The sequence below is a fragment of the Lutra lutra genome, chromosome 4, assembly GCF_902655055.1.
Source record: "Lutra lutra chromosome 4, mLutLut1.2, whole genome shotgun sequence".
NCBI lineage: Eukaryota > Metazoa > Chordata > Mammalia > Carnivora > Mustelidae > Lutra > Lutra lutra.
Window position 1 is genome coordinate 141,063,393 of NC_062281.1, and position 144,179 is coordinate 141,207,571.

At 42.6% G+C, this 144,179-nt stretch overlaps 1 protein-coding gene across 1 annotated transcript; it reads left to right on the forward strand.

Annotated features, from left to right (window-relative positions):
- The first annotated feature begins 4,617 nt into the window (after positions 1-4,617).
- On the forward strand, positions 4,618-107,622 carry WLS (Wnt ligand secretion mediator). The gene is made up of 12 exons (XM_047727031.1): positions 4,618-4,989; positions 47,935-48,207; positions 73,187-73,311; positions 79,051-79,212; positions 80,212-80,348; positions 82,868-83,036; positions 84,379-84,476; positions 84,800-84,863; positions 87,013-87,156; positions 88,584-88,667; positions 96,092-96,245; positions 106,662-107,622. Exons 1-12 carry the CDS (start codon positions 4,884-4,886, stop codon positions 106,769-106,771), a joined length of 1,626 nt encoding a protein of 541 aa, XP_047582987.1. The 5' UTR covers positions 4,618-4,883; the 3' UTR covers positions 106,772-107,622.
- Positions 107,623-144,179: the final 36,557 nt, after the last annotated feature.

Below are 144,179 nucleotides of genomic sequence, written 5' to 3' on the forward strand. Positions count from 1 at the left end.
GACTCAGAGTGGGATTATTACTCCTGTTAGGTCCCTCTGGGAAGTAAATTAGGTGTTTGAGGAGGTATATGCAATTCTTTTAGATCTCTGCATTACATTTATTTCAGAGACAATAATGGAATGCTGCCCTTGGCTTCCAGGGTGGGCTTTCTCAACTACAGAAACTGAGCCCCTCTCTGTGCAAGGTACAGTGCTGGGGTTCTGAGAGAGAGAGAGGCTTAGGTCACACTTTCCTTGTTTTTAAGTAGCTTGCAAACCAGGGTGACAATATAGCACATCTATAGATATATGTGCAAACAACAGCCCAGCATATATATTCCAGATAGGCATTTAGTCAGTATATGCTATATAGGAATTGGGTTGGCGGGGGGAGCTGGTTGCAGTTAATTTACCTTCACTTATTCATTTATCCATCCATCCATTCATTCACCCGTTCCATAAATATGCATTGTATATCAATATGATCTTCCATAAGACAAACCCTTGGAATAAAATGATGGCTATATCAGGCTCTCCAACTTAAAGTCTAATGGAATGGAGTTTGAATGATCAAATGCTCTTGGAAGAGTTGGATTACACTCTTGGATTATCTAGTCTCTGGGACAATCTAAGGACCCATGACAAGTGCTCTATTGACGATCAGAAGCATTTTTTAGAATAGAATGTTTCTAGGTTTCAAGTTCACTGAGTGTTGCTCAGAGTCCCATAACAGATGTTGGCCTTACTAGCACCCTTGCAAATAGTTAATCACACAGACTGCTCCTAAAACATACTTCAAAAAAATAATTATAACATGATAGAATTTTAGAGCTGAGGAAGAACAAATTAATTATCAGTTTTATTAGTTTTTAATGCAAGGTTATTGATTTCCCTTAAGGATTCTTAAATATAATTATCATTATCATCATCTCTTGCAAGATTACCATGAAGCAGGTACTATCATTATCTCCATTTCACAGATGAAAAAGCTGAGCTTCAGAGTGCTGGGTGCCTGGACCCAGTGACACATACCAAGCAAGAGGCAGAGCTGGGGTCCAGGCTCCATTCCAAACCTGGACAACCGACTCATGCTCTTTTCTACTTGTCTGTGTTATTCCCTTGGGAACTAAGGATCTGCCAATCACTTTTAATTTTTAAAAAGAGAGAATAGAAATTATAATTTTTCTTAAAGTATTTCATAGTGATGAATATTGAAAGAGTCCTACATGTGGTTTGGCAATATTGACAATTGCATACAAGTTAGGAATTAGAAATACCTCTTTTTAAGGGCCTCCTGGGTGGTTCAGTTGGTTAAGCGCCCGACTCTTGATTTCGGCTCAGGTCATGATCTCAGGGTTGTGAGGTAGAGCCCTGCATGGAGCCCTATGGTGAGTCCCACCTTGAGCCACATGGGGAGCCCCGTGAGGAGTCCTGTGTTGAGCCCCATGGAGCTGCTTAAGATTCTCTCTCTCTCTCCTCTGCCCCTCCCCTCATGCACTAGCTCTTTCTCTTCCTCTTTCTCTCTCAAAGAAGTTATATATGTCTCCTTTAAATTAAGTGCCCTTTAAAAAAAAGGGGGGGGGAACCACCTTGGTAGATAACCAGTATTTTATTCCATGCCTTTCATTTCCAGAGAGGGAAACTGGAACCAAATAAGTGAGGCCAGTTACTCTGAAGAGAAGCATTTGGAAGCTGAGGGAGTACAAGTATGTTCTAACAGTTGACAGAAAAATGAATTGAGGAGCTAGCTCACTAATGTTCAATAAATAGAGTATCCTCCTTATCTGTGAGATGTATGTTCTGAGACCCATAGTGGATGCCTGAAATCTCAGATAATACCAAACCCTATACACACGGTGTTTTTTCCATATGTATACCTATGATAATGTTAGGTACAGTAAGAGATTAACAATAATAACTAATAAGAGAATAATTATAACAATATAGTGCAATTAAAGCTATGTGAATGTTCTCTCTCTCTCTCTCTCTCAAAATATCTTATTGTACTGTTCTCTGGCTTCTTGTGATGATGTGAGAAAATAAAATGCCTACATGATGAAATGAAGTGAGGTGAATGGCAAAGGCATTGTGTCATACCTTTAGGCTACTCATTGACCTTCTGGCAATAGGTCAAGAGAATCACCTGCTTTCAGACTGTCAGACCTCAGTTTACTAGAGTTTAAGTGAAACCACAGAAAACTAAACCATGGATGGGGGGTGGCGGGGACTACTTAACACATTTTTGTGGATCCAATTCATATTTGAAGTGCATAGAACTACCATTTCTTTCTTCTTTTTTAAAAAAGATTTTATTCATTATTTATTTGAGAGCGAGAGAGAACAAGAGAGAGCATGCATGAGCAGTGGGGAGGGAGATGCAGACTCCTGGCTGAGCAGGGAGCCCTACTTGGCCTATCTGATCCCAAGAACCTGAAATCATGCCCTGAGCTGAAGGCAGATGCTTAACTGACTGAGCCACCCAGGGGCCACCCATTTCTGTCTTCTTAAATAGTGAACCATAGTACGGAATGGACAGTAAATCTTGATATTGAATCTTATCAACCTTAATTTAAAAAAATTCCTTGGTAGTAAAAAGAAATTCTAACCGAAAGGCATCATTATTATTCAAATGTGTGGAAGTTGGCAGCTTGCTGAGATGAGAACTCAGAATGTGGAGTTAACTAGTACCAGACATAAGAAGGGCATTCCTACATCTTTTTTGATGCCCTGGAACCTACTGCTCTCAAGGGAAGCAAAAATGATGTAGGCTTCTGAAAGTGTAAAGAAGGAAGGCAAATAACCTACACTCATCTATCTGTGTTTGGGTACCAAACACTTCTGACCACTAGTATTGACAGCAATTCCGTCTGCTTCTTCCATCTGATCTGTTGTTCTTCAAATAAAGGTTGTTAATCACTATTCCATGAATAGCAGCCAGACTGGGGCTCCTCCAGGATGGTCAGCTGTCTTCACATCCTGGTCTCCCCAAGGGCTTAGAACAAAAAGCCTGGAACAGATTAAGGGCTCCATATGTGAGCCCTGCTGGTTAAAGGGTTGAAGGAAATAATGAATAAATATCAACTATATCCCTAGAACTCTTAAGATGGATTTTACGGAGATGAATTTTCATATATATATATATATATATATAAAGTTTGGCACCGGCCCTGAAGAGTGTCCAGTTGGAGACTAGAAATGAATACTTTCGTTAAGGGTAATCTGCATGGCATCTTCCATAGGGGCAATATGTTCAGCAATATAGCAGAGGACAGGGGACTTGGGGTATTCTCTTGGCATGAAGAGGGTGTAGATAGAGGGGAGGGGCAAGAAACCAGGTGTGTAAAGGGTGGCAAACCTTGTTTGGGGTGTGTGTGTGTGTGTGTGTGTGACCAAACCAAGGGTCTATTTGGGCAACTAGAGTTGTGCTGGTCAAATGACCAGTTTATGAAACATGGAAAAACGAGGCCCAGGAACTTAGGCTTGATAGAACATGACTCTCTTAAGAGTCCCACCCTCCTTTTCTCCTAGAAGTTTAAATACAAACATAAACGTACCCTCACAAAGAGATGACAAACACTGCGACTGAATATGTGTACCATCTAAATCAAATAAGGTCTCTTTCAGGCTTTTGAAATGCAAAATGCGGGCTTGCTTTCACATTTATTTATTTATTCATTCCACAAAAGTTTAGGGAGGACCTACTAGAGCTAGAATTTTGTTAGGAACCATGGGGGGTTGGGGAGGGTGGGTACAAAGATGAATAAAACTGGGTCCCTATCCCCCAGGAGTTTACAAGAGGAGACAAACGTGTATACACAAGTCCTCACAATAGGAGCTAAGAATGTAAACACCGGATTTGGAGGGGTTGGGTTCAAGGAAATATTACATGGGGGCGATTTGGAAAATTAGAAAGGTTCTTTAGACAACGTGGTTTTTAAATGAGGTTTAAAACTCCGATGGAGTTCTATATATATATGTATGTGTGTGTGTGTATATATATATATATATATATATATATATATATATATTTTTTTTTTTTTTTTTTTTTTTTTTTAAGAGCCAGGGTCAAGGCTCTGGAAACCCATGCGATGGGGGATAATGTGGTGATGAACAATGGTCTGATTTGGCTGGAGCACAGGCTCCCTCACGGGTGCAGTGGGGGGATTTAGCTGGGTATATGCTAAATAACTGAGGCTGGGATCAGGTCAAAGGAAGCGGAAGACTTTAGTCTGCATCTCTGTGCTTTGACTTAAGCATCTTTGGGTCCCTTTAAAAAATTTTCCTCCTCTTTCCTAAAGAGAGTTCTAGCAGTTTCGGGTGGCGCCCATTTCCTAAAGTCAACGCATAAGTTAAAGGTCTGCAAAGCTGTCCGTGGGTGATTTAAATCTCGCACCAGAAAAGGAAACGTGTGAGAGGCGGGGTGGGAGGAACGCACTTAACAACATCAACCCCCAAACGACACCAGCCCAGCGCGGGACAGACCGTCAGCCAGACCCTAGAGCGGGACGCCAGCACCCTCCGGAGCTCGAAGCCCAGCACTGGCGGGCAAGGGGGAGAGGAAGAGAGGGAGGGAGGGAGGTAGGGAGGAAGCGCGAGAGGGAGGGAGGAAGAAAGGGAGGGAGGGAGGCGGCGTCATGTGATCCGCTTCCCTGCTCCTTTAAGCGTCCACAAGCGGCGGAGCGGCCACAATCACAGCTCCGGGCATTGGGGGAGCCCGAGCCGGCTGCGCCTGGGGAATCCGTGCGGGCGTCTTGCGTCCCGGTCCCATCCTCGCCGCGCTCCCACACCCCTGAAGTTTTGCAGCGCCCAGAAAGGAGGCGAGGGAGGAGGGAGCGTGAGAGGAGAGAGGGCAAAAAGCACACCCTAAAACATTTCAAGGAGGAAAGAAAAAGGGGGGCGCAAAAATGGCTGGGGCAATTATAGAAAACATGAGCACCAAGAAGCTGTGCATTGTTGGTGGGATTCTGCTCGTGTTCCAAATCATCGCCTTTCTGGTGGGAGGCTTGATTGGTAAGTGCGAGAGCTGCAAACTTTTCCCCCTTTCTGTCTTTTCGGGCCCCTTCCCTCTTTGCCTCTCGGGCTACTTGTTACAGTATCACTGCCTTGCTTCTATGATCTAATTAGTCCGGCTATTGTGCTTAAGAAAGCAGAGCTCCATGGGGCTCCGTGGGGCACAATCCAGTCTAGTGGCTAAGAGAAAAGGAGGGGAAAAAGTTTTGGCCTAGTTTCAGTATCCACTTGAAAGGAAGGAGGGGGGTGGCGGGGGTGGGAATCTTAAGCATGGCGACGGATCGCGCGAGGAAGCGCTGGGTTACAAAGTTGATTGCTGCTCCCCCCGCATTTTCCCGCGTTCCCCCCTTTTCCTCTCCGTTCCCTCCCAATCAGCTCCCGGAGGGCAACGTAATCGACTTTATTGGGAACAACAGAAGAGTCAGGGAATTGCGCCCGGCGCTAACCCGGGAGCCCGGCTACGGGGCTGTGATCTTTGCGGATATAAACGCATTTGGTCGCCTCGGCTGGGGGTGAGAGTTTGCGTTTTGGGTCCCGACCTTCCCGCCGGCTGCTTCCTTGCCGCACCCCCCACCCGCCCGTCGCGGCCGCGGACGGGTCTGAGAGGTGGGCCCGGAGGCGGGATGCTGCAGGGTGCGGTGGGAGAAAGTCCTTGGCTGGCGCTGCGGGTAGTTGGAGAGGCAGGAGGGGAAAAGCGTATCCGAAAGGTGTTGTTCTTGGCCCCCTGCCCTCTCGCGAGTCTCCCCTCCCCCACTTCTCAGAACCCCGGGAGCCGGTGATTCTGAAGCGCCCCCCCGCCGCCGGTCGTCCCCGGGCGCCTAGCAGAGCGGCTCCCCGCAGGTGACAGCTCCCCGGCCCCCGGCGACGGCGCCTCTCCCGGCGAGCACCTCCGGGACCTCTGGGAGCCAAACAGGCTTCCGGGTGGAAAAGATGGTCTCACGGATCTTACATTCGTAAAAACTCCTTCTTGCTGTCTCTCCATCTCCATCCATCCTCTAGCCTGGCCGCACACTCGCGTTCCCTTACCCCTCGAGATTTAGGACATCCCGGCACAAACTTCAGCGCCAACTTCGCGACGGGCGCGGATGGGTGCTTTTGCTTTCTTCGCGGATCGGTGAAACTTTGCGGAGTGGAGAGTCCACGGACGGGCTTTCTCTGCCTGTCCCTTCGCGAGAGTCCGCGCGGCGCGGGCGTGAGAGCTGCACAGGCTTGGGCACCTCGAGCCCTGTGTGTGGCGTTTCGTCTCCAGACTTGGGTTTGATGGGAACAAATTAAAGGGAGTCTGGTTCTGTAAATCACTCTTAACATCCAAGCTAATTGTTTTAAACAAAGGAGAGTGGGTGAAGCTTCACCGAGGCAGAAATTTCTGAAGGAGATCATGCCTTTCTCTCTGTGTATGTATCCGCAAAGCAGAAAGGGGTTCAGAGTTTTCCATCCTCATATTCTCAATTTGGGCCACACAGCTTAATCTTTTATTCCTGGAACGCTCACCACTCAAACGCATAAACACAAGCGCAAGCGCGCGCGCACACACACACACACACGCACACACACAACGGGGTTTGGCTTCCCTGTTAGGAGCTCCTGTTTGGCTACGTGCAATCTCCATGTTTCCCTGTATTGGATTTTTCTAGGCTCCTAATACATTCTCTGCTGAGAGCTGAAGGCAGCCTTCCCTGTGCCCTCACAGTGATTATGCAGCGGTTACAATTACACCTCTTGTCTCCCTCGATGAGCAGTTGCAGTTAGATGCCATTGGATCTTGTGTGATTTCAGTGGCAGACCATAATTAAAATTTCTTGCACCTTGTGCTTTCAGAATTAAATTGGCCTATTATCCCTGTCTGACCTTCATCCTCTTTGAGGTTTTGCACAAGCAGCGAACCATTACACATAGTTCCCTGGTGTTTGTTGGTGTGTGTTTCTTTTTCTTTTCCTAAGAAGCCGATCTCCTAGCCTTGAAGAGCCCATTATCCACTGCTGTAGGTTTCTTAGGGCACTTCTTGAACTAATACAATTTCTAGCATCTTGGTTCTGTGGAGAAAGGTGCAAGAGCACTGGTGTGTAGCTGCTGGATATTACAGTTGCCGTAGGATCACAACAGTTGTATGTTCAAAGAGGGGCTTGTCTGGAGCAAGTGGTGCCCATGGTTGTTTTTCCCAGAGATTTTTGCCTGGTGACCATACGTGATAACCATCTCAAAAAGTTTGTGATATTTCCTATAACTAGATTCTTCTCAGTAGGTAAACTGCTTTAGTTCCAACTTCCTTGAAAAAAAAAAAAAAATCTACATGTAATACTTCTTGGGGGAAACTGTGTAAGTTTACTGCTTAGCTCCCTTCCTTCCCCAATTGCCAAGGCTGTGTCCCCACTCTGGCCACTTGCCAGAAGACTATAAAGATCCGATCCAGTTCACTTTAAACACTGAATAGTGACTTAGCCTTTATCTCAACCATTTAGAGGTGTTTTATTTTTTGTTTTTTTGTTTGTTTGTTTGTTTTTTCTGTTAAATCTAGGAACTTGGGTACGGTACAAGACCCAAATATGGGGGGAAATACCAACAAAAGGTTATTGGGATGTTTTCCCACCAGACTTCCCTAAAATGAAAAGCAGGTGAAACTGAACAAAGAGTGAAATTTCACGAAAGTATAGGAGTGGAATCAGTAGTTGAAGAAGCAGTTTGTAGGCTGGAAAGTTGAAGTAAACTTCTGAAACCTCCTCGTCCACTCTTTCCAGTGAGAAGAGAACGTCTTTACTGCTCAATTCCCCTGATAAGTGGGAAGTCAGGTGTGGGGTTGGGGGCAATCAAGTGTCTTTTCAGTGCATATGCAGAGGCTGAGTGAGAAAATGAAATCTTTGCTTTGAATTGGCCATAGTATGTTACTTTTTTTTTTTTGTACGCTTCTTTTTGATCTCTGTTATCCCCCACCCATTGAAGAAAACATGACAACTTAGGAAGAGGAGGACCTGTAATGGCAAAGCTCCTGATTGTAAGAGTATAAGTAGCCCATACACATATATACAAAACACAGCAACCAACCACCACCCCCAAACAATCATGACAAACCATGCACTCCAAATTGACCAGGCAAATCAGTTAACCAACAAGTTTCATTTTCCTCATTGGTAGAGTTTTAGATTATGATTAGACTGGTATTTGGTTGCAACCTTCTAGAATTGATGGGGAAAATTTAAACATTAGATAAAAAGCAAATAGGAGGGATTGGTTTTTCATGTAGCCAGCTTAAATATTCCCCTATCCCAGTGGCCTTCTTAGAACCAAGTTTTTTTCTTGTTTTCTGCTTGTTTTGGTTGTTAGTTGTTCTTGTGCTGATGTCTCTATACTGCAAACCTTTAATGATATTTTGTAAAAAGACTCTAGAAAGCAGTATCTTATATGGTAGAATTTGGGGTATTCAAAAATTCACTGAACTATGCCATGCCTCTATAAAAACTTTGAGCCATTATAAAATCATGCATCTGGGGGCGCCTGGGTGGCTCAGTGGGTTAAGCCGCTGCCTTCGGCTCGGGTCATGATCTCGGGGTCCTGGGATCGAGTCCCGAGTCGAGCTCTCTGCTCGGCAGGGAGCCTGCTTCCTCCTCTCTCTCTCTCTCTCTGCCTGCCTCTCCGTCTACTTGTGATCTCTCTCTGTCAAATAAATAAATAAAATCTTTAAAAAAAAAATCATGCATCTGATTGTTTTCTTAGGTGTTGAGAAGGGTTCTTAAGTGGCGAGCTTCTTTAGTATTTAGAATATATTTAAATATTTAGGAACCCCTAAAGGAAGAGAAAATATTTTAAAGATGTAGCCTAATCTTTATCCTCCTTAAAAATAAGCCTGCAGAAAATGTAAAAAAATAATTTCCCTTTGATTTCATGTTTGGTCATTTAATTTAGGGAGCGGCCGCTACAGGGGTGGTAAAAGAGGGGCGGGGAAGGAGATCATGTGCCCTGAAACAAGAGTGCAACCTACTAAAAATCATGAACTTGAATTCCTGGCCCATTATGTGCAATTTGCTCAGCTTCAAATTAGTCATGTCTGGGGGATATACTGGTTGAGAAAGCAGGTCACTGTTCCCACCTGTTCTAAAACTGTGAAAAGTATGAAGATCAGAAGTGAATGAATAAAAAATGATTGCATTGTTTTAAGCATACCATAAATGAGACTATCCCAAACTTAAACTCCGAATAAATATCCTATTTTATCTTGAGAGAGGGTTGTTCTTTCAAAAGCTTACCATGAGTAACCTTTTTTGTTTTTTAATGCTGAGAAATTTTACACACACACACACAGAAACATATATAATCAGTTTTCTCAATTTTTACATGGACTTATTTACTGCTTTTCAGTTATATAGCCCATATTATTGTGCTGTTATTATTTAAATGGGAACTACTGATAACCTTGATTGTGGTCCATTTATGTGAATTTTTGTTTTTGCTACTATTGTTTATTTGGAAGCTGCACGATTTTAAGAAATTAAGTAAAATTAGAATTATGCAGAGTTTGTAAAGGTTTGCTTCTCAGTACATTAGATTTTAAGCTTATTGGGATATATATTATATTTTAGCATGTATTGATAATGTAATGCCTGTAATGCCTGTAATCCTACAGTGTTTGGGTAGCTGGTGAGAATCTCAAAAGAGCTAATTAGTTGGCTTTTGGTTGATATTATTCCACCCCCCCCCCCCGTATTTTATTCTTCTTTTTGTTTTGCAGAATTTCATACCTGACTAAACCATGTCATTTTTTTTCTCTTTGTTAAACAACTGGAGTATCTAACGTGGTTTGTAGGAGTACTGTGCAATCTCAAAAATTCTTCTGTAAAAAGGTGGGAAATTTAGTGGAAATTACATTATTGATTTAAAAATTAATTACTTGGTTATTGCAACAAAATCATTCTTGTTGTAATAATTTCTAATCATGATTTCAGCTAATCATTCTGTACAGCCTGTCTAGCCTTTTATTGGAACTTTGCCTTTTCCTCATTCAAAGTGAGAATCATTTCCTTGGGATAATCATGTCATGTATGGCTTTGTAAGGTTTTTAGATCTCCTGCCTGGATTCAGATCTAGACTCTAAGCCTTTCCTAGCTAGTTGACATTTTGCAATAATTTGGCCTTTAAATTTTTTAAAAAATTCATATAGACTGGAGAAAGATTCTTACCTTATCTCCCTCGTAAAGGTGTTTCTATGGAGATTTAGAATTTGAGATTGTATGAATGTCCTTGGCTTAGAGCTCATATGTATCACCTACCTAACATGCAGAATATTGATTAGAGCCTGCTGTGTGCCCAGGATAGGGTTGCAGTGCCAGCTGGGAGTTAGGAAAGAGGGGACTTGAAGCCTGAGTAACCTAGGAGAGCCAGAGGTTGAAAAGAGTGCTTCTTAATCCAAGTTCACCAGTAAAAGATTTCCTATGATGAAGTGTCTAGCGTCAAGATAATTCTCACTTATTTGCTGAGAACATGTGAAATGAGAAGCCCTGTTAATTATACTGTCAAATAATTATATTAATATTTCATTTTGAAATAAATGTACTACTAAAATAATGTAGCAAATGTTTAGCATGTTAGTTAAATATGCCAGACCTTACCCAATTTAATCCATGCAAAGCCTTACCAGATTGGTAGCACTGTACCTATTTTGCGTGTAAGTAAACTGAGATTACCCAGTGATTCAAGATTATCCAGCCAGTTAGGGTCAAAGTTTTGAGTGGACTCCGGTCCATCTGACAACAGAGCCACAGTCCTCAACCATCAGGTTATCCTGCCCCCATCTCCCAAAGCCTTGACTTTTAAGATTGAATAAATGTGGTTTAAATCCAGAAGGAGAGGATGAGTAACACTATAAATGGAGCTGCTTTCTCATTTTAATCATTAGGTAACCCATCAAATGGAAGAAAAAAAAATCCAGTATGATGATAAATGGAGTTGAGCTTTACATAACAGCAGTGCCTGGCCAAGGCTAAGGGAGGACACCTTTTGAGAAGTCTGCATATGCCCATCTGACCAATTTCTTACAGGTTCAAACTCGTTCCTATAATGGTTCTGAATCATCTAGTTGGCTGAGCAGCTAAGTTCATGATCCATAAAAGCATTTGAGTTCTACTTTAAGGAAGCTTACTTGATTTTATTTTCTCAGGTTAGTGTTTTAACATATTTTTGCAGTTACATACATCAGGACTTTTCCAAAGGAAGAAAAGGAATCAACCAGTTGGAGAGGCTTATAGAGGGTGTGGATTGGCAGGGTAGAGCAATGGAAAGAAGAACCTTTTACTTGAAGTTGACAATTCTCTTCTCCAAAGGAAATTTCTGTTTGTATACACACCCATGCCTAATAATGAGAACATCTCAAAGAAGAGGCTTTCATGCTGACTCCACCAATAGGTACATTTTGTTCTGTGGAAAAAATGCTGATAGACTTTGTCTATTCAGGGATTGACAGCTCTCAATTTTGATAGAGACTCTTAAGAAATAATGGGAAACAGGGACCATCAAGACGTGGAATGATCATGTCTGCTTCATTTATGTCTTGTGTCTTCTCTGAGGGGTCATAAGGGTGGCCTAATAGAATAGACAGATGTGCCCAATGTGGACATTTCTGAGAGAAGATTCTGAATGGGGAGGAGGATGGGGGTGAAGGGGAATTTGAGGCATTGTTGATTTCAAACTTGATGATGAAATGTGTTGCAATTACCATTTTCATAATAGGGCTAACCTAAAAGGATTGCTAAATACCAGAAAAGAACAACTTGTGTTTTGGAATACAAAAATACTTAGGTTCACCTCTTTGCTTTTTACTACCACCTCTGCTCCCCTGCTTCCACCATGTTCCTCCTCTCATTAAATTTTATAGGGGAGCAAAAGCAATAATCAGATTGTCCTCAGACCAGTAGCGAGGGATTTGGTTAATTATGATTTGTTGCTTCATGAGGATTTATTGAGTGGCTTTGGAAAGTATTTTACATGTACCGATTCAGAACTGTCTTAACGACCTAGAGAAGCAGGTGCCTTCTCCAGATCTCAGATGCATAAGATGCTCATTTAAGGAACTTTCCAGAGGGGACAGAGACAGTAGATGAGAGGGCAGGCGCTCAAGCCACATGATCCTTGACCAAATCCTAAGTCATGTTCTTATGTCTAACGCCACTCTCCTGTTGTTCCCTCAGTTTCTATAGGAAACAAGGTGTTGAGTGTAATAAAATTGATTCTACACAGATTCCGTAAAAGATAGAAGCTTAGTCTCCTCCTTTTCTGTTTCTACCTCTTTCCCAAACCACATACTCCGATCACTGCATGGGTACTAATCATTGCGCTATTACTTCCTAAACAAATGATCCCAGTTTTGTATACAGCAGCCATTGTCAATGTTGACCAGTGCTTGCAGACCATGCCAGAGAGGGCCAGACCTGAGAAAATAACTCCCCAGCTCCCTCCAAAAAGAAATTCTTGCACACAGCAAAGAGGAACTGAGTTGTCATTGAAAATGTGTCAAAACAACCAAACTTCTGAACGCCCTGAATGCCTCCTGGATTTAGCATACAGAATGGATCCTGCATATGCTATTGAATACAGGAGAGGGGAATGTGGGTGTGGGGAAGAAAAACTAAGCCCTCTATAGACCTACGAGGCTATCTCTTTGGGACATAGCGTGTACTTGGATTTCTAAAACCTATAACCGATGCCATCCACTTCCTCCAAATTGAACTAGTGTTTCTATTTCTGTACCTTTTAAAATTCTCGGCCTTCAAGGGCAATTTTCTGCTTCCCCTTTTTCCTTCCTATTCCATTCTCTTAATATTTCCTGGTAAAGAGGGGTTCTTTCTTCACTAGCCCCTAGAAATTATAGGGCCTTCTTAAATTCCTTAATTCCCTGGGTTAACTCAGAGGTTTGATCCACAAATAGATATTTCCAAGAAAGCAGAGGTAATTGAAAGAAGAGGCCAAGTTATGACATTTGTTTTGGCAAGGCATTATGATTTTTCGTTAGAAAGAAAGTAATGTATCTATAAATGATTGGCTCAGTTTTTTTTGCAAAGCCCAGATTCACAAGGCCAACTAAAGCTCATGAGACCGGGGGGCCCGTTAACTGCTCCCTTATTCCTGGCTGAGCCCCTGTCAAAGAGAGAGCTCCTGATCTCAAGGCAGCACCACACCATGGAGGGAGACCAGGCTCGGGCTCTCCAGACTGCCTGTGGTCTCAGTGATTTCAAGTCACAAGAGCTTCTTGGCTTCCCCATCGACTGTGATGTGGGACAGAGCCCTCCTACATCATGGATGATGGCAGTAACGGACCACCCTCTGCAAGACATGGCACCCATTGGGCTGTCTCACTGAACCTGGCCCACCAATGATGAGATTCCCAGAGGACTTTACACCGAAGCCATCTGCTTAACACCATATCCATCTTTCCTACTTTTTTTTTTTTTTTATTCTGTTCCTCTTTCTAGATCTGGGGCAACTTAACTACGACATTGTTTATTTCCTGTTCTTTTTTAAAAAACTTTCTATTTATTTATTTGAGAGAGAGCAAGAGTGAGAATGAGAGAGCACAGAGGGAAAAGCAGACTCCCGACTGAGCAGGGAGCCTGGTACGGGGCTCAATCTCAGGATCCCAAGATAATGACGTGAGCTGGAGGGAGATGCTTAACAGACTGAGTCACCCAGACATTTTCTATTCTTTGTCTTCCTTGAATTACTACCACTTTGTCAAATACCTCCAGATTCAGGAGTATGGGAATCACCCAAAATATATCTGATTTGGGTTTGAGAGTGCACAGAGAGATTATCCTGCTTTCTAACATTATTTGCCATGTTATTGCCAAATGTCTCCTAATGAGCCTTCCCCAAATGGTAGATGTTAATATTGTTACCAGTTTTTAGTAAATAAGAATGCAAATCTAAATCATTGTCCTAAAGCATGCACAGTTTATTCCTGGGAGAATTTCTCATGCTTATATTTGACATCTGTTCATTACTTTTGCTTTATACACAGTTAAAAAATATATTAAGTAATTTTTGTACTCAATATGGGGCTTAACCTCATGACCCTGAGGTCAAGAGTCACATGCTTCTCCCACCCCCTGCCACTAAGGCAGCCAGGCACCCCTGCTTTATACACAATTTTAATGGAGCTTGGGTATGCCATTTTCTAAGTCTACAAGAGTTGAGATGATCTGCTACCAAAATTCACTGGCAGCAGAGAGATGTTGGAGTATAGTAGGTAACCTGAGGACAAAGGAAAAATGCCCAGGATTTTGGAGTCTCCCAGATAGAGGCGAGTCATTTCATATCTCAGTAAGCGCCCCCTTGGTGGCCTCGTTACATTATAGGCCAGTATGACAACTGTCTGCTCTAAAGCTATGGGTCTTCTCACTTGCCATGAGTGCCTTTGTATACTTAATATTCTTTAAGATTTTATTTATTGATTTTTGTGAGACAGCACAAGAGTGCGCACAAGTGGGGGAGAGGGGCAGAGGGAGAAGCAGACTCGCCCCTGAGCGGGGAGCCTGATGCGGGGCTCGATCCCAGGACTCTGGGGGCATGACCTGAGCCGAAGGTGGACGCTTAACTGACTGAGCCACCCAGGTGCCCTGTATACTTAATATTTATAGCAGTGGAATTACACACAGTGTTAAGCTCTTCTGTTTGGATTTCAGAGAACACCACAGAATTTAAAATGACAACTAAATTCCTCCTCCCTTGCCTGCTGAGTGTGGTACATGCCCTTCCTCCTGCTTGAGAAGATGTAAATTTAAAACTTCAATTAAAAAAAAAAAAAAACCCACAACTGCGGTCCTTACTAATCCAACCAAAGTACCATCTTTGTGTTTAGTTTTAGGACTTAATTAGTCTGAGGCTTCCTTGTCTAAAATTCTGTGACAAACTTTTCTGCTTTCAGGGAATGTCTGGTAGCAAGCATAATTCTGAAGTCATAGTGAGTCTGGGGGAAGTGACATGCCCTATATTTTTTTGGTCTGTTTTGCATACAAAAGAGACAACAAAATTGCTCATTCTTTATCTCTGCCACCTCTTTACTCTGAAAGTAATTGCAAGCAGAGAATTCAAATTGCCAAAACAGAGCTTAAAATGTTGAGAGCTCCATGCCATTTTGACTGCCGTGCATATTCTTGTAATTCCAGAGGTATAAGCGTTATATTGTAAATTCTGCCTCCTCTGCCTTTTTGTTGAAAGTAAGCAGAGTTACAAAGCACTATTTTTTTCTGCATCCTCTGATTTAGCGGGAATGAATAAGGACTTTTTTATTGAGGTCTAATTAACATATCACATTAGTTTCAGGTGTATAGCATAGTGATTTGATATTTGTATATCCTGTGAAATGATCACCACAATAGGTCTAGTTACCATCTGTCACCATACAGAGTTACAAAGTAGTTTTTTCTTGTGATGAGAACTTTTAGGAGTTAGTCTTTCAACAGCTTTCAAATGTGCAATACAATATTATTGCATATATAGTCATTATATATATTATATATATATATATTATATATATTATATATATATATATATTGCAATATATAGTCACTGTGCTGTAAACTAATTATATCCCCAGGCATTATTTACTTTATAACTGGAAGTTCGTACATCTTGACTCCTTTGCCAATTTTGCCTAACCCCAAACCGTGTTCCCCTCTGTTAACTACCAATCTGTTCTCTGTTTTGTTTTGTTTCTCATGGTTTTGTTTTGTTTGTTCATTTATTTTGTTTTTTAGATTTAGATATAAGTGAAATTGTATGGTATTTGTCTTTGATTTATTTCACTTAGCATAATATATTCATGGTCCATCTTTGTTGCAAATGGTAAGACCTCACTCTCTTATGGCTCAGTAGTATTCCATTGTATATATGCACTGTGTACACATATATACCATCTTTTTTATCCACACATCTGTCATTGGACACTTAGGATGTTTCCATAGCTTGTCTATTGTAAATAATGCTACAATGACCATGGGGATGCATATTTATATATTTTTTTTTGAATTAGCATTTTCATTTTCTTTGGATAAATGCTCAAAAGTGGAATTGCTGAATCATATGGTCATTCTATTTTTAATATTCTGAGGAACCTTCATAGGTTTTCCACTATTTACATAGTAGTTGCACTAACTTACATTCCAGCCGTACACCAGGGTTCCTTTTACTTCACATTTTTGTCAACACTTGTTATTTCTTGTCTTTTTGATACTAGCCATTCTAACAGGGGTGAGGTGACATCTCACTGTGGTTTTGATATGCATTTCCTGGTGATTAATAATGTTGAATATCTTTTCGTGTGTCTGTTAGCCATCTGTAGGTCTTCTTTGGAAAAATGTCTATTCAGATTCTCAGCCCATTTTTAAATTAGATTATTTGTTTGTTTTTGTTGTTGTTGTTAATGGGCTATGTGAGGTTTTTGTTTTGTTTGTTTGTTTGTTTAGCTTTTTAAAGTAGTCTCTAAAGCCAGCATGGGCTCGAACTCATGACTTTGAGATCAAGAGTTGCATGCTCTAATGCTCTACTGACTGAGCCAGCCAGGCACGTGAAGTTCTTTATGTATTTTGAATATTAGCCTCTTTTGGGCTATCTGTTTTGCAAATATTTTCTCCATTCAGTAGATTTTCTTTTCATTTTGTTGATGGTTTCGCTTGCTGCACAGAAGCTTTTTAGTCTGATGTAGCCCTGCTTATTTATTTTTGCTTTTGTTGCCCTTGCCTTTGAAGTCAGATCCAAAAAATCTTCGCCAAGACCAATGTCAGGGAGCTCGTCAACTATGTTTTCTTCTTATGGTTTTAGGTCTTACATTCAAGTCTTTAATCCATTTTGAGTTCACTTTTGTGCATGGTGTAAGATAGTGATCTAATTTCGTTCTTTTGCATGTAGCTGTCCAGTTTTCCCATTTATTGAAGAGACTGTCCTTTCCCCATCATATATTCTTGTCTCAAATCTCGACTTTCAAGTCTTTAACATGCTTGTCTTTAGGTGATCACAGCCAAAACCTGGGTTCCATATTTTATTAAATCCAGCTCTTTCTCAATGCAAATCAAGTCCTTTTGAGGCCCTGTTCTTTTTATTCTGGGTTCTTATAGATTTTATCTGCTCTCATTTAGGTTGTAACTTGCCCTGAGAATGGAATGCCTTAAATGTGGAAAAGACACGTCCCCACATTCTTTCTTTTCTCTGTTCTGTTGAGCCAGTTCTGGCTTGTGTGAAATGGGCTCCAATTTTAGCCCCAGCATGCCTGGGTAAGGGAAGTTGTAGATAAGATTTTTACTGAGGCTGTGAAAAGACTGAACCATGGGGCCTGGCTGTCACGTATAGAACACACCTCTATAAGCTTAGAAAGGATCAGCTTCTTCAGAATTATAAGTGGGGGGTGGGGTGGGGCTCAGCTGTGACAGGAAACCCTGGGACCTTGGGCATCCTTTTAGCCACCCTTCCTCTTTATTTTACGAAGTTTGCAGGTCCCTGAGAGAACTGGTTTAAATCTCCAGCACCGTTCTCTAAACAAACCTAAACAGAAAGGAGTTTTTCACTATGAGAACATGGTATTTCTGGGTAACGGTTGATAAAAGAAACAGAGTAATTTGTAGACACAAGATTTTTAAACTAAAAACACTTAAGGTCACCTTTCAATTAGCATGTTTCTTTTTTTTTATAGGTATCAGAAGAATCTTCCCATTCCCCTCCTCCCTAAGTCACCCACCTGTTAAAAAAAAGTGGGAGAGAAAATAGAGTTTGGGAGAAGGATGAGCAGTGCATTTGGGATTTGAACAAAATCAACATAAGCATATATTTGAGACGATAATATTTCTTTGTCAGGACTTGGGAGCTCCATCCAGGGAAGTCCTCTTTCTCATGTTAGAGTAAGTCTCCTGGCTGAGCAGAACTGCTGTAGTGATTTTGAAAACTGCCCTTGATGACTTGGGCTTCTTATGGGATTCCTGGGAAACAGTCACTCTATAAGGAAGGTGTTGGTTCAGGGTTTTCCTTATGATGTTTCTGTTTTTGATGAATGTACTGATCCTTCCCTTCAGAGTGATCAGATTTCTAACTGATGGCATGTGGTTTTATGGCTGAACAATGGGTATGATCTGGTTTGTTAGCAAAGTTGCTTTGTCACTTAGACAAGCCGTTTACATGCTGTGAGCCTCAGTTTCCGCATCTAAAAATTTCTCCTGGGGCACCTGGCTGGTTCCGTTGGTAGAGCATGTAACTCTTGCTCTCAGGATTGTGAGTTCAAGCCCCAGACTAGGTGTAAAGCTTCCTTAAAATAAAATAAAATAAAATTTCCCCTGCGGGGCGCCTGGGTGGCTCAGTGGGTTAAAGCCTCTGCCTTCGGCTCAGGTCATGATCCCAGGGTCCTGGGATCAAGCCCCATATCGGGCTCTCTGCTCAGCAGGGAGCCTGCTTCCTCCTTTCTCTCTCTCTGCCTGCCTCTCTGCCTACTTGTGATCTCTGTCTGTCAAATAAATAAATAAAATCTTAAAAAAAAAAATTCCCCTGCATAGGGAGTTTGTAGGGTTTAATGAACTTAACTTAGCTGTATCTGTGTGTTAGATCCATCCATATATGTTAGCTATTTCCCTGATACAAGTTGTCACTCATTAACTACTCAGGGTTCATTCTTTCGTCCCCCTCTCTTTGTCTCTTTCTTTTCTCTCTCTTTCTCTCTTTTGAGTCATCCTCTGTTTGGTTAGGCTCATGGCAGGATATTTCTGCTTCTTAGTGTATATAAAATTAGAAACCCAGAAGCCCTGCTTGATAGCCTTCTATTAGGCACAATCCATGCTAGCCAGCAATTTAGAAAGCATGTCATTTACCCATTTGGTGAATTAGAGTGATTCACTTTTTGAGGCAGTTAGTGATAGTTTTCACCAAGGTTTAATTTGAATCCTAAATTTTGTCTTTTAAAATGCTGGACCAGTTTTCACAGCTCTTTATAGCATGGATAAGCTCAGGTAGCGAGACTTTTATAGATACCACTCAATACGTGCGCGAGGTATATTCGTTCCATCTCCATGCTTGCTGCAAAATGAATCCCAGTTGTTCTGTTTTAAATTATAAAATTGAAGTCACCAATCCATTGGGAAATTTTTTGCTTCCAGATATAACGTAAATGACAAAGACCTTTGAAAGTCATACTTTTAGGAAAAAAGTGATGATCTTTTTCTTATAAAATATTAACTACTTCTGAGACATTATCTACAATTATAATGCTATGTTATAAGAGTTATAAACAAAAAATAAAGATGAAAATACAATCTCTGTAAGACTGTAAGCTACGTGAGAGTAAGGAAGGCTCTAATTTGCTTGTCTTTCTCTTGAGTGGTTACCACAGTGCAGTGTAGCAGAGCTGCCCAGAAATACTTAGAGAGGAAAGAAAGAGACAGAGAAAGGAAGGACGGAAGAAAGAAAGGAAAGAAAGAAAGGAAGGAACGTTTTGCGTTTGGTCTTATTACAGAGATAGCTAAAATGCTTCAACATTAAGATCTGCCCCAAAACTTGTGACATTGTATTCCAAACTATTCTTTTATAATTAAATGAGGAGGGGTTTCTTATTATTTGCTTGAATTTAAAAAATTGTGCCACCTTCACTGTTCGTATGCTTTGATATAGAGAAGTGTATAATTTTTGGAGTTCTGGAAAGGGACTTTCTCCTGTTACATTGTGGAGACTAAGACCTAGAGGAGTCACAGCAAGACAGTAAGATTGGAAGGAAGTGTCCTGACCACTAGTGGAGTGTTTCATTATCCATTCCTATGGTTACACTGATTACTGTTACGTCTGATCTACTATCTGGTCTTCACTTGGCCATAAGGGCAGAGAATTGACTGACTGCTTGGGTGATAAAGTTTGCTGGGAGGAAGGACCACACTGCTCTCTGTATTTTTTCAAACTTCGAATAGTTCAATGAGAACGTCGAATGATAATGGCAATTTTGTGCTCTATTGTCTTTAAGAAGTCAATGTGTTTCTTCTGTTCTGTGAAGGCTGGTTTTAGGGGCTTCTTGAAGAAGACCACAGTTTCTTTAATTTTCTATAAGCTCTTAAAGATGGGAAATGCATCTTTCAGAGTTTCCCTTCTAAGAATGTCACTGATGCATCTGCAGCTCTTCAGAGAGATGGGTGATCTATTTATGATGTCTGATTTTGTAACTGCCCGTGACAAGAAAGCCTAACACATTCAGATAACCACCTCTGCATTCCATTGTGTTCAGCCTGCAGACTGGTGTGTGGGAATGAATTCCTGCACCTAGTCTTCCAGGTTCCTGAAGGGTATGGAAATGTGTGCTGTGCTCAGCGTGTGCCTGAGGGAGGAGAAGAACTTGGGCCTGTGGACTTTTGAGTGGAGCAGGTGGAAATGGGAGGAGAGGTTTAGGAAGCAGATGTAAACTGGGAGGGAAGGAAGTGAAAGCCAAGGAGAGAGGTACTTGGAAGCTAGACTTGGATGTCTCTTAGGTGCGGGGAGGGGGTATGGGGGGAGAGGGATGCAGAGCCTGCCTGAAGTAAGGGGACAAGGAGGCTCTGGTGTTGGGAGAATGTAGGGTCTTGAAAGAAAGGTGGCAGGGGTCCCTCCTCAGCTGGGTCATCATGTCATCCTGTTCTCTCTCACTCTAAAATAATGACACTTTTTTTGGTGTGTGTGTGTGTGCGCGCGCGCGCGTACGCTATGGTCCCACCCAGGACTCTAAAGACTGGGTAAAACCACCCTGGCCATGGGAGTTTGCTCTTCTAAATGTAAGCGGGAACTATGGGGTTGGAAGAACTGGAGGCACATCCCGGCTCCACTACTTGCTGGTTTTGTGGCCCCAAGTAAATGACCTCATCTTAGGGCCTGAGTTTCCTTGTCTCTCAAATGGGTAAAATGGGAGCAGTAATGTTCATTTCATGACATTTCTATGAGGATTAAATGACACAAGTGAAGACATTAAATGAGATGAGAATGTGTATAGTGCCTGGCAAATAAATAATAAGCACTTAGAATATGCTAGGTGCTGTTTTTTTTTTTGTTAGTGTTATTCTTTTAACCCAGGAGGGAGTTCCTGGGGCTGATTCACCTGGAGTCCTTTGGGAAGCTCACCCAAGTTTTTCGCCTGCTGTGAACCTGGCCATACTGGTTCAGAGAGATGTAGATGCTTCTAGAGTCAGGTCTAGATTGCCTTGTATACATTTAAAATCTAGAGATTAGGATCAGACATTTTCATTCCCTCCTAATTTTTATGTTTTTGAACAAAAATACAATGATGTTAAAAGTATTAAAAACAAAGGAAAAGTCCTCCTGAGATCCACCATTTTAATACAAATCCATGTTAATTTATTTCTTTCTCTTTGTGACTGAATATTTCTTTCTTTTTTTTTTAAGATTTTATTTATTTATTTGACAGAGAGAGAGAGATCACAAATAGGCAGAGACAGACAGAGAGAGAGGGGTAAGCAGGCTCCCCGCTGAGCAGAGAGCCCGATGCGGGGCTTGATCCCAGGACCCTGGGATCATGACCTGAGCCGAAGGCAGAGGCTTTACCCCACTGAGCCACCCACGCGCCCTGAATATTTCTAATTTCATATAAAAAAAAGTGGAAAAGTTTAGTTAGCAGAGGCTGAAAAGTTTATTGTTGATGCCTTCACCAATTGAATGTTTACTTTGGAAATCCAGCAGTCAGCTCCTCCTCTCCTCCTTCTAAACTTTCCTCAAATACTTAACTCAAGATTGCTTGTTGAACCATTGAACCATGGGAAATTCATTTTCAAAATCTGCTTAATTGCTGTGAGACTTTTAATTTGTTCTGGATGATGGTGCTAATGTCTGGGAACTGGGACGGAAGCCCTCCGAAGTTGTTAATTCAATCAGCCGCTGTGCCCTTGCCATGCCTAATGAAGGAGGGGGGGCATCCAGATCCTTCTCACAAAGAGGCTGGGTCCCTCCTGACCACCGCGTCAAAGATGAATAAGAGAGGCCCCACAGTTAGGTCGAACACTTGGGGCAAATTACCAGGGTGTCGGTCCACATTATCCAAAGCCCTGGGTTGTACTTCTCAAAATAATTATGAAGTAGATTTTACATACGACCCCAGAGTTCGAAGGCATGGATGGGTTTTGTTCACACCTGCTATTCGGCAAGATTCTTTAATCACGGAGGTTCTGTGTTGGCTCTGTCTATAATATGTAAGATGATAAACATCACCCCCAGACCATTGATATTCCTGTTAACCACTGAAGTTTTCCATGGTGAGACTGGTGAAAGCTTGCTCTGTCCTCATGATAAATTAGCTTGTTTATTCCTCTTCTGCTTATTTCTATCCTGCTGTTGATTAGTGTAATGAAGCAGAAGTCCATTGTGTATGTTCATTGGGTAGCGATCCTCTGGCACCAAAGGGGGTAATTGAGTAGAAAGGCAGAATGCTGTTGGTGCATGGGAGAAGTTAACACCACATGAGGTCACCAGGCTTCAAGCTTTAATCAATGTGGACACAATGCAATTGAGATTTTGAAAAGGGTTTGTTTATAGTGTGAGAGTAAGGGTCAGTAGTTAATTTGAAATGCTGTAGGTGTGTTTTCCTTGAACCAAGAAGGTACAGAGCATGTGTCATAGAAGATTGTAAATATCCTCAAGGGAGGGATGTAATTGGGGTAGAGGTTTAAAAAGAAGGGCATTTAAGAACTTCAGTGTACTTATTATTGACCCATCCATGCTTTATTTAAACTTTTACCATTCTTCAAAATGGGAAAGAGACTGTAGAAGAAACATGATGTAAGTCTGTAGTATAGAGGCACAGCACTACCAAGACACAACTTTTTTTTTTTTTTTTTTTTTAAAGGAGTGATTTCCTTTGGGAAGATATTTGGAGTTCTATTAAGATACTGCTCATACTAGGACTGTGTGCTAATTCTAAAAGAACTCTCAGTCTCAGAAGCTTCTATCTTAGAGATTTTTAATTGGCCATGGCTTGAATGAGAGAATATGAAAACCATTAATCCAACTACTTGTTCAGACTGCTTTCCTTTTCCACTTCAGGCTCCCATCTATACCAGGTATGACTGTCTGTTTTTCGAAGTATCTTTGGCATTTCCCACCATTATTTAATACCTCAGTTTCAACAGCTAGAAACACTGTATTTTTATGATCCTCCTGGCCAGTTTGAAAGTAAAGACAGCCTTGTCCTTTTGTTGCAGGAAGTTTTGCAGGCCAATGTCTGGCTCTTAGAAATGACTACGGGAAAAGAATGTAGAGATGGTGGGAGAGCCAGAGGCTTGGCATGGACTCCTGGGGGCTTTGTTGAGTCTATGTTAAATTTAGGTGATGAATTCATACTCTTACTACCTCACATTTCTGTAGCGCTTTTATCCTTCAAAGCAATTTCTAGAAACCCTCTCATTTGGTGTTAGTAATAGCACTCTAAGATAGGTTCACCAAAGATATTCATGTTTCAACGTTATGGAAACTGAGAGGAAGAATAGCTGTGTTTGGGGTGAGTTTTGTTTGTGAAAGTTTGACTTGGTGAGATTTGTTTGGGTGGAATTACTCTGGGAATTTGAAGTTTTAATTGCTATATGATACAATGAAGACTGGGGAAAAAAGCTCATTTTTTTTTTGTTTTTTGTTTTTTTTGATACAGAGAATGATTTGCCATAGAAGTCACTGTATGTTAACCAAACATTACTTTTTAAGCTGTCTTCAGGAAAAGTCAATGCCATCAAGGGTCCATTTTCTTCACCTCTACCTGGTGTAACACTCAGATATTCCCATAAACAATTGTTGAGTATGTAAGGAATATCTCTTTGAAGGATCAACAAATTTCAGCCTCCTGAGAATATCCAGATGTTTTGATCTTTTTTTCCTCAGCAGAATCTGGGTCTTTAGAACCCTGTGGTAAATCTTAAGAAGGAGCTAGGGAGCACCTAGTTGAGAGTGAAACTAATTTAGTATGTTTAGCCGGTCAATGGGGTTGTGGCGTGGTCACTCACTGCATTAACACCTTGGTGTGCCTTCCTCTGTTATTTATGTCATGCCAGTATAGAGTCCTCAAAAGGCCATTTTTGATGTTAGTATAATATCCCATAGAATGGATGTACCATAATTAAGTTACCCAATTTCCTATAGCTGGACACTGTTGATATTTCCATTTTGGGGGCTGTATTTTTGCAATACTGGGGAAACCTTCCTTGTATTTAAATTCTTGTTCATGCCCTTAATCATTTCCTTAGAAACTTTATTCTGTGAATTTATCTTAGGTCAAAAGTTATGTTCATGAGGCACCTGGGTGGCTGACTAAAGTGTCTTAACTCTTGATTTCAGCCTGGTCATGATCTCAGTGTTGTGAGATGGAACCCTGTGTGATTGGCTCCATGTTCAGCAGGGAGTCTCCTTCCCTCTCTCTTTCCCTGTTGCCTGGCGCCTCCCCCTGCTTTCATGTATGGGCACTCTCTCTCTCTAAAATAAATAAAAATAAGAAAAAAAAGACATGCTCATTTTTAAAGATTTTGATTGAGACTACCAACTTGCCTTTCAGATTATTAATAACCACCACAGAACCCATTGGTTAAGTCTGGAGCACCTGGGTGGCTCAGTGGGTTAAGTCTCTGTCTTCCATTCAGGTCATGATCTCAGGGTCCTGGGATTGAGCCCCGCATCGGGCTCTCTGCTCAGCGGGGAGCCTGCTTCCCCCTCTCTCTGCCTGCCTCTCTGCCTACTTGTGATCTCTCTCTGTATCAAATAAATAAATAAAATCTTAAAAAAAAAAAAAGTCTGGAAGTGTTCATCTTCCTGCCTCTTGGCCAATCCTGGGCATTGTTTTTATTTTTAAAAGTTTTCTCATCTGCCAAGAATATCTTCTGTTAATTTACATGTCTTTGATTACTAGTGAGGATAAATCTATTTTCCTTTACTTTCTGGCTATTTATATTCTTCTGCAACTTATTTGGTTTTTTCATTCCTTTATTTCCATCCCTATTATACTAGTTCCTAGAGATTAGGGAAAGAGAGGAGACTTACTGGGGAGGATGATTCAGCCTAATTCTATTGATAGCAGGACCCCGAGTTGCCCTGTTGCATTAGCCCCTCTCCACTGTCCATCTGTGCAGTTGAAGAGAATGTTCTCCTCTATATCCAGTGATAGGCACATAACCAAGCCACAGTGAATGCATGGCTCAAATTGGTCTACTCAGTGTGAATTCTGAGGCTTGTTGGAGGCCACCAGAAAGAGATATCTTTTCTTTTTCTTGCTGAACTTGAACCCAGATAATATGAGCCTAGAACTGTGATATGAGCCTAGAACTTGAACCTAGATAATATGAGCCTTGAATTCACCCTCTAATGAAGTCTGAAAATGAAGCTAATAAAATATAAGGTAGAATTCAGTGACTATAGAGAAATGAGATCTGTTCATATAATGTGATTTCTCAAAACAACTTTTATCTAAAGACTGTGTTCTGTCTCTGGACATTTTTCAGCTTTACCTTGTTAATTGATTGATTCATTTGATTTTTGCTAAAGCAACTTTAAGCAATATTTTCATTTTTCTTGCAACCAAAAGACCCCAGACTGATTCACTTACTGCATCTTGGTTTAAGAATAGGTTGATGGAGATCATTGCTATATTGCAGAAGGTATGTTTGGAGAGTTTGCTCAGGTTTCATGGAATAAGTCTTCTGTAGCAATAAAAGATAAAATCAGGTATGGACCCAACCTCTGTGAGATGTAGCTCCTCCAACTAGAGTAGTGGTTGAAATGATGTGTGTGTGTGTGTGTGTGTGTGTGTGTGTGTGTGCATTGTACCACTGTTGGAGCATCAAGTAGCTGGTGAAGATCATTAGTGACAATTCCTGGAGCTTGACCAGGCTGCTGACTTTGAAGTGAAGCTCATTGCAACACATACTCCTGCTGAGCTGGATGTCTGTGTGAAATGGATGGCAATAGGATGTCCCAGCAGCTAAAATGAGGTTCTTGAAGGCAGAGGAGAAACTTTAATGACCACCCAAGCAGAGCAGTATTTCTGGGGATGGTTGGGAAACTTGAGTAGATGTTACAATGACTTGACATTTCTTTAGGACATCCTAGAGTCTGTGAAGCAGAACAAAGAATGAGGCAGCACATGTGACTATAATCCCTGAACTGGGTTAGTGATGGGCCACAGACGGAAGCGCACACATGGTTCTTGCCTTGGACCAACTTAAATTTGATTGGAGAGACAGGATCAATAACATTAGACAGTTTGTAATTAAGGTCAACGTTGGGTGAAATAGAGTGCGTTCTAAGCATTTTTTAGATCAGATAAAAAGGTTTTTTTGTTTTTGAAGAACTAGTTTGACCTGGGCCTTTAAAACATGGAGTGGTCATTTGAAGCACAACTTGGTGTACATAATCTTTGACAAGACTCACCTCATTTAAGGCACTGAATTAAAAATGAGGTTAATAGAAAAAGCCATGAGCAGAATATCAAGAGATCTGACTCTAGCCCCCTTTGCCTCCCTAGATGTATTTTTCAATCCCCATGCTGCTTCTTGCTTTTATTATTTGCTAAGGGGACCTAGTAATGCTTTTCCTTGGTAAATAAAAACAGAGGCATGTCTTTCTCAAAGCCAAATATGTTGGCCTTTCCATCCATTTCTTTTCTTTTTAATAGAAAATCCTTAGTAAATTTGTTTAGATGGTGATTGAGGTACATTTATTACTTTACTGAGTTCTGAGTAATGTAAAGAGGCACAAGACTTGCTCATCTGCTCATCTATGGTGTTAGGGAAAGAAAGCACTGGATACGAAATGAATGAATTTGGGAATTGACCACTTGCCGGCTCTGAGACTAGGTTTGCTTTTAGTGTCCCAGTCATAACCTACCATAGAGCAATAGGATCTATGATAATGATGTATAAGAAGATGGAGATGATGGCGTAGATCGTGCTTATCTTTTGTAGTGCACCAAAGAAAAATCAGCACCGTTTTAGCTGAGTAGATAGGTAGGACATATTCAAGAATATTATTAAAGAAACAAAACATATTATAAAATGTTAGATAATATTAATTGAACATTTACTGTGTGCCTGGCAATATGCTAAGTGTTTTATATACGTTATCTCAACTGTTGAGTTGGTTGAGTTGGTAACGGAAACCTTTGTCTCACTTTTGTTTTTATGTTTAAAGGTCTTAGAGACAGGAGGATCCTTAATAAAGCAGTGATTTGGACTTCCTTAACTAGTTAATTGTATTTTTTTTAAACCCTTTATTCTAAAAGCAGTGCATTTAGGGGACAAAACCTGGAGGTGGTTGTAAATTGACCAGAAGGTTTACAAATACCCATAAGGACGGGCATTATGTTAGACATTGTGGGCAAATCCATTCAGCCCAGGGCCTTCGGTTGGTATTTTCCTTTGTGAACTCTTTTGCTGAATGTCCCATCATCCTTTGTTGAGATGAGGTCCTGTTCATCCTGTCTGCTTTCACGACATGAATGTTTTAGGAACTCTCCACAGACTGGCTGGATTGTCTCTCTGGGCTATGAACAGATTGTGTGGGTGATGAGACAAGTAGGAAAAGACTCAGCAGTCAACAAAGCGAGTGGAAAGCTCTTTCTCTGGCTTTCAGAATGGAGCTTAGACACAAAGGAAACTTCGTTAATCATGCCTCCTTTGTAATCAGAATGGAGGAGGCATTTTTTCAGCCACTATTATTTTCTCCTCTGTCTCGTCTGAGTTAAACCAATTGTTAATAGCTAATTGAGGGGTTAAAAATTTCCCAGACATAGCCAGGCAAAATCAACTTCACTTGATAAAGGAGTGGGTCAGTTCTGACTGGAAAACCAAGTCAGGTGTTCTGTGGTGGTGGCACTGGTCTGGTAGGATATGCTTGTCTGAGATCTACATGGTGGCAACTTTGTGCTTAGATGATAAAAATTTCAGGTGTGTATGAGACGTGGGGAAGAGATAGGTAAGACATGGGGGCTCAGGTGAGCTTCCTTCGATCACTTTTTGGTACTAAGTTCCTAAAACTTCAACCTAAAACTAAGTTCCTGAAACAATCCCTGAATGGAAAACTTCAAGCATCTCAATTACTGAGCAACCTTGGGCAACTTACTTGTTTAATCTTTCTGTAGTTGCTTTCTTAGAAATCAAAGGAGGATAGTAATCTTTGCTACCCATTTAACCAGCATTGTGTAAAATAATGAGACTGTAAATGCTTTGAGTGCCCTGGAGATGAAGAGATAGGGAAAATTCTCTTACATATTATTCATATTTAATATGCAAAGATGAATCAGTATAGTTTTTTTTTTTTTGAAAACCTGTTATGCTTTCAGCACCTCCCTTTTATAAGGGCAGCTGTGTGCCTTAGCAGAGGTTGACTTTGTAATAATTTAATTTTCCAAGACAAGTCCTGCAAATTTACAATGTGGTTGATTTTCTTAAAGGAGAGTTTGAGGTTAGCCCTGTCCTCTCCATTCCTGACTTTAGTGGTAAGATGTTTTATAACAAATTCTTGGTTGAAGGTGAATCAAGGGTCATGAAACCAAAGGCAATATTAGTGTTTACAAGAGAGCTAATCACTTACTACTCTAGCTATGCCCTAGCTGTGTGTTTGTCTATTTTCTTTTAATGGACTTTTGAAGCCAAAATAGTGAGAGGTGGCTGTAAATTCCAAGGAAGAGGCATCAGTGTTTTAGGGGTTGCAAGACAGAGGAAAGAGTGACTTGATTTTTTATCTTCTTTCTTAACCTCAGTGCCCTATCTCTGGGTCATCTGTTTAGAGCAGAAGGAAAAAATCCCCCACAGAGTCTTCCCTCTTGTATATTGTCTCACCTAAATATTTTCTTCCCAGGCATGACTGGAGTTTACCTCTCCTGTTATGGCGATGAGCTACAGTTGGTGCTTCTGCCCAGTGGAAATATCCACTGCCCCTACCTGCCATTTTCTGTTTTCAACAGGAATTGACTATTTTGCAGTTCTTCAGAGAAGCAGATTCTTGTTTTGTAAGGTGCCTGAGAGTCTATCTAGTCCAGCCTCACTCACCCTGGGGTCTCCCAAAAGGCACGACCTCCCTGCCATCACCTTCCCATTCCAGTGATGAATTAGTTGTTCTCTAGACAGCTTGTTTAATTTTTCAGTCCAGTTGAAACACTATGATGGTTAAATGTTCTTATCATTTAGTGGAAAACTGGCTTCCATTATCACATCGTAATTTCCACTTAAAAATCCTGGATTTTCCTTTTGAAATAATCTAGAACATGTGTTTCCCTTCTGTTAGAGGGTGGCCTTTCAAATAATTGAAAATGATTACCATTTCTGTCCGTTGACTTTCTATATTCTAGGTGAAAAACACTTCTTATCTGATTTTTTTTTTTTAAAGATTTTATTTATTTATTTGACAGAGAGAGATCACAAGCAGGCAGAGAGGCAGGCAGAGAGAGAGGAGGAAGCAGGCTCCCTGCTGAGCAGAGAGCCCGATGCGGGGCTCGATCCCAGGACCCTGAGATCATGACCTGAGCCGAAGGCAGCGGCTCAACCCACTGAGCCACCCAGGCGCCCCTTCTTATCTGATTTTGACTCCTTACCTTACTTGCTGTCCCTCTCTGGTGATTGTATTCCTAATCAAGATTAACTTTATCTCTGCTACTATGGCAACTAGCTGCTGCTTGTTGTTTCTACTTAGAGGAAACCACCATTTTCCTGTTTGCAGTAGAAAATCCATAATTTAAAAATCAACACGGTAATGTCCTTAGAACAAAAGCATTTATATTGCTGGTGGTCAACTTATTGCAGAAAACTGTGGGTTCTTTGACAGTCTGTGCTCTGGCCTCACCATTTTTAACTCCTGTAACTTAGAGCAAATGCACTTCCCAAGTACCTCTCTGCATTGGGTTTTCTCATTAGGAGACATTAGTGTGGCATGAGTCAAAGAGAGACTGTAGGCTCAGATGAAGTTATGTTCAAACCCAAGTTCAACCACTTACTGACCATGACCTTGGATGAGTTATTTACATCTCAGAGCCTCATTTTACTCCTCTTACAATATCTACCGCTTCTGTATAAGAATAAAAATCAATCAACTTAAATCCCCTAGCCCAATGCCTGGCACTTAGGAAATTTCCAACAAATGGTAGCTGTTATAATCATTTATAATTTGTCGATGACAGGTTGATATAGGCAATCTAGCAAGTGTAGGCAACTATACGGTCATAGACTGTTGAGAACTTGGAATCCCTATAGTTGTAAACTCTGAAAAGGGAGTTTCACAGAATGGCTTGTGGGGTAGAAGTATATCTTCTAAGCCTGGGTGGTTGGGATAAAACAGGGGTTCTTAACTAAGAGCAGTTTTGCCCACAAGGGGGTATTTGGCAATAACTGGAGATATTTTGGGTTTTTACAACTTGCTGGGGGAGGAGGGAAGATGCTACTAACATCTAGTGGGATGAGGTACTAGCATTGTACACGACAGCCCCCAGTTATTTAGCCCCAAATGTCAGTAGAGCCTAGGTTGAGAAACCCTGGGATAAAAGGACCAGGGCAGGTCATCTAGGAATATTAAGAAGGAATTGGCAGGTGTAGGAGCCTAGACTCTGGACAAAATATTGACATAAGATGATGACCCGGTATAGCTGTAGCTCTAACCCCATATAGTCTAGCCCCATAATCCTAATGTGCCTGAGATATCAATCCTTTCCAACTTCCCAATGTCATGTGCTAACTAAAGAAATCCTGCCAAAGGTTTATATGAGGTTTTTGTGCCTGTTGTCTTATTTTTTTATGTTGTCCCTACTAAAGACATGACTGATCTAATTGGTCCAGTTTTGAAGAAGTGATTCTGTCACAGAAATGGGCATCAACCAAAATTGAACTTAAAATAATTTAGTAATTTCAGTTCTTTATATATACAGCCAAAACATGGTGAAGAAGACATGTAATCTGTAGCAATATTTCTAGAAATCCCTCTTTCCCTTCCCCTCCATTTGATGCTTCTAGCCTCTTCCAGAATCTCTCACAGATCTTCTCTGATAGGCTTGGGTGTGGGGAACAGTTCTATCTTCTCTACTGGTCCCTTTCTCGACTGTGTATCATGAAAACCCAGAGAGTTCATCTGGCAACAGCTGAACTTTCATGGGGGTTGGGTGGGGAGGAGGATAGGTGAGGGCACTCAACAGATAAAAAGTATTCTTTGTATCTGTTTTTTGGGGTGGGAAGGAGTACAGAAGACCCATGTTAATACTTTTGGCTATAATTATTTTATCATTTGTGAAAATAATTGTGGAGAAAAGATGTTTTAGTTCCATTTCACCGAGGAGAAAACTAAAGGCTGATTCTGTGTTTCCTCAAATAACAGGCTGCTTAGGATATCCCTGGAATATGACATCTTAAACATCCAAGTTAAAATTCTTCTAGAATCATGTCTACTTATTGGGGCTATTCACTGAGAGACACAGAGAACCTGTTTTTAATGACCTAACTTCCCAGGATCCAGACCTTCTTGTTCCCTAAATCTTGGTTAACACACCCCTTAGGGGAAGACCGTCTTGACAGCATAGAGAAAAAGGAGTGTGTTGCTGTCTCCCCAGATTATTCATCTCCATCTGTTGGCAGGATCGTTATCATCAAATTAACATTTAAGGCCTCACTATGTGCAAGGTGCTGTAAGAGGCTCTTTTTGTTCATTATTTTATCTTCATAAGAAACTGATGAGATGGGAACCTAGTGGAATTTTACAAAGGGAAACTGGCATCCTGTAAAGCTATGTAAGTTCCCTGACTAAATTGCTAGTAAGTAACAGAACTGGGATTTGAATCCCAAGGTTTTTTTGCCTCTACAGTTTTTGCTTTTAATTTTTTCTCATTCTGATTTTGTAGAATATTTTGTTTTTTTCTGTGACAGAAAGAACCCTTCCTGTGAAAGCAATTCCCTTGCTGCACTCTAATCATCATTTTTCTCCTATGAAATATGTAAAAGGTAATCTGGGTACATTTTGAAATATATTAAGAATCCAGCAGTTTAAATGAAAATTTGAATGTTATGAATTGATGTCTCATTAGCAGATTTTGTCAATGATCTTTTGGTTCAGGGCAGTGTGTGCCATGACTTCCATTTCTTCTGAATAATAGACTCAGCTCTGCTGAGCTTATTTCTATCATCCTGAAAAATAGCAGTTGGACATGCTCCAAATTATTTCATTGTATTGGAATGTCTTTGTGTTGTATTATACTGTGAGTATATGGGCCATTGGCTAGAAGCTGGAATGGAGTTTTGCTTTTTTATGCCTTAAATTATTTCATTATGATTACATTGGACCCACCTTAGTTTACATTATGGGGATACATTTCATCATGCTGAATACATCAGTATGAAGGTTTACAGTTGGCTCTAGCTTGCCCTTGCTTTCTAAAAGAGTTCGTTGGTCTCACTAGTTGTTGGAAGATAGAAAACACCCAGAGCCCCTTCTGACCCCTAAGAGCAACAGAACAAAGGAGGATTAAGGTCTTTTCCTCTAACAGATGTGAAGATAACAAGGGATATGAGGGGGGAAAGGGCCTAGATGGACAAGGCTTGGTGGCCTCCACTCTTGGCATATAAATTGACCTTAATTTAAAATGATTATTTTTTAACCTTAAAAGAATGACTTTTACCATAACATAGAGTATATACATTTCCTTAAGAGTCATGGGGTATCTTTTTTTTTTTTTTTTAAGATTTTACTTATTTTTTTGAGAGACACAGAGAGAGAACAAGAGCAGAGTGGGAGGGACAGAGGGAGAGGGAGAAGCAGACTCCCTGCTGAGTGGGGAGCCCAGCTCGGAACTCCATCCCAGAATCCTGGGATCATGACCTGAGCCAAAGGCAGACTCTTAACCGACTGAACTACCTAGGCACCCAAGAGTCACAGAATTTCTAAGTTAGAAGTGACTAGCAGTTAAACGACTGCCTTTCACAGTTGAGAGAACTGGGACCCAACTGGGGCCCAATGTTGATGGATTGCCCGGTTGGTAGTATATCCAGCACTGGAACTCATCAGTCCTGTTCTTTGGATTAATTCGTTCTGCCAATAGTCTCAAATCTGTAGTAGTTCTGGAATAGAAGATGGATTCATGGCCCAGAATTGCAACTCTATATGTGTGAAGGGTGGTCATAAAATGTTAATGATGAAGAAAGCCCTAAAGGCTCTTTCCATTCCCATCCAGTACTCAGATGTCCTCTCCCCACTTTGCACTCACCAAGTGATACCAAGCAGGAGCTCCTCTATTCACTCAAATGTGGGCAGTTCATTGTCTTCAACTGCTTACGTGAACTTGGGATCATCAGATTTTACAGATCTCAGATCTCCTTCCTTAGAGCTTGCAACATTGGGACCTAGAATAAATCTGATTCCTCTTCCACATCTTCATGGTTCATGTATTTGACCTTTTGTCTGTAACCTCTCCCCACCCGCTCCTCCTTCCCCCCTCCAAACTGAGATCCTTTCTTTTTTTTTAAAGTGAGTTTTCTTTCTTTCTTATTTACTTTTTTTTTTTTTAAGATTTTTTTAGTTATTTATTTGACAGAGAGAGAGAGAGGTCACAAGTAGGCAGAGAAGCAGGCAGAGAGAGAGGAGGAACCAGGCTCCCTGCTGAGCAGAGAGCCCGATGCAGGGCTCGATCCCAGGACCCTAGATCATGACCTGAGCCGGAGGCAGAGGCTCAACCCACTGAGCCATCCAGGCAGCCCCTGAGCTCCTTTCTTTAACGAGCAATACAGTTTCTGGCCTGTGATAGGACTTATTTTCCTTTGATTCCTCTCCCTAGCAGATGACACTGCTGTCCATCTGCTACCCATGCAAGAAACCCGGGAACATCCTTGACTTCTCATTTTCACTCGCATCACACATGAATCGAATTGAGAAGGTCTGCAAATTCTTCCTCCTAAATAGCACTTCCTTTCTGTCACAATTGCATCTACCTGTTCCCATTCAGAAGTTCTGTGTGTCATCTCAGGACTTCTGGTACCCACCCTGCGCTCCAGTTTCTTCATGCCAGATCTTCCATTGCTTTTCACTGCAGGTTCTTTGGAAACTTTCATACATAATTCATTAGACCAGTGGGGAAAATGCCTTTAGAGCTGCTGGGTAGATAGACCATACATCCAGCTGAAGGTTCCTTTGCCCAAATTTCTGTCTGAGTCTGTTTTGTAGATTTGACCTCAAGAGTAGGATTTGATGTCCTTAGAAGGAGGTATTTGTTTTCTCTGTGGTAGTACTTGTTTGGAGGATATTAATGAAATGACCTGGATTTTCCCTCTCTGTGTTCTTAACAACATAGATTTTGCCATAAAATCTTCAAATAGGCAGCTGTGAATTATATGCATTTAAGGCTAACGTGTGAATATTTTATTTCATTTTCTCTCCTGTTTTCTTTCTAGCATGCGGGCCTTGATCTCCTTAGGGCACTGCTCGAATGGGATAAATAACTATAAGCCCTACTTTTGAGAACCTCAATTTCCAGAAAATATGCTCAAAAGTAGTTTCCTAAACATGCTCCCACAATTTTGATAGTGGCTATAATCCCTTTGGGAGGAATTTTTCAGAAATTACCATGTTTTTTGCTTGCCTACTGTCTGCCTCATATACATTCTTTTGATGTGCAAATTTATTTTCTTTCCTGTGGATTGGGATGATAGTATTTCAGTGTAGGAAAAGTTCATTTTGTTTTTGTTGTTGTTGTTTGTTTAAAGTTTTTTTTTGTTTTTTTGTTTGTTTGTTTATTTAGTAGTGTTTATACCCAACAGGACCCTGAGATCAAGACCCTGAGATCCAGAGTCCCATGCCTTGCTGAGTCAGCCAACACAACTCCAGGAAAAGTTCATTTTGATCTCCAAAATTCAGTATTTATTTTACATATAGGTTGACACATCTGGAGGAATCACCCTAAGTGGACATGAACCTCAGCTGGGGAAGAGGTGTAGCACTGGGAGGTTCACATCATGGAAGACTGCCATGGCTGCTTCCCAAATTCTCTCTCTGAATGCCAGTCTCAATTGTACTTTCATATAGGCAGGCCATGGATCTAATCCAGTATGACATTTTTGAAATGATGCCTCTTAGGTGTTTGATAAACGCTTGTTAGGTAATTCAACACAATTTTTATTTTATTTATTTTTTTTTTTTAAGATTTTATTTATTTATTAGAGAGATGAGAGAGAGCGCACGTAGGCAGAGCAGCAGGCAGAGGGAGAGGAAGAAGCAGGCTCTCCCCCAACCAGGGAGCCCAATATGGGGCTCTATCCTAGGACCCCAGGATCATGACCAGAGCTGAAGGCAGCCACTTAACCGACTGAGCCACCCAGGTGCCCTTAAAGATTTTATTTTTAAATAATCTCTACAACCCAATGTGGGGCTCAGACTTGCAACCTGGAGATCGAGAGTCAAACACTGTACTAACTGAGCCTGTCATGCACCCCTAAATCAGCATAATATAATGTTAATGTGTTTATTAGGACATGAAGACTCTTTAGTTCAGGTTTGGAGGATGTGCATATTCAAATCTCTGTGCTTGGTGCCATAAGGAAGAACAAGATGTGGCCCTTCTTCTCAGGAGCTTATAATTCTGTAGGGTTCAAAGCTGTGTTTGCAAAGTGGAATGCTATAATAAAGACATAGGCCAGGTGATCTTGGCATCAGAGGAAGTAAGGATCATTTGTTAGGGAAGGGGAATTGGTGAAGGACTCAGATGCTGGCACATTCTAGGCTTTTAACAAATTGAATGAAGGAGGTGACACTTGAGCTGGAACCTAGACCTGATGAAAATATTAAAAAATTTAACAGCTACATAGTGATTTTATTTAAATTTGTTATTTTAATGTTTTTTTTAAACCAACAATTCCTAAGGGTGTGACCTTTAAAATTGCAGTTTGCTCTTTAAATCTACCTCTTTGCCTCCAATTCTAGGGAATTCAGAAGTTCTAAGGTCTTACACTTTCTTCACATATTCAGGGAAGGGGGTATGATTATTTGTGGCATTTGTGAAATTCCACATAAAGCTGTTAACAAGTCTTGCTTGACCTTAGACTCAGCTTGTACTGTCCAGCACTGAAGTTTTAATCCTTCGGAATGCCCCATATTATGTTCCATTAATTGCTTTGTCTGTTTCTCTGAAATGGTCAGAATAGAGAAAAATAAATCAGTAAATTGCAAGAAGCTTTTTATTGGTTCCTATAGTCTCCATTCTCTAATATCCCACATGTGTGAATAGACTTTATCATTTTGGTGTCACTGAGAAAACCTAAAATAAAAAACTAAATAAAGTTCAGGTTTTTATCTGTTTGGTTACTTCCTGAATGTTTCTGTGGATGGGAACTTGCCCTTCCCTGAGTCAGATTGTGCCGTTGTTTGCATACCCGAACTGTCAGCGAATTCTGTGTTAGGTTTCTCTGAAGTTAGCCAACGTCTGACTGTATCCTTGGCCCTTTTTTGCCTATAAAATGTGTCATAGACTCATCCACAGCAGCTCTCTCATGTATTCCTGAGTTGGATTTTCCCTAGGCTGACATTCCAGCCCAGAATTTGAACCCCAGTGAATTATGGGAGAGTAGCCATTAGTTTCAAGTGAGCTCAGTGCATTTTTGGCAACTTGTTATTCTACCATCCCTTTAAGGAACTCTGTGGAGGCAGTCTGTCCCCAGTTGTGTCTCCCAGAAAAGCTATCCCGATGGTTCCCTTGGTGGGGGGCCCAGTCCAGCGCTGGGTAGCGTCTTGCCTGTGGAGACTCAGCAAGTGCCCGATGGCCCCATTCAGTCTTTCTCATCCGTCTCATGCCATACACATTACCTCTCAGGTAATTTGAGAGAGCTGATAAATAGGGTGAGCTAATAATAAACGAGTAGCTGAGAGGCAGTGTGGCATATTGGAAGGAGCACTAGATTTGAAGTCAGATGATGGTTTTAGTCCTAGCTCTGCCACTTTCTGGTGGGATGAAACCCACCAAATTTCTTATGTGCAGTGCGGCTCATTACTATGACTGACCTGTTTACTGTGAGGGTTAGGTGATCTGTGTACGTGAACTGTTTTATAAAACGTAATGCGTAGTCCATATATTAGTTAGTATTTGTGTTTATTAGTGACACTGACGATATTGACAAAAGTAGAATATCTGTAATTTATAAATAATCAATTATAAATGGCAAATGTGTGAAATTTTATAGAGTGTTAACAGGTACTTCAGAACAAAGCAGCTGTTTATTGGGGGCTCTCTTAACCTTAAAATTTTAAAACAAAAGTGTGCTGGTGGCAAACTTGCTCATGAAGTAGAGCCAATTGCTTACCTTTTTGTCACCCCTACCCTACAGCTCTGCCACAGCAGCTTTGGAAACACACACACACACACACACACACACACACACACCCGCCTCCTGAACTCTGAGAGATTTCCTACACAAGAGCTGGTTCACCCTCCATGCTGGGTTTATGAGATCATAGTCAAGGTAGTAAATTATAAGATGCTATAATTCACTTTCCATAGGTGGTCTTGGCTACATTCCACAGCCTTTTGGCTAAAAGGTGGCTGATTTTGAAGCACTGGCACAAACTCAGAATTTCAGCCCAGATGACTGGTTTGCTGAGTGATGAGCAATAGCGTCAACAGATGAGCCATTTGGTTTTTCTGTGGAGGTCTTTTTACTTCATGTGCATTTAATTTTTACTGTTTTGAGTATTTCTGGAGTGATGGAGAAACACTAGTTGCAGGCATTTTTCAGAGATAGAGGTTAGAACTAGTAATTTAATATATGTATGTTAGGCTTCATGATTTAGTCTCTCTTTGCTGCTGGATGTTAAAAGTGAGGGTCAGTTTTTATTTATTTTTCTCCTTTTTTAAAGTATTTTTTAATTTTTAAATAAACATATAATGTATTATTAGCCCCAGGGGTACAGGTCTGTGAATTGCCAGGTTTACACACTTCACAGCACTCACCATAGCATATACCCTCCCCAATGTCCATAACCCCACCACCCTCTCCCGACCCCCCCCGCAACCCTCAGTTTGTTTTGTGAGATTAAGAGTCTCTTATGGTTTGTCTCCCTCCTGATCCCATCTTGTTTCATTTATTTTTTTCCTACCCCCCAAATCCCCCACGTAGCATTTCCACTTCCTCATATCAGGGAGATCATATGATCTCCGATTGACTTATTTTGCTAAGCATAATAGATGGTCAGTTTTTAAATCTGAATTCAGGATTTGGGATTTTCCCCCCAAATAGCCCGTCTCATGGTCGGTAGATTTTATGTGCCCTTTTGTACAGGGCCCTTTTTCTGCATTTTATTGTTTTTTCAAAAAGATTAAAAAAAAAAAAACCCCAAAACTAGCACTGATCTTGAGCCTAAAGTAATTTAATGTTTACCACAGCATTTCAGATACTATGTAAGAGTTTGGCTTTTTGTCCCAAAGCACTCTAATTTTTTTCCTCTTGATTCCAATGTTCCTCATTTCCACGGGATCCAAGCCAGGCAAGTAATGGAAGCCAAGTTGTGCTGCTTTCTTGCCGTGTAGATTCTGACAAATATAGAGTAATTCTTCTATTCTTCAAAGCTGTTACATCTTTGGCTCCAGAACAATTGAGGTTGCAGGCCAAGCACTTAAAATTCTCATCAGCCTAAGATGTAGACATATACTATTTTTCAATATTTTTATCAGAACGAATTACGCAAGTGTTTGCTACGATTTCTGAAACTTCGCCATTAAAATGTCTGTGTCATTTATCCATGATTTTGTGTTGTAGGGAATTATTTTTAAATAAGGGCTTGACTTTTGTGTGTATAGTACAAAGTACTTTGCATTCAATGTGCTATGTGGTGTGTGTGTGTGTGTATGTGTGTTTTGGTGGTAGTAGTTTAGTGCAGAGGAATGTTCTGCTGTGTTTAAAAATTTAGCTTTCCTAGAACAGATGTTAGCATAATTAACTACTTACTGAAAATTGCTGGCAAGAATGAATTACATTTCACTCAGCATACTGCATTACAAGCACCAGGGCATAGCTAGGATAATTCAGAAAATCATTTCTCCAGTCTTGGCCCTGCAGACCCACTTTCAGCCCCCCAGTAATTGAGATTGAATTGTGAAATAATATTTCACTTAGTTATCTAGTGAGATTTAATTGGTATGGTTGAAATATAGGGGAATTTCATCTTCAAAGTCAGTGGCAGAAGTGGAGTGAATGTCTGACCATTATAACTTCGGAGCAATTTCAGTAAAGGAATTAACAGACTGAGTCAGTTAATTCCAAAGCACCAAGTCAGTTTCACACAAGTATTTACACTTTCTTTAGCTGAAAATTTTGAAGCGGTCATCATACTGGGACATTCTACAACTTGGATACCTACGATAGCAGACTTGAAGAAAATCTTTCTAGGAACTGACTGGGAGGGAACTGTAAGCAGAATTGGCTCAAGGAATTGGCTAGTGCTCTGACCCCTCACAAACTCTGTCAGATAACATGATCTGGCTACTTCATTTGTACAGTGTATCCTACACGTTTCCTTTTAACGTGTACAGTGTATCCCATACGTTTCCTTTTAACGTGAAATAAAGGAGGAGGTCTTCAAGCTTGAGAAAGGCAGAATCTTTGAGGGAACTCAATTAAACACATTTAAAAGCTAATTTCTAAATATAGGTGAAGTTTCTTTTATGTTAAGTGCTCTCCGGGCTAGGGTGGGGAGGGGCTTTGAATGAAAACTGTAATTGTATAAATATCAAAAATTTATCTGGTCTCCTAGGTTTCTGCCATCTGTGTTCCTTTTCCCTTCTTTGGCTCCTCCCCTCTCTGAGGCACATCAAAAAATCCTAAGCAGGGGCGCCTGGGTGGCTCAGTGGGTTAAGCCGCTGCCTTCGGCTCAGGTCATGATCTCAGGGTCCTGGGATCGAGTCCCGCATCGGGCTCTCTGCTCTGCGGGGAGCCTGCTTCCTCCTCTCTCTCTGCCTGCCTCTCTGCCTACTTGTGATCTCTATCTGTCAAATAAATAAATAAAATCTTAAAAAAAAAAAATCCTAAGCAAAACCCTGGAGTTATGCAAGGGCCTGAATGCCCAATACCTTTCCTATAAGTTCTCATTAAGACAAACATAGATGTTCAGAAGGAAAAGCTTAGAACTGATTTGAGTATATAATCTTTAATGAATTAGAAATCCCCCTCATTGTGAGGCAGTGGAAGTTTTGTCTACGTCCCAAAATGAGAAGTAGCTTTAGTTACCTTTTGCTTTGTAGCTCATGTGAATGTTGTGGGGGCTCACACTGTCCAGCTAGTGCTTTGTTCTCTCCTTTTGTAGATGTGGGCCTCAGCCAAGTTATTCTTAGCGCCTGCCTGCCACCCCCACCCCAACAGTAATCCTGTTCTTTGAAATCAGCTCAAATCTTTTTTTTTTTAAATAAAATCCAATATGTACTTTCTAGTAACTCAGAATCTTTTAGGAATGAGGTAGAAAAGGAATAACATTATGAAAAAAAAAACAGATAAATCAAGCATTGATATTTTTACAGGTATAGAAATCATGACAGGTGATTTTTAAGACGCTAAATTTCAGGAGTTAGAGCAACCTCCTTCTTGAGTCACTAGAGGAAGGACTTCTGTTAGTGATTGTATGTTGTTGGGTCAGGGTGTATAGTTTTGTTTTCATATCTGTTAGCTAATTGCTATGGTGGAAGTAAAATTCTCTAAAATATTTCTAAAATATTTGACTATTTTTACTTAAAATCATGACTTTTTCAAATTGAGGGTTTCTGATTGTTAGTGTTTTAAACATGACTTACCATTTTAACCACTCTGTACTGCACATTCCTTCCCCTTGTAGCCCAAACCAGATTAATCTTTAAATATCATCTTTGTTGGGGCTCTAGGTGGCTCAGTTGGTTAAGCGTCTGCCTTCGGCTCAGGGCATGATCCCAGGGTCCTTTAGATGGAGGCCGCCATGTGGACATAGACACATGGACATGGACTCAGCGGGGAGTCTGCTTCTCCCTCTCCCTCTGCCTGCCGCTCCCCCTGCTTGTGGCCCCTCTCTGTCAAATAAATAAATAAAATCTTTAACAAAAATTATCATCCTTGTTTCAGGAAGACATTCCTGCTCTAGTGTTGGTGATCGAGACTTCAAAGGCTCCTGGGAGGCCCGGTTGCCACAGCAGGAGGCAGAGCCTCACCATTCCCTCCCCACCAGCCTCTGGCTCCTTCCCGGAGAGTTCAGGTCTGACCTTGTGGCTGCCTCCAGTTTACAGAGACAGGCATCTTGGAAGGAAAGATTCTCCCTAAATACAATTTCTTTGTTACTGGTGGATCTCTTTATTATTCTTCCTTCCACTGCTTTGCAGAATTGAGCCGAGGCCATGGGGAGCAGAAGCCAAGGCACCGAGTAGAGTGATGCCACTGATTAGAGCGAGCATGCAAGGTTAGCGTGGTGCTGCACTTTCAATTCTCAAATGATCTCTTTATAAATTTTAATACTCAAATTCGGACATCTGCAGAATTCACGGTGATGTTCTAGATAGCCTGCGTTCTGGCCCCTTCTCTTCTTTGGTGTCATCCCCACTCAGCGTCCCCCTTTCCCCCCTGGGCTAACCAGCACTTGCTCTCTTTGGAGGCTAAGCCTGTACCTGCTGAGCAGTGACCCTCCCCACCCCCACCCCAGCCCTCTGTTACAGCCCATGGGTCCCACACAAACCTGAGGTACTTCTCTGCCAACTTCTCCGCCTCCCACACTGGACCGTGAGCAGCTTGGGGTCTGGGACTGGCATTTGTCTCTATCTTTAGTTAGCACAATGCCCGCATAATAGTGATACTCCTAGGTAATTGCCAAAGGAAGCTTCTTTACTTGTAATAAAGCAAAGAAAGAAATAGTCTGCGTTGGCTTAAATGGAGACCGTGTGTCATGTCAGCATGTTGTTTTAATTTTATTTTAACTTTTCTAGGAGGCAACTAAGTCTTGTATCTCTGTCCAAGTCTTTAATTACAGGTTCTGGAGGGAGTAGGGGCTAATGATTTGATGTTGACTCAACTTTGAGCATGATAGCGGTAGTGGTTGGCTAGCTGGTAATTTGTAAACTGGAGAGCCATTTGTGATGCTATAACAGGAAGCTGACTGGAGTCAATATTGTTCCAAAAGGAGTGCCGGTTTAGTCATTGTTCACTTACATTTTTACTCAAGGTTATGTTGTAATGATGACTGGAATTTTTACCTCATTCTAGTGAATTCATGTCTCTTACCTCCCAAATATCTTTCTGTTGCTCTTTCTCAGGTAATGTCAGGATAAATGTAGCATCCATAATTATAATGACCTTTTACTGTAATTATGAATTATTGCCTGTGTCCCCCATTATTTGTACATTCCACCTGGCTGGATGGCTGATGTCTATTGGATTCACCATAGCACCTAACAGTGCCTAGCACATAGTGGGTACTCAAGACCTATTTGGTGAATGCAGTTATGAACCTCTGTAATGTATGTCATTGAGGAGCCACTGAATTTTCAACGGGGCATCGAGATGTGTTTGGGCAGTTTTTCCACAACCTTGAATTAGAAGTCTTACTGATTTCTTATCCCTTTAAAATTAAATGTTCTATAATATCACATTTCATAATTCCTGTACTGTAGTGGGAGAGGCAGAGGCCAAAAATACTGGCAGTTGAAGTACAGATAAGGAAGGGGGAAAATGGCCTGTGTTTGACATAGTGAAGAGAACTGAACTCAAAACAGGTCTGAGCTTTTAATGAATAGCTCATGGTTTTGTGTCTTCCGTGCATGGTCTTTGTGCTCTCTTAACCTACCATAAGTTAACCAATCTGCAGTGCCTGGGCAAATTCATTTTTGACAAGATTGCTTGGCTACTAAATTGTACTGGTGTTGAGTAGCTTTTGCTCCCCCCGCACAATTAAATGCTGTGGATGGGTAGAGGGGACACTTAAATTGTGTGCTGAGACAGCTGGGTGATACTGCATTACTATCCTAGGAATACTGAGGAGTGGTTATTTTTAGCTTTCACCTGAGCAAACATGACTCAGTTTGTTGACCTGAATCCATCCAGTCCCTTCTTCAATATACAAACTCTATTAATCCCTAGAACCATGCTAGTGACCAAGTAGGGCCTTTGGCACATATACCTGTTAGTTAGTTGATTGTGGTGCCTTCAAAGGTTGCAGGTAATTTCGACATTTTCCATTTTATTCTTCCCTCTTAGAGTAAAATCCTTTACACTTCTTATTTTTTTAAAGTTAGAAATCAAACTTTTTTTTTTAAATTTTAGACTGTTTTGTGATCTATGTACTTAAAATTTTGGCTATAGCTAGTGAAAACACTTTCTACTAGCTATAAGCTTTGTTTTTAGTTTACTTTGATAGGCTTTCTACTTAACAAAACATCTGGAAATTCACTTTTAGCTGGTGTAGGAAGTTGTCTTTAGTTGTAAATATATTATTTGGAGAACATTAACTGTCCGTGTTTGAATATCAGAATGTTGATTTACTTTCTCAAAAAATACAAGTGTTTTGCCTTTTGAGTACTACTGGAAAAATTGGAAATGTTGAATTGTCTTCAGGTTTTTAAGTTATGCAAAAGGTTTTTGAGACTAGAGACTAGAGGACTAATTTATTCAAGTGAGGAAAAATATTTGTGATTCCCATAATACAGTTTGAGATGCACTTGAGGCTTCTCATAGTTCGGTGCCATGAGATTTATGAAAATATTAGTATTCCTGGGATTTTTTTTCTTTATGCAAGATACACTAAGCTAATGAAAGAATGAAAATAATTCAGGCTGCTACAAAGGCAGGCGTTCACTGTGTCCATTAAAAATGCAGCCTTTGTGCCCGTAAAGTGTTCAGCTTCTCTGTTATTAAGTTTGGAATGTGGTTTTGGAGCTTAGCTGAGGAACTCAGCTAGTTATTTTTCATTTTGGTCTAAGGAGGGAGAGACTTGTTTTTCAAAAGTGGGGAAGGGAAGAAAAGACATGAAAAAAGGTTAGGTTCATTTTAGAAGAATCGAAGTTTTAAAATGTGTAACTATTTTCTGCAGCAAATAGTCAGTTTGAGTATAGCCAAAAATAGAATTCATGAGTTTTGTCTCCCTGTTTATTTCTTCAGCCACATTAAAAAGGGTTCAGTTAAATGTACCATTTGGTTTTTCTAATGTTGGGAGGGCATTATTTGGCCAAGTCAGGATAACCAAAGTTTAATTGATTCATATTTCTAGTAAGCCAGATGTCTGATTTTAGGTGGATTAGGTGTAAAATGTCTTTGTGATACAGTTTTGAGTTTTAAAGAAAAACTTCCCTTGCATGGATTAGTGGTGATTCTGTGGTGCACTGAAGGACTTCCTGCTAGAGTTTAGTCGTGCTGTGTTTTCTGGTACATTTGAGTCAATATTACAACAACTTACTGCAAACATAACATTTTACTAAAAATTTACCATTAGGACAGATATTAAGGGATAGTAAAAACATGTATTTGAGCATTAGAAGCAGGGCAAAAAACTTTTGCCTTCCTTTTTTTTTTTTTAAGATTTTATTTTTTTTTTTTTTAAGAAAATGCTATACCTGCCACGAGGCTTGAACTCACAACCTTGAGATCAAGAGTTGACCCTCGCTCTACTGATTGAGCCACTCTGGTACCCCACACTCTTGCCTCCTAAGTGACTTTTCTCTTGCTTTGTGTATTTTTCTAGTTGTTACCTGATCTCTATTATGTAAGAAATGATTTCTGCTCTTAAAAGGTGGGAAAGCACAGTATGCCAGTTAACATATGCACAGAATTAAACAAATTTAAACCACCATAATCTATAAATGTTTTCCTTTCTCTGATCATTTTCAGAGATACATCTTATAAATATAAACATATAAATAAAAGAATAGTTTTAAAAGCATATTGTACTAGCAGGACCCAGATGAAGAAAGCTGCAGAAATTTTCAAAGAGATATAAAAATGGGCTCCAGTTAATGGAGAAGCATTCACTGTTCTTGGATAGGAAAACTAAATTATTGGAAAAGGATGCCAATTCTGTCCGCATTCGTTTGTAGATTTAATGTAATTTCAATCAAATCCCAGCAAAAGGATAAAAAGGATAAATTTGAAATGGATTGGGGGAGGGGATTTACTGTCAGATATTGATACAAACCATCACTTTATAGGATTCAAAACCATGTTATATCGAGCCATGAATTGACAGTCCAATACATGAAATAGAGCAGATTGTCCAAAGCCATCTGTAGGTATACACAAGATAAAGGTGATGTCGTAAGTCAACAAGAAAGGAGAGTCTGTTCAGTAAATAATAATTTAAATAGTTAGAAAAAATAAAACTTGGGACCTTAGTTCATCTTTTACCTCATAACAAATTTCAGATGTATCAAACATTTAAATATTTTAAAACATGTAATTGTACAAAAATTACTTGAAATTAATGAAGTGGCTGTTTATTGAATTTGGAGATAAAAAAGGTCTAAGCACAGAAGCATGGGGAAAACATAAAGCTAAAGAGATATTTTTTTTAAAGATGTTAATTATTTTTTTATTTAATTATTTTTTTAAGATTTTATTTATTCATTTGAGACAGAGCAATAGAGATGAGCAGGGGGAGAAGGAGATGCAGACTCCCTGCTGAGCCAGGAGCCTGACATGGGGCTCAATTCCAGGACCCTGGGATCATGACTGAGCTAAAGGCAGAGGCTTAACCATCTAAGCCACCCACCCCTGTTATTTATTTTTTTTAAAGATTTTATTTTTATTTATTTGAGAGAGAGAGTGCACGCACATGAGTTGGGGGGGGTGCGCAAAAGGAGAAGCAGAGGGCGCCTGGGTGGCTCAATGGGTTAAGGCCTCTGCCTTTGGCTCAGGTCATGGTCCCAGGGTCCTGGGATCGAGCCCCTCCCTCATCGGGCTCTCTGCACGGCAGGGAGCCTGCTTCCTCCTCTCTCTCTCTGCCTGCCTCTCTGCCTACTTGTGATCTCTGTCTGTCAAATAAATAAATAAATAATCTTTAAAAAAAAAAAAAAAAAAAGGAGAAGCAGAACCCCCCTCAGCAGAGGGCCTGATGCAGGTTTCCATCCCAGGACTCTGAGAACATGATCTGAGCTGAAGGCAGCTGCTTAACCATCTGAGCCACGTAGGCACCCCGGATATTTTATTTATTTATTTGAGAGAGAGACCAGGAGCACACACACAGGCTGGCATGAGTCAGGAGGAGCAAAGGGAGAAACGGACTCCCTACTGAACATGGAGCCAGATCCAGGGCTGATCCCAGGACCCTGAGATCATGACCTGAACCAAAGTCAGACACTTAACTGACTGAGCCGCCCAGGCACCCCAGGTAAAGAGATATTCTATGAAATCTGGAACTTCTCTACACTTATATATGCTGTAAATAAATTTAGACAATAGATGGAAAAGTTAAGATAAATTACTAACAAAAAATATTAGGGAAAGAATTATTCTTATTTATAGACAAACTTTACAAGCTGAGGGGGAGATTAGATTAGGTAGATTAAATTTGATATGTTATGTTGACTGGTTATTTTGCAAACAGTTAAATTTTTAATTATATAGAAAATATAATAGCTAATATTTTGCACTTTTTTTAGAGAGAGCACAGGGTAGGGGGCGTGCAGGGGAGGAGGGAGAGGGAATTTTAAGCAGGCTCCACGCCTAATGCAGAACCCCACACTGAGCTCGATTTCATGACCCTGAAGTCATAACCTGAGCTGCAATCAAGGGTCAGATGCTTAACCTACAGTGCCACCCAGGTGCCCCTGTTCTGTACTTTCCATGTTCACTTGTTAAATGTATACAGTGACTCACAAGGGTACATAATGTTATTATTGCCATTTAAGAAATGATAAAATTAATACACAGATAGGTTTAATAATTCACGCAAATCCTTCTTAGTGTGGGTTAGTGGTGACAGAAGTAGGAATGAGGGAACCAGGATGTGATACCAGGCAGGTGGGCTCCAGAGCTGGGGGGACTCACCACTGTTCTACTCTGCTTCTTTACATGAATAAAAAGAAAAAGCCCTAAAACTATGTATTGTGTGATCCTATCTTACAGAAATATATATTAATATTAGTATGTATTTTAAAGTTCTATAATGTAATTCATTTGTAAATTTTTATCAAATTACATGCTCCTAGAAAAGATAGTATTTTGATGCTTTCCAACAGTGGTTACTTCCCTCTAGTGGGATTTTGGGTAAATGTTGTTTTGAACTTGAAAATTTCTGTATTTTGCAGATTTTCTTTTATAGTCCTATAACCGTTTTATAATCACAAAAGTGTGTGTTTTTTTTTAATGTTGTATAGTTCAAATGTGATGATCGCTTTTGAAATGCACAGATCAAATGCATGGATTGGATTCCTCTGCAGTGTAGCAGCTTCTGTTCCCACCTCTGACAGTGACCACACTAAGTGAGGGCCCGAGGTCAATGTAGTTCTTTCTCTCCATCAAATGCTGTGTTAGATCTAAGAAGAATCTTAGAAACCAACTGTCTTGGCCAGTCTTAGAGACTAACCATCTTGTTTCTCGGATGAGGGTCCTGAAACGATGAGATCTCACCAATTTACCCAAGATGAACTCATAGTCTGTTGTTCGACCAGGCTTCAGTCGCAGGTCTTCTGACTTCAGACACTGTGCTCTGTGAAGTCCCAGAGCCCTCCACGCCCTTAGGCAGGTGGGAACGGAAGCACAGTTGATTTTTGTGACATTTGTTTGGAGTAAGGAAGTAACTGAACCAAAGTGGTTACAAAGGTATTCTTTCAATGAAAATGACAGTGATTGAAAACCTAATGGGGAAACTCTTGGAGATACTTTATGATGCCTGTGGAGGTCACTGAAGGGTCCTCACCGGGATTTGGGGGATCCCCAGCTATTACTGATCCCAATTAGAGAAGGCAGTATGAGCATTGGAGGCAAATGTTAGCCCCAAAATGAGCACTTCGGTGGATGATTTTTCTAAAACAGAAAATCCTTTTCTTTTCAGCCCCCGGCCCCACGACGGCAGTGTCCTACATGTCGGTGAAGTGTGTGGATGTCCGTAAAAACCATCACAAGACAAAATGGCTAATGCCCTGGGGACCCAACCAATGTGACAAGATCCGAGACATCGAGGAAGCAATCCCAAGGGAAATTGAAGCCAATGACATTGTGTTTTCTGTCCACATCCCCCTTCCCTCCATGGAGATGAGTCCTTGGTTCCAATTCATGCTGTTTATCCTGCAGCTGGACATCGCTTTCAAGCTGAACAATCAAATCAGTAAGTGTTCTCTCTTCTCATTCCTTTCCTCCCTTGGATACTTTCTCTCTTCGGGTTCTTTGAGAGCCAGTTTCAGTAACAGTACAGAAAATTACTGACTACTTACTACTCGCTAGGCCCTTTTCTGAATATCCTACTTAAACTAACCCATTTCCTATTCCTAGCAATTTAGTGAGGTAAGTCTTACTACCTCATCCTAGGGATAGAAGCCCTGGGCCTCCGAGAGGTTGTTCAAGGTCAGAGGTGAGAGAGCGGAAGGGCTGGGATTCAAACCCAGGCAGCCTGGCTTGAGAGCCTTGCCCTAACCACCAAGCTTCATCACCTTGGTAGTGTTAGGACGGAGCTCACCCCAGTGGAGTGATTTGAGAATTTCTGAAAGGTCCCATGCTTCAAAATGTCTCTTCCCTCTAGGCTTTGAGAATAGCCATCACTTAGTAAAGATCTCTGTCAAAATGGGAATGCCAGCCCATGAGCACTCATTTTTGCATAAAACCAGGGTTGTTTTGTTTTGTTTTAGTTTTTTTGTAGCTTACTCGCTTGCGGTTCAAGATTCTGAGAGTATGAGACATAGAAACATTTCATGGGGAGGTGATTATATATGGCATCTGAGAACAGTATAGAGAACCTTAGGTTGAGAAGAAAAACATTCTTTACTGACACAGGATCAGGGGTGAGATGGAAAGAGAAAAAAGTATGCTGGAGACCTCTGCCTGGGGCCTGTCCTTGGATTAAAGCACTTTTTCTAATTCTAATTTTCCTGCATCAGCAATAATCTCCATATATAATCGTTAAAATTATTTTGTGTAGGAGTTGCCAGTATATGTGCTTGATAGACATCTTATCGGGATCGGGAACAAACAGATAATCTGAGATAATTTCCAGAATGGAGAACTCCCTCCATTCATTTAATCTCTTACCCATTATTATTATTATTATTTTTAATTTATTTATTTGACAGAGAGAGATCACAAGTAGGCAGAGAGGCAGGCAGAGAGAGAGGGGGAAGCAGGCTCCCTGTGAGCAGAGAGCCTGATGCGGGACTCGATCCCAGAACCCTGAGATCATGACCTGAGCTGAAGGCAGAGGCTTAACCCACTGAGCCACCCAGGCGCCCCTCTTACCCATTATTTTAAACTGTTTTGTCATGTCTACTACTGCCTGGCACTGTGCTATTGGCTAGACATGTGGATACAGGTGAAGACCATGTCCTTTAAGGGGTTTATCGTCAAGTGCAATGATGGGCAAATAAATGATATGCCAGTATGATGGGCTAGGGGTTGCAATCAAAGTTTGTGCAGGGGGCTGTGGAAATACAAAGAAAAAGCTTTAAACTTTAGAACTTTAGAACACACCAAGGGAAGACCGCCTTGGTGTGTGCGTGAATTTGTGAGTCTGTGTGTGTGTGTGTGTGTGTGCGTTTATATAGAGCTAAGCAAGTAAATATTCAAAGTGAATGTTAAAGAGTGAAAACCTGACGAGAAGTTGGGGGTGAGGGCGGGGACAAATAGAAGAGCATTCTAGACAGAAGGAATGGCTGAGAGGAAGGTCCAGATTTGCACAACAACCCGAAGCATTCAGTGGTATTTCACATATCCACATTCTCTTGCCCATTGTCGTCTCTGTTGGTTGTGTAACACATTTATTCATTCACTAATTCAAACTTTATTATGTCCCAACCTTACGTTAAATGCTAAATACTGGGGATACAAGACTGAACAAAACATGTCCTTTTAAGGAGTTGGGAAAGACAGTGGTTGGGAAACAGAAAAGAAAGGTATGTGCTATGATGAGGGGAATAGGCAATGTTTTGATACTGTGATTTATAAGAAATATATATTTGGTCATCCAGATCACCAGAATATATTTCTCATATTATATTTGGTCCTGGCTCTTGGTTCCCAAAACCCTTGGAATTTTCTGAGTGATAAGAACAATGGGAGCATCTTTTGTTAAAATATTTGGTATCGTCCTCAGTCCCTGAAAAAGCATCGGAAGCCATAAAGGTGAAATGGGTGCCTTGTTCATAAGCCCCTTTCCACCACCATTGGGCTTATGTTAATGAGGTAACTTTTGGAAAGCACCTAAGGGTGTGGGAGCTGGTCGCCAGGGGAGCCAACCACAAGTAGAGGGGTGGTACTTTCACTTCCACTCCTGATTGTCAGGGAGGGGAGAGGGGCTGGAGGTCAATTCAGTCACCAGTAGCCAGTGATTTAATTGGTTGTGTGTATGTAATGAAATCTCCATAAAAACCCAAAGGAATGGAGTTCAGAGAGCTACCGGGCTGGCAAACCAGAATGCTTCCTCATGCCGCCCTGCCAGGCCCCAAACTATGAGGAAGGAAAATTTCATTAGGGACCTTGTCCCGTGTATCTCTTACCTGGCCATTGGTTCATATCCTTTGTCATCAACTGGTAATTCTTTGAACTGCTCTAGCAGTTTAAACCCGAATGGGGGCTTGTAGAAACCTCTCAGTTTATAGCCAGTTGGTCAGAAATACAGGTAACACCCTGGGCTTGAGATTGGCATCTGATATGGAGGGTCCTCTGTGGGACGGCCCTTAACCTGGGGGATTAGATCCATCTCCAGGTAGATAGTGTCAGAATTGAGTTGTGTTGTAGGACACTCTGCTGGTGTCTGAGAATTGTTGAATATGGGGGGACCTCCAACACACACACAACACATCTTACTTGGTGGTCAGAACCTATTACATATTTTAACAAATAAATTACTTTGCAGCAAATATATTTCTTAAAGATTTTATTTATTTATTTGAGAGAGAGCACACCTGTGTACACATGAAGGCGGAGAGGGGCAGAGGGAGAAGGAGAAGCTGGCTCCCCACTGAGCAGGGAGCCCAATGTGGGGCTCAGTCCCAGGACCCGAGCCGAAGGCAGATGCCCAACCGACTGAGCCACTCATTTGCCTCTACCTCCCAGCAAATATTTTTTTTTTTTAAGATTTTATTTGTTTGACAGAGAGACATCACAAGTAGGCAGAGAGTCAGGCAGAGAGAGATGAGGGAGAAGCAGGCCCCCTGTGGAGCAGAGAGCCCAGTGTGAGACTCGATTCCAGGACCCTGAGATCATGACTTGAACTGAAGGCGGAGGCTTAACCCACTGAGCCACCCCGGCACCCCCTCCCAGCAAATATTAATCCTAAATGTGAAAAATGCCGCCTTTGGTGAGACTTTAACTAAAACATTTCTATATGTAAATGAATTTGAATGTGTCTTGTTTTTTTTTTCTCTCTCAAATATGTACTCTGCCTCCAAAATATATTTTATCTCCATCTAGAAAAGATTGTACTAAAGATTCCTATCTTAGAAAATTGTTAAATTTCTTTTTTTTAAGATTTTATTTATTTGACACACAGAAAGAGAAATCACAAGTAGGCAGAGAGGCAGGCAGAGAGAGAGGAGGAAGCAGGCTCTCCACTGAGCAGAGAGCCCGATGTGAGACTCCATCCCAGGACACTGAGATCATAACCTGAGCTGAAGGCAGAGGCTTAACCCACTGAGCCACCCACGCACCCAGATTGTTAAATTTCTTACCATGTGAAAGCCCATACCTAATAGGGGCACACTGAAAAATTAAGATAGACAACTAACAGTTCCTTCAATGAATGTATAAAATAACTGATATCATAGAGCCATCAAGAAAACCAAGTCATAAAATACTGTTTAGGGGCAGTAGCCATGGGTGGGAGCTGTCAACTTTAATATGAGAAGGTTATGTGTTAGGTTTGTGGGAATATTTTTTTTCTTAAATTTGTTCTTTATACCTTTGCTAAAGGACACTGAGGAAGGCATCCATTAAACTAGTGATGGTATGTCTTTGCTCAAAGAGAGAGAGATTTTTAATATTATTATATTTATAAGACACTATAGGTCTGTTTTCCTCTGATCCTTATGTTAAGAACGTGTGAGACTTCTGTCTACTTCTTATATTTTACCGTTAGTTTGGATGCTTTTCTGGCAGCAATAAGTAGGACAGGAGAAAAGGGATCAGGGATGTAGTGAACAAGATCCTGTGGATGACTTCCTGTTTATCAAAGATTCGGATGTAATAGTGTTACCTTAATTGTAAGGAAAAGTCAGGACCAATTCTATTTTTTCTTTAAACTTTCTCAGGCAGTCTATGAAATGAGTTCCAGATTTCAAATAATGAGAAGGGATTTTACAATTTGGATTATGAAATTAATATTGGGATTTCCAAGACAAATATAAATACGGCCAGAGTTTTCACCTACCTTTGAAGGGTCTTTGAGCAGATAAGGTAACCTAAGAACTATATATTTTAAGTGACTTTTAGTCATTTGGTGTTAAATGTATATATTCTTTTTAAACTTTTCCATGTAAGGTGATACAGGTTTTAGCTAGAATTTTAGATCTTGACAAACCCTCAGAAAGTAGAAATCATTGACTCTTTAAAAGCTTATCATTACTTAATCGGTTCCAAGATTTCATCAGATTGATAGTTTTAGGGGGGGAAATGGTGACATTAGAGGGAAATTTATAAATTAGAGGGAAATTTATAAAACTGGTTAGAGAGTGTATATGTTATATTTAATTATTGACAAGATATTCCGTGTGAGTTATGTAAAAAAAAAAAAATAGTTCTCATTTGAAAAAGCAATTTTAAATAGAATCTCTACTTTTCACCTTCTAAACTTAAACATTTAAAAACCTCCAGTTGTCTTTCACTGATAAGTATAGAAAGCCAGTTGAACTTTGAAGTGGTGACAATTTTAAAACGATATCCTGCAGGAGCTGGGGAAGGGAAGCCCACTGAAGGGAATCTAGACTTATAGATGCTTGGAAGCAGAAGTAATTGACCTTTTGGTGAATAGCAATGACAAATTCCTAGTAGACCAGCCTGTCAAAATCTGTGATTGGGTGAACACTAACTTTTCCTAAATATTTCAGAGGCTTGGAATTAAACTATTTGTCAGGGCACAAACACGGTGCTTCTGTAGAGTTGTAAGGGACATGGGACTTCAGTTTTTACTACAAAAAGGAAATGGAGGGGAGCATGAGTACCCTGAAAAGGGGTGTCAGAGAAAAACTCACCCAAGACATCTGGCATCTGGATATAGGGTTAATCACTGGGAAAAATGAATGCTTATCTATGTGTTGGACCTCGATTTTTCTGTGACACCAAATTCTGTTATTTGAAAATACCCTGTAAAGTGGGTGTACCTCATTCTTTTTAAAGTGCATTATCGGTCACTCAATTTATGTATGTATCTGTGAAAGACAGGCCTGGATTGGCTAAGACAGTGCCTTCTTATGAAAAGGAATGTTACACTACTGATTACAACTGCAAGTCACATACTTAGCATACCCTCAGACTCTCCATGGGGCTTCTTTTGAGGAACCTGGGTGCAGAGATCAAAGAAAGTTTTTTTTTTTTTTTTGACATGTCTCTACCCAGCTTTCAAACCTACAGGCTGTTGAAACAGAAGCACTGGGATTCATTGGCAGAAAGCCTCAAGATGGGTTGATCTGTGTTGAGTAGTAAATCTAGAATTTTAAGGGGCTTAAAAATTCCTTAGGCTGAAAAAATACTGGAAAATGCTATGGGGTAGGAAAAGCCGGCCCATCTATTCAGTTCTTAGGTAATGAAGTCATTATGTTTTGCCTTGAGCCCTGTGCTGTATATATGCTAGGATCGAGCGTTAAGTCATAGTTGCTTGTTTCATTATTACAAATGACTACATGAAATGATGGAATTATTTCTGTAACTGACAACTGATTTTTCTTCTCTCAAACTGAAAACATTTCTGTAACACGTATTTCTAGTAAAAAAAAAAAAAAAAAATTAGAATATTACCCTGTTCTCAAGTTCCATAGCTGAGTGTCCTGCCTAACTTTTTACCAAGTGATTGTGCTCTTCCATTTTTATATCACATGAAGACAATTAGAATAAAAGAACAGTCTGTTAATTGTAAAAACAAAAACAAAAACAGTCATGTTATCTAAAACGGTTAGGGGTGAATTTACCAAAGGAAGAAAGTCTGTGAATGTATTCTTGGCCATTAGCAGGAGTCTTGGTTCTTAATTCTATGTTTTCAGATGCCTCTTGGGAAGAGTCCACAAAGAGAACTTAATGCGGGAGAGGATTCCATATGCCATGAAACTACTGATGGCTAATGATGGAGCTAGGCTGTTGGTAAAATGGTACTCATGTGGCTGGGTTTTCATGCTTTATCAGATAGTCCTTTTAACAAAATACATTGTAGCAACTACTAAGAAGAAATCTAATTCTTCTCTCCCATTCCTTTCAAAAAAGAGACCTTCTCTGAATCATGAAAATGTCACAGTCCCTGTTTATAGGAAACATTTCTGATTAGATAGTTTTTGTTTTTTGTTTTTTTTCTCTTTAAGATTCACTTATTTATTTGAGAGAGAGAGAGAGAGAGAGAGCGAGCCCCAGGGGTGGGGCTGGGGGAGAGGCAGAGTGAGAAGCAGACAGAGTCCTAAGTAGACTCCATGCCCAGTGTGGAGCCCCCCAAATGGGGCTCGTTGCTGGTCTTGATCTCAAGACCCTGAGATCACCAACCAAGCCTCAGTCTGAGGCTTAACCGACTGTACTATCTGCCCCTGATGGGATAGGGTTTTTTGTTTTGTTTTGTTTTTTAAAGATTTTATTTATTTGACAGAGAGAGACACAGAGAAAATAGGAGCACGAGGAGGGTGAGTGGGAGAGGGAGAAGCAGGCTCCCTGCTCGGTAGGGAGCTTAATGACTGAGCTACCCAGGCACCCTGGACAGTTTAAATTAAAGCTGGTGTCACCAATATTTTTGAAATTATCTTTTAAATTTCTTTATCTACCTTAATTGGAGTCAATATGAGCAGAAATGACCTCTCATTTTCTCTCTGCCCTCTCCACTCACCTCCCCAAAAATGATAAACTGAAAAAGCTCAAAATACACCAAAAAGATCCAGGAAATTTAAATGTGGTGGGGCTTGCAGAGGTAGGTAAAAAATAGGGAGGTTGTCAATATTTGAGATGGGCTTGTATGGCCAGTCTGCTTTCTTCTTATGGAGTCATGTGCCCCCTTCAAACCCAGTTGAGAACATAGAATTTTCTTTCTTTCTTTTTTTTTTAAATTTTATTTTTTATAAACATTTAATATATTTTTATCCTCAGGGGTACAGGTCTGTGAATCGCCAGGTTTACACACTTCACAGCACTCACCATAGCACATACCCTCCCCAATGTCCATAATCCCACACCCTCTCCCAACCCCCCTCCCCCCATCAACCCTCAGTTTGTTTTGTGAGATTAAGAGTCACTTATGGTTTGTCTCCCTCCCAATTCCATCTTGCTTCATTTACTCTTCTCCTACCCCCTTAACCCTCCATGTTGCATCTCCTCTCCCTCATATCAGGGAGATCATATGATAGTTGTCTTTCTCTGATTGACTTATTTCGCTAAGCATGATACCCTCTAGTTCCATCCACGTCGTCGCAAATGGCAAGATTTCATTTCTTTTGATGGCTGCATAGTATTCCATTGTGTATATATACCACATCTTCTTTATCCATTCATCTGTTGATGGACATCTAGAGAACCTAGAATTTTCTAATATGAATCAGTCTTACCTACTGACCTGGGTTAGAAAAAAACATCACAGGAAAAGACTGTATTTTGTCGGTTAACCAGGATAGTGGAGATTAGGGACACCATGTTTGTTTGCTTTTGTTTATGGATTACCTTTCCCTTCAAGGCACTCTTTAGGCACAACCCTGGAATTAACCATTGAGAGCAAGTTTATACCGGCAGGAAAATGGCAACCTTTGGCTTTGTTTCATTTGGGTGTGATTATTGGTAAACTCATTACTTCGACAGCATCACTATAAAACTCTTTGGATCTCCATTATCTGGCTCAAAGATTTTGTCATACGTTATGTATATCCAAGTGAAGAAATACAGCCTAGGAACAGAGTTGGACTCCTCTAAAACCTTGCCATGATTTTTTAAACAAATGTTTATAGTTTGGTATATCCTGTTCTTTCTCCTCCCTTCCAGTCATCCATTGGCTTTCAGGTCGGTTTAACATTGGGAAGGAGATCGTATTGGGTCAGTCTCTAGTCATAACAAACCACTCACTTATGGTTTGAATAATTTGCAGTTGCTGTTATTAAACATCACCTGTGCGATTGCAGACTTTGAGCTCAGAAGGAAGTTTGGAGTGCTGCTAGTCTAGTAATCTTCAACCAGGAAGCTTACAGGTGGATTTCAAGGGCCAGGCAATCCCCCTGGGATTCTATATAAAATTTCAGTCATTTTGTTGTATGTATTTTTAGAGTAAGAGGGTTTGTGGCTTTTGTCAAGTTTTCAAATCGGCTACTTGATCCCAAAATGTTAAAGGGGTTAATCCTTTCATTTCCTGGATGGAGAAACCTTACACCCTGAGATACTGACCCACCATAGCAGAGCTGGCCGAAGACAAAGCAGGATCTCCTGGTTGTACATTAACCGTGTAGGTAGGTGGGTGGTACGTGGCAACAAGGACGCTACCTGCGTGCAGGTGGGTGAGCCTTCTCCCAACCAGCACCCAAGCCTTCTTGGACAGAAGTGGCAGTGGTCTTTCTAAAATAGTGTATTTTCTATTTTTCTCTTTTGAATCTCCCAAACTGTAGTTCAGGGAATGTAGTGCAGTCTAGAATCTGTTTATAGTGCCACAGCTGCAGATCACCCACGTGTCTGATTTCCTGCTCTGAGTTTAGAATATAAACGAGGAGATTCTCTTTGCATCCATAACAAGTATATCCTGGTTACTAAAATAAATCCTGGTGACATCAATGAGGAGTGTGAACAGTCAAGCAGCTAGCAGCGGCAGATTCCTTGATGGCACCCTCACTATATATGAGGTGGTTTCAGGGTTGGTTTTTTTTTACCTCCTCCTCTTCTAACTTGGGGTATTCCTGTCAGTATTTAAATGCCAGTCAGTCATCACATAGCTAATGTGAGGTTATTTTACTGAGAATCCTATCTGTATTTTGGTTAATGTGAGAAAATATGAAGAAAAATCCGTTTTCTGGATTATGCTTTCCAAAGCAAAAATAAGTTAGATGGGTGAAGGAAAACCCTCTGTTAAAGCTGAATTCAACTTGCAAAAGTGCCAAGGACTCTATACATTCGAAAAAAAATTTTCCCTTAATGTCTACCTATTGTATGCACACTGATGCTAAAAATGGTTCCGGTTCCTCTTTTGCTTTGGTATATTAGTGCTAATTTGGTTGGAGACGTAGTAGTATTAAAGCAGGAGGAAGTTCTGACTTTTAAATTTTTCTGGTCTAGGGTATTTCCTAAAATAATTGTCCAGTGAATGTCTTTTTCCTGTCTTACCTGTTGTTCATATCATGGCCACAAAGAAAGCCCAGGCCTAACCTAAGAAGCAAGATTGTATCTTCTAAAGAAGGGGAGGTTTGGGGGAAGATTGAAAATATTTAAATTCAGATTCTTAAAAAAAAAAAGTTCCTGTCATTTAGTCGGAGTTGTCTTTTTAAGCATGGAGTAGCCTGTCACGGGTAGTTACCAAACAAAAGCTCATTGGGGTGGAGAGATTCATCATGATGACCTCGGTGATAATTTATGTTGGGTGGCCTTTTCTTTACAAAGTACTCTTGTACCAGAGGTACTGAACTCTTGTTGCCAGCCATTTGCTTTGGCCCCATACCATATTCTCACAGAACCGGACTATGTGCCCTCCCTCAGACTGTGGGCTTCCACCATGCCTGCTGAGTGGGCCACGGGTCACAAGCTCAGCACCCCAGCCACAGCTGATTGGTTTAGGATGGGCTCTTCACCCAAGGAAAGCGATCAGATTCTCTCTTGTGCAAAATCAGGATTCAAATCGTCTCCGATTAAGACAACTTTACTTTTATTTCATCTCATCATCTTACCAGGTTTCCCTGGTGGAGAGAGGAAATTGAAGACCAGAGAGGTTAAATAACTTGTCTAGAGTCTCACAGTTGAGAAATAGAGGGGTTATAAGCAAAAATGATCTCAGGAGTCCTGTACCTTGACCCCATCCTGAGTCTATCTGTCCTGCAATGTAGCGTCTCCGTCTTGTGAGTAGGAAATTAGACCAGATGATCCCTGAGGTCTTGTCCCTCCAACTCTTTTGCTGAGAGTCCATGACTCACTTCAGATTCTTTGGCTTTATAAAAACCGTATCCCTTCAACTTTGTAAATAGGTGACTTCACGGACCCTCAAGTGTGAACCATTTTAGAAGATGCCCCGTTGTGCGTGGATGAACTTAGTGTTGACATGAGTGAGTTTTCTAGTAATTTTCTTTTGTTATGTGTTTACCTTGTGTTCATTTCTAGTCCTTGGGTAGGCAGACAGGGTTGGTGTACTGGAAGTGTATTTTTAGTCTGACATTAAAAAATGTATCATAGACACCAACACAGGAAGTAGTTTTTAGGTGAGTCAGTGTATAAATAACCTCAAAGAGTTTTCATAAAGGGAAGGTGGATCTTTTAATTCAACAGGCCAGCTTCTGAGGCCCTCTTCCCAACTTCCTTTATTCATTCAGTGGTCATTTATTGGGCTTCTACTATGTGCTGGCATTTTTTGTACTTTAAGTCCTTATCTTTTATACTACAGTTTCAAAAAAACCTCATGGCCCTTCTTTGTTTACTTCTCTCGATCCTGCAAGACTGCATTTTGAGAGCAGGGACTGTATCTTGTTCATCTTTTTGTCTCCATACTTAACATAGCCCCAGGCTGTATAAATACTCAAGGTGTACTCATAATAATTAATTAGGAGCACACAGTCTAGTCCAGAGAGAAATAAACAAAAAATTACACTAATGTGTTCAGAGAGAAAGAAAAAATTACACCAATGTGTTCAGTGTTAAGTGCCCAGAGCATTCCATGAACAAAGAAGGGGAAATGATTAACTCACTGAAAGGTAATTTTTTAATTGAGTCCTGAAGAGTGGAATCTTCCAGGAGATGTTGGAATTTGTGACTTTCTAATATATGAGGCAAAGAAACGTCTAAGAGTAGCTGTATTTTGTTCAAGGAAACGAGAGTGTTTTGGGCTAAATTCTTGATCTGACACTTAAAAATTTCATGACACCTTTGGTTAAGTTAATGAAGTTCCTTGTACTTCATTTTCTTCGTGTATAAAATAGAGGTAATTTGTAGTGCCATCCTTATATGATTGTTTTAAGGATGAAACTAGAATAATACGTATGTGGCTTTTTCATAGTTAAATGCTTGGTATGTGGTAAATGCTCAGTAAAGGTGAGTTATTGTTATTCTTGGACTTGAGCAGAGAGGAGGAGTGTGAGTTCTGGAGAGAACATAGAAGACCAGCAAGAAGGACAGCAGGGCTGAATGTGCAAAACAAGGATCTGCATGGTTGCCGGCCATAGGCCTTTGATTACTAAAGGACAGTAGTTTTTAACTTTGGATCGAGGACCTTGAACTTGGGAGAAAAATGTGCATAGGTCCCATTCAGACATATTTTATTTGTATTTCTTCAACTGAATCCCCGAAGTTATCTGTGGGATTCAGAGGTTTATGAGTCTCAAGGTAAGGGCTCCAGCTTCATGATCTAGGGAGACCCCAGGTGAGCTTCAAGTCACATATTGATCAGCACTTAAGCAATTGGAGAACACCCTAAAATAGAAGACATGGAAAATTTTCAGCATCCTGAGGAGAATACACCCACAAGGCATGGTTTAATGACATTTGACTATAAACATGTTGACATATAAATTAAAATGTTTTGGAATAGGGTAATAATTTAAGATGAGAATAGAAGAATCTATTATATCTGGAACACAACCTCTTCAAACTCTGCAGATTGAAATTTACAGAGGTGAAGTGACTTCTCCAGGGTCACCTGGTTTGCCTATGAGAAAGTCAGAACTAAGATCCCTACTCTCCCACCTTGAAATGCTGTGAAAGAACGTGTGGTGTATGAAGGACAGTGAGGCCATTCGTTAGGCTGCAGAAGGATTCTGTATTGGAGAGAAAAGAGAAGCTGAAAGACGAAAGGGGCAGTTGGTGAGTTGCAGTGATGGCCAGGCAAGGGAATTTGGAGTTTGATCCTTAAGAAAAGAAATTGAAAATCACATCTCTAGTGCTGAAATAAAATGTGGAATTGAGGATTCGAGACTCATAGCTTGTTCTTTGTATTATAACAGCAGCTGGAAACTGCATTTCTTTTTTTCCCATTTGGACTTCTCGCATGGTGGTATTCCCGACGGGAGGGCATCTGTGAACTTTTTAATGGGAGAAGTCGTAAAGCTGGGTTAGGGCTGTTCGCGCAAGGCTGCCTTCGGAGGCAGGTAAAAATCTGACTCCCCTTTTGCTTTTCAGCTACAGACACAGCCATCGCTGCCACCACCAGCTGAGTGACTCGGAATCTAGGGGTTGCCAGTAATTGTGGGTTTAAGTCACAGAGGAAAAAGATAAGAGAAGAGCAAGGCTGGTTTTTCCACAATTAAATGTTGCCTCTCGGGCTTCTCTGACGGCAGGAATCCAAGAGGTCAGGAACCACCAGCCATATTATTTTTCTCCCTGGCTGCCTGCCTTCATTTGTATCCCCTCCTCATTCATGGGAATGAAGAAAAGGTGGGTTGGAAATAAAAAGCTTGTTCTAGCCTACTTTTTCCTTTACGAAACTTGTCAGAAACAAAGCTTTCCCGTGAAAGAGACGGAATCCCTTCTGGTAGCTGGCTTTTCCTGCTGGCAGCACAAAGATATTTTTGGGGGTGAAGGGGGGTGGGAGAGAAACACCATTGTTGAAATGTACTATTGTCTTTTTCCAGTTAGGACAGGGTTTTTCTCAGGTAATGCCCAGTACTCTGGTATTTTTGTATTTGGTATGGTTTAACTTGTGTATTAGTCAGATTCAAGATTTTATCCCTTGTCACTAAGGCCATTACAAGTGCCCTGAGGGCAGGGATTGTTTTATTGTTCTTTGTTTTTGCCACGATGCCTCAAGTGCAGAAGGCAGTTCAGCAGCTGGTCCTTTGTTAAGACTTCTGCATTTGTGGAATGTTAGAACTAGAAGGACTTTAGTGGATCCGACTTCAGTAATTAACGAAAGGGTACATAAAATGACTTGCTCAAATTGTACAGCTAATAAGTGGCTTTACCTAGAACAAGAAACTGGTCTCCTAACTCCACCTAACGTGTGACATAATGGCAAACAGCTTGAGCTACGGAGTCAGGCACCCCTGGGTTCCTGTTTTGCCTCTTTCCTGCACTAGCAATGTGGGCGAGCGTGGGCCTCAGTTTCCTCATGTTGAGACTGAGGCCGATCATCCGTGTCAGGCTGGCACAGATGTATGTGAAAAGGTAGGCACTCACAAATAGGAGCTTTTAAAGATCATTCTTTTATTTCTTTTAAAAACACAGTACCTTCTTTACAAGAAAACTCGACATTTCTATGATCTCTTCAATTTCAGAAAAGATAGCATGATTGATTTTGGTGGGGTAATCAGGCTCTTGGGTGCAGCCTAGAATGGACTAAAAATGAAAATTGGGCCCACGCACAGGAAATACAGGCCACCCCTCAGCACAGTTAGTAAAGAAGTGCCCACTTCTTTACTTCTTCTAGCAAAGAGCCTAGAGATCGGGGTAGTGAGGGGACAAGTCAGCAGACTCCACTTACCTCTCAGGTGATGGGAACATAAATAAGTGTATGTGATGTGATGAGAGATGGGGAGGCCAGGGTCTGAGGGCCCAGCTGCCTAGACTTCCTGCCCAGCGGCAAGCTTGTGGAGGCAGAGGGGCTGCCAACAACACCTGAAAGGAAAGAGAAGTTTTTTCAAATGAGAGACTGAGGGAGATGGCAGGAGGGGAACAGCAGGAAAAGCATCCTGTTAGTGCAGGTGCCTTTTTTGAGGGAGGGGCAGTGGGGGTCTTCTGGGGTTCAGCCAAGGGTGGTTTTCGATTTTTGTCTCACTCTCTCTCTCTGACACATTGCCTTCTCACTGCTCTTTGTGTTGCTACAAGGCTGTCCGTTACTTGGATAGCTGGGTGGCAGCCCAGTGTGGTCCCATGGCTGTCTGGAGCTGGAGTCTGGGGAAGGCCCTTGCCAGTTGATCAAGGGTAGGACCTGAGCTGCAAAGAATGCCCCAGATCCTGAATTCCCCACAGAAGCCTCGAGAAACAAATCCTCTGTGTGAGGAACACTGGCCTGACTCCAGCAATAACACAGCTGTTGAAACAGCTTAGTCACCAGGGCGATGGAGGCAGTGGGGCATGGGAATGCTGGGGCTCCGATGTTTAGCCCTGAGAGCCAGGGCTCCCCGCCCACAAGCATTCCCTTGTTTCTTTGAAGCCCAACCATAACCCCCTCCCTGGGTAGGCCAGCTTGAGGGGAGAAGCTAAAACACTTGAGGACCCGGGAGAGGAAAAGAAATGGTCACTCCTTTTAGACACCTGATTTCTCCCTCTTAAGGATCCTGGTTTATTTCCTGGGTTACTTTTTTTGGTTCCCTGCCCGGGGCTAGGGTGTGTGATTTCGATATGGTGGTGGGAGCCTGGGAGATGCGCTCATTTATCTTATCCAGAAAATACGGTGATTTTCTTAGCTTGTGGGTGTCCACATGATGCACGAAGAAATTAAGAGGGCAAGTCAGGGTCCTTCTGCCTGATCTTGCTTGGATTCCCTTAGCAGCTGCATCGGCCAGTGCTCTTGTCTGAGGGACTCTGGGCAGATCTGGGCAAAATACTTAGCTGATTTCATCAGGATTTGGGGAGGACTAATAAACTGCCACAGAGTGACCCCATTCCTCTTCCAGCTCTTTGAAGAACTGACCTTCGTGTTTTCTCTTTATCCTGGACTACTTCTGCACTGTTTGTTTTGGAAGTTGTTAAGTTAAATTAGCCATCCCTTTCCTTTCCTGGTTACTGTATGAGAATGCAGCTGTCAGTCCGTGAACTCTGCCATCATCTATTTTTAGATTCAGTGTGAATGAAGCTCTCTTCTCTAATTGCTTTCAGAGAGAAGGGGGAAGGAGAGAGAGAGCGGGGGGGGGGGGGAGGCAGGTAGATTTTTGTAACCATCAAATCAGTTATTCTAAATGCTCTGTGCATTGATGGCGTCCTGGGGAGAAAACAAAGAAGCTCACTGTGTGTTTCTCCCTTGGCTGTCAAGTATGTTTCCTCTCTGCATTTATGTTGATTTTGGTCAAATGGGAAAGAGCCAGTTGCCATATTTGTTTCCCTGTGTTTTAACAATTGCCAGCTTGGATGGTTCTGATTTCTCCACTTTGTTAGGCAAAGATTGGTTCATTGTTGAGTTTCAAATTACTTGGAAAACAGGGAGGGTCCTTCTGATGATAGTTTCTAGGAGAGTAAGTAATCTTAAGCATGCTGAGAACGTGGAAAGTGCAGTGGGCCTCAGTGATCTCTAGATCTCTCTACCCTACTGTCCCTGCCAAATTCCAGTCTGCCTTTCACACAGCTGCCAGGTCTTGCTGCTTAAACATCTCTCTAAACAAGATGCAACAGTGTTCAGAGCAAGCTTGTTCCCTTTGTCATCACACCTTTCCTGCTCTCCAGCCCTGCCTGTTCACGCATGATTTCTCCCGTTCTCCGCCATATTGAATTAGTTGATTTCTCCATTTCTCTACTTACAGGACACTTTTTATGCTTCTGTGACTTTTTATACATCTAGCTCCCTCTGCTTGCAATTCTTTCTCTTCCTTACCTAATGAACTCTTACTCATCCTGTGAGTCACAGTTAAAACCTCACCTCTTATGGATGAGGCCATCCAAAAGATCATGTATTCTGTGCTATGTCCTTTGACCACCCACCCCCGCTGGCTGTTGCTCTTCACAGCTTTGTGCTGACTGTATACTTTATATGCACTTGAATGTGGTACTAACCACATGGGATTATACTTATTTGTGTTCTTGCCTGCCTTCCCTACTTTTCCGTGAATAATTAAGGGCAAACTTTGCCTTGTATGTCTGTGTTATCCCCACGGTTGATGGAGACTAGGAGATGCTTAAAAATATTAGGTGGAAGAAAGAAGGATCTGGACTGGGACGCCTGAGTGGCTCAGTTGGTTAAGCGGCTGCCTTCGGCTCAGGTCATGATCCCAGCATCCTGGGATCAAGTCCCACATTGGGCTCCTTGCTCAGCAGGAAGCCTGCTTCTCCCTCTGCCTCTGCCTGCCACTCTGTCTGCCTGTGCTCAATCTCTCTGAACAAAAAAAAAAAAAAAAAAAAAAAGAAGGATCTGGACTGGCTGGGTCATAAGCATCAGAGGTTTCAGAGGCATATTGATTTCATCTTGGCAACACCAGCTGTTCTGGGTCCTTAGTTCCTCATGGGCTTGCTTTCCAACCTGGCAAAGGAAGCTTGAGTAGGTTACTGAAGACATGACATGTTATACTTCAATGAATGCTGTACAATTTTTCTTCTCTGGAATCTCTTGCAAGTAGTCTCATCTATTCTCTTACCCCTACAGACTTGGACAGGCATGATATATACCTCAGAGGCCAACTCTTTTATTGCTTTGCTTAATCCTTAAACTGAGAGAATTCTTTGATTTTTAACCCCTGAGGTTACTTCTTGTTTCCTTTGCCCCAGTAAGCCCTCTCAAGCAGAATATTAGTGCAACCCCATATTATAATATAGAGGGGGGAAAGGAGACAGGACCTCCCTCAGGATCAATTCCCTTAAAAGCTCCCCTTCCATCCAGTCCTCGGGAATAGGTACATTGTTCCCTGATGGGAACATTGGGCCAAATTTGAGGTATGTCATCTTTCTGAGGTGTGTGTGTGTGTGTGTGTGTGTGTGTGTGTGTACATGTGTTGGGGTAGGGGAAGGACAGCAGGCATCGGAGAAAGAATGAATGCCACCCAAGCAGAGCAAACTATAGAGCACGCATGAAGGGTATAGAAGGGATGGAGTAACAGAAGAAATTTGGGGTTGTAGAAGGATTTACAGAAAGAAGGATGAAGTTAATTTGGCAGATGCTTCATGAATATCCATCTTGTAAAGACATGGGTGATAATAGTTGTGAGTGAGACTGAGACAGTCCCTGGCTTTCGAGAACCTCTCGGTCTAAGTGGGAGGTGGGTAGGGAGAGAAATAGTGAGGTTGTTGTACCATAGTAGGGTAAATGTTACAGAGCTGAATGTGCAGGGTACTGTGGGAGTGAGAGGAGGGGTACTTCATCAAGTTTTAGTGACTAAGGGAAGGCGGGAGTGAATTTGTGGAATTCTAGAAGATGAACAGGAGTCTGGTATTAGTGGGGATGCAGAGTACTGTCTATAGCCCAGAGGAAAAGGAAACTTTTACTAATTCATCCTCTCAAAGAGGACACCTTTTTAAAATATGGGGTGTTAGCAGAGACCTTGAGTGCAGCCACCATAGGTAACCTTGAGTAGCAGCCTTAAAATAGCAGTCAGCATTTGCTGAGTATTTACTGTATGCTGGGTCTGTGGTGAGCAGTTCCCACTTTATCTAATTTAATCCTCACAACCATAGGAGATGGACATTACCCTTATCCTCATCTTGGTAGAAAAGGCACAAAGTGGCCAAGGTGAGCTACAGTTCCAGGCAGTGTCTCTTCACAGCCCAAGTTCTCCCCCATATTCCAAGGCTCGAGGCAGAGTGCTGAGCTACACTCAAGGTGACCTAACACCTAGGTGGCAGGAATAGAGGGGAACTCCTAAGATATGAACCTGGGATGCCAAACAGGGACCAGATATTAGCCTGGTTGCTTGTTTGCTTGCTTGCTTTTTTGTGGGGGGGACCATTTAAGGAGTCTCAACTTTTAAATATTTTAAGGAGGACCAGGTAAAGGCATTGAAAGTATTTTAGAAATCATCTCCCTGGCTGCAGTGTGAGGAACAGATAGAAGAGGGGCATTTGGTTGAGTTATTTAAAGCTTGAGATGATAGTGGCCTTGAGCAAGAGGAGTGACAACAGTGAGGGGAGAGGGGGAATAAATCTGCAAGACTTGATGAGCAGAGAGTTTGCCAGCTTAGGTGGTTTGGCTCTCTGAACCAGGGAAGTAGAGATGTCCAGTGGGAAGTGAGCATGTAGAGCTGAAACCCAGGAGGGAAATCGAAACTTCAGAAGGAGACTGGTATCCCGGCCACAGGTGAGACCTCTCAGGGCAAGCATGGGAAGTGAGAAGAGGCGGGAGCTACTTTACAACCTGGTGACCACCAGTGGCTGTCTTTTTTATATCCTATGGTACTTCAGATCCATTTGTTTACAAAACAGTTGATGTCCCCAGCTACTTTTCCAATGTACAGCGTTTAAAAGTAATATAATAAGGTATAATAAGGTACCACAGGGATAAGTGGATATTTTCCAAGAAGGTGTCACTTTGCAAAGGGCCCAGTTTGAGGAACATTTCCCCCATTGCATATCTCAGACTGCTTACTACTTCAACTAGGAGATGGTGTTCCACAATATAGCAAGGGATCGTTTTGATGATGCTTAGAAAAATGTCTTCTTACACGTGGAAAATAATTCTCCCAAATGCAAACTCTTGACGTGATGAAGAAAAACGAGAGAGGTAATGTGAACTAAACTGTTAGGCTGCTTTGCGAAATAATTGTACTCATTCATTTTTATAACTGTGCACACCCAGGCCTGTAGGGCATCTTAAGAAAACAGCCAGGGCCAAATTTGTAATTAGCTGAGTCCATTTTTGCCAGGCCTAACCATGGATGTAGGACAGAGTTGGTTTTGTTATTTCCTTAATTGAAAGCATCAGGAAAATACAAGCCAGGTCAGAGAGTTTTTGATTGGGGTAGGAATGCTGGCATAAATAACCCCAGATTATATGTCTGCTGGAGGCTGGGAGGAGGCTCGTCTGTGCGGCCTCCTTCTGAGGTTACCCAAACAATATTTGGTGACTAGCAGCTCCCCTATGGAATGTGGGAATGCAAGTGAACGTTTTGAAATTTCTTTAATTTTTTTCCCCCAGGGGAAGGGCCTAGGAAAACCAAGGTTTCTCAGGGAAACTAAAAGTTTCTGGTGACCATAAAATAATTCTTTATTTCCTCCTAATGCAACTTGCCCTCCCCTTTCTCCCCTTTGTTTCCAGTTTATCGGTCAACCCAACCACCCTGAACCTGGATGGAAGGTTATGTACCAAATGGTCAACAGCCTTGGGAAGTAGGTCCCATTATTTCCATCTTGCCAACATGGAAACTGAGACTTATTCAAGGTCACTCATTCAGAAAGTTGTAAGGATAGCATTGCAAAACAGATCTCTTTGGGCTACAAACTGTACTATCTTGGCCAGCAAATGCCAGTTTCAGAAAGTCTGAGTGAGAAGCATCCTGATCGCTTCCTCAATGAAGCCTCATCTTTCATTGCTTCACCCCACCAGGGTCCATTCTTAACAGGAAGCAGCTGCCCTCGATTTCTTGGGGTGCTGAGAGTCTTCCTGTTTGTCTCCCTAACCATTTCTGGCTTACTCAGAGTCCTCTCTGGCTTTCTACTTGTCTTTGGAAAACTGACTGGCAAATGCTTTTCTTATGCAGGGCAGGGCAGTTTAACTGAAAAGGTTCCATGATTCCAAAAGATATGATTGGTCACTGCTTCCCAATACAGAAAGGCATGGATCTTTCCACCTGTAGTGACACTCTGCAGTCGAAGTCCGCACGAAGAGAAGCCTGGAGTGCAGATTTCCTCATGTTGGAGCACAACCTTTGTAACAGGAGGAAAATACGTATGAAGAACCACAGTGCCTTTCCAACCTCCTTTCCCAGTATTCTGAGTGAATTTTCCACCAAACCGAAATGTGTCTCCAGAGCCATTTGAGAAATGTGAAGCTTGGACAGCCTATAGGATAGGAAAGCTGCTGGTTTGGGATTGGTCTAAAAACCGTGTGTTCCAAATCTATAAATGCCCTATATTGATAACCTTAAGCACTTTACCTCATGGAACTGGTACAGCCGGTGTTCTTGTTTTATAGGGAGGGTTCTCCAGGTGCCAGAGGTGGCTTTGGCCTTCCTGCCATTCTCCCAGGGAGTGCAAATTGGATTCTTCACTGTCATTATTTCTGGGGGTGTATGGGGGGGAGGGCCCACACAGTATCCCGGGAGTCATAATGTTTTATTACCTGCAACATACTCATTAAACTGAACCTTATTTCCAAGTCCATTGGAGGCAGAAGGGAAAATGATTCAGGTGGCTAACTTCACAGCTTTGCTGGGTTCCTCTGCCCAACGCTTTCCTGTTTCTGAGTTTTGTGTTCCAGGGTGGATAGGGATTCCTAGTGGGAAGTTCGATGTTCCTGAAACCTGGTAATTATTTGGAATTAAAGGTAGGCATAAGACTTTCACTTCCTAGTAAAATGATAAAAACAGTAGCCAGTCCTTCATGCTTTCTGCAGCATTCTAAGCAGTTTTTCATGAGGTCACTTAATATATTGTCACAGAATCCTAGGAGGCAAGTTCTGTTCCAACAGGGTAAGGAGCCTGAGCATCCATCCCTGTGAGGGGCTGGAGGAAAGTGGAGTGCAGTGATATCACAAAGTCCAGCGAGAGAAGCTGAGAGGGTCACTTGAACCTGTCCTTCTCCCTGAGGTGTCTGTTTTTTAAGTACACCATGAAAGACAGCAAAAAGACATAGGACTACAGTTCATGAAGCTCTAGAAGCTCCATTCTGATGTTTCTAGAGGTGGGGATTTCCGAGTCCTGACTTCTCTACCTTAGGAATGAGGATACCTGCCCCAGACTGCACAGGAAGTAATGATGTGTGAGGATTAGGTGGAACATGGGATACAGTTCATGAACAAGAATAGATAGCTTAGGAAGAACTTTACTTGAGGGTGAAATGGAAAGAAAAAAGAACGGTGATGTGGAGGCTGTATGAAAAGGGTCCCCTCCACAGGAGGACTCAGGTCACCCGAAACTTTATTAGCTGAACAACACAGAGACTTTGTTTCATTTTTGTTTTAGCCTAGCTTCTGTTTTTAGTGAATTAATTACTGACATTTAGAAATCGAGAGAGATTTAAAACAGTCTGCATTTCTGTCTTCTATTGACAAGAGCAGAAGGTCTGGTGAGACCGGCCTATACCGCCTCATGATGGCTGTGAGCTAGAGCTACAAGCTGCTGCCTCAACAGATGGAGCTTACTGCTCCATCCAGACCCAGCCTGTCCCTGATCACACACATAGGGGCGGCCCTAGGCTTCCAGCTCTGTCACGCCACATCACGCCACACCACGTCACGCTTCTCCAGTCAGTTTTCTGAAATGGTGCTGTGTAGGTTTCAGCAGCTCTTCACCTCAAAGCTCAGATGAGAGAATTCCAGATACACAGCAAGCAATGCGCATGGCCTCGGAGGAGCGTTGCTTCTCTCTCTCGGGTAGGAAGTTGTGAAGGGTGCTGGGTTGGAATTGAGTGGCCCATTGCACACAATGTGCTTGATTCAATGTGGTGCTCAAGCCTGAGATCAAGAGTCACATGCTCTACCTTCCAAGCCAGCCAGGTGCCCCTGTCAATTTTCTTTTGAAAGTCTGCTGTTTTCTACCAACAAAGGAAGTAGCAGGGAGTGGGGTTCTGGGGTGATGCAGACCCAGGTTTAAGTCCCAGGTCTGCCAGTTACTAACCTCTTTCCCATGGGATGGGTGTGAGGCCTGAAGGAGAGGGGGTCTACACAGAGCATACATATTCATCTTTTGGGATTAGTTTGATGGACTGTTTTCATCACAAGGTGGCCAGTCTTCTGTGAGCCATGTAAAAAAGATGGTTGTCTTTTAAGCCAATTTCAAGATAGTTGTCTCCCTCCTGTTACCAACAACAATATGACCTCGGGCAAATTACTTAATATCTGAGAACCTCAGCTCGCTCACTAATCAAAAGGAAATATCCGTGCCCACTTCACAGAGTTTGTTGGGAACATTAAGTGAGGTAATTTAAATAAAAGCACGGAAGTCATATGGGCTAAATACAGAGTAATCATACATGAAAGCAGTGTTTAAGATTTGTTTGCTTTTAGTGGCGTGTTTTACAACAGTTTTTCCTTTAGGGATTCCCAACAGATGGGAATAACTCTTAAAGCTGGGAGCAGGCCAGGAGGTGAGTCTTCCTGACCTTCCCTGTCTCTGAGGCACCTGTTCTGAACGAGGCTCATCCCTAATGTTTGTGGGGCCTAGGGCAAGGGTGCCTGCGAAAGCATAGCTGTTGTATGTCTAAATACTTAAAAGTGATAAATCGGGCCAACAAAAATATTAAGCCAAGTTCTATTATCTGATTATAACAACTTTACCTTCATAATGAACTGGAAAGCCAGGTTTGAATTTAGGATTCTTTGGACTCTTTGGAATTCTGAGCCAAGATGGGACTGGCCAAGGAGTGTGGGCCCCTTTTCTCTCCACCCCTGGCTCCATCCCCTACAAAAAGGAGCTTTGAGTGCTATGTGTGTGGACACCCAAACCTCCTTGCTCAGTCGCTGACTGTATCCCTGTACCTAACAGTAGCCTTTGACCACTTCTGAGCCCACGGGTGCATAAATGGTTGTGTAGTTTACCATGGGAGGCCAGATCTGGGGAAGACCCTCAGCCCTTCAAGGCCATGGAAAATAGGCTGAGGGCTGTTTGGGTAGGGTATTCTGGGGTAGTCCTGAGTTATTGGAGCATATTCTTAGAGTAGGAGTAAGGGGTTAGGCTCAGAGTGGGCATGTCCCTTTCACTTGAGGGTTTCTTTTCCTGCAAGGAAGGTAGCTAGAAGAGGGCCAGAGAGCAGAGCCCTTTAAAATGTGGATCCCAGGGCGCCTGGGTGGCTCAGTGGGTTAAGCCGCTGCCTTCGGCTCAGGTCATGATCTCAGGGTCCTGGGATCGAGTCCCGCATCGGGTTCTCAGCTCGGCAGAGATCCTGCTTCCCTCTCTCTCTCTCTCTGCCTGCCTCTCCATCTATTTGTGATCTCTCTCTGTCAAATAAATAAATAAAATCTTTAAAAAAAAAATTAAATGTGGATCCCAGATGAAGGGCCCTTTCTGTCCATGTACAGGGCCAGTGCTGCTCTGAATTCTGGGGCTCCAAGGACTGATAACTTCTTTTACAGCTTTTCAGATTTGTACTCTTGAGGCCTGTGGTTCTGGAAGTGTTCTTTCAACATAGCCGTAAGTCCCAATTTCTCATGCCATTGTTAGAAATGAAAACAATGTAGGTTGGTGCCTGATATTAGAACTCTGGCTGGTTCATTCTGTTTACTGCTGAGACCATCAAGTGGGGAGCAGCTGTAGGCAGCCTGGGCCCCACCTAAGTGGATGTACAAACTCAAAGCCTGGCTTCTGTCAAGCTGAGTGTCCCGCCATTTCTTATGTGTAGGACTCGTATTTTCCCTGTTTCCCACGCTGAGTCTCTGCACTGCCTGGTGTCTTCAAGTCCAGAGTCTCCCCTCAAACTGTGTGGAGGTGGGAAGAGGTAGACAAGACCAGGATCCGATGACTTTGTGTACACACTTCGACCCAGTTACCCTGTCACCGGCACCACGCCTCACTGGTGTTTTCTGTCTTCTGCAACATGAGTGGTTTCAGATTTCGAGTGCCTTGGATGTCTATTGGACAGAATGATTCACCTTTCCAGAATATCCCTTCTGTAGTAATTTAGGCTGTGCCCCTTTCTGTGGCTGTTAGGAAGACCTACCTCATCCATTTTTCATTTTTAAAAAGATGGTTGCGTTCTCTGGTCTCCTCATGCTGTTACCATTTTTTCCCCCTTGTGATTTAATATCCTTTGTTTTCCTTTACTGTTTTCTCTGTGGTATTTCAGGAGGGAGAGGAAGAAAATAGGAATGGCCAATGCAGTGTGTGTGAGGATTTAAATAGTACCAATAAAGTAGCGGGGCACTGATGTTCATTGACGGTTTCATCTAAATCCAAGTGGCCTCAAGTGCCTCCTTTCTTGCATTCTTTCTTTCTCTTTCAGGATTTCAGACAACTTGGGGTTCACATTGTCAAACTGGCTTCAAGTCACACTGGGCCAGTGGTTAGAAAGTGCTATTTTTCCAGACAGCAGTTACCAACTTTTCCCCGTGTGATGTGTTAGGTGCTCAGGTTCCGGAGCTTAGAATCAAGCGCCATCTCCTAACCCCAGTGAGAGCTGGCTCTCCAGGCATTTTGGAAATGTGATCTGTGCTTTTTTTGCCCCATTAAGAGTCTTCTGTTGTTGAACTTGCTCAGCACAGTATAAAACAGATAAAATGGACAGATGTGATTTTCATTAATCTAATCCCCTTAGTGAGTTCCGTGGTGAGTTAAACCCACTTATGGCCCTTACTGATATGGAAGTACATGTGAATATTCAGTTGCACGGGTACGTGCTAGTTATTAGATTCTTATCTGTGTGTAAGTCTTTAACTTTGGAAAAGCCCTTCATCTTATACATTAACTTTCCCCACAATTTGCAGAGGGGTCTTGAGTTTTTGAGCAGTAACAGATCCCATATTCGAGAGCTTCCTGGGGAGAAATTTTAAGAAGGATGTCTTGAGACTAGAGTATGTTCAGAAGACAGGTACTTGAATCATGTCTCTGAGGGGTGGTTGGAAAATTGTTATCAGAAAGGAAACAAGACTCAAGCAGATAAAGTATGGGTTTCAAGTACATAAGGCATGTTTGTGGAAAAAAGATCTCACATTCCGTGGGACTCTTATGGGCAGACCTAGGAGCAGTGTTGCAAGTCTCAGAAAGATAAGTGCTGACCATGAGTCACAGTCTGACCATCTGAGCTGCTTCAGAGACAGCGAGACCCCGTCTCTGGAGGTGTTTAAGTAGAAGCTCTTTGACTCCATGGCAGAGTGCTAATGGAAGGGACCAAGCATCCAGCCTCAACATTTATCCAATGATGTTTAAGTTCTCGGATTTGGAGACTTGGATTTGGAGTTTGATTAGGAACTACTATGTTTCTTTTATCTTGTTGGTTTCCATGGCAGAGCCTATGAGAATTTTTGAGCTCTTCCCAAAATACCTTCCCAGATGCCGTTTCAGAATTGTGCATCCTTTCTCTTGCAGGAGAAAATGCAGAAGTCTCCATGGATGTTTCCCTGGCTTATCGCGATGATATGTTTGCTGAATGGACTGAAATGGCCCATGAGCGAGTACCCCGGAAACTGAAATGTACCTTCACATCCCCCAAGGTAGGATGCTTTGATGTCTAAGTTGATAGGGTTTTTATTTGGGTTCCAGGTACGTGAGAAGATTTACTTTACAGTTCATAGATACAGTCCTTACTCTTAGTATGCATGACCCACAAAGGTTAGTCATCGTCCTTTGTCTTAATAGAGGAAAGGGCAAAGCAGAGTTTTTAGGTCTTTGCTCAGGAAGGAAGAATGTCTGTTTGAAGTGATGTAGTTGTTTCTCTGAAATTCCTCCATAAAAATAAACTCTTGGTTCTCTGCTTAAGGGCTGAGAGTGTCTGAACAATGTTGCTAAGTTATTTTAAGGTGTGAGAATCTGTTCATATTGGATCAATGCTTGTATCTGCTTCTCTGTTTCTTAGGCATCTCTTTGTTGCCAGTTAATGTGCAGGTACAAAGACTAAAAATCCCAGTGAACACCACACACAAAAAGAGGCCCTGAGGGAGGAAATCTAATTTCATTTGAGACCTGGGTCTTCCAACCCATTTTTTTTTTTTTTTTAAGATTTTATTTATTTATTTGACAGAGAGAAATCACAAGTAGGCAGAGAGGCAGGCAGAGAGAGAGGAGGAAGCAGGCTCCCTGCTGAGCAGAGAGCCCGATGTGGGGCTTGAACCCAGGACCTGGGATCATGACCTGAGCTGAAGGCAGCGGCTTAACCCACTGAGCCACCCAGGCGCCCCTTCCAACCCATTTTTAAGGCTCTCCCTTCTCTGGTTCTTTCAGAAGGACTCGTTCAACCACCCATGAGAGGGAGGTTGCTCTCCTTCATTGAAAATAGGAAGACATTTTCTTTTTGGCAGAGGTCTTTAGTTTTATGATTTCTCATCAGTGAAAATGCAGAGGTGGACTCAGTGGCCCTCAGAGGATAGTAAGTTTCGATGGTATAAGGACCAGGTCACAATGAGCCAGGGGCCCTTTTCAGGGGCAAGTATCGTCCTCACACACACGCCTTCCCTAGATTCTGACTCCCATACCTGTGAAAATTTCTGTGAAGATGAAATGGAGCCATAGTTACTATTACACTTGGTTACCCACAACCCTCAAAGGTGTTGACATGAAGCACCCTGAGCAAGGTGATCACTGATGTCACTTCAGGTGCAGAAATGGTCTCATTTTTTGCATGTGAAGTACACTGAAGCACATTCTTGATTATGTCATTTGTCCCTTGGTATTGTCAAGTCAGTTCCTTTTAAAGGATTTGGACAGCTTTATAGTACCTGCTCCATTGCAGGTTCCTCTTCTCTCCTGGCCTCACTTGTGCATCTCACTGCAAAGTCAGGATTCCCTGTGGGATGGGAGGAGTGGCATGTTGAGGCTGCGGAGTACCGTGCCCCAGCTGTTCATCCTACCCCGAAGAGGAGTAAGGTGGGAAGGGGCAGGTTCACAGTGTTAACATTAGGTAAAAGTGTGGATTTGGAGCAAAACACACTTAGCTCCAATTCTGGGCTGTATCACTGATTGTATGTATGGCCTTTGGTAAAAGTAGTTAATCTGTCCAGCTTCATTTGCATATCTGCAAAATGGAATAATAATACCTGCCTTGGGATTCTGCATAAGGATTAGGTGAGATAATGAACATCCGCAGGGTGACCTTATTATTTAATACCCACTCTGGGTTGTGTTTGAGAATGAAAGGGGATGTTAACCAGGTGGCCACCAGGACTCTTGAGGGCAAGCCATGTACCCTATACAAAGGACCTGCTGGGTCACCTGCTATTTATTAACTGTCCCTTCCCCAGGTTTCCTAGGGGGAAAGTGTGGTCTGAGGACCAACAGCGCCAGCATCACCTGGGAGTTTGTAGAAATTGCATATTCCCCAGGTCAACCCCCAGACCTTCTGATTCAAAATCTCAAGGCATAGGACCAAGGAATCTGTGTTTTAATAGGATTTCAACTCCTTAAGTTCAATAAAATTTGAAGATTTATTTATTTATTTTAGAGAGAGTGAGTGTGCACATGCACATGCACTTGAGCGGGGGGAGGGACAGAGGGAGAGAGACTCTCCAGCAGACTCCCCACTGAGCACGGAGCCCGACGCAGGCTCTATGTCCCAGCCCAGAGATCATGACCTGACCTGAAATCAAGAGTTGGGTGCTCAACTGACTGAGCCACCCATGCGCCCATGTTTGATAAATTTTAACAGTCATTGCCTTAGATCCTCTGCTGGCTGTCAATTATAGCACACACCCCCTGCCAAAAGTTATCTGGAATTGTTTGGGATAGGCGCTTTGGGGTAGTCTGCAGGAAAGAATGAATGGTAGAGAGAAACTGGAGGTAGCAGGAGAGGAATAGCTGACATTTTCAGACCTTTGCATGCAACAGGGGAAATTAATTAAAACCTTTCTGTCACTGCAAGTTGAATGCATCTTTCAGAGGTGAGACTGGTTGGATATCTAAGTTAAAGGATATAAAGCCTTGGGATATGGAATTTCCTTTCGGAAAATGGAAAAGTCATATCTCACCTTCCTTAGACACCGGAGGGCGTTGAGAAGCAGAGTGAGGGGGAGGTCATTAAGAAGCCTGCAACTGCTTCTTAATGATGGCTGCTTAATTATCTTTAGGATGTGTTGATCCCTTTCAAGGAAGATATTAAACCTTGAAAAGTGTGAAGGAGATGAATCATCAAATCTCTGCTTTTTGATTGCAGTGAAATTTAGTCTTGAGTCTGAAGATTAAATGAGAAATTGCTTTAAAGCTTTTTAGTCCCTGGTGGATTGTGAAGTCGAAAGAAAAAAAAAAAAAGTCAAGTTGCCACCTGCTGTAATATGTCCTAATTAGCCAGTCTCATGCTGGAGTTGGGGGAGTGCTGAGGGGGATGGGGGAAAGGAAGGAGGGGGGGAATGTCTTTCTTCCTAAATGCCCTAAATGCTGGCAGAACCTTGGTGCATAAGGAATAGCCCCCAACAGGATATAGTGAATTTGTCTCCAAGACAGGTAGGCCAGTCCAGGATCCCAGAATCTGATGTGTCTGATTTGTTCAACTTCAGTAAATTTGTCTCATGGAGTGGTAGTGTTACCCTCTCTGTAAGGACAGGGAAGGAGAAGACACCCAGAGAACCAGGATGGGGGAATTAGAAGGAACCCCAGAGATCTTGTTTTACTTAGGAAGAAAGTGAGGCTGAATGAGGTGAATGACATTCCCCCCAGGAGGGGGCCAGACCTGGGCTAGAATCTAAGTCTCTGAGCATGGAGTATGGTGCCTTCCTTACCACAGCACCGTGCCTGCCATTAGGCATGTCTGAGACAACATCACTCTTCTCCCTGTTGTACTCAAGGGTCCTCTTCCCCATCAGAGTTGGAGGCTGAACTTGGAAGACCCATGTCTCCAAGCCAGCACTGCTACTACTTTGGGACCTTGGGTGAGAAACACTATCAAGTCAATGGCATTAGACTGAGTAAGTTTTGTTCCCTTCCCTCTCAGAAATCTCAATTTGTAGAAATAAAACAAGACCCTCAATGGAAACATATCAGAAAGTCTTTTTCATACTGTTAACACAAAGGGTAATCAACTTTCTTAATGAAGCTTAACCTGAAGCCAAATAAGAGCCTCTAATATGTTGTCAGTAGTTCCTGGAGAGCCACAGTACTCATCCTGATCTGTAACTGTAAATGAAAGGAGCAGAGGAAAGAGAAAGAATCTACAAAAGGAAGAATCATCTAGTCCACAGCTGAAGTTTGGTAAAGAAGCAGGAAGCTTTCGGGGCGCCTGGGTGGCTCAGAGGCTCAAGCCTCTGCTTTTGGCTCGGGTCATGATCTCGGGGTCCTGGAATCAAGCACCACATCAGGCTCTCTGCTCAGCGGGGAGCCTGCTTCCCTCTTTCTCTGCCTGCCTCTCTGCCTACTTGTGATCTCTGTCTGTCAAATAAAATAAAAAAAAAAAAATCTTAAAAAAAAATTTTAAAAAATTTTTTAAAAGAAGCAGGAAGCTTTCTACAGAAGAATTTCTAAACTCTCATAAGCCAAATGTAGTCAACTAGTAGTTCTGAAAGAGCCCCTCAAACCTTAGATGATGAAAAACTATAATGATTGATTAGTAATGTCTGCTATGATTGAGGAAGGGAAGAATGAAAGCCCAAAATCTAGATGTTAACCTCCTCCACCTCTACTTTGTCTTTGCCTCTATACAAAATCTGTTTATTGCACTCCTAAGTTCTGACTGTCCAATAAAAAATTCCCAATATCACAAAAGGGTCAGAGACCCTTTATACACAGTGAGGACTCCTTGTTATCTTCCTTCTGATTTCTTCACTGGAATTTTTACTCTGAAAATATAAAAAAATTTATGTTGGTCCTGAGAATGTAGGCTTAGGAACAGCAAATGAGGTCTTTCGTTTCACTGGATCAAGAGGTACACACCCAGCAAATATCGAAGCTGACGTATAAACCCTACATTGATGGCAGGCACTCATCTCTTTTATCAGGAAAAAGTCCCAGGCTGCTGAAGCTCGTGCCTGTATGTGCCCATATTTACTCCCCTACTCTGACCCCTTGCCAGAGACATGTAGCCAGGAGTCCTGGTGAGGTAGAGCAGAATTTAGTTTTCAAAAGCAACCTGTACCCCTACTCTTTAAACTCCTACAACCATGCTCTGAGTGGTAGCTTTTCAATCCTTGGCAGGAAGTACAAGAGGTGTTCTAGAAACTGGGCTAAATTTGGTTTAATTAAAATTTCTGCTCCCTTCTACTATTTTACCTCTCAGGCACTTAGGTAGAAAATCCCAAGTGGGCATCTCTAATAAATTAATTTCATTATTACCTTTTATCCCTTCTGTCTTCCCCAAATTCTAAGTGCTCCTTGACTTCTTTTTCTTTCTTTCTTTTTTTTTTTTTAAAGATTTTATTTATTTGACAGATGGAGATCACAAGTAGGCAGAGAAGCAGGCAGAGAGAGAGGAGGAAGCAGGCTCCCCGCTGAACAGAGAGCCCCATGCGGGGCTCGATCCCAGGACCCTGGGACCATGACCCGAGCCGAAGGCAGAGGCCTTAACCCACTGAGCCACCCAGGCGCCCCTTGACTTCTTTTTCTATCAGATCAATAAAAGAAGATATTTTCACCTTTTTGTAGCTTCTCCTTTGGGCCAAAACCATGAAAATAATTAGCCATTATCTAAGAGTGTGATGAACGTCAGCAAGGGCTTTCTTCTGAACGTTTCAGAAGTTGACCAGTCCATTCAGCCTTTGAGGGCTCCAGGGATGTGCTGCAAATAAAAAGCCCTTGCAGTCCTGGGAGGCCACCTTAGTCTGAGGTGAGACTTAATGAGGACTGAAGAACTGAGAAAGTGTTAAGAGATAGCCAGGGTTTCTCTTTTTTATCTAAAATTTCTGGTTCTAGGGGCACCTGGGTGACTCAGTTGGTTAAACATCTGCTTTTGGGTCAGGTCAAGATCCCAGGGTCCTGGGATCGAGCCCCCGGATGAGGCTCCCTGCTCCATGGGGAAACTGCTTCTCCCTCCACCCCGTGCCTGCTGCTCCCCCTGCTTGTGCTCTCTGTGTGTCAAATAAATAAATAAAATCTTAAAAAAATAAAATTTCTGGTTCTGCCTCAAATGTGTTTGGGTTTTTTTGGGTGGGGCGGTGAGGGGAAGCCGGTGGACACCATGCCTCCATTGTGCCCTGTAATCTGTAGCTCTAAGGTATCCGTTTTAGCGTTAGTGATATGAGCCAAAGGTAAGACAATTCAGACATAGTCTATTGGAAATAGCGATTCTGTCACAAACTCTCTGTTTCTTCTTCCAGACCCCAGAGTACGAGGGCCGTTACTATGAATGTGATGTCCTTCCTTTCATGGAAATCGGGTCTGTAGCTCATAAGTACTACCTTCTGAACATCCGGCTGCCTGTGAATGAGAAGAAGAAAATCAACGTCGGGATTGGGGAAATAAAGGATATTCAGTTGGTGGTATGTGAACCTAATGGATCCTGGCAGCATGGGACATTAGAACACTGGCTCAGAACATTGGTCTGTGGGCATGTGTATTGGAAGGAAACTCCATCTCACTCTTGGCGTCTCCATGTGTCAATTGCTTCACCTGAGAAATGGAAAACATACCTATGGTGGCTGACAATTTAAATGGAAAGTAATACAATTATTATGCCCATTTAAGGTTTTTTAGTAATGGTCATGATGGCATAATTACACCAAGATAAAAATAATTTTTTTTAACATGTCTTGCAAGCACAAATGTTAAAGAGAACAGTGGTGTTTTAGGTTCTTTCCATTTGATTTGTTTAACAGGCAAAAAGATAGAACATGGAGAAAGAGGATTTTTGTTTTTTTTTAAACTTAAGAAAGTCACATATAAAATACATATTTATTGTAGAAAATTAGGAAGCACATGTAAACATATAGAACATAAAAATGACCTGTAATATCTAGAGAAATAGTCATTGTTGAGGTTTTGATATATCTCCTTATAGTTTTTTCCATATAGATACATATATCCTTACCAGAAAAAAGATCCTACCCAACTGCCTTCTTTGTTCCTTGTTTTTTTTTCATTTAAGAGTATATTGCGAGTTTAATATAAATATACTTTGCAATGCTGCTTAGCATTCCACTAAATTTACCTTAACACATTTTACCAATACCAACATTTTGAGCATCTTAAAATGTCTCAATTTTTCAATAAAAATCCTTAGAGAAGAATCTTTGATCATGTTCTTAATGATTCCTGTTGTACAGAGTGAGTCCATTTTTTTGCCTTTTATTTAGATTTCTGCAGTGCCTGAGGAGGGGCTAGGGAGGACGTGAAGAGAGTATATGCTATGACTGCTAAACTCTTGATCTTGAAAGTTCGGCAGAAAAGATCTGCTTTCACCTCTCCCCAAAATGCATTTGCTGATAGAAAATAACAGTAAGATATATTCACCTTCAAAATTATGATTGGTCTCTATCTAGGGAATCCATCAAAATGGAGGCTTCACCAAGGTGTGGTTTGCCATGAAGACCTTCCTTACTCCCAGCATCTTCATCATTATGGTGTGGTATTGGAGGAGGATCACTATGATGTCCCGACCCCCAGTGCTTCTAGAAAAGTAAGAGCTGATTTCAGAGCACTCTTAAGGGACACTGACATCCCTGATCTGCCTGTCATGGTCCTGGTTTTCCTGGGGTCTAGTTCAAGTGGTCAGTGTGTTACTTGGGCTGATGATTAGACAGTGAATCATCCTGGACTCTCCCCCCCCCCTTCAGCTTTCACATGCAAATTATTACTAAATCCTAGGGATTAAACCACTCTCACATTTCTGGCTCTCTATTCTGTCTTTGCTCTTCATTCCCATGATCTGGGGCAAATCCTTTCTGTCACAGTGAACAAACTGTCTTGCTCCTAAGCCAACCCTCTCAGCTCTAGAAGGACGACACTCGTAGATACATCCCCTTTCTTTCCCACATTAGTGACTTTTCCTTTCTGCTGGATTATTCTCATTAATATACAAACACATTATACGTGGTCTTAATCATCTACACCTGATGATTCTTAATTCATAGCTTCAACCTCAGCCTCTCCCAACCCTGAACCCAAGAATTCCAGCTGTTTGTTTAACGTCTTCACTTGCACAAAAATGTAATGCATACAAAGGACAACATTTTATTTCTTCCCTCTTCAAACTTGCTCCTCTCCCCAGCACCCAGCATCCTCATCGTAGGAAATAGCAGCTCCATCCTTTTAGCTGCTCAGGTTAGAGAGTAGAAAGTAGGAGTCATCCTTTACTTCTCTCTTTTCTTCAGACTCCTCATCCAGCCCACTAGGAAATATTGCCATATCCATCACTACCCCACTAATCTAACTCCCCATCATTTTTCATTTCTTACCTGGAGAATTGCAAATAGCCTGTCAACTTCTTGAGAAGTTGAGCCTCTCAACTTCTTGCTTCCACTGTTTTCCTTCCTACAGTCTATTCTCACAGCAGCCAGTGTTCCCATTCAAGTGTAAATCAGATCTTGTAACTTTTCTGCTCCAAGCTCTCTCCATTGGCTTTTCATTTCCTTTGCCCTGTCCTATAAAGCCCTTGATGACCTGGACCCTTGTCACTTCTGATTTCATCTCCTATCCTCTCTACCACTTGATGATGCTCAAACATGCCTGGTATGCTCCCACCTCAGGGCCTTTGCACTTGCTGTTCTCTTCATCTGAAATGCTCTTTCCTAGATATCTCTGTGGCTCAATTCCTCATTTCCTTCAGGCCCAGCCATAATGTCTCTTATCTTAGAACCTTCTTCCTATCTCCCTTATATAAAATAATATCCCTTCTCTCTCTATTCTCTTACCTTGCTTTATTTTTCTTCATTATATTCTCTATTTGTTGGCTTTCTTCCCAGATCCTTCCTTTCACCCATTCTGAATGCAAGCATCATTATAGCAGGATCCTTGCCTACTTTGTTTACTGCTATATCCCCAGAATCTAGAATAGTGACTGGCACATAGTAGGAGCCCAGTAATTTGTTGAATGAATGAATTTGTTGAATGAATGAATGAATGATGTCACTCCACTGTTTAAACTTCTTATTGGATCCTCAGTCTTTTCAAGATAAGTTCTCTAATGGGGCAGGTGAGTTTCTTTATGAGTTCAGCCTTTTTTACTTCTCTGATGTCATGGCCTGTCATTTCCTCATGTCCTGTCATTTCCTCCATGTGCAGATCCCCAAATGATTCAGGCTTTTCCCTCTGCTTGCAGTACCCTCCACCTCCCCAGTCATGACTCATAAGTCCTCTCAATTTCTGTCTCTGTCAAGGTTAGAAGTCCTTGAGGCAGCCTATTCACACTTCTGTCACATCTCTTGACACACGACATTTGGCTTAGCCACTAATCTGTCTCCATGAGTAGAAGAGTACTACCTCACTTAGTTATCTATGGCCCTAACAAAATGCCTGGCATGTGATCCTTGCTTAATTAACACTTGTATTTCATGGGTATGACTGAAAGTATGACTAAGTCAGTGAAAAAATTAATGATATTTGATAGAGCAGTGGCAATTAATAGGGCAGTAGGGAAAAAGCAAAATGAAAACTAAACAAGCAGCTAAAAGGAGTTGTATTTCTTGTTGTTTTGAGTAATTTCTTATGGAAACAAGCATGTTTATCCAAGTCATAGTTGCTGTGGAGGATATCATCATCACAATAATAATTATGAGTGTTTTTAATGATCAGGTTAATGATTACCTGAATAGGTAGAAGAGGATAGTTATGTTCAGAATAGTCTTCTGTTTAAGAAGGCAAAGGAGAGGAAAACATCGTAGGAAGCTCTTAATCTGATGTACCAAAATAAAGTACAGGGTACTACGGAGGTTAGCTTCAATTCTGTAGAAAAGCTAACATAGCCTTTCTTCATGATGCAGTGGGGCCGACAAGATAAGGCATTTTGCATCTGGGTGTAGGAACTCATTATGAGAGCTAAGAAACTAATCATACAGCTTCAGTCTCAGTAGGTAGCATCTCAATTCCCCCAAACTAGGTTGGGTTTTTGGTTTTGGTTTTGGTTTGGTTTGGTTTGGTTTTTGAAAATCCATCTCCTGGGTGAATAAAGTGGTTTTCCTGCTGTTTTCTCTTGATCAGAGTCATCTTTGCCCTTGGGATTTCCATGACTTTTATCAATATCCCAGTGGAATGGTTTTCCATTGGGTTTGACTGGACCTGGATGCTGCTGTTCGGCGACATCCGACAGGGTATCTTCTATGCGATGCTGCTGTCCTTCTGGATCATCTTCTGTGGCGAGCACATGATGGTAAGAGCTCCTGAGTGGGGAGAGACCAGGGGTGAGACAAGGTAAACCAGTGGTTGCAGGACTGAGCTCCGGAGTCAGAATGCCGGTTCAAATTCTGACTCCACCACTGATTACCTAGCCAAGTGGACTCTGGCAAGTGAATTTCTGACCCAGAATCTTCAGTTTCTCATCTGTAAAATGGATTTTAAAGGCCCGGTTTATAGGGTTTTTGTAAGATTTAAGTGAAATAATGTATTTCACAGGAAGTAAACAAAGCAATGTCAGTGACTATTACTGTTTCTTCTGCTTTGGCTTCAGCTCTGCTTGTCCCCAGGACCAAGGTAACCCCCAGAGAATGTGGGTCTGGCTTTTTCCAGGGGGCAGTTTGTCCAGGTGGCCTAGTAACCCCTGTTACCCTGAAACACTGACCTCCTTGATCTCAGTTTGCCCAGACAGAGGGATCGAAGATAGTATGGATCGATAAGAATGGTGGGGTCCTAACATCGTGGCTCAGGTGATATGCCAGCTGGAGCTTGGTCCTGTTGGGCAGTCAGCTTCATAGTAGTGGACTGCTTTTAAACTCTCCTAGGGTTTGATCATTGCTTCTGAAAACTTGCAGTGCTTCTAGGAGAGCAGTAAGAGGAGAGAGAGGTGTTTGCTGATGGCTGGGGTACCTGGGGTAGGCAGGAGGGGTCCTCCTGTGGTGATGCCCTTGGCGACAGGGCTAGGAGTACAGGGGACTTGGGTCCAGCAGTGGCACAGCCAGCCACAGGGGATTTGTGTGGACTGTCACACCTGGTCTCTAGCCTGGGTGCTAAGATTTGTCTTCTGCCTTTCCCCATGTTTTCACTCTACATTTCTTCATTTTCTGTCTCTTAGCATCTTTGTATATCTACCAAGAGGAACCACTCTTGCTTTTAATGGAGATAGGGAGAACATATGTCTATTTTCCCCAACCATGAGAGAGATTGATCTATCTCTTGACATATTTTAATGCCTTGAAGTCTTTACCTTGTCCTCTGGAGATCCACCCGCCTGAACAAACACAAGTGATAAGACATAATTTAATTTGGAATGAGTTATTTTGCAGAGCAGAGAACTTCCACTGCTGAGGGTACAAGGCCTTTCTTTTGTGTTCCCATAACATCCTGTTCCAGTGGCTGTGAGAGCCCCTATGGATGGGCTGATAAAAAATGAGGTCCTCTGGAACGGAGATTTTGGTCTTACTCATTCTCATATGCCTTGAGTCTAGCATGATGTGTGGTATACAGTCGGTGGTCAGCAAGGACTGTCGCAATGACTGACTTACCTCCAGAATTGCTCTGGTCTCCCCAGTTTCATTCTTCATTTTGGTTTCCTGCAGGACCAGCATGAGCGGAATCACATAGCGGGATACTGGAAGCAAGTTGGACCGATTGCTGTTGGCTCTTTCTGCCTCTTCATATTTGACATGTGTGAGAGGTGAGCAAGTGGCTGTGGGATCCTGGGCTGAAAGGTGCATCCCCGTGTCCACCGGAGCTCTTCAGGAGGAGGGGTCAAAAAAAGGAAGGGTGGCCAGGAGCTTGTGGGACAGAAGCATTGGACATGGTCACATCATCGGATAAGGATTGGGCTGAAATATTTGGGCTGGTCCTTTCCTTCAAACTGTTTCTCTTTAAGTCTGTGAACTTTTCTTCATCTCCACACACTCCCTGCCTTCTGGCTGAGAAGTAGAGGATGTGTGAAAAGGAAAATCCCCCTTTGCCTCTGTATTAATTGTCTTTCCTTCTCGTTTTTTTTTGCAGAGGGGTACAGCTCACAAATCCCTTCTATAGTATCTGGACCACAGATGTTGGAACCGAGCTGGCCGTATCCTTCCTTGATGGCTTCAGGGTTTCATTTCTTCCCATAGCTGCCTGGTCCCCCCCAGATCATGGTCTAAGTCCTGCTGATGTTCTCTATGTGTGCCAGCCAGAGCTTTGATCCTCAGACCAATGAGAATGGCACAATTAAGGCAAATAAGAAGAATTAATGCTTGCTTTTAAGCCCGGTAAGAGCCAGCTTTTTAGAAAGAGGAAGGTGCAGCATATCCCCAGGGCTAGGGATCACAGTTGCTTGTCTTACCACAGCCTGTCTGGATGATCTCTTAGACACTTGTTTACTGCAGACTCAAGCATGACTAGCGTGAACCGCAGAGGTTCATCTCTGGGCTGCTGGGGAGAGCCTGTTTCTGAGGTCCTTCCGTGTGTGAGACTTCTTTTTTTTTTTTTTTTTTTTTTTTTATTTGACAGAGATCTCAAGTAGGCAGAGAGGCAGACAGATAGAGAGAGAGGGGGAAGCAGGCTCCCCGCAGAGCACAGAGCCCGATGTGGGGCTCGATCCCAGGACACTGGGACCATGACCTGAGCCGAAGGCAGAGGCTTTAACCCACTGAGCCACCCAGGCGCCCCCCGTGTGTGAGACTTCTTATGGTGACTTTGGTGTGCTGGCATACCACGCTGTGGCTGTTCATTTCTGAGACCGTGTAGAGATGAGACTAAAGTGATTTGTTCCAGAGCAGCAGCCGAGGTTTCTGGCTGGTTGGCGTACACTTGGTCTGAGTTATCTTCATGAAGCAGAAGCCACAGTCTTCACTTCTCCCCTTTAGGATACTGGATTTAAATATTTTATCTTCCTGAATAATATGTTAAGTCCTGTGGGAGAGAAAGACTCTCCGTAGTGGGGAGAGAGGCTGGAGTTGTATTCTCTCTTGATGGATACTATCGGGTCATGTGCTGGTAAATACACTTTGTCCGGCCATGATGTTTACGTGGGCTTCTTAGTATCACAAGACCTTTGTGAGCCAACTGATTCTGTAGTATCGTGACCTTGAAGATGAGAGAGTTGAGCTCTCCCCTGCTCCCATCCTTCCTCCCAAAAATGTGAGCTGCACAGTGCAGGGAGTACTTACAGTGTTAAGTCTGCTTCAGCCATTTCATTGTACACATATGTTGGAGGTCCAGGGAGGCAAATAAAATGTCAGGGCCTGTAGCAAAAACTATATTCCCTTCATTCTGGCGTGCTGTCGGCTTTAGAAGGAAAGAGAAACTGCATTAAATATATTATTTAATGAAATATACACGCTGAGTTCACAGTTGTTAAAATATCTTAAAATATGCAACTTGGGGTACAGTTGTAGCAGAAGGGACTTAGATTCAGGTCACCTGCCTCCCAAGCCAGCTCAGCATTCTCCAAACCTTGGTGATTCTCCAGTTGAGCTTTCAAGATAGGTCTCAGAGTTGCCCGGATCAGTTTCAAAGTATATGCTGCTTCTACCCTCATTTCCCACCTTGGCCATCTGTCCTTCTGCTCTCTGTTCCATTTGACAAGATTTTTCTTGTGGTGACAGAAAATTGCAGGCAGAACTTCATCCCTGGTTTTACCGGAAGGCCTTCCATCCCATGCCCAGCCTCCCTTGAGCTGCTGCTCCCAATCCCCACATCATCACCCCCTGACCGGGCGTCTTGGTCTCCTTCTAAAAATCCAAGCACTAGCCCACTGGTTCTCAAACATGATTATACATGGTTTCCTTGCTCTTGGAAAATCAGATTCCATAGATCCGCCATGGAACCTGGGCTGTATTAAAACTTCTGGTGATTTTAATGCAGCGTTCTACCTGACCAGTCATTTGCAACCAACACCCATTATTTTAGTGCTTTTCGAATGTCTCGTGGTACCAGTCTCTTGAGAATCTTGTTAAGAGGCGGTTTCTGATCCAGTAGGTCTCTGGTGGGCCCTGGAGTCTGCATTTCTAATAAGCAAGGCTCCATTCCTCTTCTCACTCACTTCAGAAAGCAGCTTGGAACATTCCGCTCTTTTGTACTTTTGTGTCCAAAAATCGCTATTGCTGGCATTAGAATGCCAGGTTTTACTATCTTATCCCCCTGTTTGGAGACCGTGGGTGTCGTTGCCAGTAGAACTGAGGAGAGGTGTTTGTGTCATCAGCAAGCCTGCCCTTTCCTTTACTGGAAACTATCAGATGGCCTTCATCATTGTGGCTGGTATCTGCCTCTGCCTCTACTTCCTGTTTCTGTGCTTCATGGTGTTTCAGGTGTTTCAAAACATCAGCGGAAAGCAGTCCAGCCTGCCGGCCATGAGCAAAGTCCGGCGGCTCCACTATGAGGTGAGCAAACTTTCAGGCTCCTGTGGGAACTGGTGACTCAAGAGCTCCCGCTTGGTGTGTAAACACACACCACACACCTACACCTGGAGAGGAAATGCCTTTATTGCAGATACACATGGAGGGAGTCTCCTGTCATGCGGGGTCTCTGGGCAAAATAAGAGTCTAAACCTGACAGCATCTAGCTGGCTTGTGTCTGTCTTGGAGTTTTCTGTGGTCTCTCTGTCTTTCTGTCCTCAGAAGGGGTGAACTTGTCCATCAGGTTCTTCAGCTTTGGGATGGAATGTGGGTGATACCAGATGGGAGATTTGACAAGGTGGAATCAGGGCTTTGGCCGGGGTGAGGCTTTAGGTAAGGTTCCCTTGCTGAAGCCTGGGCTTCAGCCCAGGTGATCTGATTTTTAGACTCTAAGAGGCCACATTTCCCTAAAAATATCCAGCATGTGATCAGATAGAATTCAGTAATCTCTGTTGAAAGGTTATGTGCCTTGTTCAAGGGAAAACACTCAACATCCTCTGATCTCTAATGTAGGCAACATATTCTTATTTTTTCAAGGATCCCTTGGACTCATGCCTGAGTCCTTGGAGACATGGGCCTATTTCCTCTTGTGAAAAGAAACAGAAACTGCAGAACTCAGGGCTTTTATGTGCAGTGGATCTGCAGCTAAGAGCCCTGGAATAAGAGGTGTGTCTCTCTGAAACACAGGTTCTCTTAAATCCTGCTCTCAAGAAACCTTGGGCACTCTCTGAAGCTTTGCCTGTCTCTGGAGCTGGAGTGACACATGAGAAAATTCAACCAAATCCACTTCATGTTGATTAATATGCACATTTCTTTTTGTTCACTGGAGCAGAATTTTATTACAACCGCAGAAAACTTGGATTTGGTGACTTTGAACCCTTGCAGAGAAGCATAACCAGCTTAGCAGGGAAATTAGCAGCCTCACAACGTGCTGTGAATTTAATTTCCCCAGGCTCTGGTATCACTGTTTCATGAGAGATAAGAACATAAGAAATATTTGGCCCAGTAAGATTTTCAGCCACCTTCACCTCTGCAGGAGAAATGTTAGTATGTGAAATTATTTTACTAGTCCCTCTTAGGACTTTTGTTTTATAGATTTTTTTTAAATTGTTTTTGTTTTTTTAAGATTTTTTTTTTTTTTTGGTCAGAGAGAGAGGGAGAGAGAGCGAGCACAGGCGGACAGAATGGCAGGCAGAGGCAGAGGGAGAAGCAGGCTCCCCGCCAAGCAAGGAGCCCGATGTGGGACTCGATCCCAGGATGCTGGGATCATGACCTGAGCCGAAGGCAGCTGCTTAACCAGCTGAGCCACCCAGGCGTCCCTAAATTGTTTTTTTTTACAGATTTATATCTTGGGAAAAGGATTAGTGCTAGCCAGGAGAGTGGTAAACTGCTCTTTCTCTCCTTCCCAATAGGGGCTGATTTTCAGGTTCAAGTTCCTCATGCTGATCACCTTGGCCTGCGCTGCTATGACTGTCATTTTCTTCATCGTGAGTCAGGTAGGTGGCCCCTGAAGGGTCAGGGTGAGAATGTTCCTGGAGGGGTGCCTCCACTCTGCACAGAAAGTTCTAGAGAGCTTCTAAGAAAGGAGCAGAGAGGCTGTAATGCTAGGCAGCTCCTCAAGCCACGTTTTTTAAGGCTGCTCCACTCTGGGACTTAACCACCTGGCTAGAGGCGGATGGAATTTTCCCTTTCGGTACAACCTTGTAGGAGGAAGAAAGTTGCTACATAAATTAAGAGCCTGCAGCCAGATTGAAGGGCACTTATTTCATTTACTTAAGGGAATGCAGTTTTTAAGCCCTATAGCAGAACACCAACAAGCAAGTATTAGTTGGACTTGATCTTTATCTGGCATTAACGTAGATGCTCTTACAGTCCATCAGCCATTCTTTGTGATAATTATTTTGCCACTTAAACATAAACTACAACTCAGAAGTCCCCTTGATAGAATCTTATCTTTTTGCGGGGTATTTCTAAAACTCAAAATTTTGCTATACTTGAAAACCTCAGTAGTGGTAATAATTTTAAAATGTTGGTAACTGGCTTTGGAAAGTGGAAAGCTTTGTTTAAATCTGACAGACAAACTACCTGCCATTCACTTGAGTATCACAAAAATCCTGTGGGTAAGTATGGTGGTAGAGGTTGTTAGCTCGGTTGCTAGCTATAAAACCAAATGGCCTTAGGGACATTTCCCATTGGTGCTATTTTCCAGCTGGGTGGGGTGGTGGATAGATTCCTTAACAGTGCTAAGGTTGAATTTTCTTATCAGTAGAATGCATGGAATAGTACCACGACAAAAGGTGGCTGGAAGGACCACGGGAAGAAATGCCTGCAAAGTGATTTGCAGGGTGCCTGGCACATTGTGGGCAGGAATAGTTGTGCTCTTGGGAATGACAAAAAGGGTGAATGTTGTGCCAAAGGCCATTCAGTAAGTTAGGTACCAGAACCCAGTCCTTTTGACTTTTTCTTTTCCAACTGTTCTGTCATCCCTGTTTTTGGCCCAAACTGAGAATGTTAGTTGCATAGGTGGAGCCTTAGGACTGACTTGTCTCATTGTGCTGGCTCATTTCCTTCTAGTGGAGGGGCTCTGGTGCTTTTTTGTACCATAGACCCCAAGGGCAACCTGCTGGAGGCTATGAGCCTCTTCTTTGAATGTTTTTAAATGAGTAAAATATGATACTTTGGATTTCAAAGATATTTGCAATTATCCATGTTACCGATGTTACAGATATGTATCTGTAATTGTAATTGTTATGAAAATGTCATGATTTCTGTTAGTAACAAAATTACAGGTAATGCTAGTGTTAATATTAACAGGACTTTGTTTTCTACATTCATAATTGCAAGAAATGGTAACTTTCAGTTAGAGAATGGTGAAAATGAAGATACAGTTTTTCTCCTTCCAGTTCATGGACCCCTTGAACTTGTTGGAGGGACACCCCAGGGTTCTTCTGACCATGTTAGGAGCCCCTAGAGCCATGTTGGGCTCTGCCCACTGGGCAGTGTGAGTGTTGCTGTTGAAGGCTGAAATGGGTGTGGAAAACAAATAAAACAAATAGTACACATCTGTCTTCGATATTTCTGCTTACCACATCTGCTATGACCTACACCAGTGCCGTGTTTGTATCAGACTGTTTATGAAACCGAGGGAACTTTAGTCGCCACTCCAAGTGCAGTAGCATATTTCAGATTCTGAATGAGTTTTTTATTCACCCAGCTGGGGCTCCAACAAGGGTGTCTGAGGGCTGACTTATCCTTTGGCTGATTCCTTCATGTGACCCAAGTGTCCAGTCCTCCAGGGCCTCCGTAACACACGGGGACACTCAGTGAATCTGAGAGAGCAGGACGCACTCCTTGGAGAAACAGAAGCTTCTAGTCAGCTGGGCTGAGGAATGAAAGGCAATCCCAGGGCATGTTCTTAGGAAGGCAGAAACAAAGGGCACTTTGGGTCTTAACACATGTCTCTGCCACCTCAGAAAGCTGCCGCCACGCTCCCGCTGCCCCATGCTGCTCACTCACCTGGCTCTGCCAAGAGTCCCCTCCACCTGAAGTCAGGAAGGGACAGCGGGCTGATCTTGAAGGCAGTCCACACATGTTGCTCGAATTTAGCCTTGTCTGTGTTACACAGTGCACCATTTTCAAGCAAGGGAGGCCAGTTCTTCCAAGCAACAGAGTTTGTGGCTTTTCTTTGGAGAAAAAGATTAATATTCCGTTGCCCCAGTATTTTCTAACATGGCTCCAGCCTGTGGCTGGCTTTTTATATCTGCCGGAGCGATAGTCCGCCCGGGGTGGATTTCAACTCCAAGGGGGTAGCAGTGAGCTTTTTTGGATTCCATTAGCTCCTCACATTCCTCCTGCTGCGTTATTTTTTTAAGGTTTATTTATAGATATCTAAGACGTTTTCAAGCATAACTCTCCATGTCCCAGGTACTGTACTAATATAGTCATCAGAGGATTTATTTTTTAATGTCATTTTGGAATGTCTCAGCGATGAGCTCACCTGAAAGAAAACCTATTGGGTAACTTTTTGAAATAGATCCCAGCCTTAGGTAAAAGGAATGTATTAAAACTCCCATTATGCTCTCGGGCTTGCTGAGAGAGCTTGCATTTAAGCCCCATGAAATATAATGCGAGGGGATCTCGCCAGGATATTGAAGCTCTGAGGCCAGGAATGAAGGGCCCACAGGAAGCTGTGGAATGCAGTGACCTTGAGGCTTTGTAGCTGGGTCCTGTGGGGCAGTCTTTTAATGCCTGCCATTTTAATGGCCTCAGTCCTAGCAACCGAGAGATGGTACATCACAGTCTGGTATTTTAGCCCCTTCCCTCTGGAAAAGAAAGAGGCGTTCCGTTTAGAGGTGGCGGGCAGTAGGGAACAGAAGTGCAATGCAGGGGAGAAGGTCACCAACCTCCACTAAGGGGACCCCCAGGTGCCTGACATTCAGGTCAGGCCCCATGCAGCAAACTCCCAGAGAGCCTGTCCCCAGCTCTTTTTTGTGTGTGTGATCACTTCATTCTGTTACTCACAGAGGAAATGTTTCCAGTAAGAGAGCCTGTGTCTGGGATTTGGAAATCTTGTTGTTAAGTGGAATGTTGGTTGTCAAGACTACTGGGTGTAAAGGGATTTGACCTTCACTTGGCTCCAGGGGTATAATTGGGTGGTTTCACACAAAAGTAAATTGTTCAAATGTTAAATCAGGAAAAACAGGGACTGTTAGAAATAAGACTTATGCAGAGGGAAGATGATTTTTTTTTTCTTTTTTGGTTGGAGCTATCTGATTTTTTTCTCTGGAAGTTAAAATGGGGTGACTGTCACCTCCGTGCTTTGGCATTAATAAGATTTCGGGTTCACAAGGCCTGCTCTGTTGAGGCTGCTTACTGTGGTTCCTGTCGGTGGGAACATGCTCAGAATGTAGGAGGTCCCAGGCGGGAATAACTGAGAGAGGAGACGGGCACACACCCACAGTCGAGTGACTCTGTATACAGCTCATTTATGCAGACTCAACTCTTTGCCCTCAGCAGGAAGTAATACATTTAGGGATTACAAATTAAATAGTAATGGTAATTCTGCAACCTTACGCTAAACAAGGTGCAGGTGTCTCACAGCAAACCTGAGATGGGGGCATGAATCTGCTAGTTTCTCAGGCCATCTTAACACCTGTGCCCCCTCATGGTATGAGCATCTTATTTCATCGGTTCTACTGTAAAGTTGTATTTTGCATATAGATCCAGTTTTGAATATCCTGTATTACTAGGTCTGTATTACTCTATGGATTTGAAATTGCAAACCGGTGTATATATACACTGTATAATAATTTGCATTATGGTTAATTAAGTGAATTTTCAAAGGAAATCTGGTCTTCCACAATAGTTGCTCCATATGCTAACTTAACGGACTCACCACTCTTTAGGTTAATATTGCTACTCTTGGGGCGCCTGGGGGCTCAGTCATTAACCATCTGCCTTTGGCTTAGGTCCTGATTCCAGGGTCCTGGGATTGAGCCCCGTGTCAGGCACCCTGTTCTGCAGGAAGCCTGCTTCTCCCTCTCCCACTCCCCCTGCTTGTGGTCCCTCTCTCGCTGTGTCTCTCTCTGTCAAATAAGTAAATAAAATCTTTAAAAAAAAAAAAAGGATAATATTCCTACTCTTTTATTACATAATGGTTAAGAATATCTTCTTTTGGAGTCAGAGTCACGACTTTCTGACTGAGCAATCTTGGGCAAGATAACGTACCTCACTGTGGCACAGTTTTCCCCTGTGTTGAGTGGAAATGCTACCTGCCGACTAATGAAGCTATTAAGACTAAATAATATCTTCCATGTAAAATTCTTACAGTAGTGTCTGACATAGTAGCATTGAATAAATGTTAACTGTCATTACCCTTGTTATATTAAAAAGTCTTAGTTTTGTTAATATCTGTGTTAGAGAGTAATATTTAAGTGAAATAATACTTATTACCCATTGACTTACTTTTAAGTACAGTCATCATTCTTTACTGTGGAATGCAATAGTTTCTCTTTACTTTGCCATCAGATACTTCCTTCAAACGACTGTTTCTGTCCTCCCTTTCTACTTCCATGTACTGGCATTCCTACACATGCTTGTACTTTTATCCATATTCATTCAACAAACATCCATCTGTCAAATACCATTGTGAACCAGGCATACAGTGGGTGTTTCCTTAGATCTGTCATGCCAGTCCCAACAAGAACCACTTTCAGCAAAAAGGTGCTAAGGATTCCCAGCTTATGTCATAGGAAGTAGGGTCTCTTGGAGCAGAGAGACCTATTGAGGGGCCTGCTGTCTTAACAGAGTAGAAGAAAATTAGAGCTGCCTTACTCCATCATTACCTGTAGTTCACCCAGTCCAGCCTCCCCTCTGTCCTCTCAAACAGAACTGTTCCCTTTGTTATGACAGCAGGCACATATGTTTCCAGGAATTATCTTAAGACTCCCTCTTCTCTTCCATTATATGCATTAAAATCATCTTAAGTATGCCCTAAGTACTGTAATTTTTACAAAATTACAGTATTCTCTTCTTTTAAGAAGAGTGACATTTGGAGACATTTCTAAGAAGTTCGTTCTAAGTAGTTTGAATGCTTATACATTGTTCTAAAATCAGAAGTGGTTATGAAATTCTTCTTTGCCAAAAATATTCCTGAGCACATTGTATCAAGTGACTTATTTCCAAAAATAAGTAAGCATTCGTGATTAATGGTTTATGCATCACAAAAGTGAAAAATTATGTATCACCAAGGCCAAACTAAAATTGGTAAGTCTACAGTTAGTTAACCTAACTAATGGACACTCCAGGTCTTTCAAAAGGAAACACCTACACTTATAATTTTATTATGCCTGGGGCCCCAGTGGGTCATGAGGTATAAAGAAGGTGTCAGGTGAATATACACCCATTGCCTCATGAATAGGAGGTGAAATCCACCTGCTTGTCAAAGTCATTAACATTTAGATATAGCTTACCGTCTCACACTGTAGCTCCTAGGAGAGGGGGCTCCTAGAAATGGCTTATATAACCCAGCCTCATTAAGTTCTCACAGGGACATTTGTCCAGTATTCTTCTACTCCATTTATGATTTCCTGTAGCAAGCAGAAGTGGTTAGAATCATTTCATTGATCTTAGAACTGGCATAAGTTTTTAGTCACTAGGCTCAGTAGTTCTGTTGACAGTTCTTAGTGTAATCCATATGTCATCAGTCAGCCCTCGAAACAATTACGAAGTCATTAACATAGAGAAAGGCAGCCTCAAAACATTCCTGGAGAATTGTAAAGGGTGTGAAAGATTCATAATTACCTTCATGAGTGACTTACATAGAGTGACATTATAGACACAGATTTATTGTTCATTGTCTTAGGAAATTTCTTTTTTTTTTTAGATTTTTTTTTTTTCTTTTGACAGAGAGAGATATCACAAGTAGACAGAGAGGCAGACAGAAAGACGGGGGGGGGGCGGGGGGGAAGCAGGCTCCCCGCTGAGCAGAGAGCCTGATTCAGGGCTCGATCGCATGACCTGAGATCATGACCTGGGCGGAAGGCTTAACCCACTGAGCCACCCAGGCGCCGCTGTCTTAGGAAATTTCTAGAAACATTTTTACTTAATTCTCCTCAGTAACCCTGCAAGTTTGTTTTGTAGGGTTTTGTTTTGTTTTTTGTTTTTAAGATTTTAGTTATTTAATTGAGAGAGAGCAAGTAAGAAAGAGAGCACAAGCCGGGGAGAGAGGTAGAGGAGAGAGGGAGAAGCAGACTCTCTGGGTAGCTGGGAGCCTGATGTGGGACTCGATTCCAGGACTCCAGTGTCATGACCTGAGCTGAAGGCAGATGCTTAACCAACTGCGCCACCCAGGCGCTCCTCTACTTTGTACTTAAAGAAACTGCAATTCAGAGTCTTAATCTTCTCTTACATTAATCAGAGTAAGTGGTAAAGTCTGCATTTGCATCCTGGTCTCTGACTCCAGGCCCGTGTCTTTTCTGCTTCCCTGCACTGCCCCACTAAGGAAGGCTACTCACTTATTTAATGAGCCTGTCTTCACTGAGCCCCTGTGGGGCATCAGGCACCAAGGATTGGCAGTAAACAGGTCAGAAGTGGTCTCTGCCTGCAGGGAGTTTACATCGAGCTGGGAAGACAGACCGCAGAGGAGGAGTCAAGAGTTGTGGATAAGTGTGAGACTCAAACACAATTTCCATATATTAGGGATAACCATGTACTGTTATTTAAGAAAGAGCTACTCCCCAGGTGATTCTGATACGCAGCCAACAGGAGAACCACTGACTTTGTATCTGACACGCAGTAAACCCTCAATGAACGTAAATTCATACTAGTATGATTTAGCTTTAAAAAAGAGGCCTGGGGGCGCCTGGGTGGCTCAGTGGGTTAAGCCGCTGCCTTCAGCTCAGGTCATGATCTCAGGGTCTTGGGATCGAGTCCCACATCGGGCTCTCTGCTCAAGAGGGAGCCTGCTTCTCTCTCTCTCTCTCTCTCTCTCTCTCTCTCTCTGCCTGCCTCTCTGTCTACTTGTGATCTCTCTCTGTCAAATAAATAATAAATTAAAAAAAAAAGAAAAGAGGCCTGGGTGCCTGAGTAGTTCAGTCAGTAATGTCTGCCTTTGGCTCAGGTCATGATCCCAGGGTTCTGGGATCAAGCCCCGAATCCATTGGGCTCCCTGCTCAGCAGGGAGTCTACTTCTCCTTCTCCCTCTGCCCCTTCTCCCACTCGGACTCCCTCATTCTCTCTCTCTCTCTCTTTCTTTCAAAAATAAATAAATAAATCACCTAAAAAAGAAAAACAGGAGTCCTACAAGGCCCTTTACTTTTCCCATATATAGAAGACATTCAATTTTTGTGTGGGTTGATTCCTGTCTCCGTGTTATGTTTCTTCTTGGTTCCAATTAAATGTTACTGTTCTTTTTCTGTAGGTGACGGAAGGCCATTGGAAGTGGGGCGGTGTCACAGTCCAAGTGAACAGTGCCTTTTTCACAGGCATTTATGGGATGTGGAACCTGTATGTCTTTGCTTTGATGTTCTTATATGCGCCCTCCCATAAGAACTATGGGGAAGACCAGTCCAATGGTGAGTTTGTCTCTTTAGCAGAGCTTTATTCAGGATAATTCAGCTTCAGTTTCTACAAGATCCACTTAGGAAAGGCCCTGGGTTCCCTGGTCAAACTTGCCCTCCAAATGTCAGTAAGTACCCCTGGGGTACTGGGGAGCCATAAGAAAAAAAGCCAGCACAGGGCAGATATTTCTTTTAAGTCCTTGTGCCTTTTTTTAAATCTTCAAACATGGAGAATATTGCAGTCTAGTCTGAAAGAGGTGCCCCTTTTAGTATAAAACTTAAAATTGCTTTCCTCAATTTTCTGAGCAAAATTGACTCTCAGAGATTATGCCGTATTTATTCTTCTGATTTGAGAAGCATGATCTTAAGCTATCAGGTGGAATGGGACTGGGTTCTGAGAGTTGAAGACAGCTGGCTTCGTTTTTCTCCTGCCCAATCTTGTGCAAGGCTGTTGACACGCGTCCACACCAATAGCTATTCACCCGTCCCCATGGCCTTCTTCTCCCTAAATGCTACTGACGCTATGAGGAACCTTAGGGAACCTAGCCAGTCTGGCTGTTTTGTAGATGATGAAACGGAGGCCCAGAGAGGGGAAGTGCTTGACCGGGGTGTCTTTACCAGCAGTGGCAGAGGGAAATGACTCTCATTGCTCCAGGCCATGCTCTTAACTTGGAATAGGTGGCCTGGTAAACAACATGTCTGATAGCTCCTTTTTCTCTGACAGCTCAGTCCTACACTGTTGGGCCCCACCCTTACTCTGCCTTCTCTTTCTCACACCTGCTTTACCCTTGCCGTGTTCTCGCTCTTCCCCAAGTATTAGATGCTCCTTCTCAAATCCGAGCCAGTGCCCTTCACTCCCTTGGAGCAAAGTCCAGGGCTTTAGGTCTGCATGTCTGCTGTGGGACTACGGCTGGGCCTTGCTCATAGGAAGTACTCAACACAAGTGTGTGTTGAAGGAATGGATTCATATCCTGGGTCCATTTGGGTCTAATAAAACCCTCCCCACCTTCTGGGCTCATTCAAAATGCTGCTTCTTTCTTGAAACCTATTCCAGAACACTCTAGTTGGAGCCCAGAAAACTATATCCAATAGAATGTTGTTGCCATGGGATATTGCTGGGTTTTAGTAGTCAAATTTGAGAACCATTGGGTTTTTAATTGGCATTAATGAGGTTTTTACTGCAGGACATCTTAATGCCCTTAGTGCCTTGATTTTTACTATAGGTCCTTTTAAATGGGTGGGAGTAATAGCATTCCCCAAAATTATTGAATTATTTGGCCCTGGACCCCTTTTTCCAGGCAGTGCTTTTTTTTTTTTTTTTTTTTTTGGAAATGGTATTCTAAGGAACAGGCCTGGGGAAACACAATTATCCTTTTCATATGACACTTGCTGTATAAATGCAGTACATAAATTTGCCTGTGTCTTCTCTCTCCTGTTGGAATACTGACTCCTTAAGAGCAAGGACAGGTTCTTAAGGGTGCTTTGAAAATGTTGTTTGAATTAATGCTTTAGAAATAAGTGTTCTAGATTCGTTTTTATATTTCAGAGGTGGGCCATTGATCTTGAGAGCTGAGTTAAAAAGAGGGGGTGATGACGGTGATGGTGTGGGAAGTGAAGGACAGCTCTGTTGAAAGTTGGGGCTGTGGATGATTCTCAGCCACCATCCGCCTCAATACCATACTTGCCACTTCTGTGTAAGAGTGTCCTTCAGGCCTGTCTTCCTTCTTGCTCCTTGGCTGGTCACACTCCACGTGGGGAATGGTGGCACATAACCTCTCAAGTAGTGGACCTCCAGAACGCCAGCAGGAAGGGGTGCTGGGCTTGTGAACAAGAATCTTAATTTCATTTCGTGGTCATCCTGTTGGACTTTGACAGAAACCACATGGGCATGTCCTCGACTTGAGAGTATTGAGCAGGAATCCAGTAGATGAAGTTCCTGCCTTCCAGGGAAATTCCCCATAAAGCAGTCGCTGGACTTCCTGGGAAGTTGGAATGATACTACTAATGGGTAATAGTTACTGAATACTGACCACATACTAGAGCACTTTATGTAAACTATTCTGGTGGTTTGGGTTCGGTGACTCCGGCATACTACCTAACCTCTGTGCACCACTTCTCCCAGTTGTGTGATCTCTTAAAGTCTTGGAACTGTGAAGGTCTGTGGTTCTCTTTCTTCCCGTTGGCAAAGAGGAGCATCTCTTATGAAAGTGGCAGCTCAGGGGGGTGATTCTGTCCCAGGTAAGGGTTTTCCCAACACTGGTAAGAATTTGCCCATCCTAGCACTTTTAGGCACGTGGAAGCCAGAGCTGTGGCCAGCCCTTTAGAGGTAGGCTGACTGCCTGTCACCCTGTTGGGCCAAATGCTTGATTTGCAAGCCAGGTATTAGGCAGCTCCCATTGGGACTTCTTACTCTGCACAACAGCCACCCTCTGAGGCTTAAAGAAACTTTGCAATTGAGAATAGCCCTTCCCACAGATTTGGGCTGGGGGCAGGGAGAGGCAGCTTGACCTGTAACTTCACAGAAGGCTCAAAAGCTAGTTCTCACCAGGAGGTCCTATCCCCCAAATCCCTTGCCAAACGTATTTGTGTTTATTTGTTTTGGGATTGTCAGGGTGCCACTAGCATCTAGGGGACAGAGTCTAAGGATGCTAAGTGTCCTGCCAAGAGCAAAATAGTCCCCTGGAGTAGGGAATTGTCCATCCTAAAATGCCAATAGGGCCCTTGTTGAAAAAACAAATTTTCAAGCAGTTAAGTGGGCAGGCTCTTTTGGGACCCTGTTGCGATCATAAACACGAGCCACACACCTTAGCAGTTCTGTGATGGTGACATGATCGTCTGTGATTTCACAGCCCCCGCGAGCCCCCGGCCGCTTGTTGTGTCCTTCCATTCCCGCGTCGTGCTGTGACCTCGTGCCTTTGCAAGGGGCTTTTCCGCGTCGGGTTCTCGGATCATGTTCCTTCTCTGCCCTCCTTCACTTATCTCTTCGTCTACTGCCAGACCACACAGTGTCTCCCAGGAGTTACAGGATTTTGAAGCTCCTTGGAAAGAGCTAGTTCAAAGTATTATGGAAACCTAGAAAATGAACTCCTCGGGAGTTACACTGTATTTTTAAATTCTCTGGATCTCTGGATGACATCCCTTCTCCTCCCCCAGCCTTCCCATGCTCCTTTCCCTTTCTCGTGGAAAGTTTTTATTTTTAAGTTGGCTTGGGCTCCCCCGCTCCTTTGCTTTTAAGGTCCAGAGCCAAGAATTCAGATCTCTGGCTATGGAGAATGAATCCCAGGTGTGTGGTGCTTCTTGCCTTGGTGAGATGGACCTCTGGAAAAGGTGGTTTCTGAGGCAGCCAAAGGGGATAAAGAAAGAAAAGTAACATTGAGAGGGATTGTTTTGTTTGGACGTGGAGAGGAGATGCCAAGAAGTGCCAGGAGGGAGTGGGTAGGAAGGAAATGAAAGCAGAGAGCATAGACTTTAGCCTCTCCCTTTTGGTCAAGGAATGGACAGAGAGAAAAAAAGCAGATGGCAGGTTCTAGAAAGGCTGGCTTTCTAAAGAGCATTTTTTTTCTTATACATGTGTTTCTCTTTTACTGTGTGGATCGGAAAATGACCCTTAGAAATGAACCCCTGAGTACCTCAGTGCTTAGCACTGTGTCAGGTTTGATCAGATGGAGTGACCTGAAGCCCAAAGGAGGGACCAAGACACAGTCCCTGCTCTCATGGAGCTAGTAGCCTGGTCTGAGAGGCAAGGCTTCCTTGGCTGCCTCTTGAAACTCGGGACATGGCAGAATAGCTCTAGGCCGGAACACTTTCATGTTTTTAGCAGCTGATGGGTGCTGCAAAGTTATGGCGCTCTGGGGTCTATCTTCTAGATGGTTGATTCATCATAGTTGGTGACAGAAACGTTCTCACGTCAGTTATTTCATATACATACATATATATATATATATCTTTAAGTATAATCATTTTATGTGTGTATGTGTGTGTACATATTATTGTGTGTTTGTATACACACATATACAAACAGACATACAACTTTTTAAAAAAGATTTTATTTATTTATTTGAGAGAGAATGAATATGAGAGGGGAGAGGTCAGAGGGAGAAGCAGACACCCCCACCCCTGTGCTGAGCGGGGGACCCGACGTGGGTCTCAATCCCAGGACTCCAGGATCACGACCCAAGCTGAAGGCAGTCTCTCAACCAATTGAGCCACCCAGGTGCCCTGACTTGTTTTAATTTAGCAAAGATATTTTAGACCTCATTCTTTTAAGGACCTTCACATTTTCTGCCCGGCTCCTGCTACCTTCTCATTAAAGTTGTTCTTTTTACCTGTTCCCATAAGCAATTTGTGAATCATTCTAGTTGTCTTCCCAGGCAGACACGAATTGCAGCAGGCTGATGTTAACCTTAGGTCGGAGCAAAGATGGCATCTCCCAGGGGCTCAGCATCGATACTGTCCACACTCAACAAACTGTCCAAACCCCCTCAGCCACCAATTCGTGTGGAAAAAAAGTTGGAGCTGCTTATGAAGTCAGACAATTCTTAATAATAGCTTTCATTTCTGTATTCTTTCGTCTATAGAATTCTTGTCAGAAGGTTTTAGAAAAAAACTGAGAAACGGAATTCCTGACTGGATGACTGTGACGAAGGGTACAGGAGACGCTCTAATTGCCAACTGGTTGCTTTCTATTTCTATTCACACTAAATGTCTTCTGTCTGACACACTCATTCTGCTGGAAGCCACAGCAGCAACCCCGGGCCCTATGTCTTGGTAGCTCGCTACCACGCTGTGTCAGTTTTCCTGCCAGAGGCTTCTAAGGTCTCCTGCTGCTTGTTTCACAGGAAAGGTGGCTTTGGCTTTTGTTGCCTCAATAAATGTTTGGTTTGAGTCATGAGGCTTTGACAGTGGCTGCCTTTTATTGAGGCCTTTCCCCTGGTTGCGTATTAGATGACCCACCCATGGCTGGCCTGGCTTCTTGATGTCTGTGAGCAGTGATGGAAGTGGTCTTACCACCAGGGCTGGACTCAGACTCTGAAGTGGGTCTCGATATCCTTTTCCTAATGAAGATAGGAAGCCTGTAACAAGCCATCACCAGCCGAGCACCTCCGCTCTGCTGAATGGAGCTGGGCACTTCCCATCTCGCGCCTCTCCCAGGGCTGCTGTCCTTCCAGTGACCTGATCTTTCCTTTCCCAGGCAAAGTAAATAATTTTTTCCAGCTCTTCGAATGACTATTACCCTACCCTCAATCACCTTCTTGGGAGGAACTTTCTGCTTCCTAAATTTATCAGTTTGGGAAGCCTGCTATTGCAGATACCACAGAATGAGAAATCTATGTATTTTTTCATAGTTCTAAAGACTGGAAGTCCAAGATCAAAGTCTCGGCAGGACTGGTTTCTTCTGATGCTTCTTTTCTTGGCTTGTAGATGGTTATCTTCTCTCTGTGTCCTCACATGGTCTTTCGTCTGTGTGTCTCTGTACCCTAATCTCCTTTTCACATAAAGACATAGATCATATTGGATTAGGGACCTTCTCTATGACCTCATGTTAATTCCATACCTCTTTAAAGGCCCTGTCTCTACATATAGCCATGTTCTGAGGTACTAGGAATTAGGAATTCAACAAATGAATTTTGGAGGGATATTATTCAGCCCATAACATTAAGATTTCACTCAAAATGCCTAGGTTTTATTGTGTCCACCCTCTTGCAGTTGCCTGGTTCTTGGTATCTAGAGGTACTTTGGAGGTAGGTGGGGAATGGCTCACCCCATGCCTGGTATAAACCACCTAGATGCCTGAAAGTGACTAAGAGATGGCTGGATCCAGGCCATTGTGCCCCAACCCCTTGAAGGGGTCACAAAAACCAAGCCATCCTGAGGAACACCTGTTTTCCAGGTGAGGGTTCCATGGGGAACACAAGAGCTGCTGTGCTGGGCTAAACCACCCACACACAGTGGAGCAGGGAGGACCTGGATTGGTGTGTACCAGGAGAGTCTTTGTGGATGCTGTAATGAACACTTAGTACCTATCAGAAACTGCAGTGGTTATTTATATTCTTTGAAAAAAAACTTTTTTGAAGATTTTTAAGAACCTACTCTCCACTTAAAAAAATGTATATGTATTTTTGTGTGTGTGTGAGAGAGCAGGAGCAGGGTGGGAGGGGTAGAGGGAGAGGAAGAAGCAGGCTTCCCACTGAGCAAGGAGCCCAATGAGGGAACTCCATCCTGCCACCCTGGGATCACGACCTGAGCCCAAGGCAGATGCTTAACCGACTGAGCCACCCAGGCGCCCCCTACTGTCCAATTTATTTTTAATACCCAAAGTGTAGGAGGGACATAACCTTAGAGTCAACCGTAGTCCTTTCCATGGAAATAGTTTAGCTTTACAAATACTCTACTCTCCTTGTATTTTTTAATTCTACCATGAACCAGGCTGGACTCTATTACAAAGTTACCGTTTGAACTTAGTTTTGAAGGTGAATAGGAGGGAGGTCAGTATGGGACTAGAGAAAATTCCACAGGAAAGAATGAAGTCAAGGGTGTTATAAAAAGAACATAAGCGGGGCACCTGGGTGGCTCAGTGGGTTAGGCCTCTGCCTTCGGCCCAGGTCATGATCTCAGGGTCCTAGGATCAAGCCCCACATCGGGATCCCGGCTCAGCGGGGAGCCTGCTTCCCCCTCTCCCTCTGCCTGCTGCTCTGCCTACTTGTGATTTCTCTCCCTCTATCAAATAAATAAATAAAATATTAAAAAAAAAAAAAGAACATAAGCTTTGGAGGTAGACATAGATGGTTGGGAATCCTGGCTCCAGTGTGCACTGAGTCTGACCTAAAGAAATATGAACTCGTGGTGCGGGAGCTATCTGGCTTCCAGGTCTGGTTAACACGGTGTTCATTCGCCTTGGTGGTTGTGAGGACAGAATTAGGTAGCCCCATAATGTTCTAAGACTGCTGGTCTCCCAGATTCTGTGAAACAATCTTAGAGTTAACCTTAGCACATTTTCTTTCCTTTACTACAGTAGCCACAGATACACAAGGGATCGTCATTAAAATGTGGCCAGTCTTAGGGAGCTGTGGTAATTGCTGTCTCATTATAGCGTAGTTTATAAAGCTTTCTGTGTCTCCGGGACGTGTTCCAGCCAGTGAGAATCAAGCAGCAAGCAGCTACATACCTGTGGATGCCATATCATAAATATGGATCCACTGATAGTCCTTGGTGAGTAAATCCAATGCCAGAGACTAGTCCCATTTCACAACAGTTAGACAGAAACAAGCCCTCATCTCCTTGTTAATTAGCTGAGAGCAGCTGACACCATAAGCAGGGAAAGAGATTTACTGCAAACTGAAGAATTCTTGTCTTTACCTTTCTTAATTTTTTCCCCATTTATTCTTCTCCTCTTCCCTAAACAAGAAACATAATGCATTTTTGGAAAGGGTTTTGTGGATTTTTGGTTTTCGATTTTGTTTTGTTTCTTTCTTTCTTTTTTTTTTTTTTGCCTTAGAAAAGACTTTGAGCATGTTTATGTACTGAGTAGCAGGAGCCAAGAGTGAGGGAGAATAACAGATGGAGCAAGACCTTGGCAGAAGTAGGGGTTGGTGGAATTTGGAAAGAAATGGAGGGATTCCCACTCCTGCCATGTTACTGCCATATTCCCACATTCACTCCCTAAGGGGGATGTGGGTTGGGGGAGCTAGCCTTCAAGGTACAATAAAACCACACGTGAATGAATCATAGATTTGTCCAGCCAGGGTCCCATTGGTCTGGGTCCTTATCCCAGCTCTGCTGGGAGCAACCTGGTTCACATCAGAGAAATTAATTGCCTATTTGAGCCTCAGTGTCTTCCTATCTTATAAAGAAATACAAGGCATGCTGACCTGCTCCTAGTGCATAGGGTAAGTACTCATAAGTAACAGCTCTCTTTGCTACCCAGACACGAATATTGTGTGCTTTAAATTCTCTTTCATCAAATACGGAAGCAGAGTTAACATGCTGCACATCTCATCCAGATTATGCATGTATATGTTTGTGACCGTGACACATTGTATGTGGACTCATCGTCTGCTGGCAGTCTTGCTGGTTGGTAGGAACAGGGTTGTTTACAAAGAGTTAGTGTAGCCTAAAGGTTTTGACAGCCTGCGTTCCTGAGCCTATTGGTCTGATTTGAATCCCACATCACAGGTTCCCAGTCTGGCCCTTGGTCAAGTTACTTAACCTCTCTGTGCCTCATCTGTTTTCTCATCAATAGAATGGAAATGATGACAGTAGCGATTCTGTCAAAGGGCTAGTATGAGGATTAAATAGTTAGTATTTGTAGAGTGTTTAGAACAGTGTCAGCACATGAGAAAGACCTCTCTGTGTGCTTATTAAAGTAATTTGGCTTAAGTGGTGTGGAGGATCATACACATATTTTAGGACATGCTAATGAGAATCGCATTTTAAGCTTAAAGAATTAGCATCTTGGGTTCAAAACCTGAGGAGAATTACATTCTAGTGTCTATTTTTAAGTAGTCTTCAGTGAAAGAGATTCTTTAGGTAAACTCTTGGAGGTGCTAATGGCTTTATTGGGGCGGTCAGGACTGTCTTTGGAATTTTAATGACTCACGCAGACATCCACTTCCTGACTGTGGCTTTGAAGTTTTGATGGCTCACCCAGATATGCAAATCCAGAACTAGCTTTGACCCAGAAATTTGAGGCCTAGGCATTGTGCTAGACTGAGGAGTGGGCTAGAAGTTGCAACAGTGAGAATGCAAGCTGGTGACCTGGGAAAACTTGCTTGTTGTACAAGTAATGGTTCAGTGTGGCCTCTGGGGGCTCTGCGGAAGGCTTCTGTAGGCTCTGCACCCCATTGGTCTGTGTGCTGGCCCAAGGGAGGATAAAGCGGGATGTGCTGGAGGTTGGCCTGAGAGCCCCTTTATTACTTGCTCTGCCCCCAGTTCTGTGGGTCAGACCCTTGGGCAAATAGCCCTAAACACCATGAGCAGTCCTCTGCATCAGCTCATGACCCAGCTACTGAAAGAAGGGAGTCTCTCAGGTAAAAAGCCGCAGACCAGCGTTTACTAAGACTGATGCTGCCGCACAGCTGCTGAGAAACGGGTCTAAGTGAAAAACTAATACCACATGGCATATGTGAGGAGCTCCAGCCTCGCAGCCTGTGGGACCAGGGTGTGGGGTGACTCCTGGGTTCTGAGGCCTGCAGATGCGTTGAGGCCCAGCAGTTCTTAGATGAGTGACAAGACATTAGTTGTAAGCATAGGGCTGAAGCTTTCTTCTAAGTTTCAGCCCCAGTTGAAAGTGCACTTATTTATTTAATTCTGTGCTTTGAACTAGGACAAACTTTAGTCCCAGAAAATATGTGTACACAGTAGAAACATAAAGCTATAAATATATAAAAGCATATATTGTAATAAAATAAAATATAACATATACTAAAAATAGACATAGAACATATACAAATCACAGACCTAACCCTGACCTTTCATTCTCCAGCACCTCTTTCTGTAAATCTGCAAGTCCATGCGCATCCCACCCAGACACGTCTGAGAACAGTTAGGTCCTGATGTTTCCCATTTTCCCTTTGCCAGTTACATTTCATTTAGTTTGCCTCATGGCAGGTAGGATGCTTTATTTTACAGAAACATATTTTTTCTTGCTAGTGGAGAAAAGACTACATTATTCCATTCTAGCAGAGGAATATGTCTGTCAATGATGAGGAGTCCAAGACCACAGGTGTCGAGTACAGAATTCCAGGGGCAGCAGAAGATTTTGAGCACATTTCTAGGACTTTTTTTCCAGGAGGAGAAAACCCCTAAACATTTCTAAACCCAGTCTGTTAGTAAATATAGGCAGGTCTTGTTTGCCCTCGCGTGGCATAGCTGCTTTGTAAATTACTCACAGCAAGTGTGTCCGTGCCTCACTCCCCATCCCTGAGGAGGCGTGTTGTGCTGGTTTAGCCCTCAGCGCAGGCCTTGGAGTCAGACTTTCCTTCCCTGGCCAAGTTCCCGGCTTTGTTGTGTGTCTGCCTCTCCACCTGGGGCAGTGTCCTTACTTCCCTCCCTGTTTCCTCATCTCTAAAGCTGCTGGGATCCCAGCGCCCACCTGGGGTGGCTCTTGGGAGGATTAACTACGATTACATATAAAGCCTGGAGAATGGCGTCTGGTACAAAGTAAGCTCTCATTAAATGTTAATAATGACTACACATGATAGAAGCAGTATGCTGACTCATCTATCATTAATATCTCCTCCCTGAGAGACAAGAATGCTACGAAAGTACCGCAGAGCCTGAGTGAAGGGGGTGCACGTTGGCCCAGGTGTTTGTGCCCTGGTGGTCTCTGGAAGCTCGGGATGTGGAAGAGGGCTGGTGTTGGGGCAGCCGTTACGGCAGCGAATGCCAGCTTCTTCCTCCTCGCACATATCTCACACCAAAAACCTGTTTCAGGTGATCTGGGTGTCCACAGTGGGGAGGAACTACAGCTCACCACCACCATCACTCATGTGGACGGACCCACCGAGATCTACAAGCTGACCCGCAAGGAGGCCCAGGAGTAAGAGGCTACAGCACCCGGCTGGGATGGTCCCGCATCTGGGCCCCTCTAGCTAGAGCGGGGAGCGTGCCCCAGAGAGCTCAGGCGCAGAGGAAAGCTCCAGGCTTCTGGCTGTGGTTTCCTGGACCAGCGGCAGAGACGTTCGTCAGTTCGCCTTCCGACTGTAGCTCTCGGAGGACAATTCCCGCGGCCACTAATGCGTTGTGTATGATAACAAAGCCTCTGATATGACACATTTTCTGTGATCATTGTTAATTAGTGACATAGTAACATCTGTAGCAGGTGGTTAGTAAACCTCATGTGTTGGGGGTGTTCTCCTTGGGGGATGGTTTGGGCCAGATGGGGTCTATATGGAGTGGAATATTTGACTCTCTTTCCTGTTTTAGATTCTAAGATAGATTTTAACATCTTTGCAGGCCAGGATAGGCTGTTGTCATAGTCTTCTCAAACCTAGTCTGTGACCACTTGTTGTTTGTTGGGGTTTTTTTTTTCTATTTATATCACCAAGTAGCCTATTGAGTTAATATTTAAGTTGTCAATAGATGTGTGTCCCTATTTTTTATGGCATAATATAAAATAACTGAATTTCATGAGAAGGTCTATTACACCAGGGGCATTTCAGCTTTGAAACCAAATCTGTATATCCAGTACTAACCAGTCTGTTGGATGTGGGTTTTAAAAAATGTTTGCTAAACTACCCGAGTAGGATTTATTGTATTAAATGGCCTTTGGGTCTGAAAAGCTTTTTTAACCTCTTGCTTAAAATGTGTTTTCTTTTGATAAGATGCTTCCAACAGCCTCCAAAAGTGTAGATCTGATCATTTAAATAAACCTGTATGTATGTGCCCTTATGGATATGCACACGTCGTCCACCTCCTCCACCACCGCTCGTGCCCGCAGGATCTTTTCCCTGCCGAGTCTGGGGGTGGGGGTGGGGGAGAACCGGCTGGGGAAGCAGCTTTATGAAAAGTTAAAATATTTTGCCACCAAATCAGAGTGTTTGGGGGGTGGTATCAATTTCTGGAGATAGGATAATACTTTCTGTGCTAGGCTAGCAACAAGCGCTCACACGTGTGGCCCCAAGGGTGGGGAAGAAAAGTTAGAGGATGTACAGACAGACATCTGCACCCCCACCCACTTCCCAAGTAGCCTGTTCCATTGCATTTTAACTCTGTCATCTGAGAGGCCACGTGGCACAGCAGAGAGAGAGGATACCGGATCGGGCGTTCCAAGGCACGGTTTCCTGTCATCATTAACAAGATGACCTTGTTGAAACCTCCTGACCGAGCTGTTCCCTCACCTACAGACTGACATTCATAACCTTTCATCACTTCACAGGGTTGCCCTGCCAATTAAAAGAGTTAGAGTCTATGGAAATGTTCTTACGCTATAAGCCATATAAACGTGTTCTTCCTGGAGTCGAGAAACCATTTTGTGAGTGTTTTTCACACACACGTGCCTGCAGGTCTGGGGCGCATGCCATGGAATTTACCCACTCCGCAGCCTCCATCCTTTCTCGTCCCTGATTTTGGCTAAAGTCACACTCAGCCATGATGGAAAGACACACACACTTTGGCTTTGGCGTTTCTCCCGGGCCTTTTCCTATCCTGGTAAACACGTGATGTATGCAATCAGACACATTCGACATCTACTTTCTGATCAACCACTGCGGTGCCAGGAAATCCATGTAGCCTGTGCCTTGCCATCGGGACGGGAGGACGAATATAAAATGTGACTAGTGATCTCCTGTCCCAAAGGATGGAGGGAGAGTTTCTTCTAAGGAGATAGGAAAGGCTTCAAGTTGGCCTTCAAGAAGTAAGATTTTACAAAGACTGAGGGGCAAAAGGGAAACACGGTCCAAAAATCATAGGGGAAGTAAAGAGCAGAGAAGGTTTGGATGAGGCTGGTCCTCAGGCCTGGCTGGCACATGGGAGGAGTGGAAACAGCAGATGAGACCCGTGTCCCTTGAGCCACAATGAAAAGGGTGTTGAATGCTGTGGTAAGAGCTGTAGGACAGAACCTAAGGTGTTAGGCAGAGAAGCGATACGATCAGAATGACCACTGGATCAAGGAGAGGCTGGACGGGCTCAGCAAAGAAATTTCCAAGGCCAGAACTAGAAGACAGTAGAGGACATGGAGAGGAAGGGAGTTATTTGGAGATAAAACTGACATGGTTTGAGTGTTCTGAATGTGAGCCTCATGAAAATCCAGCGCAGCGTCAAATCACAAGCAAGCCGTTGCTGAGTGAGGGAATGGTAAGGCCTGGGACAGAATTCACGGTTCCTAGAGATGTGTCAGTGCATCTGTTACTTAAAGGTCTGTAAATAGTAGAAGTCAAGCCTAGCAACCTTAGCGCGAAGAAGAACTTTACAAGAACTTTCCTAGAGTAGCTCAAGGATTCATGGAAGAGTGGAATTAACCAGAAAGATTAGCAACTGGGATAACTCTAAGTGACCCCAGCACCAGGAATTCATGGACCTTTCACCTCAAGCTGTACCTATTTATACCTAGTCCAAGTCTCTGTCTCACTTCAAAACTAGGTGGGAGTATGTAAGCAGCTCAGCCTCAAGCAGCTACCTGTTCCTTTGCCAATCAACCATGTTCAGGAAATCGAATCAAATAGCTGCTAGTGGCTCACCCCGTGGATTGGGGTCAGTTTCTGAAGAATCCATTTTGAGCTGGGTAAACATTCAGGAAAGATCTGCCACAATGAGCAAGACGATGAATTTGGATTTGCTGGGCTGAATTTTCAAAGCCATCTTCTGGAAGAATCGACAAGATAACAATTAGAGGTGAGAGATAAATACACAGACCACTGGGGTAGGTTTGGTAGTCCTATCATCCACAATAAGAAGTACAGCTGGGACAGAGCATCAAAGCATCGGGGAAGGTAGCTGGCAAGAGTGGTGAACTGGACACAGCCTCGTGAGAGAGAAAATGAGGTTAGATTACACAGAAAAATGCAAGTTATGTAAAAAGCCAAAGAAAGAGCCAGATTCACGGGGGAAGGAGTTAGAAAGCCTGAGAGATCTGACAGCATTTAAGGAATAAAACCTGTTAGATTTGGTGGTTTGGAAGGCTATGACCTTCTCAAGTGGCAGGACAGAAGTTAGACGTGGAACAGAATTAATGGGTGGTCGTGTTGGGAAGGGAAGAGGTAGGGCAGTCTCTCCGGGAGGAACCAGAGTAAAGGGAGGGCTTGTGTTTTGTCGTTTGAGGGGAGAACTGGACAGAGTTTGTAAACCTGAGGAGTGAGAGCCAGCCCTGAGGTGAAGATGACGGTGAAGTAACATAAGCCCCAAGGAAATTCAGAGATTAGGGATCAAGAACACAAGTTAATGGGTTAGTTTTGAACGAGTGAAAGGATACTTTCATCCAGAGATGGGAGAGAAATAGCGGATGGATGTTAGAGGAGAAACGAAGTCCAAAGGAGAGAGGTTGCCTCCTGTCCCTCGGGGTGTCCTGTCATCTCCACAAACATGAAATGAGTGCTGGAGTTCTCAGTTTCAAGAGTGCACATTGAACCCAACCATTTTTGATCGATGGAAGGTTCAAGAGACTCTCTAAGAGGTGAGAAGAAGCCTTTATTAAGGACCATTCATCTAAAGAGAAAAAATTACTGGCCATGTATATCACCAGTTCTACAAGCTGTCCTAAATTGTCAGGTAGCTTTGAAGAATATGATAGAAAAGAAGTAGAAAGCTTCCCAATTATCTGCTTTTTTAAAAATAAAAATCAACATATTCAACAAGCAAATGAAATACACTTCCCGTTTCAAAGAGAACAATATCAGTTTTATGTGGTTCAGTCGCATTGGGTATTCACGAGGTGTTCCTACAGCTTCCCCTTCTGGGAAGGAATTGTCCGTAGTAACCATGTAAGTGGTTCCCTGCGTGATCTCCAGGTCATTTCTTCGTCGGAGCTGAGTGGATTGTGGCAACAGCCCTCATGCCTGAGTCTTTCAGCGTCTCTCAGAGCTGGCAGAGCCCTGAAGTCACATCCTGGCAGGTACTTTCGAGAAGGTCAGAAGAAATTCAGAGTGGAGATTGGTTTTGGGTCTCATTCTCACCTGGACAGTTCTATAAACTACACTTTATCAGCTCCTTCAAAATGATCCGGATGTGAGAGGCTAGCTGGTCACACTAGGGAACCTCACTAGATGGCTGTTCCCAATGATCTCACAGTGCAGCGGGCACACACTTCCTGCGGCTCCGTCATCCCAGACACATTCGCCCTTTGCCGTCGTTGGGTAATCATGGAGACTAAAAGAGGACACAGAAGAAACAATGTCTCAACCACAGTGAAGCCTGAGGCTTCCCTGAGCCTCCAAAGAAAATACACACAGCTCCATCCAGAGTGCCTAGCAGAGTGTGGGAATTCAGTCGGGGAGGGTTGTGAGCCAGTGAACACATGTTGGCTAATCCTAATCTCAGTCTGACTGCAATGGAAACATACAGTCTTTGGGACCCTTTTTTTTTTTTTTTTTTTCATTCAAGCCAACCTTGCTTCTTTTGGGATATGTTAGTGGCCCTGACTTGGCTGAAGTCGCCAGTACAGTCTGACATTCATGGGACTAGACCTTTGTCCCTGTCTTTCCAGCTCCGTTCATCCCGTGGTGCTACCAGAACCATCCTGACTTCTGCAAGCTTGCTCTCACCCATCATGTTTTGACACGTGACTGCTTTGGCTGGGTAGAGATACTGGTTTCCAAGACTATCTTCAGTGATGCCTTTTCTCTGGACATCAGAGGGTCTTCTAGGCACCCTTTGAACCATCCAGTGTCCTGAGCTGCCTGTTGGGAGCAATGCTCTTGGCTTCGGTTATTGAGACGCTGTTCAGTATTGAGACCAGCCCTTCCCTTGTGGCTTGTCCCTCCCAGGTCCTCTCCCACTCAGGCCTGCTCCCCTCCAGGTTTGTGTCTCAGTTCCAAAACCCCTCCTGAAGACATGGTTTCCAGACCCTTCCCTTGTGACGGCTTGCTGTTAACTGCAATCTGGTTCCTCACTGTTCCAAAATGGGTTACTCAGACTGCAGTGTTGCTCCAGGGAGCACAAATTAGTGTGAAAATAATACTTCTCCTGGGGCTCGACATCCTAAGAAAATGGCACCAGGTTTTAAAAAATACCCACATCTTACTTTTTTGCCTCTTGTGACCATGTAACCACTCAAACAGAGTTTTAAAAATGAGCATCACCATTCGTTTACATTCAGCAATACTTTTCAACGTAATTATAGGACTTTGCAAGTATCCCAGTGATATTTCACTTTTCTCACACAGATTAAAAGGTAAAGCACACTTTTAAAATAAGCACAGTTTGAAATATAAATGCAGGTAGCAAAGGCCTTTCCAAGTGCAAAATGGGTTGGTTTCAATTGCCAGAGGATGTACAAATCTATCCATCCAAGACCAGAAAACCCTCCCACAGCTTGGACATCTCTCCTTTGTTCAGCTTTCTTACACACGCATGCGCGCACACACATCCCATTGCTGTGGACCTCTCTTTCTTTGTGTGTGTTTTGTAAAAAAGAACTTTATAATTTACCTATTTTCCACGTAAAATCACCTCTTGACAGTCACATAGTGGAGATCCTACTTCACATGATAAAGAATGAGTCTGGGAGAGGTAAAGTGATGAAGTTGAAACAAAGAGATTTTCAGTCCCTGAACCTCCCTGTCTTTTGAGTAGCGTATTTGTAGGAGAAGCATCAGGAATTTTGTTTTGAGCTGCAACTCTCATTAGAGCAGAATGACCTTATTAGGGAGATGTTATTCTAGCCTCAAAAAGAGCTTCTCGCTCTCCACTTCCATTGATGGCAAGTGTCTGCCCTCTTCTGGCCAAATGGAGGATGACAACGACCGCTGAGCAAATTCTTGGGACAAAAGTTAGACCTTGGAATCTGGGAAGTGTGTAGGTGCTCCAGGATAATTCGTGCTTTTTAGTGAATTCTGGTCCTGGCTCTGCATGTAACTTTGCTTTGGGACGCTCAGGGCACCCAAACCACTCTCCCACACGCCCCCCCCCCCCCCGCCCCGCCGTCCCTTGAACTAGGTAATCTCTAAACTCCTCACCAGCCCTGATTCTAAGAATCATAAAGGTGGCTGTGTGCTAATGATGTCCTATAGAAATAAGGAGCACCTGATCCGGATCCGCTGGGCATTGCTGTCTGGCGTTGGGGGGAGGGGGCGCTAGTATAAATAGGTCGCAATTAGTTACTGACTCTGCAGGCCCACACTTCTCCTCGCCCTTCTGAGCTCCATCTGGTAGCTCCTGTACCCAGCAACCCTTTCCAGCGGGGTGAGCCCGGGTGTGAGGGCCTTCACTCCCAGTTAAGCAGACTGTCTCCAGTTCAGGGACACTGAGAGACTGAGCTACAGCCTGGAGCAGCCACCACAGGAAATCTTCCCACCAGATGCCTGGCCGATGTTCCTCGCACGCTGACCCAAAGGAAATGCTGCACTAGCAGTGCAAGGTAATGGAGTGGGTTACCCATGTTTTTTCTAATTTAAAATTTTTCCTCTTTCATCAAGCAAGTGGAGACCTAATGGGGTGGACAGATTAGAAGGCCCTGGCCAATACTCTCACTCCACAACTAAGCGCTGTGTGTCTCTGGCCAAGTTACATTACCTTTCTGGACCTAGCTTGATCTAGTTTGATCAAGTGTTTATTATGCCACATTTAGTAATACTAAATGTTGGGAAGAATACTGCGTAAGGATAGGTACCCTAGGCGTCACGGTTTGGAAGATAGGCAGCAGCTGCACAGATAAGATTTGGGAGTGTGTACTGTGTACTAGCTTGATACAGAGCTGAGTGTGTGTGAGAAACAGATAGTTAGAACAAGGACAAAGAAGAAAAAGAGAGGGAAGGAGTGGGGAGGAAATTGAAAATAAGTTGGGGCCATGAGAAAAAAAACTGAAACAAAATTTGTTGTGAGTTGGAATTTCTGCCAATCATTGCAACTGACCCAGAGGTGAGTGGGTAGGGGCCACTCATATAGGTGCACCAGCCAGCCCAGAAGGACAGCCCTATTAGCCTTGGAAATTAACATGTAAACCACCATTGCCCAGAATTAGCATCGGACATAGCTATTTGCCGCCCTCTGCTGGCCAAAATAAATAATGTCTGCATTACAAAAAACAGGTTTATCTGCTTGCAACAATACTTACCCAAGATTTATTTATGGAACACTTATTAAGTACCAGACACTGTTCTAAAACAGACTAGTGACCAAAATAGACAAGGATTCCTACCTTCATAATATTTATTTGATAACAATGACGATAATATCTAATTATAGAGTCCTTGCTATGTAGGTGACAGGCAGTATTGATATTTGATACTTATCAACTTGATATTTATCAGTCTGATATTTATCAACTCATTTTAACCCTTAAATTATTTTTTAAAGATTTTATTTATTTGTCAGAGAGAGAGAGAGAGAGAGCACAGTCAGGGGGAGGGGCAGGCAGAGGGAAAAGCAGGCTCCCAGCTGAACAAGGAGCCCAGTGCAGGACTTGATCCCAGGACCCCGGGATCAAGACTGGCTCTGAAGGCAGACACTTAACCCACTGAGCCACCCAGGTAAGCCAACCCTGAAATCAGTCCTATGAGTTAGGTATGATTATTTCCCATTTTACAGATGAGGAAATTGCTGCACAGAGAGGTTGACTGAACCACCTGAGGTCACACAGCTGGGAAGTAACTGAGCCTTGTTTAAATCAGTCTGGCTCCCGAGCCTGTTCTAAACCACTCCGTACATTCCGTTTACTGTCATGTTCTAGTAGATATGCTCTCCTTTCTGCCCCCAATATTATACAGATGGGGCATTATTAAATGGCAAACACCGGCTCTGCTCATTTGGCTCAGGCTCAGCCACTCATCAATTTCTGCCACCGTACGGCTCGAGCTAGTCCCTCACTCCATGTAGGTGTGGGAAGATTAATCCCTGGCAAGTGCCTACTCACAACAGGGCCCTACCAGCTGTTTCCCCCAACCTCCTTCCTCACAAACACTGGCCCTCAGATGGGAAGGTCAAAGAAGCCACGGGGTCTACAATTTTTAGAAGCCCTTGATTTCTATTTGTTAATTTCAAAAATCAAGTGTTCTTAATCTCAGACAAAATATTAATTTTATAAGGAGAGAACAACATATTTTTAAAAGGCAATTTTTAAGAGTTTACTGTTACGGTATATACCCGAGAATCCTCTCTTGTAACCAATGTCCAAATAACCGTGGTTATAGCAACAATGAGAGACCTTAAAGAAACACTGATGTGTCAGCCCCTTCCAGCAGCCCCATGGCATAGGTAGTGACACTCACGGCACTTACAGATGAGTACACTGAGGTCAGAGAGGTTAAGTCACTTGCCTGCGGTTACACAGCCAACACAAGGCTCTGCCTGGATGACTCCGTTACCACCACTCTATGCTATGTCCCCAAATGAGGGAAGCATGATAAACTGAGTGACTCACCTCTAGGACCCAAAGACTCCTACATGTCTTCCCAAGAGGCAGAGAAAATGTATACCTGGGTTTTGTCTGACCTCGAGGGTTCTGTTGCGTGATTTGGAGGTGACAGATCTGTGTGTCCCTTGGGGGGAGGGGTTAGGCCAGTTCTCACGGGAGGCAGATCACCAGTGTGGAGCAGCCACGAGCCCAAGGGGGCCTGGAAAGGACTTCTTGAGAAGCAGTGTTCAAACATGAGGTGGCAAGCATTGTCCCCCACACTAGAGGAGAGGCTCTCAGCAGCTTATGTGGGGGAGGGGAGGGTGGGCAATAAAATTTTTCCATGCATTAAAGAGAAGGGACTGTGGCCCAGGTGAAGAGGCTTGCCAGAAGATACACAGCAGCTAGGAGTCAGTGCTGAGCCTAGAGCCCAGGCCGTGCAAGGCCAAGGTTCCTTCTACCTTCAGCCTAGCACCATGCCCTCTTTCAAGACAGAAGAGCAACATCAGCATCGCCCAGGAGCATGACGGAAATGCAGATTCTCTCCCAGCCTCAGGCCCACAATTGGGGCCACACCTGTCTGCACCTGCCCAACTCAGTGCTGCCTCCCATCTGAAATGGCTCCTCTAAATGGAACCAGAGAGACTTTTCCTCAAAGGTGATTCACCTTTGTTGGTTTACACTATTCCAGAAGGAATGCGCCCATAGCATGGTAACTGGCAATTCTGCTGAGGCACAAATTTGAATCTCACTTGCCTTGGGCTGGGGCTCTCGGTAAGGCTCTCAGCTCCTGGGGAGCCAGAGGAAAGGATGGGGGGACTCAGGCACCACTTCATCATCTGGCTGCTTGGGTCTCTCCACCAGTCACTTGGAACTTAGATCTTAGAGGTCATGATTCACATAAAAGGAATTGAAATGAGGACCTGGCCCTGTTGCTCAGTTCCCTCGTGTGTAAAATGCATACGCTGCTCATCTCCCAGCATTGAGTCTGGAAAACATGAGTATGACAGTGCTTGGCCTGTAAGGAACCACCAGTAAGTGTTCACTATCACCATCGTCACCATGATCATCATCATGGATTCTGGACACTTGTGTACTACGAATGGCTCTGGACCTTCCCAAATTTCCTCAGTGACAAGAAATGCTATATGGGCTCCCAGGTTTCTCCAAATGGCATGTTCCTTCTAGAATATAGCATTTCCTGTGTATATTTTCCCATAATAAGTGAACCAGCAATTTAAATCAGAGTGAAGGCTTCTCTCTCCCGTGGTGGCCGGTATTCATGGAGATTCGGTGTCTTTTTTCCCCAAGAGCATTGCCATAGACTCGCTCAGTCATGGGCAGGGACCAATTCAGCCATATGAAAGAATAATCTCTGGGTCCCCTCCATCCCCCTAGCCTGCCCTCCAGAACTGAGACCTTTGTCCAGAGCCCCAACTGGGCAGTGGGCATGATTCAGATTTGTGTCTTGGCAAAGCTGCCTGTTATCATCCTGTTGGCTCATTCCATCTCATTCTAAACCAAGCAAGGTGAATCTGTGCATGCCAGGGGGCCATACGGCTTTTCCCAAGGTGCGTTTCACAGGACACTAGTTCCATCAAATGTTTACCATTGTTGAGTCGTCATCGAGCTACCAAATAAGTCTGAGGAGCTTGTGTTTTAAGCAAGTGTCTTTTCTGAGGACATCCTCGTCTTTCACATGCCAGCTTGCTGAGTCTGCAAGGGAGGGACAAGGTACGCTTCTTCTCAAACTTGCTTGGCCATTCAGCTCTCTTCTGTTTGTGGGATGGTTTGGGGGACTTGGGATTCTAAAGTTTGATTTCCAAACCTTTCCCTGCACATGGTTCACCTGGAGAGCTCATTAAGATGCCGTACTGAAAGGCAGTTTCTGCTTCAGAAGGCCTGGGAGGAGCCTGAGATTCTGCTCCCAGACGGTCTGACGCTGCTGGTCTGCAGACTGCACTTTGTTGTTGTTGCTATTGTTTTAAGATTTTATTTATTTGACACAGAAAGAGAGAGTGAGTGAGAGTACAAGCAGGGAGAGTGGCAGAAGGTGAGGGAGAAGCAGGCTATCACCTGAGCAGGGAGCCTGATGAGAGGCTCCATCCCAGGACCCTGGAATCATGACCTGAGCCGGAAGGCAGACGCTTAACCAACTGAGCCACCCGGGCGCCCCCACAGACCACACTTTGAACAGTGACATCTGAGGAGTACTTCTGAAAGGTACATCTGCTGGGTTCCCTTCCCCAGGAGCTCCTGTGACACACCTGTCCCAGCGCAAATGTTTCCTGCAGGGCTTGGATCCCGTGAAAAGTGGGCTGGACATTGAGCTGGAGTGCATGCTTGTGAGGGCAGGGAATTCTGTTTCATTCTCATCGGCAAGTCTAGAATCTAGAACTGCTCCTAGATCACAGAGGCAGTCAGTAAACATCCGTGCAATGATTGCATGGCAAAGGACATTCAACAAAGATGCCCTTTTCCTGGCATTTTCTGAAACATCTGCTCTGCTGAGCTGTGGTAGATTTGAGTCCTTAAAGGTCTATGATGGCTGCAAATTCATCAAAGATTTTGAAACCCAAAGCACCTTTTTATTAACCTTGTCAATCTGACTCAGCCAACTTACGTGTGAGGCTTCCACCTATGAAGACATGGCTGTTTTTTCTTGTGAGAAGAGTTTCAGCCCTGATGGCCTCCAACTCTCATGGGGAAGGTGCTTCCTTGCTTCCTGTGCCAGCATTGAGGGGTGCATGCTAGAGGTGCCCTGGAAGCTCCAGAGGGAAGCACTTTGTTTCAGATGGCGCCAAAGCATCCCAGGCCAAGTTCACGGGCAACTTACTAAACCAGGTTCACAGATCTGGCCTCATCCTCCTCCTGATGCCCTCATTGCCAGTCTAGGCAGGGAGCCAATTTTCTTGCTCTTCAACAGTTTATCTGTCTCTCTGTTTTGATCAGAGAGAACAGGAAGATAAGCCATTTGCTACCATGGTAACTGCTCATTGAGCTTCTTAAGTAGGTGAGCATGGGGGCCAAGTCTCCCCCAATTCTTTTTTTTTTTAATTCAAGTTAATTAACATATAGTGTATTATTAGTTTCAGAGGTAGAATTTAGTGATTCATCAGTTGCATGTAACACCCAGTGCTCATTCCATCAAGTGTCCTCCTCAATGCCCTTCACCCACGTACCCCATGCCCTCACCCACCTCCCCTTCAGCAACTCTCAGTTCCCTACAGTTAAGACTCTCTTATGGTTTGTCTCTCTGTTTATATCTTATTTTATTTTTCCTTCCCTTCCACTGTTCATCTGTTCTGTTTCTTAAGTTCTACATATGAGTGAAATTATTTGGTATTTATCTTTTTCTGACTGACTTATTTTGCTTAGCATAATACTCTATAGTTCTATCCATGCCATTGCAAATGGCAATATTTCATTCTTTTTGATGGCTGAGTAGTACACACACACAAACACCACACATCTTCTTGATCCATCCATCTGTCGATGGACATCTGGGCTCTTCCCATATTTTGGCAATTGCTGACATCGCTGCCAGAAACATTAGGATGTGTTTTCTCCTTCTAATCCCTATTTTTGTGTCCACTGGATAAATACCTAGTAGTGCAATTGCTGAGTCATTGCGTAGTTCATTCTTTTCCCCTAAGGTCAAGAACACAACAGGGATGTCCACTCTTACCACTGTTTTTCAACATGGTACTGGAAATCCTAACCTCAGCAATCAGACAACAAAAAGAAATAAAAGGCATCCAATTCGGCAAAGAAGAAGTCAAACTTTCACTCTTTGAAGATGACATGATACTCTATGTAGAAAGCCCTAAAGAAACCACCAAAAAACCTGCTAGAACTGATACAGGATTTCAGCAAAGTTGCAGGATATAAAATTCAGTTCTTAATCCAATTCAGTTCTTACCTTCCAGGAAATTATAATCTTCTTGGAGAGCAGGGCTACCAATGCATGCATGAGCTGTATAGCCCGAGCCCAAAAGGAGACACAGTGCATATTTTCCGTGATTCCTGTGCTGGGGCCATCCCAGAAATCTTCCCAGAGAAGCAAAAATGAGCCAAGCTTTCAAATTGTTGGGTAACAGGGAAGCACAGAGAATGGGTGTGAGAGAGTGTGAAGATGAAATTTCAGAAGCATTATTTGGGAGGCAAGGACTAAAGTAGACTGCTTAGAAGAAAGTCGGGTGTGGTGAGTGGAAAAGCAAACTGGAATCTGCAATGTCAGGTCACGGGGACTGGACACCTGGATCCATTACTTTAGAAGTACAATCTGCAAGGTATGTGCTGTTAGGTTCAGGCAACCACAAGGCGGTCATAGAGAGGCTCCTGAGCGAAGCCAAGGTTGGGTCACCAGACTGGCAGGGAATGAGAGGGTCTGGCCACTAAATAGAACTGTGCAGCTCAAGCATTGCACAGAATCACCGGGCCAAGGGGGCAGATGAGCACTGACACCCCCTCCCTCTTCTTTGTTAAGGCACCCCCCAGGGCTGGCGGTGGTCTGATTGGCTCCTCACAGCCGCGAGCTGTTTCGTCCTCAAGGTAAGGCATTTTCCTGGAGCAGCCACTCCAGTGCATTCCCGGTGTGTCCCAAGGAGGGCGCTGCTGAGCTTTTCACCGGGCAAGAGAGCCCCAATGCACAGTTGTTCCGAGAATGCAATGAGAACTGGAGCAAACCGGTTTTCTTCGCCTGTTGGCTGCGGGACGGAGCAAGCGTGATCTGTAGTGTTTGTAATTGTCCTCTCCAAACGAATTCAACGCAATCTCACTTCAAGAATGATTTAGCTTCCAAGCAGGAAATAGATGAGAACAGAGCATCTGTGCACTCAAGATCCTGAAGTTAGGACCAGCAACCAATTTTCCCAAGGGGCTGGGCAGAAATGTGCACATTGACACTGTGGCCACCACCACACACCCCCCCCCCCCCCAGCTTCCTGGGCGGCTGGCAGCAGTGAATATCACATATGCAGGTGACAGAGAGAAATGTGATGGCTTGAAGGGTGATAAGAACCGGTGCTTCTCATTCAGGGCGCCACTGGCATTCTTGTTCCCCAGTCACTGTGACAACCAGAAATTTCCTCTGCTTGTTTCATATGGCCTCTCCCGAGGGTCGAATCACCCCCAAATGAGAACAACCAATCCCCTTTCTTGACAGAAGAGAGAACTGGAGCACAGTAACATGTCCAGGCTCTCAGAGCTAGGGAGAGGAGGCTGGGTCTCCCCCCCAAGCAGGGTCTGGGGACAGGCGGCTCCGAGGGCTCACCACGAGGGTCCTTCCTTCCCTCAGCCTTACTCTTTCTCTGTCTAGGTTTCTGAGTTCAGACCACAGAACATAGTGGAACCAACGGATCCAAGTTCACCCATGGTTCCCAAGTGTCCATAACAGCTAAACAGAGAAAAGATAAACAGGCATATGATCTCTCTAATATGAGGAATGTGAGAGGCAGGGCAGGGGGCCATGGGGTCGTGGGGGGTAGGGAAGAAAAAAATGAAACAAGATGGGATTGGGAGAGAGATCAACCATAAGAGACTCTTAATCTCAGGAAACAAACTGAGGGTTGCTGGGGGTGGTGAGGGGGTAAGGATAGGGTGGCAGGGTTATGGATATTGGGGAGGGTATGTGCTATGGTAAGTGCTATGGAATGTGTAAGCCTGATGATTCACAGACCTGTACCCCTGGGACAAATAATACACTATATGTTTAAAAAAAAAAAAAAGATAAACAGAACAGTCAGGCCCCTGGCTTTGGTCTGTAGCCATTGGTCTTGAACTGGTTCATGTGAGTACAGATATGTGGGGCTCCTGGCTGGCCCTGACTTCCAAGGTCCCACAGGGTCCTGCTGTGCCCTCACTTTCCCCTGGGCGGGACCCACATCCCACACACAACCTTGGCAGCCTATGCAGTAATTCACTGCTCTGTTCACCCCACTGACTAGTACTAGCTGAGTCCTCTCTGCTCCTTGCCAGGGCTGTGCTTACATTGAGAAGGGGAAACTCCTCTCTCACTCTTGGAGGGGGTCTAGGCAGAGGACCTGGTGGGGAGGTAGCACCAGTGCCCTGCACCCCCCAGCATTTGACTGCATCCCTCATCCCTATGCCTATTTCTGGACCCCGTCCCTGACCTTGGGAGGTAACATGGATCCTAACCAGCCATGGGCTTCAAACTCATGCAATGTGATCTCTAGAAACAGAGCTCAGAAAGGGCCCTTTGCAGATTCCTGGGTTCCTTGCATTAATACCTAATAATAAATTCCAGCCAATATATGTGTTACTATTATAACTTTGAATATTCCTCTGGTATCTTAAGATTTTTATTATGTAATACTTAATAATACAAAATATGTATGTAATGTTTATATAAGCGATTAAAGGAAATTATAAAAGCCCACCAACAATTTAGGAATGAGAGATTACCAGCAGTTTCATTTCTGCCTATGTCCTGGGGCCCCGTGACACACTATTTCTTGGTGTGTTCCAAGTCATCACTTCTCTAAATTGGGTTGTTTACTGTTCCTCTGCCTTATTTTTATATTTTATCACATACTTATGAATGTTTAAACAAGATATTGTTTCATCGTGCTCGTTTTGAAAATGAGGGACAGATAATGCTATATGAGTGCTATATGAGCTACTTCTGTCTAAAATTCAAAACTACATTTGGAGTTGGTCATATAGGCAAAGAATATTCATTTCACATTCTTATTCGTGTCTCCCAGCATATGTATGCAAGAGTTCCTCTAGCTGCACATCTAGGAATGGAGTTAGTGGGTCATAGAAGATGCAAGTTTTCAACTTTCGTAAATGCTGATTGTTTTGCAAAGTGATTGCAAAAGCAGTAGTCCCTGCTACTAGCTAAAGGCTCCCGTTAGCCCACATCCTCCATAAACACTTGCTATTGTACTAATTTCCCCCAATCTAGTGGGTAGTTACTAGACAATCTAGTACTATCTAGTATCTAGTACTGTATGTAGTACTAGTACAATCTAGTACTCAGTATTTTAAGTACTGAGGTTAAGCATATATTCATATGTGTATTTGTTATTTGCATTGTTTCTTCTGTAAAATGCCTATTTGTATTCTGTTTCCATATCTTATTAGGCTGTCCTAATTGATTTGTAGAATTTTAAAAAATACAAGCTGGACATTCATTCCTTATCAGTTATATCTGTTCTATCTGTTATGAATATCTTTCAGCAAGACATTTGATATTTTTTACTTTTTTAATAGTGTCTTCTGATGATATCAGTGTAGTTGATTCATCAGCTTGGGGGGTGATACTTTATCTTTTAATAAATCCTAAGGTTATAAAGATATTCAAATTTTCTTCTAAAAGTTTTAAAGCTTCATTTTCCATATTGAAGATTTTAATCTATCAGAAATTAATCTTTGGATATGAGGATAAGGATTGCCTTTCATTTTTTTCCTGTTGGATAACCAGTGGCCTCAGCCCCAGATATTGAATGGTCCACCCGTGATCTACTATCACGTTCTGCATCTAACAACTTATCATATATATGTATATGTACATATATATATATATGTAGTTCTATTTCTCTAGTCCACTCCTTTGACCAATTTGACTATCCTCACTATCCTGTTTTAATTAGTTTAGCTGTTTAGTAAGTCAGGCAGTCCAGAAAAGCAAGCTCTTTTGTCCTGTTTGTCTTCAAAATGTCTTGGCTCTTCTTTGACATTTGCTTTTCTGTTTAATGATATAATAAGGGGCACTTGTGTGCCTCAATTGGTTGAGCATCTGCCTTCAACTCAGGTCATGATCCCAAGGTCCTGGGATAGAGCCCCGCATCGGGCTTCCTGCTCAGCTGGGAGTCAGTCTGCCTCTCCCACTCTCCCTGCCCATGCTCTCTCTCTCTCTCTCTCTCTCAAATAAACAAATAAAATATTTTTTAAATGATATAATCATATGCCAGTAAAACTATCTGAACATTTTCTTTACAGAAGATTTTGGGCTACTGTTTCAATTTGTTTCATAATTATAAGGCTGTTTAGATTTTCTATTTCTTTTTTTAAAAATATATATTTATTTATTTGACAGACAGAGATCACAAGTAGGCAGAGAGGAGTGGGGGCAGCAGGCTCCCCACTGAGCAGAGAGCCCGACGTGGGGTTCGATCCCAGGACCCCGGGATCACGACCCGAGCCAAAGGCAGAGGCTTTAACCCACTGAGCCACCCAGGTGCCCCTAGATTTTCTATTTCTTCTTCAGTTACTTTTATAAGTAATATTTTTCCAAGAGTATTTTTTTCATTTCTTTGAAAGTATAGGTGTAAATATTTTAGAGTATTCTAAATACTCTATTTGAAAAACTTTTGCCTATCTGTGGATATGCCCCTTTGTTCATATATATTCATATCTTCTCTCTTTTCTTCTCAATCTTAGCAGAGATTAATCTATTTTTATAGTCTTCTCAAAGAACTTTTGCTTTGGTAGTTTTTCTCTGTTGTATCTTTACTTCTCATTATACTACTTTCTCTATTAAATACTTCCTTCAACTTTACTTGTGTTTGTTTTACTAGGAAATCAGGTTGATTCAATGCTTTTCTCACCATCAGTTTAGGATTTGACTTTCTTCGTTCTAATGTCTATTATCACTTGTTCATCTGCCTTTCATTTTCTAAAAGTTTGTTGGTATTATCTTTTCTCATATTCTGCTCATCCTTGTGGGTTTATATCATTTAAAAAAAATCCCTTTACTGTAGTTTTAATGGATTTGGGGAAGGGAATAAGTTAGATACATGTGTGCAATCTACTATTTTTATCTGGAACCTATGATCATTATTTATTAATCTTTCTTATCATCTTCTGTGTATCCCTCAGATGTACCCTGTTTAATTTCTTCAACTCTGTTTTTCATTTCACTTAATTCTCTCTTCTTCTGTTTAACCCATTTATTGGGTTTTGTTTAAATAATAATAATAATTTTACTTATAAAAGTTATATCTAATTCTCTTTGAAATTTCCCATATCATTTTTGATGGCATTGGATGCTTATTTCTGTGAGTTTACATTCTATTTAAGGATTTAATAAATCATTACTTTGCATTTACGTGTGATTATTCCACTACTTAAAGTCCTTCAAGCTCCGAACTGAGTGTTTTTTGTTTCTTCTTCCTCTCCCTTACAGTGGTTTGGTTTCGTGTGTGTTTGGTTACATTTTCCTGAGAGCTGATATTTGTATTACTGATCTTAATCAGTGAAAATCCTAGAAAACCAAAGTGAGGGTGATTTCCTCTAGAGAGGGTTTGCATTTGCCCTTGCTCAGAGCCAGAGGGTGCTACCCATCTATTAAAAACTTTCACCCCCTGCTGGCATCCCAGGCTTAATCTGCCTGCCCCCTTACTTAGCTTTTGACTGTGGTTTTAACATCAGCATTTGCCAGCAGGGCCGACTGCTGTGAAGTGATTTCACCTACAGTTACCACTTAGTGCTTAGCTAGGCTGTGAGTGGAAGACTCCTCTATCTCTTCCTGCAAGCCCAGAAATCAAATGAAAAGTATGTTTTATCAGGTTGTATTGGTCATGTAGCAGCAAGCACTCCAACGAAGTTTTCCATGGTGCCAGAATGCTTTTCATCCTACTGGATTCTACTAACATGAGGATTTTGGTATATATGCTCAAGACGGAAATTTTCTGATCTTCACAATCATCTCTGTCTCCCAACTGGTGTCTGAATAACTTCAAACATTCCTGTTTCCTTTCTTTATATTCCTTTGGCTTTTCTCTGAATTCATAGCCTCTTGGATGTGCTTATTTTTTCAATGATATGAAAATCTCTCCCCAATTTTTCAGTTCTTTGGCTTCTGTTTTACCTTCTCCAGAAAAGCCTATAGACCTGAGCTGTTCAATATGGTAGCCACTAATTCCATGTGACTATTTATTTATTATATCATGACCTGAGCCAACATCAAGAGTTGATCATTTAACCAACTGAGTCACCCAGGTGCCCCCCATGTGGCTGGTGGACATTTTTAAATATTCTCTATGACCTTATCTGGTCTTCAAGACCGTAAGTGTTACTATCCCCATTAATGACTCCTTTTAGAAGATGGAAAATCTGAGAATCTGAAAAGCGAAGTAAGTTAACCAAAGCTGCATAGCTAATAAGTGCAAAACCCAGGTCATTTTTACTTTAAAGACTAGATCCTGGGCGCCTGGGTGGCTCAGTTGTTAAGCGTCTGCCTTGGGCTCAGGTCATGATCCCAGGGTTCTGGGATAGAGTCCCATGTCAGGCCCCCTGCTCAGTGGGGAGCCTCTTCTCCCTCTCTCACTCCCCCTGCTTGTGTTCCTTCTCTCTCTTTCTCTCTCTCTCTGTGTCAAATAAATGAATAAAAAAAAATAAAGACCATCTCCTTTTCCAGTAAGCTGGGAATATGCTCCTTTCAAATGATTTGGGAACCAGCCATCAGGAGTTTTCTCTGTCCCAATATAGGATGTGAGGTTTGAGAAGCCACTCATCCCCTGTAAGAGACCTACCTCACCCATAACACAGAACTATCAGCGGGACCAGGTGAGAGGATGGAAGGCAAACAGCTTGAAAGTAGACAGTTATTATGTACATTTAAGGATTATTATACCCATTTCCAAGATTGATTTTTTAAAAATCTCTTTGAGGGGCACCTCGGTGGCTCAGTGGATTAAGCCTCTGCCTTCCGCTCAGGTCATGATCCCAGGGTCCTGGAGTTGAGCCCCGCATTGGGCTCTCTGCTCAGCAGGGAATCTGCTTCCCCCTCTCTCTCTGCCTGCTTCTCTGCCTACTTGTGATTTCTCTCTCTGTCAAATAAATAAATAAAATCTTTTAAAAAATCCCTTTGAACTTAGGCTACGAGGCTTGTCAGGACCACTTTGGCCGTAGTGCTGTTTCCACCAAAAATTCCGTTCATCTCCCAAGAGCCAGGTGTGGAGGCCAGCGGAGGTCGTAGAGCTGGCTTTCTGGAGAACTGCAGGACGTGCCTTCTTCTGCTTCACCAGGTTCACCTCGGAGCCTGGGCTTCGAGTCAGGCGGACCTGGGTCTGAGTCCCGTTCTGCCACATTCAGCACTGTGCCTCTGATTGGGTAGATGGTGCACCTGTCTCATTTCCACCTGTGTAAAAACATGGGTAATAGACTAGTACCTGCTTATAGGTTTGCCATGAAGGTTAAATATTCCCCCTCCCAGGGCGTACCAGGACGTTTGACAGGCTTGTTTGCTTTGTCATGATGTGTGTGTGTGTGTGTGTGTGTGTGTGTGTGTGTGTGTGTGCACGCCTGCCCATGCATGTGTTTGCATGTGAGTAGAGGCCACAGGCATTTAATGCCTGAGAAACACTGAACTCTTCTGCCCTGAAATCTGGCATTGTTGAATAGCTCCTGGTGACTTCCTAGATTGACCCAGTTTCTGGAATAGAGTTTGGAATAATTTGCCTCCTGGGTGAAATCAAGTCACAGCCCACTTTTCTGGGTCTGGGGATTAGGGGGGTCCCAGAGCTGGAGGCCACTGGGGGGGCTTTACCTCCTGCCCAGAGATGCTGTCTTTATCCTTCACACTGCCTCTTGGTGTAGTCAAGATGCAGAGGTCACACCGAGTCTTGGGAACCCTGAGGATGCCAACTTCCAGCACACTTTCAGGGGTCCATTGGGGTCTCCCCACCAGCCCTGCCCGTGCAGCTTCAACATCTTGCCTGAGCACTCTCCCTGACTCTTCTCTTGGCCCTTGGGGCATGTTGTCTTACACCAGCCATTGCTCGTTATGTATGGTTCTAAGTGCCTTTTAATAAACCACTCAAGAACCTATATATTATTGATGTATCTATGTTTTAAGTACAGAGCATTGCTAGGAGAGTGACCATTTGTTGTTTTTAGCTGGGATTCTTCCCAGACACAAATTTGCACAAAGGAATTCTAGAATTTCAGAGCCATGCACTTGGTTTCCTTTAACAAAACTTTGACTGTAGTGACCAATGTTAAGCTTAAGGTCATTGTTCTAAAGGAAAATAATAGAAAAATGCTGGCATATTATCTTCTTTTCTTTTTTCTCACCCCTGGTACCTTGACACCAAACTCATGCACCTTCCCATGAGAGGCTGAAGACATTTTTTCCTTTTTCTACTGAAATGTCTTTGCATGCTCCTCTGACTTTCAATGTGGAGATCTGTTTCCATAGATGCAGACTCAGAACTCAATCCTGTCTTCCCACTCCTATTTCCTTAGGTCAAACATATTCTGACTCCTTGCTCTAAGGCTGAGGTTACTCACATGCCTACATTCCAAGAAATATGTCCTTTCTGGATTTCTAGTTTTGTATGGCAGTTAGTTTCCTAGTACATCTTGAGTAGAATTCAGAGAGAAAACTAGGATCCCTTTTCCACTGGGATTTGGACTTCCTCGTTTGGAATCTGCAAAGTCGCCACTCATGACAATTTAGTTCTTCTTGGAGTCTTTCTCTACAATGAGGCAAGTCTTGGTTATTGCTCTGTGGCAAATAAACTAGACTTTCCACAAGAGTAATTGAACTGAATGAAAATTTAACAAATGTGTCCGGTCTATTAGACCTTAGAAATCTTTGTTAAAACAATTGAGTGCAGGGGTGCCTGAGTGGCTCAGTCAATTACGTGTCTGTCTGGCTTGGGTCATGATCCCAGGGTTCTGGGATCGAGTCCCGCATTGGGCTCTCTGCCTGGTGAGGAGCCTGCTTCTTCCTCTCCCTCTGCCTGCCACTCCCCCTGCTTATACTCTCTCTCTCTCTCTCTCCCCCTCCCTGTCAAATAAATAAATAAAATCTTAAAAAAAAACAGCCAACGAAATACAGAAGTACTAGACAGTGTACGAGCCCTCTGCAAAGGATGGATGCTCAGGTGGGAAGTCTTTTTCCAAATCCTGAGGGCAATATATTACCAGGTAAATAAACTATGATGTTTCAACAGATAAGTCCTCAGCTCCTGCCTTTCCTCCAACTTTTCTGTCAAGAAATTAGAAAGAGAAAGGAGAGCCATTGATAAAGGGCAGGTTAGACATTTAGCTTCATTACACATGCTAATCTAGATAAATTCGAGTTGAAAAAAATGGTCCATGCAGATAAGATCGATTATTCACGGGCAGTAACCTCCTGGGGCCTTAAAAACCAGGAGAGGTGCAGGGTGGCTGGGTGGTTCAGTGGGTTAAGCATCTGCCTTCAGCTCAGGTCATGATCCCAGAGTCGTGAGGTTGAGTCCCACATCAGGCTCCTTGCTCAGCAGGGAGCCTGCTTCTCCACAGCCTGCTTTTCCCCCTGCTTGTGCTTGCTGTCTCTCTTTCTTGCTCACTCTCTTTGTGTCAAATAAATACTAAAATCTTGGGGAAAAACAAAACAAAACAGGAGAGGTGCTAAAGAACCAGAGACAGGATAGCACTTTGATTTTGGTTTTGGTTTTCACCACTGTGAGGTAAGCACTCCCTGCAGTCGTGAATTTTAAAATGCTGAAGCTGAGCTGAACTTGACCACAGAAGAAGCCAAGGGGCTAGAAGGGGTCCTGGATCCCCACAGACCAATAGAGCCGAGGTGGGGAGCCGTGTGATGTTGCACCAACAAATGAGAGAGCAACTCGGGGGTTTGCACTGGTTATGCAGGGCCCACCATGAGTCACCAGCAGGAGGCCCCAGCCATAAGCTAATGTGAAGTCCAGCTGGATTAATGGAACTGTGGTGTTTCCAAAGGAAGGCACAGTGACACCCCCAGACTTCACACTCCGGCCCTATCTGTAATGCTGAGTCCTCCTGCATTGACCTAGATACTGTGGAAAGAAGAGGTTTTATTTGACATTTACCCCCGGGCAACAGGGTCTGCACTTTGATTTTGGTTGTTATCACACACATGCAGTGAACATCACAGGGTCCTCAGAGATGGAGGTGATTCTCTTTGTTCTTAATCAAACACTGCATCAGGAAACATTGAATTTTTTTCCCTAATGTTTCTCCCCTCTGCCTGAAGGTGGGAGTGTCCAACTGGCTGGGACATCCTGGGCCCGAAAGCCAGCCTAGCCTGCTCAGTGATGGACACACAGGACAGAGGGTGACTATGTCTCAGGCTTGTAAACAAGTCTCGGAACTCAGCCAGCCAACTGCATGAAGGAGGGAACCCATTTTTAACTCAAGATAAGGCAGATTCGAGGACTGTCTTAGCTATTTTAAAACAGATTTGACTGTCTTGGGAGAGAGTCCTTCATCACTGAAAATGTCCAAGAGCACGGTGTGGGCAACCCTCCCAGTATGGATGCAAATCAAGAAAAGGTTTGGCAAAGATGATGCCAGTGTCTCTTCCAAATCTGACACCCTACATGTAGAACACCCTGGGTCTTTTTCTGATGATGAAAATTCCCAAATAACTTCTTGATTCTTCTTCTTTTTTTTTTTTTTTAAGAATTTTTTTTTTTTTTTTTTTTGGGGACGCCTGGGTGGCTCAGTTGGTTGGACGACTGCCTTCGGCTCAGGTCATGATCCCGGGGTCCCGGGATCGAGTCCCACATCGGGCTCCCAGCTCCATGGGTGTCTGCTTCTCCTCTGACCTTCTCCTTGCTCATGCTGTCTCTCACTGTCTCTCTCTCAAATAAATAAATAAAATCTTTAAAAAAAAAAAAGAATTTTTTTTTTTAACTTACTTATTTGACAGAGAGAGAGCACGTGTGCGAGAGAGGGAACACTAGCAGGGGCAGAGGGAGAGGGAAAAGCAGGCTCCCCACCGAGCAGGGAGCTTGAGGTGGGGCTCGATCCCAGGGCCCTTCTGCTGAAAGCAGATGCCTAATGACTGAGCCAACCAGGTGCCCCAGCTTGATTCTTCTAATGTGGAGTTAGCAGCCTCTTTTGAATTATGATCTTAGGATTCAGAATTAACTTTACTTACTTACTTATGCTTAATTTTTAAAATTTCACATTTTTATTTAAATTCCAGTTAGTTAATGTGCAGTGTAATATTAGTTTCAGGTGTAGAATTTAGTGATTCATTCCTTACATACACTATCCGTGCTCATCACAAGTGCCCTCCTTAATACTCATCCCCCCACCCCCTTCACCTCCAGCAACCTTATTTATTCTCTATACCCAAGAGTCTCTTTCTTAGTTTGCCTCTCTCTCTTTTTTTCTCCCTCCCTATGTTCATCTGTCTTGTTTCTTAAATTCCACCTATAAATGAAATCATATGGTATTTGTCTTTCTCTGACTGACTTATTTCACTTAGCATAACACCCTCTAGCTCTATCCAGGTCATTGCAAAAATGGCAAGGTTTCATTCCAAATCCATTTTAAAATGACAACAAGTCCTTTAATCTCTCCCTTTCATGAGGGCACTGCCTTCCCTCTCCCGCCCCCACCCCCATCTGATTCTTGAGAAGAGTAGGAAGGACTGCACTATTTTGTTTTTCCAGCTTTCCCTTCCACTAGAAGCACACCATGGCATTCCCTGTAGTTTCCTCTCTAATCCCTTTGCCTTTTTGGCAAAGCAGTGGAAAAAACCCTTTGTAAGGACTGTGACTGTATTGCAGTGGAAGGCAGCTCACGATTATTCCCTCCTCCTCACCTGCTTCCAAGTCAGCTCAGCCCCAATCCTTCTGAAACAAAAGCACAAATGAGTGCTAATTTAGGGCAATTCCAGGATTTACAAATTAAACCTATTCCCATTGGTTTCCCTAGCAACCATCTCTGAATCACATGATGAGCTAAAATTATTGTTCTGTTTAGTGGAGTCCAATATGAAGAGAAACCCAAATACATAACTCGCAGTGAGTAGCCACCCAGGTGTGGGCCAAAGAGCACTGGGCATGGGGCAGGAGCCCTATATTCAGCTTCCAGGATCTTATCCCAAGACCCTGGTGGGGGGATGCTCCCAGCAGAGAACAAGGGTTTGAGCAGTGCCAAGGTGAGGAAGGCTCGAGTATTTCCCAGGGAGTGAAAGCAAGACAGAGAACAGTTTGAGGCCAGGGGTCTGCTGGACAGAGCAGAGGCGCAGTGAGGTCTGATGGAGGGCCGCTCATCCAGCTCCACAGGGCACAGGCTGTGCTGAAAGCAGTGGAACAATGGAACAGTCTCGGGCAATGCTCTTCATTATGTGGCCAGCACCTTGCTGCAGTCTGGGAGGCTAGGCCAGCCAGAGGGCATTAGGGTCTCAGCTTTCTACCTACATGGTAAGGGGCTTGAGCTATATCATTTTTCTGGCTCCTACAGCTCTTGTAAACAGTAGGACTTTTCTGGTTCTGGACCAATTAAAATCTGTCCTATTTACAGTCAAACAAAGATGAGTATAGCAGCTTTATTGGTGGTCATGTTGGAGCCATCAAACTGCACCTGCCACCAGATGACCTTCAAATGGCACTACTCTGGGTCTGGACCCCCACGGGGGTAGACTTGGGGCAATGGCTCAGATGCATGGGGTTGGGAAGCCTGCCTTGAAGCCATGAATTCTGGTGGAAGAGACCTGGCTCTCTGGACCCTAGCCTGGAATTCAGCTGCTTTTCCCATGGGAAAGCAGCAGCAGTGACAAAGGGTTCCAACCCGTGTGCAGCCAGCCTGAAAAGAGAGCCCACCATTCAGGACTCATGCAAGGTCACTGGGAAGAGAGGTCATTGCCTCCCATTGGAGGAAGTGAAGGAGAGGTAGAGGCATGGACACAAGCTTCTTCCTAATGCCCTCAAGAGGTCAGAAATTCCTGTTTTGTAGACTGGCAAGAATGCAGGAGGGAAGAACATGGTTTCCTAACACAGGGAGGGGGCTGTAGAGTGGAATACGGAATCCACATATCTGGCTCATGGTGAATCCTCTTTGCCTCTTCTTTCTCCCCCGAGAACAGATGTCTGGCCATCCACAGCTCTGCATGCCGAGAGACTGCAGGTCCCAGAAGCCATGAAGAAGGCATTTACTGCCATCCCCTCCCTACTGCCCACATACAAGTCCAAGTCCCTTTGAAAATCAGAATCTGCAATAAGACATTTCACATCTTTCCAATGACAAGTTTGAGTTCCTGAATTTTTAAGGGTATAAAAACATTTTAGGGGCACCTGGGTGGCTCAGTGGGTTAAGCCGCTGCCTTCGGCTCAGGTCATGATCTCGGGGTCCTGGGATCGAGTCCCGCATCGGGCTCTCTGCTCAGCAGGGAGCCTGCTTCCCTCTCTCTCTCTCTCTCTGCCTGCCTCTCCATCTACTTGTGATCTCTCTCTGTCAAATAAATAAATAAAATCTTTAAAAAAAACATTTTAGTAAGTAATATTTCTTGCTATGACTCAATAGAATTCTATAATTTTCCCGATAAAAGAGAGTGTGTTTATAAGCCTGTACTTTGCAAAGCATTTGGCTGCTGATCATTCCGAACTGTCGCCATTGGAAGATTAGTCCCTGCTTCACTGCCGTTCTAGATTTCTTATGCGATATTTCAAATTTCTTTTAATACATATTTAGAACATTAATAATGGCAAGCCCTGTCATGTATTATGTTCTGGACACCGAATGAATATTTGTCTAAGGGTCAGAGAAGGAAAGCAACACGCTCAAGAACATGCTACAGCAAGTGGTTGGATTGGATTCAATCCCAAGTCCATGCTCTTCTTTGTCCTGCTTCTCAGGAGCCTGGAGCAACTTAGCACTCAGCTTCTTTCTTTCCAGACATCCCCCTTGCCCTCCACTTAGTACTGGGTTTGTGGAGGAGGAAGACACGGAAAAAAAAACCTTTCTGGGGTGGAATAACATATGGCCTCAATTTTTCAGAGAGTAAAGGAAAGCTCTCTCTTGTGGTAGGTCGCCGATAACCCAAATAATCACAGCAATGGGGATTAACATTTATCAGCCCCTGACTCAGTGCCAGGCATGGTGCTGGGTACTTTGTATTATCTCATTTAATCTTTGCAGCCATCCCATGTTACAGAGGAGGCAAATAAGGCATGGAGACTCTTTTTTTTTTTAAAGATTTTTATTTATTTATTTGACAGAGATCACAAGTAGGCAGAGAGGAAGGCAGAGAGAGAGAGGAGGAAGCAGGCTCCCCGCTGAGCAGAGAGCCCGATGCGGGCCTCGATCCCAGGACACTGGGATCATGACCTGAGCTGAAGGCAGAGGCTTCAACCACTGAGCCACCCAGGCGCCCCAGGCATGGAGACTCTTAAGGAACTTCGTGTGAAGTTTCAGCTAGAAAGTGGAGAAAGCCTGTCCAGATAGTTAATTTCTAAATTCTTGCCGAAACCTTTGCCTGCTCCTTACCAGTCCCTGCTCCTACCCAAAATTAGAGATTTATTTAAAGCAAGTCCACTTTGAATTTGTCTATTCCTTAAGAGTTATGGACCACTCACACTTGATTTATTTTGATCTTTGCTCTCCGTGCTTAGGGAGAAAGGGGAGTTTGAGGAGGAAGAGGGTAGTTGGGAGAAGGCTGGATTGGGGAGCTCTGGCACTCTGGATAAGAGAGATCACAGGCCAATTCTCTACACCCCAGGCTAGCTCTAGCCATGATATATTCGAAGGAACAGCATCCACAAGCTAGAGACCTGGATCCTCCACTAACTCAGCTACGTGAACTTGGCCATGAGCCTTCAGGTCTCCAACTATAGTTTACCTGCTCCATAGCACAGGCAGGTGGGAATGGATGAATGAGGTCAAGTTTCCCCTTAGCACCCAGGCTGGGTCATCCAATCCTACATCATTCAGTGAGAGAAACTGCTAGGAAAAGCTGTATTTCCTCTGGGCAAATGAGATTTGTTCGTTTGTTTGGCAAATGCTTAGATAATATACACAATTGGCTACTGTGCACTGCTTTAAGCACCTTATTACATCAACACACCTAGTCCTCTAATAGACCTCTGTGGTAGGTGTCACAGCTGTTATTATTATCCTGCTTATAGGCAAGGGGATTGAAGCACATGGTGGTTTACTCAAGGTCCCAAAGCTAGCAAGAATGAAGCCAAGTTGAATCTGTGCAGTCCAGCTCCAGACTCCCATGTTCTTACCTTGTTTTTATTTCAGAGACCATGGCATTCTGTAGCTGATCAAATGTCCCTCATGACAACCAGGTTCCTTCTCACCTTTAGCAAAAGTTCGAGCCCCGGGAATATGTGTGTGAGGTATTGGGTTCACATCTAGCTTCTCCCTGCCTGCCTGGGTCTCTCTGACTCTTCATCCCACCTGATAGTCCCCCTCTGGAGATGTCTGTTTGTAATTTACCAAAACAACCTTCTTGGAAGATGATAAGAAAATTTTAAAAAATAATAATAAAAATAGAGTGATTCAGTGATACAATGTGGAATCCTCCTTAGTGGCTTGCTGTATCCCTCAGCGCCTGCTCTGTGCTCACAAAAGATTTGGAAAAGTGGGAATGAACGAGGCAGCTCTATCTTAACAGGAACTAGGCACAGGTTCTCAATGAAGATGGCAGGGCTCCCTGGGGGAGTGTTGGAAAGTTCGTTGGCTGTGGGGTGACTGGTTGTCATCATATTTAGGGAGTGCTATTGGGATTTACTGGACAAGGGACAAATCTGCTGATGTCCTACAATGAGGGAGACAGCCCCACACAAATTTTATATGCTCCACTGAGATTTTACATAGGTAAAAATAAATCTCCACAGTTACCAGAACCTAACACCTAACTCCGTTTTACCTGTTTTTTAAAATTTTTAATAATTTTTATTTTTTATTAACATACAAGGTATTATTAGCCCCAGGGGTACAGGTCTATGAATCACCAGGTTTACACACTTCACAGCACTCACCATAGCATATAACTTTCCCAATGTCCATAACCCAACCACCCTCTCCCTACCCCGCTCCCCCTGGCAACCCTCAGTTTGTCATTTTACATATTTTTAAAAGGATGTTGTACATGGTTCTAATACATGCTGAACTTTCCAGGAATGCAACTCCCATGTAAATCAAGGGATGATTTTCAGAACTTGACTTTGACCAAGAATTTTGTTTCAGAACTTGACCAAGAATTGACTATCCCTGTAAAATATTCCATCATCCGTGACACTGTTTCTGGTGTTTGGGTCAACAGTACAATCCGCCTGTATCAGTCTGCATTCATTCCTGTCACGTTCCTAATGATTCATCCTCTATATGCACACAAACATGCTCATTTAGCTTTTATCTCAAAATGTGCAATATAAAGAAAAAGTGTCAGCAGTCAATATTATTTGAGTATTGTCTTACATCTCTTACATCCAAATTTACTTGTTGTTAAGTCGGAGCAAGCATCTGCCAACTTCATTATGTCTCTCGTGTAGTCATGCCTGAACACACATGACCAGGTTGAAATACATACTCTTTTTTTTTATGGAAGTATAGTTGATGTACAATGTCAGTTTCAGGAGTACAACATAGTGATTCAACAATTCTGTACATTACTCTGTGCTCACCGTGATGACTATAGTTACCACTGGCACCATGAAATTTTATTACAGTATTATCGACTGTAATCCCTGCACTGAACTTTTCATCCCTGTGACTTATTTATTTTACAACAGTAAGTTTGTGCCTTTTAATCCCCTTCACCCATTTCGCCACCCCCCAAGTCCCGCCCTTCTGACAACCATGAGTTCTCTGTATTTATGATCCTATCTCTGTGGATTTTTTTCTTTCTAAATTTTTATTTAAATTCTAGTCAGTTAACATACAGTGTAATATTGGCTTCAGGAGTAGAATTCAGTGGTTCATCACTTACATACAACACCCAGTGTTCATCATAACAAGTGCCCTCCTTAATGCCCATCACCCATCTAGCCTATCTCGCATCTACCTCCATCAACCCTCTTTAAAGAGTCTTTTATGGTTTGTTTTTCCTCCCTTCTTTCTTCCCCCTTCCCCTATGTTCATCTGTCTTGTTTCTTAAATTCCACATATGAATGAGATCCTATGGTATTTGTCTTTCTCTGACTGATTACTTTCACTTAGCATAATACACTCTAGCTCCATCCACATTATTGCAAATGGCAAGATTTCATTTTTTTGATGGCTGAGTAATATTTCATTTATATATATATGGCAACTTCATTGGGGTACTGAAAATGTCCTGTTGACTATGGTGATGGATTATATTGAGATAGATGCTTATGATTTGCACACTCTTTTTTATGTGAAATACATATCAATAATTTAATTCAATAATCAGCACTGCCTTAATCAGGTCAACCTCAGAGAATTTTGTTTACACTATCAGTTATAATAATGTTATAGTTGATGTGACAATTTATGAGCAACAGTAATGAAATAAAAGGGGGAAATTATCTAAGATTAATAATTACTAATAAAGAATTAAGTTGAACTCATGGTTAAAAAAAAAAAAAAGCTATGCGTCAAATATAGCCTAAAACTTTTGAAGAGGGTAACTGAACAAAGACCAAACACCTTAGAAGAAGGCTTCTTGGGGTGCCTGGATGGTTCCGTTGGTTAAGCAACCAACTCTGGATTTGGGCTCAGGTCATGATCTTGGGGTGGTGGGATTGAATCTCTCATCAGGCTCTGTACTGGGCATGGAGCCTGCTTAAGATTCTCTCCCTCTCCCTCTGCTCCCATGTACCCCTGTTTGCTCTGTGAGGTTCCTCCTGGTTCATACTCAACCTAAACCTTATCTGGTCCTGGTGACACTTGTCTTAACCTCAGACTACATGAGGGCAGAACACTTTGAGCACTGACTGGCCAACAGCAGAATGGAAACTTCTCTAACAACACAAAGCTGCAAGTTGCCGTGATTCATCCCAAGTGAATGCAGCCCTCAGAGAGCTTTGTTGTAAGGGTAACACACTTGCCAGAACTCTTCTGTGTGGCCACGAGCTCCCCCATCTACCTGTGGGATACTGAGATTTGGGTTTTAATTTTTAATCTGAGAGCACAGCTTAGTAACTGGGCTGTTCTGCTCTGAGGAGTTTTGTCTTTGCTGTTGCTGTTTTTGTTGTTGTATAAGAGAAAGGCAAGGAGGCAGGGAGAAATCTCATATTCCCTTGCCTGAATTTTAAGACCCTTATAATCTTTCCTTCAGCTAACCTTTCTAACCTCTCTCCCACTGATCCCCTGGATGGTGCCTATTAACCAGACAAAAATCACCACCACAAAATACTGTGTGGTTTTTGTGTTTGAGCATTTATCTGGAACTTGCCCACTTATTTCCACCTGGATGAATCAATTCTGCCTTGAGGGCTGAATTTAATGCAGCTTCCTCTGGAAGGTTCTGATGACTACTTGAGGCCCCTGTGCATGCTCTTCCCTGTGCTCTCCACTGGCTACATAGCAACTCTATTTTCTACACCCTAAGTCAGAATGCATGGTCTGCAGAGGAGTTGTCGACCAGTTTTGGGTATGAGTAGCTGTTTACGAGATGATTGAAGGTGGAAATCCTGGAATTTCCCATATCAATCATTTTTCCTACTATGGAAGTGTGTCTTATATAAGATGTGCACTATGTTAAACACTCTTATACATTATTTCCTTGAATCCTCATGAAAATTCTAGTAGGTTGATGTTATTATATACTTGCTCAAGGTTATTCTAGAAACAATAAGTTGCAGAACCCGAATTCAAACCCAGCTCTATCTGACTCTTCAGATGTGCACCGCACACTGCACAGAGCTGCTCACAGATGTGGGGAAGGGCAAGGGTGACAAGTTTAGGTTGGCTGTGGCATCCAATGTGGGGAGAAGTAGGGGGGGCGGAGACTGGGCCTGACCGTGGAGTTCTGTCCATGTCAGATCAGGGCATCCTGAGCTGGAGCTCTGTTCCACAGGCAACGGGAAGATCATATGTGTGAGTAAGAGGGCTTCAGGGAGCCATCTGGAAATACAAGGTCCAGTAGGTGCTTGTGAGTTTCAGAGCTGGTATAGCACAGTGGCTGCAAGCAGAGTCTAGAGCCAGAAGGCATGCATTTCAGTCTTGGCTTCATCACTTATGTGTGACTTCAGACAAGTTACTTGTCGTCTTTGAGGTCACTCTCTGTGCCTGTTGTTTTCATCTGCAACATGGAGATGACAGTACTTTACCTCACAGTGCTGGTGTGGAAAGCTGTCTATACTCTTCCTCTCCAAATATGACCCCAGTCTCATTATGAGAAAAATATCAGACATGCCCTGACTGAGGGACATTCTACAGAGTATCTGACCAGGAATCTTCAAAACCGTGAAGGTCATTGAAAACAGGGAAAGTCTGAGAAACTGTCACAACCAAGAGGAAAGTAAGGAGACATGATGACTGAATATAATGCAGTAAGTAACCTGGATGGGATCCTGAGACAAGGACATTAGAAAAGAAAATGAAGAAATCTGAATAAAGAATGGACTTTGGTTAAAAATAACGTACCAGTATTGGTTCATTTATTGTAACAAGTGTACCATGATAATGTAAGATATTTGTGAGGAGAAACTGTCTGTGAGGTAGATAGGAACTCTCTATACTTTCTGTGCTGGTTAATTTTATGTGTCAACTTGGCTAGGCCATTCTACCCAGTTGTTTGGTCAAACACAAGTCTAGATGATTCTATGAAAATATTTTTTAGAAGGGATTACTGTGAAATCAGTAGACTTTGAGGAAAGCAGATAACCCTTCATAATGTGGATGAGTCTTATGCAATCAGTTGAAGGTCTTAAGAGAAAAACTGAGGTCCTCTCAGCAGAAATCTGAATAAAGGATGGACTTGCATTCATAATTATGTATCAGCGTTGGTTCATTAATTGAGACAAATGTACCATACTAATGTAAGATGTTAATAATAGGGAAACTGGCTGTGGAGTATATGGGCTGTATCTCTTGTGGTATGATGATTTTTTTTTCAGTTTTAAAATGTTTTATTTCACAGTTTATAAAAAAAAGTATATGTACAAGACTCAAAGTAAATAGAAAGGCAGCTTTCAATCACAAATGGATGAGACAGTAGTCATTCAAACTCTACTGTGGAAGCATATTTAAGGCATACACCTCAATGTTAGGCATAAATAATTTTAACTATGCAGTCCAAGTTCTGGGTTTTATAACACATCTGCAAATATAAGACCCTGTGGTCAAATTTTAAGATTGGTAAAGTCAATCTGAAACTGCTTATATACGGAGTACAGGCTTTACTATTACAAATAGAAGATGTTAACTAACAAAATAGCAGTCCTCAAAGATCTTTGTCCCATGCTTATACACCAGCAATCTGCTAATTTCCCTTCTTGTAGTTACTCTTCAAATTGTAGTCATTATGCATTGAGTTCCCTATGCATCTCACCCATCTCCTTTATCTCAGCCTTCTCATACTTTGCCATTCTGTTCTTTCTGGAAATAACCAGCACAACGATTCCAGCAATAACTGCTAAGGTCACGACCACAATGACAGCAATAATACCAGCTTGTAGACCCTGCATTGAAAATTCGGGTAGTTTTTCATCAACATAGTAAATGCAATAATTTGGTAAATCTAGAACTGTTAGAAAATTTTTTTTAAAACTTCAAAAAAAAATCAGACTTGCAGAATTCAATTTTACTGGCAGAAATAGGATTTTGCTTTCAAACAGTGAAATGAGGAGCATATGCCATTATGTCCCACAATAGCATCCAGAGCCTTGCTGTAGTGACACAAAGGAATGAAAATGGATTTCTCTTTATGGATTCACACAAAAAAATGCTTTTGTTTAGCCAATGAGTGTTTTACAGTAGAAACACTGGGCGTATGGAAACAATCAAAAGGAAATATACTGGAAAGCAGAATTGTTACTTAAAAAGGACATAAAATGTGCTTCTTGTTTTTAATGGGGTAATTATTTTCATTCTTTTCTTAAAAATTATTTTCATTCTTTAATAATTATTCCTCTCTAGGTAGCTCTTTTTTGCCACTTTAATAAACCACCATGGTGAAAATAAAGAACTGGGAGTGGGGGTAAGGGATGTGTTGGGAAGAAAGGTCTTTGCTCTGTCTGGCAGGTCATGTTCAGAACATCAGGCAAGTTGAAGATGAAGCCATTCATTCAGAAATATTCATTGTTCGCCTACTATATACCAAGAAGTATGAGGCTTCTAAAATGAATCATTTACAAATGTTACCCTCAAGCATCTTATCATTGTTCAGGGTTGTAACATACACATATGCCTTATATGTGAATATATAAATGATATATATAATATATATTATATATATTAATTTATATTATCATATATAATACCATATATATTATATACATTTGTAATAAGGATATAGAAGTTATATCCTTATATATCATGTGTGTTTAATAACTGTTACTATGTAATACAATTATTATGTAACTGTAACAGTAATAAGTGTTATTATGTAACTGTTACATATATATCCTGCATAGATCACTTTCCTTACCTTCCATAGGCAACTTTTCTATGTGTTCACTATGTATCTTGTATGTGTGTTCCTATGAAAATGTATACTACTGTTTTGTGGGCATATATCTTTAATTTATATAAATGGTGAGGTGCCATATATCTCATCCCATTTTCTTTTTTCATCAAGCACTATGTTTTAAACATCCATTCTTAATGTTATGTGAATATATGACACATTTATAATTGCTACATAATATTTCAGGGTGAGCACCTTAAGAAGAAAGAAAGAAAGGAAGAAATAAATGAAGGAAGGAAGGAGGAGGAAGGGAGGGAGAGAGAGAAGGAAGAAGAGAAAGGGAGAAATAGAGGGAGAAAGGGAGGAAGGAAGGAAGGAAAAAAAGAAAGACCCACTTTTGCTGATTCCACTGTGGTGTCCAACACTCCTCCCAACCGCCCCTTCCTTAAGGAGGCTTCAGTTGGTTGGTGCCTTCCCTTGGGTCTAGAGTATAAGTATTCACTTACACAGACATGATTGTCTAGGAAAGTTTCCAATGAAGGATTCCAGCTATTTCATTAAGAAGACTGTGGGCAGCTTATTCAAAGCTGTAATTAGTGCTACTCTATAAACCCTCTCTGTCTCCTGAGAATATATCATTTCTGATTCCTATGAACTTTATCTTCCTTGACTTCAGAAGACTGTATTAACTCCATCTTTAAAATCTCCATGGTGTTTCTGAACATTAATTATGTTTCAGAATGTATGCCAGTGGGAGAATGAAGGTGAAGTGTCTGAAAGACAGGGACAGGCCTTGTCCTGGCTGTGTCTAATGGCCTGGGGCATCTTGAACATCTTTAACCTCCTCCTGGGGTTAGAAGAGGTGCTGAAGTTATTCTTCCTATGTTTGAGTCTTAGTTCTGCAAACTTTTAGCTGTGTAATCTTGGGTAAATTACTCATCTAGGAAATGAGGTAATTAAACCACAGATGATTTCTAGGATAAATTCCAATTCAATGATTCTTTCATTCATAGATACTTTCCTGGCTCCATGCCCTTTTGATATCATTCTTCTCTCTGAAATGTCTTTTCCCCAATGTCTTCTTCTCCATTCAAGGTTCTCTCTAGGCAGCATGTTCTCTGTAAAGCTTTTCCTAGAATTCAGACTTAAATGAAGAATGAAAGAACGTTAAAGATGGAATAAATGAAGGTAAGATAATATCTTTTATTTTTCTTATTAATTGATCTAATAGATAATTGTTCAAAGTAGTAATAGTAAATAGTAACAATTTGTTAGGTGATTATAGCACATGAGTGAGTGAAACGAATGACATTAATGGTGTAAGGGATGGGAGTTATGAATTGGGGATACTGTACTATAAGGTACCTGCATTGAATGTGAAATGGTATAATGTTATCTGAAAGTGGATTTAAATTTGTTATAAATATATATTGTAAATTGATATGCTTAGAAAGGAGAGAAAATGGAATTATATAAAATGTTCAGCTAAAACCTGAAAAGGCAGAAAGAAGGGGAAACATAAACACAAAACAAATACAGTGAGTAGAAAACAGTTACAAACATGGTAGATATAAAACAAAAAAATCAATAATCATGTTAAATATGAAGGATATAAATACATTAATTAAAAGACAAAGAGTGTCAGAGCAGATAAGAAAAAGACCCAACTATATATTTTTTACAAAAAATTTTTCATTTAAAATTTTAAATGTGAAGAAACAAAAGTAAGGGGATGGAACAAGATAAAATAGCACTAATCAAGAGAAAGCTGGGATAGCTATATTAATCTCGGACAAATTAGACTTTAGAATAGTGAAATTATCAGGGATAAAGAGGGAAATTACATAATGATAAAGAAGTCAATTTTCCAAGAAAGTCTTCAACAGGTATGTACCTAATAACAGAACATCAAAAGACATGAGGCAAAAACTAAATGAACTACAAGTAGAAATAGACAAATCCGTTATTATAGTTGGAAACTTAAATACCCCTTCAGTAATGGATAGATCCAGTAGGTGGAAAGTGTGTAAGAATATAGTTTAACTAAATAGCACAATTAATCAACTAGATCTAATCGACATTTATGAAATACTTCATCCAACAACAGCAGCATACACATTTTTTTGGTCAAACACATGTGGAACATTTACCAACACAATCACATTTGGGGCCATAAAACAAACTTGAACAAATGTAAAAGACTAGAACTCAGGGGCGCCTGGGTGGCTCAGTGGGTTAAGCCTCTGCCTTCAGCTCAGGTCATGATCTCAGGGTCCTGGGATCGAGCCCCACATCGGGCTCTCTGCTCAGCGGGAAGCCTGCTTCCTCCTCTCTCTCTGCCTGCCTCTCTGCCTACTTGTGATCTGTCAAATAAATAAATAAAATCTTTAAAAAAAAAAAAGACTAGAACTCATACAAGTATGTTCTCAGACCACAGTGAATTAGACTAGAAATGAATAACAATAATTTTTTTTAAAAACCCTCCCAAATGTTTGGAGATTTAACAACACAATTTTTACTGGATGTAGAGAAAGCAGGGCTCACAGAGGAAATTTACAGGTTAAAATGCCCATTTTAGAGAAGAAGAAAAATCTAAAAGCAATAATTTAAGTTTTCACTCTAGAAAACTACAGAAAGGAGCAATTTCCAACTAAATCAAGCAGAATAAAGGAAATTTAAAAAATTAGAGTGGAAAACAACAAAATTAACTGGGAAACATATAAAAATCAATGAAACAAAAAAACTGGCTCTTTGAAAAGATTAATAAAATTAATAAGCCACTCACCTAGCTAATCAGAAAAAAAGAGAAGAAACAAATTATTGATATCAGAAATAAGGATCATGGCTACTGGTACAATGAACATTGAAAGGTTAATAAAGGAATACATTGATCAAGTAAGTTTCTAAAGGAGTAGTTCTGAGATTTGTCTGTATCAGAATTACCTGAGGGGGCCTGTTAAAATGTAAACTTCCCAGCACCCCAGTCTCACCTACAGATTCTGATTCTGAAGACGTGGGTTAGGTATTTTTAACAAGAGCCCCAGCTGATTCTAATATAGTCTAATACAGGACCAGAGGTTGAGAGTCACTCCCGACCTCAGATGAAGGCATTAACCCTGAGTGGAGAAAAGAGAGTATCACACAAGGTATGTGTGGACCAGGGGCTGGTGAAGTTTTATCTGGTGGTCTCTTTTCTTTATGAGGTAGATGATATCTCTGCGAACAAGGGGCTATTTGTAGCCTCAGGAAGGTAGGAGAAAGCAGTCAGGCTGGGAACAGAAGTGGCAGGAATGGAAGAAAATGCTTGCATGGAATAAAAAGGGATTTGGGAGCAACCTTGGTCCTGGAAATCAAAATTGTGAAGATTTTTTGTGAAGGATGGGAAACATAACTGCCATCAGTTTTCTACAGAGCTTAAAAGGGGAGAAGCCTAAGAAGAAAGTGAAAGAAAACAAGCTTCTAAAATTACAGTTGTGAGAGTCCCAAACATCACCACCTCTCTCTGCTAAAGAGGCAGCATGGTGGAAAATTCAGAAGCCTTGAAGCGAGCCAGTTTCCCAGCCTCTACCCCTTAGTTCATCTCTCCATGCCTGATCTCCTCATTTGTAAGATGGAGAAAATAGTCTCCACTTTACAAATGAGATCACCCATGTGAAATTGTTAGAGTAATACCTATCTCACTGCAAAC

Bases quoted from the DNA above. Each gene is read 5' to 3' on its own strand.
- WLS (XM_047727031.1), top strand. From the start codon at position 4,884: ATGGCTGGGGCAATTATAGAAAACATGAGCACCAAGAAGCTGTGCATT. The intron at 79,213-80,211 runs GTATGTGAACCT...GTCTCTATCTAG, and splicing joins TAAAGGATATTCAGTTGGTG to GGAATCCATCAAAATGGAGG. The intron at 84,477-84,799 runs GTGAGCAAGTGG...TTTTTTTTGCAG, and splicing joins ATATTTGACATGTGTGAGAG to AGGGGTACAGCTCACAAATC.